Source organism: Cololabis saira, chromosome 9 (genome assembly GCF_033807715.1).
Source record: "Cololabis saira isolate AMF1-May2022 chromosome 9, fColSai1.1, whole genome shotgun sequence".
Taxonomy (NCBI): domain Eukaryota; kingdom Metazoa; phylum Chordata; class Actinopteri; order Beloniformes; family Belonidae; genus Cololabis; species Cololabis saira.
In genome coordinates, this window is record NC_084595.1 from 13,844,590 (window position 1) to 13,988,768 (window position 144,179).

Here is a 144,179-nt window from a genome sequence, read left to right on the forward strand (position 1 = left end):
TAAATTTATTGTAATTTAATAAATGACATTGTGCTGCTGGAAGAATAAGAGTATACTGGGTTAATCTACAATTTTAAATGGGAACATAAGCATAACTGCTGTAGTGGCATCATCTTATTTAAGGATGTGTAAAATATTCATACTTTTTCGGTGCCTGCTGAAATCTATTATAGAAGCCTGCTGTCTTTTTTAAAATAAAACTTGTAGTTTGTGATGTGACATCAGTGCCTTTTCAGACTTTGTCCTGCTGATTTGTTGTAGTAAATATGTTTGAAATTCTCATTTTACCTCAGCTCTTGACTGCTTCTGTCAGCTGCATCGTCTCCCCTCCCATGCACCTTCAGGTCAGTGATTTGAGTTTTCCATTTTAACAGCAGTCCTGAGGAGCCTGGTTTACCATAAACTGTCGTCACCGTTATGGTTTGTGTTGCTCTGTAAGGTTGTTTTTCTGCAGCACAGCAGCTCCCCCGTTTCCTTTTGTGTACTTCTTTTATCTATCTATCCATCCATCCATCAATCCATCCATCCATCCTCATCTGTTATCGTCTTGATACCTCGCTTAGTGAAACATCCACCTGTTTGTATTAACCTAGCATTGTCTAAATGCCTTTTTATTTTGCTGTCGAGTCGACATGTTAAACATTATAAATGTCTGACGGCAGATCTGCAGATATTTCGGGTTGGGCTGAAGGAGCTGGGAGCAAAGCTAACTTTGATTGACACGCGTGTCCCTGTCGGCCTCCGAAGCAACATGGCTGCACCCCGGATGCAGAAAACCGCTCTTCAGAACCCAGCTGGGGACGTGGGGGCATGCTCGGTCCATGTCACATGTGGTCTGTGATGCAGTCGTGGTGCAGTCTGATCAGTGAATCCAGTTCAAACTGGAGAGGTGAGGTGATGATAAGAAACGGAGACCAAGCCAAAGAAAACCCTCTGAGTTTGTGTGTGTGGCTGCATGCAGCGTTTATTTGTTCATCTCTGTTATGTGCAGAAAAGAAACCATAAGAAATAGTACAAAATGGATCAACTTCCTTTTGACATCGACTCAAAACAAAGTGAGGTAAACACAACACACTGGCTTCTGATAACACCGAGACAACATGCATGTTCTGTCCATACAAGTAGAAAGTGATGGATCCGACCTGCAAGCACTTGATTATGGTTCTTCTCTTGCGGTAAGATACGATGCTAAACGTCCTGCTAAATGTGTGAAATGTTTAGTTCTTGGCAAGCTTGTATATCAAAACATGCTTTTTAGAGATAGCATGCCTTGTGTGGTAGATACGTGGTGACAGACTGGTTGTGGAGTGGTGGGGGTTGAGGAGCGTGGAAGATGGTGTACGAGTGTTTCCTCCACCGATGTCGCTCACGCCGTCACTCCTCAGCTCGCCCTGTAAACCTCAGACGGGCCACTGAAGGACTCTGTAAACCTCTGGAACCAACGTAAACGTCAAAGAAAACAATCCTTCCATTAAAAAATATAGAAATATAAATGGCACACACCAAGGTAAGTTCTGCCAAAAAGCTGCAAGGACGATGTGATGGTTGGATGTGGGCGTTCCTGCACCTTTGACGGTTGAACACTGCCCGCCGGGTCGTGCAGACGCAGGTTAAAGGGTCGTGCCGTTATGCTCTATACGTCGCCACAGAGCGTAGTGCAAAAATAGTTCAAGTCCTTCACTTTTCATAACAAAAAATAAACCGGCGAACAATGAACAGATGATTATAAAGTCCCTATTTACAGAATGCAAATCCAACATCCGGCTCCAAGTGAATTAAGATTAAATACTGACAGAGAGCTCTTCACTTTTAGCTCGTTCCAAAATAAATCTGCAGGACAGCGAAGAACTTTATACGTCTGTAAATATTTGTTTAAAAAGAAAAGAAAGAAAGGAAGGTAGAACTTTAGCTGAATCAGATTCATCCAGCTGGAAAATCAGAAATACTTTCTGTTGAACGGATCCAGGCTGAGCCAATGAAACCAAACAAGCTGTTGATGAATAATTGTAATGTTATATAACCGAGGGGGAAACTTATTGGATAGTAATAAAGGAAATACATATTCAAATATACTGTGATGTGTATAATTTAACCAACAACCTGCTTCTATTATCCTTCATGTAGTTTCCGTGAGCTTCGCCTGAAACGTCTCATTGATGAATCATTTTCTGTTCAGTAACTTCTCGATACGTCGTCTTCAACCAGACGGTTCTCAGAAAAACATTTATGAGCTGGAAAATGTACTAACTTACTTGAAATTACAAAAATAGCAACGCCAAATCAAAACATTTGGGCCAAATCTGGGCCACTTTAGGTGCTTGTGGCTCAGTTAAACAAGGTTTCTGGACTCTGGTGGACGAGCACGGCCACGCTCACCTCCAATCGCCCTTGTCAGTGGAAGCCAAATGTGGGTTACAATTAAAATAGCAGCAGTTTAGAAACATCCAGCTAAATTATACAGAATTATGATTATTTGTTGTGTTGAAACACACATCAGCTGTTTCTAAAAGCTAAATTAATCTAGTTTATATAAAAAACAAACAAACTGGCAACTCATTTGTATGAACTTAAACACTTCAGCAACAGACTTTCTTCTCTTTCTTTTATAAACAAACTGGTGTTCTAAAATAGATCCAGAGTGGCTCATCTTGTACAAATAAGTTAACGTCACAAAGCAAAAGGTTAAATAAACAACACATCTGCAGCAGGCATCATTCAGGCTTCATACATGTCCCACTGCAATAATAATGAATCATGAAATAGTTAAACAATATTCACTTCTCGACAAGCCGAGCAGCTCAGAGACAAATGCTCACTTTTGTTCACAGACGACACTATTTGGTAAAAACGTTTGTGCTCTTAAAGAAAAACAAACCCCTTCCTGATAAAATCTGAAAGAAAAGATGAAGCTGAGGTAATAAATGAAGAAAAGTGCACATGCACCTTCAATTCCTGGTAATGCTTGAAAAGGTAGAAATTTGATGAATTTGTTTGTTGCTAGAAAACATGATTCCCGTTTTGAGATCTGTAGACGTGGATGGGGGCGGAGTCGCCGAGAGTTTCAGGTTTGAAATCTTCTTTTTTCTTTTAAAGTGGAGTTTGAAGCAGGAGTCGTGGCATCAGGGCGACGTCGCCCCTTGAGCAAAGATATCATGTGCAAAGAAACCTCCGTAAACCTTTCAGACGCATCTCACAACACGGCTCTGTGGTATCGTTCCTCGGGCTGGGGGGGGGCGGGGCTCGGGGGGGACCGGGCGATGGCGAGGCACTCTTCATGCATCTTCCTGTAGCAGCTCGGGGGGGAAACATCGGGTCTCTCTGGGGCCGTCTGTCCCGTCGGAGGCTGGGAGACATGATGGACAACGATCAGCTGTTCTTGGTCCGAGTCCAGCCCTTCTCAGTGAAACGTGGGCCCGCGGGCCCCGGCGGGGCGTCCCGGGTCAAGGGTCATGGCGTGGAGATCTGAGGGCGCGTCACAGGTGAGTCTCGTCTCTCGTCTCCGTGCCGAACTCCTGCTGGTTCCTGCTGCGAGGCTGACCCACCTGGGCGTCCTCGGGCATGTGTGCTAGCGGGTCGGGCCGGATGATGTACCTGCAGGGACAAAACCAGCGTTGAGTCAGCCGTGGAGTGCAGAAACATTGGTGTCTGAAGATCGGAAGCCCGTTTCTCTTTGAGCAGGAAACTGAGGGGAACACGCCCACCGCATCTCAATCAAAGTTATCTTTGCTCCCGGGTCCTGCAGACGTTCATGCAGAATAAACCGGTGTTCTGCCATTTTTTGCTGCTTTGCCAAAAAATGCTACCTAATGGTTTTCTACCTTTGTAGAACTACAATGTTACTGTGTTTTACTCTCTAAACCACTTCTTCCCCCCCCCCAAGTGGTCCTTGTCTCTTGCCAGGCCGTCATTGTAAATAAGAACGTGTTCTTGGGTTCCGGTAATGGCGGCTTGCTGAGAGGACGTGCTCGCTTCGGCTCCGCTACCTTTCTGTGTAATTCTGGACTATACTCGTTATATGAGACGTTGAACGACGTCTAAAAAAGAGCTGTGATGCCTCTCTCGCAAAGGAAACCCAGTAAAAGTTCTAGTAAGCCGGTTCAGTCGAAGTTACCCAACTTCACTTCGAGAGCTAGCTCCGAAACTAGTAGTGACCGCAGCGAGGCTAATATAAGCACCTGCGAGACCATGGAGGAGGAAAACAGCGCATCGCCGACTGAGATGGAAAAGGCGACCGAAGTGCGCTCAGGAGAAATACTGGCTGCAATAGCAAATTTGAAATCAGATTTTTCCTCCAAACTAGACGGTATTTTGTCTGCAATAGAGAGTGTGAAGAAAGAAGTTAATGAGTGTGCCGAGCGGGTCGGTGAGGCGGAGGTCCGGATATCTGCAGCAGAGGATGGCATCACCAGCCTGGAAACGAGAGTTCAGGCTCTTGAAAATAAAAACAAAGATCTCGAGGAAAAAGTGCTGGATCTGGAGGCCAGATCGCGACGATCCAACCTGAGACTGGTCAGTCTACCCGAGGGCGCAGAGGGAGAAGACGCGTGCGCTTTCCTGGAGAAGTGGCTGCCGGAGGCGCTGGACCTGGCGCCGTTACGCACCGCGCTGACGCTGGAGAGAGCGCATCGGGTCGGGCAAAGGAATACATCAAACACCGCTGCACCAAGGACTCTTATCATGAAGTTTTTAAACTACAAGGATAAAACGGCCGTGATAAGAGCCGCCAGGGCAAAGGGACAGATCCTGTTCAAGAACCACCCGGTGAGATTCTACGAGGACCTTGCAACTGGTGTGCACAAAAAACAGAAAGAGTTTGACGGCGTGAGGCAGCAGCTTCGTGCCATGGGGATCCGATACGGCATGATTCCTCCCGCACGGCTGCTGGTGACACACAACGGACAGTCGCGCATATTTAATCAGCCAGCTGAAGCAGAGAACTTTGTAAGGACTCTGAAAGCAGAAACTGGATCTGGGTGAGACGAAGTACACATCACCACATTTCAGTGGATGCTGGATGGATAATCACAGAGTTATGATGAGTAAAAATAAAAAAGGGTTAATGGCTTCTTATATTTGAAATGCGTTGGTCCAGAGGATCACAGTTTAATCTTCTGAACGTATTTAATAGCGAGTTTCTTATGTAGCGGGGTGGGGTAAGAGGGAGAAAAAAGTGTTCAGGTACAGTCGGTTGATCCTCACTTCTGTGTGGAGCAGCCTTCAGCTGTTAGATAGGTACCAGTATATAAAAGGGGGAGGGGCTTAAAACAAAGTTTTAAGCTGAGGGGTTTTCTTTTTTTTTTTTCTTCAATGTTCACTGTTATGGATGTGGTTTTTAACATCCAGATGTTTTTTGTTTCTCTGCCTTTAAATAATCTGAAAGCCTCAGGAAGTCCGTTCAATTTTTTACGTTTATGTCTGGTAAATTAAGAATTAAAATGTCTTCTTGGAACTGCAGAGGATTGCAAAAGCTGAAAAAAGTCAAACAGGTAATGGCTAGGGTGAAATCCATACATTCTGATATTATGATGTTTCAGGAAACCCACCTGTTGTCTTCTCAGGAGGCGAAAATTAGGAGGAGGTGGCAGGGCAGTGTATATTCAGCATCCTTTACTTCTCAGGCAAGAGGGGTTATGATTTTGGTTCATAAATCTATACCATTTCATGTGATAAAGGTTATCAAAGACAAGAATGGGAGGTATATTATTCTGCAGGGCACACTTATTACAGAAAAAATAAACCTGATAAATATTTATGCTCCAAATATTGATGACCCCAAGTTTTTTCATAATCTCTTTCTTACCATTTCATCTCTGCCTGGTAGCTATATTATAGCAGGGGATTTTAACTGCACATTGAACCCAGAACTGGATAGAAGCTCGGGTATTGATAATTCTCATCCTAAAAGTAGACAGACAATTCAACACTTTATGAAGGAACTAAATCTGAGGGATGTTTGGAGAGATATGAATCCCAAAGGTTTAAAATATTCCTGTTATTCAAGTACTCATAAATCATATTCACGTATTGATTATTTTTTAATCTCTGCAAATTTGAGACATAAAGTAAAGGACTGTCACTATGATAGCATCTTGATATCTGACCATGCACCAAACTCATTAATATATGAAGATTTAAGACTAAGGACAGACCCTCCTAGGTGGCGATTTAAACAAAAATGGCTCCTAGACCCAGAATTTGTATCCTTCATAGATAATCAAATTGATATATTTTTTGAAACCAATACAGATGAAACACCACCCTCTTCAAGATGGGAAGCCTTTAAGGCCTATATAAGAGGTCAGATAATTAGCTTTACGAGCTATAAGGCAAAACAAACCTATCAGAAAACAAAAGAGTTGGAAGCAGAGATTGGGTTGCTTGAGAGGGAATATTATCAAACACTATGTCCAAACATCCATCAGAAACTTCTGCTACTAAGAACACAGTATAACGAACTCTCTGCCTCTAAGGCAGCCTCACATGTTTTGCGTCTCAAACAGGCTTTTTATGATCAAGGAGAGAAGTCCGGGAAACTATTAGCCTGGCGCCTCCGACAATTACAAAATGAGAAAAATATTACGTCAGTTGAAAATAGTGATGGACAGATGATTGTGGATCCTTTAGAAATTAATGAAACTTTTAAGGTTTTTTTTGAAAAATTATACAGTTCAGACATAACACATATGGGACAAGACCAAAATTTCTTCTTAGATACCCTTCAAATAACCAATATTCCAGAATCAAGAAGTGTAGATCTTGGTGCAGCTATAACTAAGGAGGAAATATCGATAGCAATAGATCATTTGAAGACAGGTAAAGCCCCGGGCCCAGATGGGCTGCCATCAGAAATTTATAAAAAATTTAAAGCTAAATTGCTGCCCCCTCTTTTTGACATGTTCTCAGACTCATTTGAAAAGGGAACTCTCCCTTCCTCATTAAGAGGAGCTCTGATAACATTATTGCCCAAACCTGGCAAACCTTGCAATAAATGTGAAAACCTTAGACCAATAAGCCTTCTTAATGTGGATTTGAAGATACTTTGCAAAATCTTGGCTCGAAGATTGGAGAGAATATTACCTGACATAATTGCAGGTGACCAGAATGGGTTTATTGTAGGTAGACAGGGATTTCATAACGTGAGACGAGTGATGGATATTCTTTATAATTTTGAAGGAAAATCAGACACTGCTTTGTTATCATTGGATGCCGAAAAAGCCTTTGATCGAGTTGAATTGCCCTATTTATTTGAGATATTGAAAAGATTTGGCTGTGGGGATAATTTTTGTCGGTGGGTTAAACTTTTATATAATGAACCTTATGCTGAAATATTAACAAATGGAGTTATATCTAAATCATTTAAAATCAAAAGGGGATGTAGGCAGGGGTGCCCCTTGTCGCCCTTACTCTTTATTCTAGCAATTGAACCATTCGCCATTGCAGTGCGGTCTCATAAAGACATAACTGGTTTGTCAGTAGGCCAACAGGAACACAGAATTGCTTTATTTGCTGATGATGTCATTCTTTTTTTGGGAAACCTAAAACATTCGATTCCAGCCTTGCTAGATCTAATAAACACATTTGGAAATATATCAGGATATAAAGTAAATGAAGACAAATCTTCATTAATGTTACTTAATTCAGAAGAAAGAAACAATGCCGGAAATCCTTTCCACTTTAAAAAAGTAGACTGCTTTACATATCTGGGGATTAGGATCGTACCATGTATAAATGACATTGTGGGAGTTAACTACACCCCCATGGTTGACTCAATTACTTCCTCTATAGATAGATGGAACTCCTTGCCCTTGTCACTTATAGCAAGAATCAATGTTCTTAAATTAAATATAATGCCCAAACTCCTGTATTTGTTTCAGAACATCCCATTGCCACCTCCTGTTGATTTATTTTCACTTTTAAAGAAGATTTTCATACGATTTTTGTGGAATAATAGACGGCCGAGGCTACGCTTATCACTCTTGTACCTACCATATGACAGAGGAGGCCTCAGGTGCCCCAATCCACTTTGGTTCTATTGGGCAGCTCAATTGAGGACCATGATGTTTTATTTTACAGATAAGTCTCTGCCACCATGGATAAATATTGAAAATTGCTCAGTCCCCCTCCCTCTACCCCAGTACATATACTCAGCAAAAGTCAAAATGTTAAAAAAAAATACGAAAAATCCTATACTCAGAAATATGATTACAATTTGGTACCAGGTTAAGAAGTATTTAGGTGAATCCTCCTCTCTGTCACGCTTCAGCCCGATATGGGGTAACCATTTCTTCCCTCCGGGCAGAGCTGACCCTGGTTTTAGGAAGTGGGCTGAAAAGGGTTTAAAGACAATAGGGGATCTCATGGGATCGGAGGGTGAGGTTTTGATGTCATTTCAAGAGCTGATTACCAGGTACAATATTCCAAGTAAACATCAATTTAAATACCTACAGGTGAGAAATTTTATTAGATCATCTCAAAATCAGCGTGTATCAATTCCCCCGTTGTCCGTTATGGAACATGAAATGAAAAATGACTGCTTTAGAAAAGGAATTATCTCCAAATTGTATAACTTGTTAGCAGAGGGGTCCTCTGAGTCTTCCTCACGGAAGCTTAATGCCTGGAGGGAGGATTTACAGGAGGACTTGTCCTCAGAGGACTGGGAAGAAGCGTGTGCTAAAGCACAAACAAAAACTACCAATACACGTCTCAAAGTACTACAATATAACTGGCTAATGAGGACATATGTAACACCGGAAAAGCTAAATAAGTATAATGGTGCCATCCCTGACGTGTGCATCAGGTGCGGAGAGGAGAAGGGGACGTTCTTCCATTGTATTTGGAAATGCGATAAAGTTCAACAATTCTGGTGGGAAATTAAACAAGCTTTAGAGACTATACTAAATAAAAAATTTGTCCTTGACCCTAAACTATTTATCCTAGGTTTATATCCTGATAGACACCATGTGTCTAGAAAAATAATCACTGCCCTGGATTTGTGTTTACTGCTTGCAAAAAGAGTCATAGCACTCTCATGGAAGAGTACCAGTAAACCAAAATTCAATAACTGGATTAAGGAATTGTCTACGACATTACCTATGGAAAAGATCACTTATATTATAAAGGGTAAACTGTCATCGTTTCAAGACATTTGGGGTCCTTTTATGGAATTTATGGAGAGTGTGGATTTGAGCGGTCTGGGGAGTGGGGCAGATGAGTCGTAGCTACTAGTGATCCTCAGCAGTGTTCCTAAATTTCCTTTCTTTTGATACTTGATTTTCTTTACTGTGCGAATTGTATATTTGAGTTTGTATTTCTGGATTGAGCACAATGGTGAAATATTTTGGGCTAACCTTTCAAAAACAGAGAAACCTTTGTTGTTTTGATTTGTTATTTTTTGTTTTGTTTGGGGTTTTATTTATTCTTTCTTTTTCTCTTTCCTTTTCTCATTTAAACCTAAACTGAGTGTTGCTTTATGATATCTTATAAATATCTGAGTTGTAAGAAATATGATTCGACTGCTGGGCAGTAGTTCAGCGGCCTTTGATGTTTCCTTTTGTGTAAGAGCACTCTTACTTTTGTATTGTTGGAAAGATTTTGAAAAAACAAATAAAGATATTGTTGGAAAAAAGAACGTGTTCTTAATGACCTGCATGGTTAAATATAGGCTAATGACTGAAAATAAAGCGATAGAATTGTTTTTTTTCCTCTTTATCGTATAATGTTCACAAAGTGTAATGCATTCATGTCATGGGTAAGTGTATTTTGAAGGATCAAATACTCAAACTAAAACTACTCTAAAAACATCCCATATTATCCATTTTACATCATGCAAGAAATTATGCAAACTTTAAAAAATCGACTGTGCGCATGCGCAAAACCACAAAGTAGCATTTTTTGGCAGGTAGCAGAAATTGGCAGAACACCGGTTAACATGTCGACTTTAAATCGACTGTCAAGTAAACATACTAGAATTAAATTCATTGCTCGATTTAAACTCTCCTGGCGTGCTACACCCCCCCCCCCCCCCCCCCCCCCAAGGTTTTTTTTAACCAGGCTGTAAATGTTTATTTCTGCTCTAAACATGGAGGTCAGTGGAGATTAACTCGCCACCTAGCGGCCAGTCGAGGAACTGCAAACAATCTCAGTTCCACATGAGCCTCATGGATCCTGATGGAGACACGTGTCAACGTAACAAATAAAGTCAAAGAGATCTCTTTTAAATTGATACACAAATTCTACCCTGCAAAACAATATTTATCAAAATTTAAGAAGGATGTAGACGTTAATTGTTCTTTTTGCCAAAGGCATCCTGAGACATATTCTCACTTATTCTGGTGTGGTAATGTGAATTCACTTATAAATTTTGGAGGGACTTCCACAAGTATATTGTTGATTCTGTCTTTTCTGATTTTCATCTTTATTTTAAGCATGTTATTTTTGGTTTTCATAATTTTAATCACAAAGATAGGGACGCTTTCTTTTTTATTAATCTGTTTTTATTTTTAGCTAAATTTCACATACACACGTCCAAATTCATCTACAGAAAGCCTGTACTCCTTGTAAGGACAATTTACTCAAAGACCATCGGCATCTGTAAATTGCTCAATTTGACTACATGAAACCTACTCTCGCACATTATGTTGTTTTTATTTTTATTTATCCTTTTAATTTACATTCAACTGTCTTGTCCTTTATATATTCTTTTGTTTAATTCTTTTCAATATGGTGTTCGAATCTCTGTATTTGTATGTTACCCTTGTTCTTAATTTTTCATTGTATTTAAAGATTTAAATAAAAAAATAAATAAAAAAAAGACACGTGTCAACGATCCGGCCCTGAAACATCCCCCCCCCCGAACTCCCGCTAGTGGAAACACGCCTGTTGTAGACGGTCTACGTCAGAAAGATGGCACATCCCGATGAAAGGCTGCTGGAAGAAGGGAAGAGGAGCTCTTACACGATGTCGTTGAGCTCCAGCATGGTGTCCGGGGGAGGGTTGATGAGCACGTACGACAGCGTGTTCTGGTGGTCGTTCATCTCATCTGTGGAAAGAGGCAGAGGAGACCGTCAGAGCTGCTCTGCAGCCCTCCTTCATCCTCCTCAGTGCATCAGTCAGGAAATGAGACCTCGGAAAATACGAGACTTTATATGTTTTCATCCCGAGTCAGGCCACAGGCGGAGTGAGCAACGCTCAGGAAAAACCTTCAACAGTCTGGGAATAAATGTTCGATCATTTATACTACAACTCAGCTGATTGTTATTGAAGCGTTTTCAATATTTTAATTCCGTTAATATTGATTTGTACAAACATAATACAAACTAATAGCCGTCAAAGACCCTTTTTAATCTTTAAGATACACAGTTGAAGCTTCAATTAAACCAGTATTTCCCTTAAAATAAACGTAATGAATGACTTCCATATACTACTACATGTAAAGTCCATAGTACGGAAGTAAATCTGTGTCATTGGATTTTGAAAGAAAAAAGTGATTGAATTTTTAGCGTTGAATATTAATGCATTGAAATTATGTATCTGAATGTTTTTCAACGTCAAAAAGTTCAACCACAAAAAATTCAACTGCAAATATTCAATCGGGAGCGTGCGTCAAGCAAAAGCAGCGAGCACGAGTCGCCCCAGTACCACTTCAGCTGATCGGCTAGTAGACTTGTAGTTCTTGAGAAACCTTTTTTGTCTTGGTCTTGTCTCGCTCTTGCCAGGTCTCGGGTTCAGATGATTGAGTTTAACACACCAAGGTGACAGAATCTGGGGATCAGCAGTTCTTCAGTGTAATTTTGCTGCTATGATGGTAAATAATGTAATTTCAAGTGCATAATTGTGTGTATCTTTAATATCTAAAATTCACGTTTCATCTCCAAATTAAGTACAATTTAAATCAGTAACATTTACTATTCATTACTTTTCTGAGGTGGAGGGGGGTGTTGGAGCTGGTTATTCTGCTAGAGGACTTTGGGACTAGTTAGTAGTCGTGTAAATCCTTAAAAGCACTGGAGTCAATCCTCCAATAGTGTAGAAATAGCGGTAGTGCAGTCGCCACACATATCTGATCTCAGCTGATGGATGGAAACATTTATAGTGAGTTCAACATCAGACCTTCACTTCTCTGTGTTATTGAGCTGCAGTTGAATACAAGCTCATATGGAAACTAGCTGAACCAGGATGGAGCTGATGCTCTACAACTCACGCAAGATGATGAAATAACTGGGTTTCTGTTTGGTCCCAGTCTTGATCTGAACTGGTCTTGGTCTTGGTCTTGGTCTTGGTCTTGACTCTCTGGTCTTGGTAGAGTCTTGGGCTGAGTCCGAAATCGCATACTTCCACCCTAATGACTAATGAGTATGCAAAATGAGTGTGCAAGATTTTTTAGTGCGTCCGAAACATTAGAACGTACTCAATAGTATGCTCTATCCATACTCATTTCAGAGAATTTCTTTAGTGTGGATTGATGGACACTAGTCGAGCAGAAACTTCCCACAATGCAATGCAGCGGCGTTTGGTTGCTAAGTGATACGTATAATGTCATAAGTATAATATTAAGTATAATAATATTATTATATAATATTAATATTATAATATTCACATTTAATAATATTATATAATGTCATCTTGTTTCGGCCAGAATAAACGGGAAAGAGCGGAGCGCTGCTACCGCTGCTGTGACAGGTTACCATGGTAACAACTCCCCCCTCCCAACGGCAGGAAGTGCTGTGTGCGCTCTTAACAGTACGTCCGAATTAATGCATACTACTGATATTTACTCAAAAGTGTGTTGAATTTAAGTATACTTTTTAGTATATACTTTTTAGTATGGCATTTCGGACGCACCGCTGGTCTCGGTTTAGGGGGTCTTGACTACAAGTCTATCGGTTACCATGGTGACTGGATTTTAGCCACGTCCGGTGAAAACGGGGCTTCGGTGTGTCTTAACTCTTCCTTATGCCATTGGTTTGGTTTGTGTGTGTAAGATTCAGTAATAGACAGCTGACATTTATTATTATTATATTTTTGTGTTTTTGGTGTTTTTTTAATGAAACTATATAATATATGACATCTTACTGAGAGCTTCAAAAAGGCAACAACTGAACGTCATCTTGTTTAACTGTCAAATGCAGTCTGTTAATGTACATAATTAATTATTTGAGGTTTAATTTTTTGCAGTTTAATATTTGAACGTTGAAAAACATTCTTATTCAGTGCTAGAAATTCAATTTTTTCTTTCAAAATCCGATGACACTACTTCCATACATGTACATGCATGGTAATCCTTTACAGAATCCAGCTCTTTAAACTGCTTTTCCAAAGTGGTTCAGCGAGATCAGATCACGTTTAAACGTGACTAAGAATCGGTACCAGGAACTGAACTTTGACCTGGTTTTCTGAAATGCGTCATTACTGTGTTGTTTACGTCAAGGCCTGCGTGTCGAGTGCTCTCGTGCGCCGGCTCCTACTGGTGTTCTGTGATGAACGGAGGAAGGGAAAGGAGGGCATCTGTGTCTCCATGACAACCCACCTACAAGCTGGGCGAGGTGGGAGAGAGAGAGGTGCTGGCCGTTACTGACGGGCCGCCGTGGTGCAGGTGGAGGCCCGCATGCTGCCGCAGGACTCAAACAGCACCACCATGCAGCTTCAGGACCGAGCCCACATGCAGGCGGTGTCCGCCGCCACGCAGCAAACACCTTTAACGCTCTGCGCATTCCACACTGCTCCTGCAGGCCGCAGGTTGCCATGCCGACAAACGGAGCGACCCACAGAGGTGACATGTGACACACCCACAGACACAGAAGAACATGCTCCAGCATCCTCAGACTGGACCAGACGCAGAGCCACTGGGACCCCACGCAGCGGAGCGGAGTGCATCGGGAGTGTGAGAGTGGAAGAGTGGAAGAGGTTTCACCTGAGCAAAGGAGTCGGAGTGATCAGTCCCATCGGTCGGATCGTTGGGTTTCACAGGTAAACATTTTTGTTCAAAAGTTATAATCTATAGCCTACGTGGTATTTTTCTGAGCAGCAGCCATCAGTGCCATTAATAAGTGAGGGAACTGCAACATAACTTTGTATTTATGTTTTGTATTGTTTCCTTTATCTTGTTTTTATGAAAAGGCACATTTTTTATCCTTTTATCCTTTTTCTTGGTTTTAATATTTTAGTGTTTTTATCTACTGATGTTTTAACTTATCTTGATTCTTATCTTGGGGCCATCCTTCTTGTTCTTTGTTCTTTTAGCCAAGATGTTCTTGTCCAGTTTTGTTCTTACATCCGTTCCCTCAGATTCCTGCAACTAAACTTGGATGTACATTCCAATAAAGGTTAGGATAAATGATAACATGCCTCTGAAGTTTGACTTTTTGCACCATTACAATACTTATAGGCAACTAGTCATCTTATCTTCTGCTCTCTGAAACACATGTTAATGCTCAATAGTACACATATATGGTTCTTTAATATATTTGCATTATACTAAGATGCATTCATTTTCAATGGCTTTTGTACTTAATGGCTTTTCCTCCTTACATTACTTTTACTTTTATACTTTAAGTAGTTTTGAAACCAGTACTTTTATACTTTTACTTGAGTAAAAAACTTGAGTTGATACTTCAACTTCTACAGGAGTATTTTTAAACTCTAGTATCTATACTTCTACCTGAGTAATGAATGTGAATACTTTTGACACCTCTGACGGGCGCTAACGTTCAGAAACGACCCGTCAGAGGTGAAGAAAAGAGCAGAAGGACCTTTTCTCCTTTGTATAAAGGTGTAAATGTCGGTTCTACGTCTAGCCTTCCATCCACAGAGACGATGCACTCCACTCCACCCCTCAAAGCCATACTGATGCCCTGCAGGACTCTAGCCGTCGGGGACGTCACCTCACGGGAACAAAATGCAGCAAAGACCAGATAGACAGAGATAGTGGAGGGAGACAGTGAGAAGTGGGCTGATGATTCACACTTGGCCCTGGCTGGAAACACGCACCCACACACAGACACACTCACACTCACACTCATGCAGAAAGGTTGCATTACTGTGATCAACCAGCTAACCTGCCGGTCTGGTCTCCTCTGTATACGGGTTCTCTGAAATGTCCTGCAACTCTAAGCAATGGCATTCTCCGTTAACTGTGATTTTTCAGTCAACCAACACAGATTTAAGTCACTTTCATCACAAACATCTAAGAATTTAGACATGAATTAATTAATTCTTCACAGGATGCCGGCGAAAGGACAAACTCCTTTCTCCACAGGATGGAGGTAAGCACTCACATGTTGAAAATGTTGATTATAAACGGTACACAGATTACCTTGCAAATATCCTAGATTTACTCGATTCATGACATCGCTCGCAGTAAGGTTAGAAACATCCTCTACAAGCCAAAAAAAGGGGGGAGGGGGAGACAGAAGAGTGAGAGAAAGAAGGAAAAACAGGAAGAAATGAAAAAAGGTCAGGCAGGCAGTGAACGCTTTTGCAGTTTTTAAAAGAACTCTGAGAGAACGGTGAGAGCGATGCAGAAAAGCCGTGCGTCGGTGTGCGTGTGCAGGATCACGTCCAGATGATTCACTCGCAGCTCTGATCCTCAATAACAGTCGATTCAACCTCTCGACCCTCGTTTTTGTTAATCACATGATGTTTAGTTGGTGTGACACATCTGAAGAGTGATGCTGCTTTAGTTTGGAAGCATGAAGCAAAACAGAGTCAGAAAAGGTGCAGAAGTGGACACGGATGCAGGCGACTGATGAGACTGATGGGGTTCACACTTACATGCTGCATGATCATGGCCGTGCAGGGAGGGGGGGGTGTGTGCACGGGGAGGCGGAGTTGGATGATGATCAGGTTTTCTGATGATGCGGCCTGGCGTTAATGACATGTACGATGAGGAGATGAGTTGGATCGAACAGGTGCAGATTGGAGTTACAAAGCTGCAGCTGCTCACTCAGCTGAAACGACTTAACTGGTTGACTAAAGTCTCAGTGAGCAGATCAGAAGACCTACCTGACCTCTGACCCTCAGGGTTGGCATAGCGTTTCCTGTTCACATTCATGACAACATTTCCCGTCAAGGATGAAAACAGAGCTGATGTTATGCTGTCGGCAGTTCTGCAGCTTTTCCAGACAATACCCAAACCTTTCAGAGCTATTAAGAGGAATTATTTACTTTTCATTTCTTTTATTTTCATATTCTTTATCCTTATGATACCTAGCTTTCCCCATGGGAATGAAGAGAGGAATCTTGGTAACCCTTTTTTTTTTTTTTTTTTTTTTTTACAGTACAGTAATAACCAGGTAATACCATGGTAATTACACTGTAATTACCTAGTAGTACCTTGTATTTACCATGTAATAACATGGTAAATACCTGGTTGTTTAAACTAAACATTACTAGGTAATTACAAAGACATTAGATGGGAATTATGAGGGAAATGACAGGTATTTACTAGGTTAATATTGGTAACTCATAATTACATGGTACAAGAAAATACGTAATAATTACCTAGTACTTACTGGGTAAATTACCCGGTAGTTACCATGTAATTACCTTTTAAATACAAGGTACTACGAGGTAATTACAGTGTAATTACCATGGTATTACCTGGTTATTACTGTACTGTGAAAGAAAGGGTTACCGGAATCTTATCTGAACATTTTGTTGGTAGAGGGGAGGGGAGGTGGGAGTCCTCATTATAAATACAAGACATATCTTCTGTCAAAAGCACTTAAATTAAGTTTTAATGTGACTTTAATCAGAATAAAGTTGCTATTTACATTGGAGCTTCTTATTTGGGGTTTTGTCTTAATCTCACTAATGTCACAGTGTCGCTGTCCAAAGTGCTGATCTTTTACACAACAGCTTCCTGGAATATTAATAGAAGCTAAAATCATGAAAAAGAATCTGCAACTGTCTCTCCCATGGTCATCTTGCTTATTCCTGCATCTCTCTCATTCCTTTTCTTTTCTTTTGTCGTTCATTCCGGGGGTATGGATTATTTATCAGATAACATTTGCAATCAAAAGATGACCTTAGGGCCTCACTTTTTATTACTTTCACCACCAGAGAAATAAAAATAAATGAAATACTTGATGGATTCAATGTCTGACCCATAAATGTCTCAAATGTCATGTGACGTGTGTTTATCTGCTCATACTACTGTGATGTGTTTTTATCTGCTCATACTAGGGCTGGGCGATATATCCAGATTTTAATATATATCGATATATTTTCAAACGCGATATGGTACGAGACAATATAGTTTATATCGATTTAAATTTTTTTTTTTTTAATGATTTTGATATAGCTTATTTTGTGACAAATTGACTTGAATGTTTTATTTGAGAAAATGCACAAATGTTTTGTTATTTACACAACTGTCAACCTCAGTGGAAAAGTCTGCCTGTTACTGTCTACATTGTATTAATTGCACAGTGTATTTTAATTTAATTGTTATGCAGGAAAGGGATATTTGTTTTATTTTATTCAAGAAGCATTTTTATTCTATATATGCAGGCAGTTTATTTTTATTTCATTTGTTTTATACATTTTGATATTGTGCAGACCTCTGTTAATAAATGTACCTGTGTGACATTTGGCACGAGGCTTTGTATTAAAACTGACTGTTTTTTTAAGGGTTTGCCTCAGAAAAAAATGAAGCTAACAGAGATGCTATGCTATAAATCTTTGGGGGAAACCCCAATTATGGCACAGAAAAAATATCGATATATATCGAGTATCCCCATTCAGCTAGAAAATATCGAGATATGACTTTTGGTCCATATCACCCAGCCCTAGCTCATACTAATGTGATGTGTTTATCTGCTCATACTACTGACGTGTTTATCTGCTCATACTACTGTGGCGTGTGCAGCTGAATGTGCTGCAGTCTCTGCTCACTGAGCTTCATCAACCAACTTCATCACTTCTGCTTCACAGTTGACAGAACTGAGACTCCAATCTGCAGCAAGCATCGGTGTTGCTGCTGGTTCATCATGTCTTACTGAGATTAGATCATTACACATGAAAAACATACACGTATGAATCACCCGTTTCAAATGCTATCAGTCCACTAAATAGGAATTTATCATGTGTAATCAGAGCCTTGAATGGTGTGATTAGATGGGATACTGTCTACCCCGTAGATTTTTGTCATTATTCTTTGGGTTGATAATGGCTACTGCTATTGAAAACGAAACTTAGGCTCAGTAGATGTTTTGTCACCGGTTAGAATTGGGGTTCAGGGTTAAGGTTAAGGTTAGGTTTAGGGTGAGGGTTAGGTTAAGGTTAGGTCTGAAATGTGTAGTTGAGCGTAGAATGGTGACAAAACATCTACTGAGCCTAAGCCATTATCAACCCAAAGAATAATGAGGCTGTGATTACACATGATAAATTCCTATTCAGTGGACTGATAGCATTTGAAGTCGCTGTATGAATCACAATAGTTGTCATCAGTTTGAAACTGTGTGAGACTAACATGAACACTGAGCTCCCACCAGCTCCCACTCACCGTATCCCACGGTGGGCAGGCCCAGGTGCTTCATGCGGTTCTTGACCAGCTCGGACAGCTCCTGCCGCTCGGAGCGGCGGTACAGGTTCAGCCTCTGCTGCGAGATGCGCTCCGCTCTGCTCCCGGGTTTAGCGCTCTTCCTGCTCAGCCTCCTGGCCCACTGCATGCTCTTCTTCCTCAGCAGCGGGTGCTCCGACTGGTCGCTGGTGGTGGAGTTTCGGTGGGTGTTCTTCTTCCAGGACCCTCCGCGCTCGCACTGCTCCTCGCCCCGCTCCACGTTGACGGACACCTGAGACTACGAGAGGAGGGTGGCGATGCAAGAGTGAGTCCTCTCAAGAAATACCCACCTGTGTGGTTATGAACAAACTTCTCTCTTTTTGTGCTTCTGTACAGCTTTCAACCTCATCTGATCCCACTTTATCAGGGGAATGAAGAAAACAAGTATCTGAGAGAAACAATAACACATCTGTCTCTTTGTTTTTGGTCATTTAGGTCTGAAATCATGTCATTCAGAGTGTTCAGGATTAGATTACAGAACAGAGTAAAACAAATGATCTTAATGTGACTTATCAGTTATTCTGAAGAGTTGTATGGAGATGCTGAATAAACGGCTGGATAAAATCCACACATCAAATTAAGGTCAATTTTCAATAAAAAAAATGTGATTGAGGTATTGAATGCTCTACTGGTGTGTGTGTATAAATATCTATCTATCTATCTATCTATCTATCTATCTATCTATCTATCTATCTATCTATCTATCTATCTATCTATCTATCTATCTATCTATCTATCTATCTATCTATCTATCTATCTATCTATCTAGCTAGCTAGCTAGCTAGATAGATAGATAGATAGATAGATAGATAGATAGATAGATAGATAGATAGATAGATAGATAGCTAGCTAGCTAGCTAGCAGCGGTCGGCAACCCAAAATGTTGAAAGAGCCATATTGGACCAAAAAATAAATGTCTGGGGCCGCAAAAAATGAAAAGTCTTAGAAGATTTTTTTTTTCATTATGCACTTCGAGAAAAATGTCGAGAAAAAAGTCAAGATTTCGAGAAAAAAGTCAAAATTTCGAGAAAAAAGTCGAAATATCGAGATTAAAAAGGAAAGGAAAAAGGAAGAAAAGAAGAGGAAAAAAAGGAAAAAAAGAAGAAAAAAGGAAAAAAGATTAAAAAAATTGAAAAAAAAAAAATTAGAAAAAAAGGGAAAAAAAAGAAGAAAAAAAGGAAAAAAAAGGTCAAACATTTTCGAAAAAGCTCCAGGGAGCAACTAGGGCGGCGCTAAAGAGCTGCATGCGGCTCTAGTGCCGCGTGTTGCCGACCCCTGATCTAGCAGGTTTACTGGAGGTTCCTAGAGGTTCTAACAGCAGAACGGGAGGTAGAACCTTCAGGTATCAGGTTCCTCTCCTCTGGAACCAGCTGCTAGTTTGTGTTTGGGAAGCAAATGTCCTCTCTACCTTTTAAGAATACGTTTGTTGGTAAAGCTCATAGTCAGGGACAGCTCAGGTGTCCTGCAAACATCCCTTAGTCGTGCTGCTATGGGACCTCCTGAACCAGGCAGTATGAACATATCGTATAAACTCAGATAAATGGAGAGCGTTTGGATCTTACCTCTGCCTTACTGTCTTTGCCCTGAAACAGAAAGACAGACACCCAAACAACAGATGCAATGAAAGATGGGGGCTTATAAAGCAAATTAAATTATCTGAAGCCTTAAAATAAGCAAATGAAATAGAAAAAAAAAAAGTTTACTATTTCAATTCTTGGCTGTTCACAGCAGGAAATGAAGCTCAGCCAGCGAGTGATGGAGAGTTTGTCCGTCTGACATCTGACTAATGTCCTCGTTTAAAGACGAGGACATTAGTCAAAGTACAAACATGGACTGTTCAGTTGGGACGTTTTAAAGAAATGCATATACCATATTTTCTGGACTATAAGCCTTACCTGCATACAAGCCGCATCCGCTCTATTTAAAAAAAAAAAAAAAAGATATGCAAGCCGCAGATATTTATGTTGTGAGATTAGATATTTACTACATGTACAGAAGGATTTTGAACTGTCAATGATGTACATGTTTGTACCTAAATAGATCCTTTCCTACACTGCAAAAACTCAAAATCTTAACGGGAATATTTGTCTTATTTCTAGTTAAAATGTCTAATTTTTATTAAAAAAAAAAAATATCATTACACTTTAGACAAGACTCATCGCTGGAAAAAACAATAATTTTCACCTGTTTCAAGTAGATTTTCACTTAAAATAAGTAGAAAAATCTACCAGTGGAACAAGATTTTTTTGCTTGTAATGAGAAGATAAATCTTGTCCCACTGGCAGATTTTTCTACTTATTTGAAGTGAAAATTGACTTGAAACAGGTGAAAATAATTTTTCTGGTAATGACTCTTGTTTTAAGTGTAATGAGATTTTTTGACTAAAAATTAGACATTTTAACTAGAAATAAGACAAATATTCCTGGTAAGATTTTGAGTTTTAGCAGTGTAACAGTGTCTTTTAACAGGGCAGTAACTTTGCTGATTAAAACGGGACAGAATCAAGAGAAAATAACCGGTATTTATTTATTTATCTATTTATCTGTTTGAACTCTGCTTCTACCTATTTCTATCTGCTAAAAAAGAAGTAGCGTATTCTTCTTTGCATTTATTTTGTCTTAGTTTTGATTGTAATTCCGGTTAGAGCCCCGAGTGGTGGAAGAAAAATCCACAGAATAGCCGCACCTTTGTATAAGCCGCATGGTTCAAAACCTATGAAAAAAGTAGCAGCTTATAGTCCAGAAAATACGGTAATTCAAAATGTTTACTTAAACAACAACATTCCAATATGAATGTATATTTTTCACTGGTAAAATGAAGTTAAGTTCAAATAAAGGAAGTTTCAGGGGAGAACGGAGAGCAGGAGTGAAGCAGCGACCGGCACAAACAAACCGAACCCGGGTCCCGGGTCCCGGGGAAGGACTTGCCTCTGAGGTGGAGAACATGTGCGACTCGGTGCGGTAGATCCCGATGGGGATCTCTGCGCTGGAGGAGCAGAACTTCTGGAAGAGCCGGCCGTAGGTTCTGATCCACAGGTCCTCCTCTGTGATCTTCATCTGAGGAGGAGGAACAGCGATCAGGTGACTGCACGACGTAAACGCTGGTGACCTGGCGTTTGTGAGCCCTCCTACGTACGACACACAGGTATCCAGAGCCGGGGGTGGTGTCCAGGCCCAGGAGCAGCCGCATGATGGCGATGACGTAGTCCTTCACGAACGACTGTTGAAGAGGAAAAACAGCGGTGGAAAACCAGTCCAGACACTAAAACCCTGGGTGGAGTGTCAGGTCCACACCCGTCTAATCCCTGATCAAAGTTCAGACCAGAAGTTGTTTCTCACCTGGTAGAGCAGCGTGTCCAGCATGCTGATGCTGAACACCCGGCCGGCGGCGAACGGCAGCCGGAACATGAACGCCAGGTTGGAGCCCTGATCGCGCTCGATCTGAAGGAAGGACAGAAAGAAAACGTCATCGCGTTACACCAACGCGGAACCATAAATCAGCCTTTATTCTGGCGTGATCTTCTCAACAACGGGCAAACGAGTGATTATATACATTCACTGAGTGAATATTATGAAAGTAAAATATATATTTCTCGCTAGAAATGTAATCAAAACGCATTTTTATGCAGAAACTAACTCAAAATATTGATTTCATTCACTAAAAAGTAAGAAATGTCCGCCATTTTTTTTTTTTTGATTCAGTCCGCAAATGACGACGAAAAGCATTCTGGGAAGTTTTTCTGGCCCTAGATCAACTAATGTGCATCGGAAATCCCTCGATCGGTAGGAACAGATTCATAGCCACTACACTAGTTTTCTTCACTAGCCCTAGGTGGAAAGAGGAATTGGGACACCACTACCCTCAGGGGAACGCGCAAAATTTAGGGGTAGGTTCTGAAAACTAGGGGTAATTGGAGTATTGGGACAGGGCCTTAGTCAAAGATTGTATTTAGCCAAACTCATTTCACAATTCAAACAAGGTTATCTTATTCTTATATCATTGTTACCTTATAGACTCAAGAATACATTCATTCCAGATACAGAAGACGCTCTAATTTGAGTTTACAACATATTTATTTTTCCACATTTCTCCCCATCTTTTTCTTTTCCGACGACACATTGGGTTTTCTTTTCCACGTCTCTGTAGTAAAGTGTATCCAAAGATGGTCTCTTCTTCTTCTTCTCCAGCCCCAGAGAAGATCCCCGCGTGGCCGGCCATCGGTCCCTTTCTCTATGTAACTTAGTTTTTAATTGACGTGAACCTAGAGCTCTGCGTTAACGGCATCAGCCTCTAACTCTGCAGCTGCATCTTCTGGATCTGATTCCCCGCTGCAGCGACTGGGATTGAGGACTAACGTCACCCAGCAGCAGAACTAAACCAGAGGAAACTACTGAAAACATGGAGATTAAGGATCTTTGTTAGAACATTTCGTCTTGTTTAGGTCAACAAAAATGAAGACACATTTTAGCAGAGTTTTTATTTTTGTAATCTACATTTTACTCTTGTTTTTATTCCTCTACAATATTTCATTATATATTTAATTATCGTTATCGTCACATGACCAGCATTTTTGTTGCATCTCGTCTCATTTTCCTCGGGTGATAAAGGTTCGTTGACGATGATATTTAGATATTTTCGTTGACGAAAGCAACTTTACACGTAAGCGAAAAGCTAAAGTACTTTTGATTTTAATAAGAACTAGTTGAACTGTAGGCGTCCCTTAAACGTCGACAATTACCAAGTTTCATCTCAACTGTAAACAGCTATGTTCCTACTCGACCTTTTTATTCAGGATGTTAAAAACAATCCTCGTTTGACTGTGTTCTTTATGTAAAGCGGGTTGAATAAAATCGTAAGTCAGAACAATTTTTGGTTTTCACTTTCAAACGTCAGAAGAGAAGCAGGATGCCCCCCTCTCCTCAGGAAACACTCACCTTCTCCAGCTTGGACAGAGCGAGCGAGTAGCAGTCCTTGGCTCTGAACTGCATGAACCTCATGTTGGACGGGTGCGTGAGCTCGGTGATGATGCTGAGACTCGGGAAGAGCCTGCGCGAGGGCGACATGAAACCCAGAGTGATCAAGGCTTTGATAAAAGAGCAGCGGTTGAACTCTGGTCCTTGGTGTCCTTGTTACCTGAACATGGTCTGCACGTTGACGATGGTCTTGGCGTCGGCCATGTAGTCCTCCTCAGCGCTCATGGTGCTCTCCTTGTCCACGACCACCAAGTTGTCGGCGTAGATGATGCCACACTGAAGCAGGTTGTCCAGGCTGGAGAAGGTCGGAAAATGTCACGTCAGGGTGTAAACGGCGTCATCTGATCATCTCTCATGTGCAGGAATTCAAGGAGAGTTTTGAAGTGGAGATCGATGCATCGACTATTATTATGATACTATTTAAAGAAGATCTTTTTGGTCTTTTTACATTTAGATCTTTTTAGATCTAAAAAGGAAAAACATGCTGAAAGAATATAAAGAAATCAGCCTAAAGTCTTTGTTAGATCCAACACCTGGAAACGCTTCACTGGAGCTTCGTCAGAGAGACGAATTACTTGATCTAACTCTGCTCTGTCTGCGGCAACGTCTGTCCGGATCGCGGCTCTAGTCACTTACAGGACTGTCTCAGAAAATTAGAATATTGTGATAAAGTTCTTTATTTTCTGTAATGCAATTAAAAAAACAAAAATGTCATACATTCTGGATTAATTACAAATCAACTGAAATATTGCAAGCCTTTTTTTATTTTAATATTGCTGATTATGGTTTACAGTTTAAGATTCCCAGAATATTCAAATTTTTTGAGATAGGATATTTGAGTTTTCTTAAGCTGTAAGCCATGATCAGCAAAATTAAAATAATAAAAGGCTTGCAATATTTCAGTTGATTTGTAATGAATCCAGAATGTATGACATTTTTGTTTTTGTAATTGCATTACAGAAAATCACAATATTCTAATTTTCTGAGACAGTCCTGTATATCGCATCTTTTCGCCCGTCTCAGATGGAAACAGGCTGAAACTGATCTGGATGTTGGGAATTCGAGTAATAATGCCAAAACCTAAAATTAAATTACATCAAAAGTCACAGGTAAAAGTAATAAGGAAATACTCAAGTAAAGTACACATACATCCGTATGACAGTAAAAACGTTTGTTAAATCACAAGCTTCAAACTCTGAGGTGATGCAGCTTTTGGTTGGCATATAAATATTTCACATTCTGTTCAAGTGGGTGTTTTTTTTGGCAAGATTTCAGTCTGTGGCTCTGCAACAAACCCAGAAATAACTGGTAAAATATCTGGTAAAATAACTGGTAAAACTGGAGCTGATCAGACGGGACTAAAGTGTCAGACGTCGACAATAACGGCTGTTTGCCATTTCAGTTACATTATAAGTGGGATTTGTCTTCAGCTTCTCCTTGAGGACGTTATTGTGTCGTTATTCATGCTGCAGTTGTACGAGAGTTTCCTCCATAAGCATGTTTTAACCTCAAAGGACTTACTTATCGATAGTTCCAGCCATGAAGTAAACCATGGGAAAGCAGCAGATGGCTTCTAGGAAGTGGTTGTCTGGCCTGCGGACGGTAAGAAACACAAATGAGAATCCAGCACCAACGACTTTGACAAACTGTAATCATACATCAATGATCAGGTAATTTGGTGATATTTGCTCAACGTCTCATTTAAAAGTCTCCCCTGCAACATGAGGAGGATCAATATTTAATCCCTCAATGCAGTGCAGGGATTTATAAAACTTGGTTGTTATGGAAACGCCTGAGGTTGTCAAGTTTATCAGCTGCAGAATTGATGTGGCCAAAGTTAATGAGATGCGCAGCGACTTTGGGTGAATTAAATAAAACATTTAAAGGAAGGACCACTGAGACGTGCAAATGTCTTCTAACATAAACACGTCCAAAACACTCATGAATAATGCAAGAGAGTTTTCCTCTGCCCCAGTTGTTACTAAAGCTTCTCTAATAAAAGGGATATTATTTTTGTTGTTTTGCAAATATACAAAACTCTGGAGCATTTTCTTAAAAAAATCAACCCACGTGTGGCTGTGACTGAATTCATGTACACACTACAAGACAAACATATTCACCCATCTCTTTATCCTTTTTAGTTTTAATACATTTAGTTTTATCAATCAAATATATATGACCATTTATGCTCAATTTTGACATTTATGCTTAACTAACCAGCATGCACTTCTGCAGGCATTCCTGACCCTCTCAAAATGTGCACAAATGAAAATATTATTTTTTTATGTTGTTCAAATGTTGGAAATAATGCACCTCTAAATGAAAACAAATGATTGCACAACTGAAATAACTGTTTTAAGCAATAAACACTGAATTAGCATATCTTTATTATTATTATTATGTATTTAAAAGCTTTTGCGTCCCTTTAGAGCAAAGACAAGCAGATTCCGGTCGGGAGAAGTGATGAGGAAGTCTTACGGGTAGTCCAGTAGCAGCACGATGGGGTTGAGCTCCTTCCTGGGCCGATAATAAGCTCGGAGAGGGACTATAAAGTTGTACAGACCATTTCCCGCAGTCTCTGCAGACACTATAATCAGCTTATTTTTGAATCCATAGGCTTTGGCATCCTCAAAGCTATTATGTGTGCAGCCCTGGGAGGAGGCAGAGTTCAGGAGAAAGTCAGTCGCACGTTCGGATGCATCTACGCTCATTGTTAACGTAAACTGATGAGGGACGTGTAAATGTGTGTAACCGTCACATGTTCACCTTATCCAGGCGGAGGCAGCAGAACGGAGCTTTCTGTGGTAGGAGGTGGCACAGAGTGGGAGAGCTGCCAATGTAGGGTGAGTTGGGAGGGTAGCCCTTCACGAAGCTGCAGGGCGAGAAACAAGACGTTCACACAAGACGCTGGAAGAAACTAGTCTGGAAACATCAGAGTCAGAAAACCAACTGTGAAGGTTGAACAGTGGGGGCCGGTAGCTCGGCCAAAAACAAATTAGATGATCATTTAACTCCCTCGGACTTATGGGAAGTCATGTGGTCCTGTGATTAGTCACATGCAGCTGCCTGTCACTTCAGCTGAAGGCAGGATGCTGCCCTCGTAAATCACTGGACCAACCTCTCCCCACCGGCCACAGGGGGGCGCTGTCGCCACGCCAACAGAGCTGAGCTGCTCTAAGATCCCACTGCTGCTCCAGCTTTAACCCTGGGGCTGTCTGTGGGTCAAGGGAGGGTGAACGGAAGAAGGGAGGAAGGAAGAAAGGAGAAAAGAAGGAAGGGAGTAGGAAAGGGAGTAAGGAAGGGAGAAAAGATGGAAGGAAGGAAAGAAGGAAGGAAGCAGGAAAGGGAGTAAGGAAGGGAGAAAAGATGGAAGGGAGGAAAGAATGAAGTAAAGAAGAAAGGAGAAAAGAAGGAAGGAAGTAGGAAAGGAAGGTAGGAAGGGAGAAAAGATGGAAGGAAGTAGGAAAGGGAGGTAGGAGGGGAGAAAAGATGGAAGGAAGTAGGAAAGGGAGTAAGGAAGGGAGAAAAGAAGGAAGGGAGGAAGGGAGAAAAGATGGAAGGAAGGAAAGAAGGAAGTAAGGAAGAAAGGAGAAGAGAAGGAAGTAGGAAAGGGAGGTAGGAAGGGAGAAAAGAAGGAAGGAAGTAGGAAAGGGAGTAAGGAAGGGAGAAAAGATGGAAGGGAGGAAGGAGAAAAGAAGGAAGGAAGTAGGAAAGGGAGTAAGGAAGGGAGAAAAGAAGTAAGGAAGAAAGGAGAAAAGAAGGAAGGAAGTAGGAAAGGGAGTAAGGAAGGGAGAAAAGATGGAAGGAAGGGAGAAAGGAAGGAAAGAAGGGAGGGAGGAAGGAATGGAGAAAAGGAAAGAAAGAAGGGAGGGAAGAAGGAAGGAATGGATAAAATAAGGATAGAAGGAAGGAAAAGCAAAGAAGGTAATAAAAGAACGAATGATGGAAGGGAGGTAGGAAGAAAAAGGAGTAAAGGAGGGTAAAAAAGGAGGAAAAGAGGAAAGGAAGAAGGAAGGAGAGAGCATGGCAGGAGGAAAGAAGGATAGAAGAATTGGGTCATTTTGACCCAAACACAGCACAAGGGTTAAGTGACTCAACAAGATGGTAAGAGGGAATTTCTTTTCTTAAAAACCCACTTTAATAAGTGTTTTTAACAGATTATTTATGAGCTTTTTATGGATCTAGAACTGTTAGATGTTGTACTCAGTTTTGCTGTTACTATATCAATAAAGTGATCTTTTTACTTGTGATTTTATGAAGAGATCTTTGCCGCTGGCCTCGTGTCGGGGAGCTCACTTTAATATCAGAGCTGTATTTTTGACCTTTGACCTACTCCTACTACTCCTTAAGCCACATGTCCGTCATAACTGCATAACTCTGTACTTCATGTGTGATGAAAACTATTTTTTTCTGGTTTTCAGTTCATTATTAGATTATGCTGTTGTTTTGCTCCCATCGCTGAGGTTTACAGGCCCGGTGGACTCAAGCCACTAAGGATCGGCAAATCTTGTTGTGATTTGCTCAAAAGTGCCAGTTTGGTTTTGCATCCTCTGACGCGTCAGAGACAGTTACCCTAATCGGCTTGTTGGTGCCCGCCGCGTTACCGGGGAGAGATTCTGGCTCTGATTAGGGATGCAGCTACCAGCCGACCGCCACACGATGGCTCTGTGCGACCTCCAGATTTACTCGCTGTGGTTGTTTCTCCAGAACCAGGTACAACAGATCACTGAAGCAACATGGGCTGAACTAGCAGGAGCTGAGCGGCTGAGAGGAGCGTGTGAGCTCCACCAACGTCTGGTTGATCTTGTTGAAAGTGAGGCTCTACGCCGCGGCACTAAAATGAGCTGAGCTTGCTATCACACGTTCATCCATCATTGTCACTGTGCTCCCCACGGCATCATGACACCCTCATTACATCCCGATTCGAAACCTATCAATCTCTCCTGTAATAACCACAGAGACGTGACGGAGAAGAGGAGAGGTGAGATTAATCAAGTTCAGGACCGTTTGACCCCTCTCACACACATTTAATACTTACTCTGACCCCACGGAGCCTTCCTCGTCGGACTGGTTGGTCTCGTCCTCCGACTGATCGCTGAGCAGGTCACAGGGCAGAATGGCAGAAGAATCGGCAATTTCCAGGACGGGTGCGATGCTCGGCCTGCGGCTCCCAGCGCCGTTCTCTGTTGGCAAGGTCAGTTTCCCACTTTCCTCGGGAGGATCAGGATTCTGGAGATCTATGGCCACAGTGCCTGGGCGGGTGGGGGGGGGGTACAGACAGATGATCCCTACATTTCTGGGACATTTTTATTTGTTCAGCTCCGTCCTCCAACCAGCAGTTTTCTGTCATCAGACATTCACTGTAACATGATCCATAATAACAGCTTAATACATCCATCACTGCATCCATCAATTCATCTATCAATCGATCCATCAATACATCCATCACTGCATCCATTAATGCATCCATCAATGCATTCATCAATTCATCTATCAATGCATCTATCAATGCATCCATCAATTCATCTATCAATGCATCTATCAATGCATTCATCAATGCATCCATCAATGCATCCATTAATGCATTCATCAATTCATCTATCAATGCATCCATCAATGCATTCATCAATTCATCTATCAATGCATCCATCAATTCATCTATCAATGCAGCTATCAATGCATTCATCAATGCATCCATCAATGCATCCATTAATGCATCCATTAATGCATTCATCAATTCATCTATCAATGCATCCATCAATGCATTCATCAATTCATCTATCAATGCATCCATCAATGCATCTATCAATGCATCTATCAATGCATCTATCAATGCATTCATCAATGCATCCATCAATGCATCCATTAATGCATTCATCAATTCATCTATCAATGCATCCATCAATATATCCATCAATGTATCTATGAAATTCTAATCATAAAAAACCCACAGAAATTAAAGTAGGTGTGAGATAATATAGAAAAGGTGAAATAAACATGCATTTCTGCAAGTGTTTGAGATATTTTGTAGAAAAAAAGTTACTTCATGCACAAACTTACCATATGAAGTGGCCTGATCAACTTTCACAGATAAAATAAATTAAATAAATAACGTCAGCCAAAAACAAACAAAACAAAAGAAACGCGTGTCAGCACAACACATGCATGACAAACAGCCACCGTTCAAAAATGCTCAGAATTCAGCTAATGAGGCAAAAATGAAAAGCATCCGTGGTTTTTATTCCAAGGGAACCCTCACATCAGTATTCACATCAGTATTCCTGCACGTGGCTTGGGTCTTACCCATGCTGGCGAGGATGCTGTGCACGGGCAGCCTGGAGGGGGCGTCGTAGAGCCCGGTCCCAGCCTGACCTTTGCTGTGCTTCTCCTCCTGTTTGAAGATGAAGGCGGAGTTCTCCTCTTTGGTGATGTTGATGTAGTAGCACGTGTCCGTAGCAGCCATGATGTGGCGCGGCCCGGGGTTCAGGAGGATGCTCTTGTTGTCTTCTCTCTTCACTCCGATCAAACACACGCCGTACCTGCAACGGAGTTCAGCCTCACCTTCACATGTTTGTCGTTTCCTCCCCCCTCAGAGACATCAGGAATGACAACAGTGGGATTACGGATCCCGGGTTAAGACGGTAGATGATCTACTAACTTCTTGTGGGCGTGGAAGGAGGCGTAGGTGAAGCTCTTCCCGTCGTACTCCTCAAAGAACTTGCTGTCACACAAACGGATGTGGTAGACCTCGTTTCCAGAGCAGCGCCCGTAAATCCGCTGCCACTGCTCCGGCGACATCTGCCCCTCTCTGCAGAACATGTCATCACAGTATTTACCGGGTGAATTACAGGAATAGTAATATTATTATCATGTGTCAGATGTCAGAGCCATCATTAAAGCACCGTTTCTCCACCCTGCCCCCCCAGGGACCCCCCTCTTGCTTCAGGACAGCCCAGCTCAGGTTGGATTAAATAATAAGCTTCCCACTGCTTCGCTTTCAGATCCAACACTCACCCGGCCTTGTCCAGGCTAACACACGTCTACCAGCTAGTTACATATTAGTTCAATCTCATGTCTGTTTAATGTTTTAACATCTGCTGGCTGATCCATTTATTCATTTTGCACAAAGCCCAGCTGTTTCCAGCTTTTACTGCCAAGCCAGGCTGTGCTTTGGTTCCCATTTACAGCAGAAATATTGTGCTCTTGCACTCGATTTCATGACGTCTGAAGGAAGTAGCTGAGAGCTGCTCAAGTCCTCAGGGACTCAGTCCGACAACTCCTCCGTCCATGCCTTTACAACTCTGTTGATAGCATCAAGCGCCTTCGTCTGGGGGGTGTCCAGCTTTAATAATTGATGATTTAACCTTGTCATGACCTTTAAGGGATGGCAAAGGCAGGATGCTGTTAAGTTAGCACCCCCGTAAATTGAATCACAGGTTATGGGCTCAGATACCTACCTGGATGCTCAATAAGAGGTCTTGTTTAATGAGAGTTAGTGAGTTAGTTAGTTAGTTAATTTATTTGTCCACAAGTGGAGATTTGTCTTTTGTCTCATAATACAAAAACAACAGTAACATGACACAGCAACAAACACTTAACATTCACACGCAAAACATCATAGTGGCAAAAAAGGAGGAACAACAAGGGCATGTACCGGTACATAAAAGACACGACTACCGAGACGTGCCCTCATTCAGTGCCTTAATGGCGTTGGGAATGAATGAGTTTTTAAATAAGTTCCGGTTAGCCTTTGGTACACAGTACCGTCTACCTGAGGGAAGTCATTTAAACTCACTGCAGAGTGGGTGAGTAGGATCATTTGCTATCCTAGCAGCTTTTTTCCCAATCACCTCTTTATAAATGCCACTTAAGTTTCTCTGTGTCTTCCATATTATTTTTGAGGCTAGATTCACAATTCTTTGTAGTTTGCATCTATTTTTTGTGGTAAGGTTGCCGTACCACATTGCCAAGTTAAAGGTTAAGATTCCCTCTATGAGGTTTTTTTAGACAGTCTCCATAATCTGCTTGCTCACACTAAAAGAGTTGAGCTTGCGTAGTAAATGTAGCCGTTGATTACAAGTTTAAAGATGTGGTTGGTGTTGTTATTAAAGTTAAGATTGCTGTCAATAAATGTACCTAAGTATTTAAAGTCTCCTACAGTGTGATCCTTGATTGTAAGGGGCTGCACAGGATCTTTTTCCAACATGACCAGTTCCTTTGTTTTCATCACATTAATCTCTAAGAAGCTCAGATCACACCAGTTGATTCTTACAGCTAACAGCATACCAATAATAAAATATAATATGATTTTATTCTGTTAAATAATACAAAAATGAAGCTGATGAAATATAAAAAAGTGATAAAACATAATAAAGTGTAAAATGCCCTGATGCCCTCACCTGAGGAGCTGTTCAGGACCTCAACATATTGCAGTAAAGCCAACATATTGACAACAAACATGCATGTTATTATAAATAAATGTTAATTGCAGTAAATAGAAGTGTGTACTCACTGTCCCCTGGAGGTGTGAACCAGCAGCGTCACCAGGGTGGACGTAGCAGGACACACACAGTTCAGGGCTAACATGGCGTACTTGAACTCCTCCTCACAGACCACGTGATCTGTGGAAATGCAGAGATTCAAACTGATCATCAGGATTTTTCTGTGTCTACCTGGAAAAATGTTTAACATGTCTTTACTTACCAGCAAACTTGACGTGAAACTTATTCTCCGGTTTGAGAATCTGAACGTAGAGAGGGCAGTTTGGAGCGAAGTCCTTGGCTGCCCAAGCTCTCAGAATAGTCTGGTGATCCTGCGGGAAGAAAACGGCTCTATCGCACTCTGGGTTTTACGGACCTTGAAGTCTCAGACACTCAGTATGCCCTCCACACTTAACAGAGTCACAGTATCTGAATATCTATGACTCTCTTAGCAAACATGAGAAAGGAGCTGGAGTGTGAAGGGAAACTGCACGATTAAAAGAAACTTTATAGAGAGATTTCCCAGGGCAGACCCATTTATGTGACTCACAGCAGCAGTTCGGTCCACTTCGTTCCTGCTGCTCAGGATGAAGCAGGCCTCAGCATCGTCCATCCTAAATGATTGAAACAGAGGCGAGTAATGAGATGGTTATTTAAGTTAATCAATGCATCCCATGAATGGGAGCTAATGTCTGATTACTTTGGCTGAGAAGGTTTACAAGCCCGTCCTATCTGCAGTTAGGCTGCAGAGCTCACAGCGTATCAGGGAGGGGCACAGATTCATGGATTTGCATGCAAGTGCAGCTCGGTAGATGCATCCATGAACCTTATAGAGCTGCACGAGTCCAACTACTAACTGTAAGTGCATGAATTAGCATCTCACCATCTCAATGACTTTACATAATTTCATATAAGTTAGACTCTTGGACATATTTATGACTCTGCTACTGAGAAGTAGTTTTGCTCCATCTCCCCTCTGGTGGCGGCTGTCAGGACACACTAATATAAAGCTGCTCATCAACATCCATCCATTAGCGGCCGGCCGTCTGAAGCGTTTTTATTGGGACACCGATGCAGCAATATATGGTATTGAAACAGAAAACTGACATGAAAATGATCATAACAGAAGGAAATCCTATTACAGTGACCTTCAAGGAGAGGATGTGTCAGTCCTGCAGGCTGCAACTGCACATCAGGGGTCTCTGAGGGGCCGCTCTCTTACCCCTTTTCCACCAAATCGGTTCCAGGGCTGGTTCTGGTTCTGGGCCAGTGCTGAGTTTGGAACCGGGCTTTCTGTTTCCACTGACTAAGAACTGGCTCCGGGCCAGAAAAACCAGTTCCAAGGTAGCACCAACTCTTTGCTGGGCTAGAGGAAAGAATGGCTTACGTAAGCGGAGGGAGCAGAGTTATTTAGACCAGTGTTTCTCAACCCTGGTCCTCGTGGGCCCCTGTCCTGCATATTTTAGATGCTACCCTGCTTCAGCACACCATGATAAAAGTACCTGTGTCATCAACAGAGCTGTGCAGACCTTGGTGACAAGCTAATGAGGACCATTAATTAGAATCAGGTGTGTTGGTGCAGGGAAACATCTACAACATGCAGGACAGGGGCCCACGAGGACCAGGATTGAGAAGCACTGATTTAGACCAACGGCAATAGTGAAGAATTAATGTGGATGCAGCAAAGCAGCAGTGGTCTGAGGAGGAGACAACCTGTCTTTTAGAGATGTGTCCACGGAGGTGCTACGTGGACCAAGTCTGTATCAGAGCAAATACGTTGTTGTTGCTTCAACTGTCCCACCAACACAAACACAGCGACGTAACTGGCGTTTGCAGCGACGTAACTGACGTGGCTCCCACTGAGCACCCAAGCTAACTGGTTCTCAACGGGTTTGCAAGTTGAAGTTGAGTGTAGTGTGAACCAGCACCAGCCCTGGAACCGGTTCAGTGGAAAAGGGGTATGAGGGGTCTCTGAGGGCTCTCTGAGGGCTCTCTGAGGGCTCTCTGAGGGCTCTCCGTGCACCAGAGTGACCCAGGATGACCAAATCGTGCAATTCAATTCAATTCAATTTCAATTCAATTTTATTTATATAGCGTCCAATACAACAAAAGTTGTCTCCAGACGCTTTCCAGAGACCCAGAACATGACCCCAGAGCAATTATTACATAAACAATGGCAGGTAAAAACTCCCATAGTGGGAGAAAAACCTTAAGCCAAACAGTGGCTAGGAAAAACTCCCCTTTAGGAGGGAAGAAACCTTGAGCAGGACCAGGCTCATAAGGTCCATGCAGGACCGGAATGGGCAGGATGTTTATTAATTTATACCATGTTGATCTCGAGGAAGGAAAATTCTGTTCAGACTGGGGGGTCAGGGACGGCAACAGCACATCAGGCAGGTGGAAGCAGCAACGGGATGACCGGGGATGGGGACCGCAGGCCAGCATGCAGCTCCTGAAGCTCCGCCCCAATCAGCAAGCCCCAGGTTGGGTTCAGGGTCGGGGAAAGGTTGAGAAGGGGCAGGGCCAGGGAGAGGAGTCTTGACGGACCGATCTCTTCCCCCGCCTGACCGGGCCGTTACCCTGCCCCTCTCACTCCAACGCTGCAGGATCCGGTGTTGTGCATTCAGAGATGCTGCACCATGTACACCATCAGACTGAAACCCTGCTGCCACTCACTTGGCTCTCATCAGGTCCTGGTCTTTGAGGGTGGATCCCTGCAGGTAGATGACCCTCTGGGACCACAGAGGGATCTGCAGGATCCTCCGGACCTGAATGTCCACCTCTGTGGGACAGAGGATCACCACATAGTAGTCCTGCAACACGAAGAAGTTTACATTTAAAACTTTACTCTGGTACTGAAACTGTTGTCGCAACCGCACCCACAGACGTCTCCTCTGCCCCCCCCCCCCACCCCCACCCGCTGTACCTGCAGTCTGGGATGTGCGTAGAACTCGTTGAGGAAATCCATCAGCAGGTCGATCTTGAGCGAGCTGACGCACAACACCACGTGCTTCTCCGTCTGCGCCCGGTGGCGGCTGTAGTTCCCCCCCAGCTTCTGGCTCTCCATCCACAGGTAAGCTAGTTCCTCAAACTGACACAGTGACAGCAACACTGGCGTGAATTCAAAACCGACAAGAGATAAATAAATAAATAAATGACAGAAGGCGGTAAACCCTTCAAGACATTTGACGTGATGAAGATGTGAAGTTTTCAGAGGATACTCGTGAGTCAGCATGAATCTGGCCTCAAGTTTAAGTGATATTTGCAAACTCCTTCTGCAGCCAAAGCTCATTAGATTTTAATATGCTGTCAGCTCATATCAGCTGCAGGAAACTGTTATCTTCATATTTGATGACGACCTCGTGAAGGACAGCTGTAGATTTGAGTTTCTGACTATAAGACCCGACACTACGTGAACATGAGAAATGCTTTGAAGTAGGCCTGTGTTGAAAAAATTCTAAAATTCTAAATCGATTCTCATATTAATTCCTAAAAATTGATTCTTATGTCTAAAGATCGATTTATTTTTTTTATTTTTAATTTTTTTTCATCATTTTCGCCAGGTGAACTTTAAACCCACTAGTCGGACACACAGTTTGTCATGATACTTCTGAAAAATGCCAGTTTTTTTGGCAATATGTGTGCGTGGTGACAGAATAAATTAGATAAGCTAAAATGATTTGTTTACTGCATGAACTGTTGCGATTTCTTTCTTTTTTGCACTGTAAATGGATATTGAAAGGCCTGTCTGAGTTTAGGGCTGCAACGATTCGTCGACGTTGTCGACAAAAATCGATAATCAAAATTGTCGACAATGAATTCCATTGTCGACAATAGTCGCCAGACGTGTTTTTCCAATGGAGTGAGGCATCTCACTTCAATACATTCTCTCCCGAGAGTCGCGCATGCGCGATAGCGTCTCTGCCGAGCGGTAGCGGGTAAACAGAAATGACGGCGTCCCGTCCTGTAGCAGCCGCATGTAGCAAAACTTCTAAAGTTTTGGAGCCTTTTAGCCTCTATACGGTAAATAAAAAGATGACTTGCAAGGTTTGCAAAGCCGACCTTGCTTATCACGGGAGCACGTTGGTAATGTGAGCATTTGAAGAGAAAGCACGTCGGGTCTGGGTGACGGGTTTCAACAATACACCAGTTTTAAATAGGACATTTTATTAACTTTTTGTATGAACAGCGGCAAAGTTGAATAAAATATCTACAGGACTGTCTCAGAAAATTTGAATATTGTGTTCTTTATTTCTTTATTTTCTGTAATGCAATTAAAACAACAAAAATGTCATACTTACAGCTTAAGATTCCCAGAATATTTAAATTTTTTGAGATAGGATATTTGAGTTTTCTTAAACTGTAAGCCATGATCAGCAATATTAAAATAATAAAAGGATTGCAATATTTCAGTTGATTTGTAATGAATCCAGAATGTATGACATTTTTACATTACAGAAAATAAGGGACTTTATCACAATATTAAAATTTTCTGAGACAGTCCTGTATTTTTCATTGAAGTACCCATCTTTCTCGTGTTTATTATCATTTGCCACATAATTAAAGCGACATACTAAATTTAAGAAAAAATTACTAATTATCCGATTAGTCGACTAATCATTTCAATAGTCGGTGACTAGTCGACTATTAAAATAGTCGTTAGTTGCAGCCCTATCTGAGTTATTTATTTCTTAGTTATTTCACAATAATGTTTGTGAAATTATTAGTTCACTAGTTATTTTACAGTCATATAATTCAGGCAACAGCTCAAAAAACATTTTAAATAACACTAAGCAGAATCAATATCGAATCAATATCGAATCAGATCGAATCGAATCATGATAATCGATTCTGAATATTAAGAATCGGAATCGAATCGATTCTTGACATTTGAATCGATACCCAGCCCAACTTTGTAGCGTCCTGTTATGGATCCTACGGCGCGTACCTGCAGCGGGAGGACCACCAGCGCAACGCAGATGAGAATGACCACCAGCAGCTGGGACGGCCAGATCTGCGGTGTGACGTCCCCGTAGCCCACGGTGGAGAAGGTGACGATGCAGAAGTAAAAGGAATCAAACAAGGACAGGTTCTTCCCCGCCCGTTCCAGGTGCTGGATCCCACAAGCTCTGCAGGGAAAACACACCTCCATCAGACGTGATGCTGTCAGGATCATTAAAATAAAACCACGCTGAGCTGCTCCACCATTTCAATTTAACCAGTTCGAAAGTGAATATAAGAGTTTAATTTGATGAAGGCCAAAGGTCACCAAAACTGATGCGGCGCGGGCGCCTCATTTAAAGTGACAGAATTGATCGTTCTATCACCTCCTTCTCACCGCTCGGGCTAATTCATTAGTGTTTTCTTTTCTCCCCGACAGATTTGAGAGTTAATGAAACCCGGAGGCGGAGGGAAGGAGGTCTAAGCAGAGCAGTGAGGAAGAGGAGGCGGGGGTTAGTGCTGGTCATGGTTCGAGAGGGCTGCTATCGCCTTAGGAAGAAACCTTTGATTAAAATTCACTGCTGGTATGAAGGTGGAAGTGAATTAGACAACAACATGAGGAAAGGCCGACAGCTGACTCTATAAGTGAATGTTCTATAGTTTTAACATCAACACTAGCTGCAGTTCATGACATTCACTGACTGCGTTTACATGCATCAATAACCCTTTTAAAACCGAATATTGGCAATAACCCGAATTTGCACGGCCATGTAAACACCAATAACCCCTTTGAATAACCCGAATTTGCTCATATTCGGGTTTTTGAAAACCCGAATATGACCCCTGGGTTACTCCTTTTAAAACCGGAATATTCGGTCATGTAAACGCCAAAACGGGATATCCCCATCGAACAGAACATGAATTTGTTTTCTGCGCATGCTCTGTTCACAAGGAATCCTGGGCCCTCATTTATCAACAGTGCGTAGAAAAGGTCCTAAATTCTGTCGTAGGAGTGAAATTTAGAATGTGTGTAAGTACAAAAAAATCCGGATTTATCAAACGTGCGGACGCTGGTCGTACGCACATCAGTGATGATAAATCCCACCTGTTCTAAACTGCCGTGCTCGTGCATGGTTGCCGTCATTTGCATTCAGAAACGCCTCCAAATGGCCATATATGGAGCAACAACAGCTCCCGCTTGGAGGTTTACAAACTTTATTGAACAAAATTCTGTAGAGTTTACAACAAAAGGCAAATGAAACAAAATAATCAATTATCTACAAATATTCAACATTTGGGGGGGTTGAGAGCAAAAAAAAAAAAGATACATTTACTGACAAGCTATGGGAAGTGTATTAATAAAAATTAAGAAACAAAGACATTGTTTCATATAAGCTTTTGGCAATATCGTTTTTTTCACGGATTAGTTTTAGACACGCTTCTCAACCCTGGTCCTCGTGGGCCCCTGTCCTGCATGTTTTAGATGTTTCCCTGCACCAACACACCTGATTCTAATTAATGGTCCTAATTAGCTTGTCACCAATGTCTGCACAGCTCTGTTGATGACACAGGTACTTTTATCACGGTGTGCTGAAGCAGGGTAGCATCTAAAACATGCAGGACAGGGGCCCACGAGGAACAGGATTGAGAAACACTGGCCGCTAAATACAGTTTACATTCATTTTTCAGATGTACAATGGGGGGGTTTTCTGTTATTCCATTTGCATTTATGTATGTGATATTTAGCTTGTAAAATAATTATGTTGACCATGTTTGATATATTTCTTGGAAGATTATCCATAAATTAAGATTTGGTTGGAGTCAAAAGCTCCTGCTTGGAGGTGCAAACACCAACCGAGCTGTTCTGCAGAATAAATGGGTGTTGCGTTCCTCCAGGCCACCGGGCAACGACGGGCAACAGAGACATAGTTGCATCGCAGATTATTTGTGCATTGATTGAATGAAATCCTTTCATGTTCACGTAACTGAATTCATTATGTGATGGTGCTTTTATGGCAATGTGGGTGCAATCTAGCTCCAATTATGTTTGGGAATCCGGCGATCGCATGAAATCCTCGTTTAATTTCGATTTGGTGATGTGTGTATGGAAACTGGGTGTAAATTATGGCCAGAGAAATTATTGCATCCAACACTGCCGGCATGATTTTGCTTAGTATCGGCTGCGAAATGCCGCATATGTCAAAATGTTCCGGTGGCAAAAAATCCCAGGGTGGACGGAGCTGGATGTGACTGGGATGGCTTGCGTTTTGTCTCTCGCTACATTATAGGTTGTAAATCACGGCATAAATCCATCAGAATGTTTTTGGGGAAGCGCTACCTGCTGAGAAGCCGCTCCGTGCTCTCACTGATCAACAGATCAGTGCGCTCTTTGAAAACGCGCTCTCTGCGGAGCGTGTTTTTGTGGAGCGCACGGTCTCTAAATCCTCCAACAGTGCAATATAAGCCATGGTACTTGTATTTTCTTTTCAGGTCGTCCTGCCAAAGCTGTCTTTTATAGCTTGTCACACCAATTATTCAAAATGTCTGATGTCTTATGGATAATTTTTATTAATTGGAGGAAACGGGGAACATGTGCACATGTTCCCCGTTCAGTCACAGTTCAGCGATCTCAAACTTCACATGTAAAGTTTGAGACTCTTTTAATGGGTTCTATTTGTAGTTTTACTGTTCTACCACTAGGTTTTGTGCGTACGCATGGTCGGAGCTGTGCGTATATTTACACGTGTTTCTGCACACAAATACATGTTGATAAATACCATACTTTGCCTGAGAATGCTCGTACGCACGCTTTACGCACAGATCTGTGCGTACGCACTGTTGATAAATGAGGGCCCTGGTCTTTTGAGTCCAGGAAGTTCTTATAAACACGCTGAGACTAATCACTTCATAAATGTAATGAAGGATATGAACATTTTGGCATTAGTAGACGGTAGAAAGTACGGGGATAGCGAGATTTAAAAGAAGGTGAGCGAAAAGTTGCGCAAAGCAGCATTTGTTTTGAATTTGGATACTGGAAGAAGAAGTGGAAATGACGGTAATTGCGTCATCACGTTCTCTGCGCGTCGCTGGTTTGATCGAGATATCCCGAATGATTAATCACCATGTAAACGGAATATTCCGAATGTTTCAGTAACCGGAATATTAGCAATAACCCGAATTTTGACTGCATGTAAACGTAGTCACTTTCACGTCCAGGTAAGGTAGATTAACTTCATTAATTTACTTTTTGAGGTATTTTAACAAAAAGGCATGCTTCTAAAATGTTGGCAAACGTGTCTTTGAGTGGAATCAGAGGAACGGCGGGTGCTTGGCCTCACGGCTGCAGCGATAAAAGCCTCTGCGGCCGTGAGCCGTCTGCAGAGCAGATGTTCACTCACCCCGTGAAAACCAGGCAGAACAAGGTGCAGATGAGGATAAACACCTGGTTGAACATGGCGGAGTGGGTCCTCTGGATGGCACGATGGAAATCGTTCTCGGTAGAGAAAAACACAAGACATCTTAGACATTAGACTTAGACATCTTAAGCCGTGCAGAAGGCTTCCTGTCACCAACACATCTTAATCACCAGCCACCTCTCGCCCAGAGTTTGAATTACACGGTCACAAACACCCCCCTCTCGTAACGCTGCAGCGTTTCTCGCTAACGTTGCGTTCGGTCGAGCCGCTGTTCCTTATAGGACACTAGGGATGGGAATCGAGAACCGGTTCTTGTTGAGAACCGGTTCTTGTTAAGAACCGGTTCCCAGCGTTTCAATTCCTTGGAATCGTTTGCCTTTTTTGCAAATGATTCCCTTATCGATTCCAGTGGGTGCGAATGACGTCACCACGTAGTTAGACAACGTGCGCATTCGCGCCCAGCAGGAAAACATCTGGACAAAGCGAAAGCAAATTTAGTTAATTTCTACAGAAGAATATTTATTTTATTGATGATTATTTTATATTCATTTTATATTCAATTTTATATTAAATACATATTTTATATTACAAATAGTTTTCTGAGGACCCCCGGCACCATGGAGGAGCCCAAGGCTGGGGTCGTCTTAAGACCTCACTTGTATTTTTTTGTTCAAAGATATAAAACAAAGTTGATGCTAAAATCGACCTGTTTGTTCTCCTTTTTTCCAAATGAGAATCGATAAGAGAATCGATAAAGAATCGAATCGTTAAGCAGAATCAAAAATGGAATCGGAATCAGAAAAATCTTATCAATTCCCATCCTTATAGGACACGTTGAATCAGAGGAACGTCCTCAGAGTTGTTCATTATGATCCATCAGTCTGGCTCTCGCACGCTTTGGCCGTGCGGCGGCTTGTTCTGCAGAGAGATGCTCTGGAAACACGCTTTGCCCCCCACCTGAGCCTTACACCTGCGTTACCTTCTAAACTGACAGCTGCTCAAATTAGAACAGTTTCCACGTCGGTGGGACGTCTACTGGTCTGTTCTGCATACTGGTTTTAAAGTGCAGCGTTGTAAATAAACCAAGAAACAACATGCAAATGACCAGATTGTTTGTTTTGACTCAACACATTCATTTGACATGAACAGACTTTTCCTTCCTCGAGATCAACATGGTATAAATCAGTGTCTCCCAACCTGGAGTCCGGGCCCCCCCTGGGGGGGCGGCAGAGATCTCTGGGGGGGCGTGAAACTTTGTCTGCTTTGAGGATATGCAGTTGTAAAAATTATATTTGCACATGTTAAATAAATAAAAAATAATAACACACCTAATGGAATACTGTAATCCAAGTCTGTATAAACCCACGTAGTATTTTAAAATGACCAAAATATATTTCTAAGTTATTTAGCTAGATAAAAACTTAATAACTTATTATTATATCCTTATTCAACATTTAAAAAAAAAAATTATAATATAATATAATTATAAGAGACATTTTTCAGAAATATTTTTATGTCCTTGCAATTATTTTTTGTGCGTATTTTATACATTGGTGACACAAAAGGTGAGAAAAACAAAGTACAGGGTAATCCAAAGAGAAATGTATCAGAATCACTTTACTCTTTTGGTGCTAGTACGTACGGGTCGGGGGGCCTGGCTGGTCTTAGACACAAGTAGGGGGGGCTCCAAGGAAAAAAGGTTGGGAACCATTGGTATAAATTAATAAACATCTTGCCCATTCCGGTCCTGCATGGACCTTATGATCCAGGTCCTGGTCCAGGTTTCTTCTCTCCTAAAGGGGAGTTTCTCTTGCCACTGTTTGGTTTAAGGTTTTTCTCCCACTATGGGAGTTTTTACCTGCCAGTGTTTATGTAATAATTGCTCGGGGGGTTATGTTCTGGTCTGTGGAAAGATCCTAGAGACAATTCTGTTGTAATAGACGCTATATAAATAAAATAAAACTGAATTGAATATAAAGCCCCAGGCCTGTCCCCTCCGGAGACCACTCCACTCCTCCTACACTGACATACGCTCCATCTTTATCTGTGGCAGCTCACGGCTCGGTGTCTCCTGCACCTCGTTGCAGTAGAGTCCTGCCTGCCAACCCTCCCCCTCCGCTGGCTTCTGATCCCTCCATCTGCCGAGTGCCTCTTTGGCATGAGTCTGGTACCCCGGCACGGCCTCATCCGGGTCTCAGCGAGAGCAGCAACCATGCTGGCTGGATACAAGCTAACTGCTCTGGACGTCACGTGCCGGGTATTTTACTGCTACAGTATCACCTGAAAAGGATTTATAAAGTATCTGCATGTTTTGTATCATTAATTTGGTAACACTTTATAATAACTACACACTATTAAGCATTAGTTAAGCATCAGTAAATGCTTAATTGATCATGAATTCATCATTAGTAAAGCATTATTCATACATTACTAAGCATTAATAAACACAGTTATAAACCTTACAACTATACACTATTAAGCATTAGAAAGATGCTTAATTTATCATGAATTTATCATTTGTATAGCTGGATTCTCATACTTTGTAAATGATAGGTTCACCATTTATAAATAAGTATTATATGTCTGTAATTGGTTCATAAGATCAATTAGAATGTCTAAGTAAATTATATACGAACCATTTGTATGTCTATTTATGCGTGCATTTGTACATTAAGGTTAAAGCACCGTGCTGAAGTATAAGGTAAACATGAAGAGAGGCGTGTTCGTGCTGCTGCAACTGCATCAGTTCTCCAGACAAGTAAATGGCTGAGTTAGAAGACGACTAATTACACAGCAGGCTCATTTACCAATGTAGGCAGTGTTGCTGCTAACAACGTTATGCACACTAATGCAGATTAGTAGCAGGCTTCAAACAGATAAGACACAAAAAAAATAAAAGTCTCAAGTAACCCCGAAGAAAGAAAGTGGTCTGTTTAAATAGACTCGTTAAAGTGTATAAATCCTCATAAACGTCACAAGACTCCGTACTGGTGAGCACTAACAGGTAGTGCAGGAATTGGAATAATCCCTCGTTCGTTCCTTCCAACACATTTATACAGCTAAACACAAACAACATTCAATGTCGGCTAGAAACAACTTACAATCATGTTCTCCAGCGCACCTTTGGCGAGCCAGCAGTTCAGAAACACAGGGACAAATATGTTTCTTAGAGGAGGCCAGAAGATCTGAAGGAGGAAAGAAAATCCAGGAAAAAAAGAGGTTAAAATGTCATTTTGAGGTTAATCAACTAAAATTGTTGTGGTCATGTGATATTTTTCTGTAAGCTTGGTTTCAGACGTAGTCCACGTGGTATTGGGACGTTGACATAAGACCACTGCTAACGGTGTTTTGGAGAGCAGAAGGAGGGATGAAGTCATCTTAATTGCCAAACTTAATTGCACCTTTCTGTACTTTACATCTTACTGAACTTCCCTCGCTGCTTGCTGTCTTGCTACCACTGGTCTGCCCTCATGTACCTGTATGCATGTCTTGTGGTTTTTGCAATCAGACTGTTTTATGTATTGTATATACTGTGCATGCTTACTATGCCTGAGCTTCCGCTTTGCATATTTAATACCCCTCATTTTTATTGTTTTGCATGTCTTGCATTATGAGCATCCGTGTTGCATTTTTAAACAGAACTTGACAATGTAATACAAAGGTGACCTGAATGATGTTCTCGCTAACATTATTTATTTTATTTTTTCACTAACATTATTTCATTTTTTCTTCTTTTCTTTTTATTATTGTTCTGCATTGCCTATAAATGAATTGGAATTTCAATCTTACATTTCTGTTTTGACTCTGTAACATCTGTCCAGGGACTACAGATGAAAAATAGCCTCTTGGCTAACTCTGGCACATTTACAGCAATGTTTATTAATGTGCAGTGTCCCTGTCAAATAAACCAAAAAAATTAAAATAAAATAAAATAAATAAAATAAATCTGAAGAAGTACTCACCGTGATTACAAATGGCACTGTATTGATCATCTCCAAGATGAAGGATATCTGGAAGATCTGCTCCCAAATGTTCCCCTGGAGGGGAAACAGGTGAGATGAGCAGGTGAGAGAGCAGATCATGGAGAAAAATATCATGAATTCAGTGATAACAGAGAGAAAATACACTGATGTCAAAAAGGAAAAGTGCAAACTCTCAATTAAAAGGGCTCATAAAAGTCAGTTCATGCTTGACAGGCCTTAAAATGAGATAAATACAACCTATGTGATCAATCCTAACTACAGCTTGTATGCAACCTTTAGCAGCAGTAATCTGAAGTAATAGACAGTTGGAATGAGGTGTTTGTGTTTCCAGCTAACACGGTGCAGTGAACTCTGCTACAACATCTCAGGGATGATCCCAGTAGTCATGCGCTTTGTAGAGATGCAGGTCTGTAACTCCAAGCTCAGCTGTCAGAGAAAATGCTTCCTACTGAGAAAACCTGCCAGAAAAGCTAAACTTCTAACGGTAACAGAGATGTGGTGAAGAGCCACAAGTCGACAGTCCTGCCCTCACCCGCCCTCAAAAGCACAGTTTCTGAAGGTTTCCCTCGGGAGAGACCTAATGGATGATTTCCATGTTTGGATCTGGTGGTGAAATAGCTGCCTGGTTCAATAAACAATGACATGGTATAATCTGGCATGTCCTATAGCTACTTTCAGCTTTTATTTCATTACTTAGAGACCTGAGACTCGACCAGATCATTATTTTTGTTACGACCTGATACATATAATAAGAATTGTGACATGAAAATGTGTTTTTTGCTGCAAGATTATTAATTTTATGGTGCAGTCTAACCACATTACATAAATGAAAGAGCATCTTTCTCTGGTATAAACAGCTTTAGTGCCGATTTCTGAAAACAAATCCTCCTCACTGACCTGCTCATGTGCTGGAGGCAGAAAAGTAAACGCTTCTTCACGTTTTTTTTTGCTTTTTTCACTTCTACAGATGGAAATTATCCTTCTGGCTAATTCTGGCTTTTTAAACCATATGTAATCATGTGTTTTATGAAATTGCATTGTCTCCTTTTAAATAATCGAAACCTTTTAAGCTCATGCTTAGTTTCCATAAGAGACGATATTTCACAGAGGATATTCTAATTAAATCAATGAGATTCTCTGTAATCAACAGGTTGCTCCGCATGCTGCTGTTTCAAACGTTTGTTATGTAATCTGTCTTCCAGTTATAGTTATGTATTCAGTGACCTGAATAAGACGGGGCTCCACCATTTCCGAACTGCAGAGGTACAAACATCGCTTATCTTAGGTCTAACAACACACTGCAGCCAACGGCGAGATAATGATTCACACTTCAGAAGATAGAGCTTGATAAGACCAAGATACACCAAGCAGGAAGGCTTGATCCTAATCATACGCTGGGAGTAAAGTTAGTCAGGGATGGAGCTCAAAAACATTCTGCAAGGCTTCAATTCTTCTCCCAAAAATATAAATATAATGCCTATAACAATGCTGAGGCAACAACGAGAAGACGAACATCGACATAAAAGGAGGTTTCACAGTCACCTCGGGGACAGCAGCGAGGATCAATCGTGAAACCTGTTTACTGGTCAGAGAAGAAGAAACCTCCACCAGATGCCAAAAAGTGAATTTAATTAGACTGTCAAAGACAAAAAGATACTGATTTTTATCCCTGATGCCATATTGCTTGAGTACAATAATGAACCAGAGTAAACATGTGTATACAAGGAGTACCCAGATTCTGTACGGAAGAGTATTAGGGCCAGGCAGGAGAAAAATAAAAATAATATTTTACAGGAGGAAGATTTTTTTTTCATTATGCACTTCGAGAAAAAAGTCGAAATGTCGAAAAAAAAGTCGAAATGTTGAGAAAAAAGACGAAATGTCGAGAAAAAAGTCAATATTTCGTGAATAAAGTCGAAATGTTGAGAAAAAGGCGAAATGATGAGAAAAAAGTCGAAGAGTCGAGATTAATGTTGAAGTACAATTTCGAGAAAAAAGTCGAAATGTCCAGAAAAAAGGTCAAAATGTCGAGAATATTGTTGAAGTATAATTTAGAGAAAAAAGTTGAAATGTCGAGAAAAAAGTTGAAATGTTGAGAAAAAAGTCAAAATTTTGTGAATAAAGTTGAAATGTGGAGAAAAAGGCGAAATTTCGACTTTATTCACGAAATTTCGACTTTTTTCTCGAAATTGTATTTCAACATTAATCTCGACATTTTGACTTTTTTCTCGAAGTGCACAATAAAAAAAAATCTTCCACTCTCAATTAATTTTTTTTCCTCTTGCATGGCCCTAATACTCTTCCGTAGATTCTGAATCAGGAGGGTGTATTTTTGTTTCTGCCAATAAGCAGAGAGAGAATCCTGCACTGGTGGAAGCTGCAGACCGCCGCTAACCTCACGTGGGACCGGCATGAGCTCTTTACAAGCCCACAGTCGACAGACACAAACCTGAACTCCAGCTCTGTAAACCTGTTTACATCACCTGCTTCTGAGGTAGCAACGAATGCTCTGAACCTGACACGTGGACTGAATAATGAAAGCTTTCAAGTGACCAGAGAGAAAAGACGAAGCGGAGCTGAAAACGCCACGAGCTACTGTACCAGTGAGGATGGATGTGAACCAGGCTCTTACCTTGTAGCTGAGATATGTGATGAGCACAGTCTCCAAGAAACTGATTGAGGCCACTGTCACCTGCAGGAGGAGGGGGGATTGAGAGATGAATTAGCCTTGGAAGTGCAGCCTCATCTGTTTTGGCTTCTTAACCTTAAACGAGGAGCTAATACATGAATCACATTGATATTCAGCTCATGTAGCCCAAGGTTTTCCATGTACTGCCACAGCGGCACCATAACTCACCTGTATCGCCCACACAGGCACCCGTCTGTTCACCCAGAAAATGAGATCCCTGCCAAAAACACCGGTTTAACACAGGTTAGCTCATCTCTCTATAAGTCTAACATTAAATGTGGGAGGAAGCTTACCAGTTGATTTCTGACGACGCTGATGCATTTTGCACACTGTTGTTTCTACATAATAAACTGCAGAAAAACACAGCAGCAAAAAGGTTCAAAGGCAACATTTAAACTTATATGAATGTAGAAGAAGAATATATACCTGAGTTAAGAAAAGCTAACACTAAATACACTATAATCACATAAAAAACTTGATTGTAGGTGTTTCAGTCAAACAAACAAGACGAAAATAACATAAAATCTATATAAAAATGTATATTCAACAAGTCAATAACTTAATTCCCAGATGGTTTTGCCAAGTTTTATGAAAAATCTGCTCTTCATAATTGAAATGCTCAACCATCCATCCATTTAATTCATCCCTTGCAGGGTCGCGGGGCAAATGCTCAAGTAAAAATCCCAAATATCTCCTGTGAATAACTGCCTGGTGCTGCTTGGTATCTTCCACATTTACCCTTTCATGCACATTCCAGTGAGAAAACATTTTTGTAAAGAAATGCGTTGGCACACAGGAGTTCATCTGGTCGGTTTGGCCGTGTTAGAAAGGATGAAAATGCAAGAAAACCTTTCTTTGGCCGTGTATGCCACCATGTGCAGCCAGAATAACAAAACATCTTATCATAGTCTAAATAGTTCTGGATGTTCTTTATAAAAGTTCACCGCAAGTAGTTATTTGACTTATTCTATCTAATAATAAGGATATGTTTATAACCTGTCCCTTATTTGACCTATTTTAGCCTTAAACAGCTTATCTTTTATCTCAAATGTATCTTCTATCAAAGATGTTGCTGTCATTTAACTAAAAAGGACCTTATCACTCTTCAGGAATGGTGAACCCGTGTGTGTGCGTTACTCTCACCACGAGCTGTTGACCTCCGTGGGGTCGTCCAGGCTCACTCTCACGATGTAGAGGACGCACGTGAGAATCTTCAGTGCGAAGTTGAACAAACGGATTCTCAAGCCTGCGGAGCAACAAAAGCAGAGATTCTGTTTTATTCACAAATGTTTATATTTGTCAACGGTCTCTGCCTTTGTTTTGTTCTTACTCGTTGACGCTAGTAGGCAGCCTAAAGTTTAAACTCTGGATCTGACAGTAAAAGGAGTCTGATTCCTGTTTCCCGGAGAGCTGGTGTGGCTGGGACATCGCCTGCTTAGGGGGATAATAAGCCTCCGGCCTTGAAGCAAATCTAATGCAGCGCCGCACTGCTTTGGTACCCCGCCACATCTCATTTCCCATGATGCGTAGCTTTCAATCCTCCAACAATAACACGTACGATAACACCTCACCATCACCTATGTGCATATAGTATGTCAGAGGGGGGTGGCAGTGGATGAAATTCCTTTCCCGACTAATGTCAGTAACTTGAAAAGTTGATTAAAGTCATGTCAAAGTTGCTGATGTGCTAACAACCTGTTCTCCTGGAAGCTTTGCAAAGCTGACATTTTTACAACTACTTTAAAACGCATGGCTCCCCGACACAATGCACTCATCTTTCAAGCTGCTGCAATGTCTCTTTGATGGATGTTTTGGCAATTTCACTCTCATCTGCTGCGTCTCATCTCGGCAAATGGACCATTTCCTTCAGTTCATGCTGAACCACAGCACGCACACACCAAAAGCTCCGCTATTCAGAATAAAGCAGCTAAAATAACATGAAGACCCCAGACGAAAGAAACTGGATACGCATCACTGATGGCAACTTCCTATTTCATGCTGTTGTTTGTTCATCGGCCCGTGACAAATACTGTTAGCATCATTTTACTACGTGAGCAGAGAAGAGAGGCCGGAGCCCCGTCACAGCTGTACTTACTTGACCTTTGGTTTTTGATGAAGAAAAGCTTCAGCCTCTCCTTGAAGGTGTTTTCATTCACGTAAAACTCTAAATGCACCCTGCAGGAACAGTGACAAATGTTCAGGTACATAAACACAGGCAAGCATGCACGAACACACCACATGAAATCCACATATGCAAATGCTCATCACGTAACCTAGCAACACAGTACACTTCATCATGTACACACTCACTGGCCACTTTATAAGGTATAGCTTGTGCATGGATCTGTACACATTGGCCCTGGTTTGAATATATTCTTTGATAAAAATGTTTTGTGTGTGTTTACGATGTTCTTCAAACGATGAACCACGTGAAAACTTACCAACGTCCCAAAACGATCAAATCAGCATGAAAAGCATTTCTTACATCATGCAGAGCAGTTTTTGTCAACACCAAGTCTACAATTTAGTTAACATAATCAATTCACCAATACTTAGTCTACACCCTGCCAACTGGTGAGAAACAACACACAAACAAACACAAAATCAACCAAAGCTTAATCTTCATTGCTCGCAGTTCTGTCTGATTAAGGTTTTCAGTTAAGAAGTGCATTAAAGTGAGTTTCATTGTCCGACAATTGTCCCCCTTGCCCCCCCAAATGATGTCAAATGAATGTGTGTAGTAGTTCCAGTGTGCAGTATTAGCATTTCACTCATAATGCAGAATAACATACAAATAACAACATATTTGTCATACACTGACACTCTCATAATGGTGATGCTCATTTATAATTCAAATGTGGCATCTATTGAACTTGATATAAATGCTAATGTTGTACATACACAATTATTTCAATTTGCACTTGATCTGAAACATCTCCAGGGTGTGAAATCACTGCCGTCCATAAGTGAGAAACATGAGAGAGAGGGGGGGTCATACTGAGCACTAACACACACATTTACAGTAATTATTAAATGAACTACAACAAGCCGGTCAGACGCTTTGCACAAGACATGAAAACATATTAAATATTTGCATATAAATGGATTTCATCAGACTTTAAAATTATTTTTTTTTCCCAACATAGCAGCTGAGCAGGGGCAGATTGGATGAATGCAGGTAATCAGGTGGGCTGCTGTTAGTGACGGTAACACAGGGAGCTCGGTGTCACTAATGAGCACAAAGAGGAAGTAATAATGGTCGCAGAGGAATCTCTCAGCCTTCTATCTTATCTGACGAGATGAATTCGAGGTGCAAAAAGCAAAGAGGGGAGGAAAGAGCAAGAGGGCAATTACAGTAGCCACGTCCCAGAGGAGGGACGCGGTTATAAGTGTATACAGTGTGTAGGAGGAAGGAAAGACATGAGCTACGAGCATCATCCAGCTATTTCCCTCTCTCTCCTTTGGCTCCATCGCCATAGAGACAGCTCCGAGAGCACACATGCTGAGTTGTGTGTCTGAACGATAATCCCCCCCAGCAAATGTGATTAAACATACACATCATTGTTGTTGTGAAGGAACCACCGTGCACTAACTAACGTGCACATAAGCAAACATGCAGTGTTGCGGTACGTGCACCATAATAACCACAAGATGTATTTGTTTGCAGTTTGGGCACTAAAGAAGGTAAACCCACATTTATATTTACCTTAAGATCAGTTGTAACAACATAAATGGGTCCTAACTTCTAATTTTATGTATTTAATGGGTTGGTTTATGACCAGTAGCCTGGAACTGGAATGATGATCCCCATCACCTTGGTGTCACCAAACAGCCTCAGAGCTGTCAGGCTGCTTTTAATTAATATCATTTGATCTCCTATTTCAGTTGTATCTAAAATGTTTTCATTTTTTTATTATTATTTTATTCTAATGATTATTATTATTATTTTACATTTCATACTATATCATGTTCTTGTCATTTTATGGTAGATTTTGATTTAGTTCCTTATTTCCAGTGTGTCCTCAGTGCGAGCCCTCGGCATCCCACTGAGGACATGGAAAGCCCTTTGTGCTACATATAATGTATGAAAAATACTTTATAAATAATGTTTGATTGATTAATCTGTGTTTCTGAAGAAAGAGCCAATAGAAAATGTGTCGTATCATAGTGCTGCTACTTTAGTCTACATAATAAGCACTAAAGCAGTGTCTCCCAACCTGGGGTCCGGCCCCCCCTGGGGGGGCGCGAAACTTTGTCTGCTTTGAGGATATGCAGTTGTAAAAACTATATTTGCACATGTTAAATAAATAAAAAATAATAACACAACTAATGGAATACTGTAATTCAAGTCTGTATAAACCCACGTAGTATTTTAAAATGACCAAAATATATTTCTAAGTTATTTGGCAGGATAAAAACCTAATAACTTATTATTATATCATTATTCAACATTTAATCATACTATTACTCCGACAGGTTGTTAAAGGAAAAATTTTAAAAATGTTTGTTTTTCAGAAATTATTTTATGTCCTTGCAATTATTTTCAGTGCGTATTTTATACATTGGTGACACAAAATGAAGGTGAGAAAGACGAAGTCATATTTATACAGGGTAAACCAAAAAGAAATGTATCACAGAAACATAATTAATGTTAATTTTTTCAATTAAAGATTTGTAACAAATCACTTTACTCTTTTGGTGCCAGTACGTACGGGTCGGGGGGCCCGGCTGGTCTTAGACACAAGTAGGGGGGGCTCCAGGGAAAAAAGGTTGTGAACCACTGTACTAAAGCACGACACTGACGACAGATTTCTGCCAGGCACAGCGCCTCTCTGTGTTTCTAAGCACCTCTGATATCACAATGAGGTCACAAAAGGCACCTCTTTAGCATAAGGTGACAGTTGTGGAACCTCTGCAGGGCCATTTAAGTACTGACACCTTCCTTTGATATCTCTGTAATCTGCAAACCATCGTTAGAGCTTGATGGACCCGAGCCAGGCTGTCAGTTTTACTCATGTGCAGAGTACACGTCCAAGAAATCAGACCCAATCTTCAACAAGTCGGCTTTTGTAATCCCATTGAAGGCACACGTCCTTTAACCTCACTAAAATACAAAAGCAATTGCCAATGCATGAGTCACATAGCTCAAGTATATGAATCTCATGACTTCCTGTCCTCAGTTGGTGACGGTACACGGTACCAGGAACCTCCTGCATAAACATGAGTTATTCCTACAACTGTGTACGTGTGAACACATTCATTATTATAATTAATAATCAAAGGAATGTGGCACAAGTGAGGACATATAATGTGTTGAGATGGAGCTCATCCAAGCATGTGAACAGACATGGACCGTACTTCGTCACTATAATCACAGTTTCATGCACCCTTGGCTGAAACATAGAGGCCCATTTGCTTTTGTAAAGCAACTCCCGGTCTGATCACTGTAGTGCTGAAAAGTGCCATATGTTGTATTTGTCAGGGTGTCGCAGGGTCGTAAAGACGTGAGCAGATGTATCAGGTGGACTTGTGGAACATCATAAAGCATCATTAAGGTCCTGGGAGTAAGCTGGAACACACGGCAGCTCTGGGAGGAAGCCCTGATCGCAGCATCAACATTAACCATCCAGTCGTCATCTACACTCCCTAAATAAGAGTCACGGGGGTCTGCTGGAGCCCATCCCAGAATCGATTTCCCAATTCTAAATCGATTCTCATATTAATTCCTAAAAATCGATTCATATGTCTAAAGATCGCTTTTTTTTTTAATTTGTAAAAATTTTTTTTAATTTTATTTATTTATTTATGTAATTTTTTTTTCATCATTACATTACAACTTTTGGTTATTTTTTTGTTTATCCCCAAAAAAGGAATGTTTTGTTGGAAACGAGAATAACTGGTGCCATGTTTTTGCCTTTAAATATGTTTAAAGGTATGAAAACATTAAAGTGTTAGGATATAATTGCATAAATTGTCTATATTTCATTACTTTATATACTGTCTTGGGGTTACATTTGCAAAAAATGCTAAAAACCAAATGTTCAAAAATGAAAAACCTAAATAGACGGAAAATGGAACAAATAAAAACGAAATGTGGGAAAAAATAAAACCGATTTCATCCGTCTCTGTTTCCTCCCTGGATCTGTTTGGTAATTCTGACCCACATGATGTTTCTGAAAGCAGTTCTATCAGCATTCTGGGAGCTGATTGGTCCTTACAGCATCATTAGCTGCCAATACTTGCTGTTTAATCTCAATATAATACTAGTAGTAATATTTTGCATAACTACAGTCATATAATTCATGCAACACCTCAAAAAACTGTTTTAATAACACCAACCCAAATCAATATCGGAATCGAATTGGATCGAATCAAATCTTGATAATCGATTCCGAATCTTAAGAATCGGAATCGAATCGATTCTTGACATTTGAATCGATCCCCAGCCCTAGCTGCCATTAGGCCAAAAGCGGGGTTACGCCCTGGACAGGTCGCCCGTCCATCACAGCGTCACAGACCAGTTAACCTGACACATGTTAGTGGGAGGAAGAAGGATTACCTGCTAAAAACCTGCTAAAAAAGGAAGAACATGCAAGAACCCCTGCGTGAGGCCCTCTTCTTACCGCACAGAGCTGCCTCAATAAGTGGTAAAGTAACCACATTATCAAAAGCCCTGTGACAGTTAACTGACGTGAACCAGGCCTCAGGGAGCCGCATTAGCTCATGCAGGAGTTGGTCACATAAGAACAGCGTAACAGCAGTCCTCCAAACAGACTAACCCCCCCCCCCCCCCCCCAAAAAAAAAAACAGTCTGACTTTTGACAAAGCAAACAGCTGAAAATAGACCAATTCCTGTGCACCAAGTCCAGAGGATTGCCTGAAGCAAAAGCTTTAAAAGGGTATAAAAACATCAATCTTGAACATGGACGCACAAAAGCAGAGGCACCTTCGTTATCTGCTGCCTCTGTTCCTCTGAGCTGCAGCTCAAACGTGGGTCATGGGTACATGTTCACCATCTTTACTATATAGTCCAAGGACAGTTGAATGGGCCAAAGGCCAAAACACACTGTGGGAAAATGGGAAAGTACCTTGTAGGATTGATAGAGAATCCACAACCCCCGGGAGAGAAATGCAAGACTTGTTATAATAGTTGAAAGGAGCGTATTGATTTAACGCCAGAAGGTGGACTGAGGATTGATGAGGGAAAGAAGAAAGAGTTTCAGGTTGTCCACAACATCTGTCCCCTGTGCAGAGCTGCACACGTGCAGGAGTTGTGGCCTACTTCATTATTACTTTGAACCTCTCTGTATTAAAGTCTATTAAAGTCTCTGCATCGGCAACAGCAGCATCGAGTCAGCATTAATTGTTGTAAGATGCTGATTCAAAGCAACTTCTCATATCTTTCAAGGTCCCTTAGGAGTATATACAGTAACTCTGAACTGAAGACTGTTGGTCACATTTTTGTTAACTTAGCAGTTCACAGCACAAAACAAGGTCGAGCTCTGGTTGATTTTTCAGCATGAGCTAAATCATAAAAAGATAAAATGCTAAAACACGTCCAGTGTATAAAATACTAGGTGAATGCTTTAGGTGAATGCTCCTCAGATCAACTCTATTACTGTCCAGTATTATGTTTAAGAGAGCTTTTTCACACAACCTCTCGAAGTTCAAGGTCAGGAAATTCAGGACAGAAACCTCGGTGCCTAAAAGATTTGAAAACACAAGCCGGTCATGTTTTGCATTTATGGCTGATGAAGTTAGACCTACTGTCTCAGATGAGAAATGAAGTGATATCATAATCCTAATTCATGAAGAATAGCAGGTAAGATAACTAAACAAATTCATTTTGGGGTCATTATATAAAAAAGTCACAGCTTAAACGATACAACACAATAAGTGAATCAAAGGATTATCATTTATATGATGTATTAATATTATTCTTTGAAACTAAGACTCAAGTTGTTAATCAGAACTGTTATATATCAAATTGACTAATTAAAGCATGAAAAAGGAAGTATTGTAAGTATATTTGTACAAATCAAACCATGATGTTTAATGCACGCCAACTAATATGCAAAAATAGGACTGCTAGGTACCTGCACGGATACTTCAGCATCAAATAGCATCAACTTCAGCCAGTTAAGAAACTGAGAATCTTCCTACTGTTGCTGAAGATCTAAAAGTGCTTGCTGTCTGTACTGTTCATCTGAAACCAAAACATCCTGTAAACACGTCCTGAGAACACATCTTCAAGCTTCTTAGCTTCTGCAGGAAATGCTGCAAGACTGCCAGAAGTTGTATACCAACAAACCAGACTAGCAGCAGTGAAAGGTGCTAGACAATGTTTTTGATCTTCTGTCCCTTAATAGCACATCTGCCTTAAATTTAATATCTCCAAATGTGAAATACAGGAGGTCTTTCCTGCTGTACAGAAGTCACGTCATGCTTGAGGTAATACGACCTGTCAGCACCAATTTCTACTAAGAGAATCATCCCAAAGGAGGATAATCATGATGAAGGGAACACTCGCATGTCAACGCGTTTATAACTCAGCCGTTGGCACATCCCCGTGGATCTCAAGACCCCTTCCCACAATAAAACATCTCCAACAAACACTGTTCTCAGGAGCACCACGAGAGGTGAAGTCTCTGCAGGAGTGCTGCTGACAGGCAGAATAAACTTCATCCTGGATGCTAAAAGACCGAGACTGTTTTAGAACTTTGCAAAAAAGGAGATTGGATAGTTTATTTGTACCTGAGTTACCTCCTATTAGTCGACTCATCATATCACGGTTACATTATATTTGAGAGGCATTTGTCTGTAACAACAGGCAGCTATGCTACGGGTTATTTTGGATGAAAATTCCAAGTCAACGGAGGAAAGATCCAGTTTTTAACATTTTTGAGTTCCCCTGACTTTCTCTTCAGCATTACTAGTCTTCCTGACATTTTGGTTACCAATCCTCTGCCCCATCTTTGGGGGAGTTGACAGGAAAAATCAGATTAGAGGTGTGTTAATGCCAGTGCCCAACGGATTAATCCCATAAAATGATCCACACAAGCAGGGCCTAAACAGTTTGCTATTTCCTTATGTAACATTTGGTTTGTGCTTCTGTGCAGTATTTTAGTGCATGATGCAGAGTATATGGTGCATAAATAACAGGATTAGTGACAACAAGTGGGAGGTTCATTGAGAAAAGACTAAAAAAATCAATTGTTAGTATTTTTTTTGCTTGAAAAGTGTGTTTTGCACCTTATAGTGAGACTACATCTCATCAGTCTGCTTTTTATACATGAACTATGTAGTTGACAATTTGGTTATTTCAACAACAACAATGCCAAAGAAAAAAAGGGAAAAAAATCTGCAAGAAAATTAAAGGCAATCAAATCAAGGCAATTAAAGGCACAAACTACTGTTTAAAATATATACAACCAGTAACGTACAAGAAAAACTTAAACTTGTGTGAAAAATGTGGAAGTTAAATTTTTCAAGGTCTTGCAGTCCTCTGAAGACAACTTTACCCTCACGATGATGAATTTGGTTTAGAGGCTTTTACTAATTATATCAGACTGCAACAAAAAAAAACCTTGTCAAGAGAGACCAATCTAAGAATCTTTGTGCAGCTTGTGCAGAAGAAAGGCTAGAGGCTTTGTGCACGGTTGCAGATCTTTTAAATAACAGAGGTGTTTCCATACCATACACTTCAAAAGGCTGCATGTAAATGCTTTCTGTCACAGTTTATGCTGATTTGGCCAATTCAGAGGATTTGCATTTTACTCTCTGGACGAGCACTTTTATCTCCACTGTGACTGTTAAATGCAGGCCCATGTACCATTCATGGGAGGTTTATGGTCGTTGCATGATGGCTTTATACATAACACCACATGCTAAGACCAACCAGATGCGTTTGTCTGAGGACATCAGCAGGCAGCAGAGCTTGTATCCTGATGCTGGTTACATCATAGCAGGAGACTTTAGCTATTCAGATTTGAAGACGGTGTCCCCCTAGATTCTAAGGGAGCAAACACTCTGGACAAATGATATACGGATATCAAACACAAATAAACAGCTACCACACCTGAATCAGAGTCAAAGCGTGTCCCTGCTTTTGATTGCTACATGCTCAAAAGTGCTCTTACAACATCATGAAGCATTTAAAACATTGCCTGATGATGTTGCTCATCCATTGGACGACTGTTTTGTGGGACCCGACTGGGATTTTGATTTTGATTTTTGATTTGATTTTTCTTCCTTTATTAGTCCCACAACGGGGAAATTATTTCTCTGCATTTATCCCATCTCTAATTAGACTAGAGAGCAGTGGGCTGCCATATGAACGGCGCCCGGGGAGCGGTTGGGGTTGAGGGCTCAGGGGCCCAAAGTGGTTGACCTCGGTTGCAATCCAGGGGCTTGAACCTGGGACCTCCAACCCTCTTCTGTAACCACTAGGCCACCACTCCATGTGTTTGAACATCAGGACCTTGGACAGCACACTGCTGCTATCCTGAGTTACATCAGGCTCAGCGTGGACACCACCACCGTGGAGAAGTGCACCCAGGCATTCCCCAACCAGAAGCCCTGGCTGATGAGAGAGGTCCAGATACTTCTGAGAGGCAGAGACATCACCTTCAGGTCTGGTGACAGGGGAAATGCAGAGTGGTCAGAGCCATGTGAAGCATCAGAAGCCAAGGTGGCTTAACAAGTGAGGATTACTTTCACAGCAACAGCCGCAGGTGCAGCATGGGCTCCAGCAAATGATCAGCTACAGCAAACTCACGGATGCTAATGCTCCTTCCATGGTGGACTCATAGGACTCAACCATGTTACAACTATTTTACGCTCCTCCTTGGAAGAGCTATACAGTTCCCACTGTCTCACGAAAAGCCTGAGGATGGCAGATTCAGCTTCTGTTTCAGGACAGAAAGATAAAAACAGTTTTTGTCCAAAAGCTATAAGTACATAATATGCTATATCGTATATACCACACTAAGCTCAAACCACTGCACTTAGAATCTTAGAAGGAAATATGTACTCATGGATATGGAAAACACAGTTAAGCAACACATACAGTAGCTTAGCTCCACCTTCTATTGGATCTTTTATTGTGATCAAAACAAATGCAAATTGAATCACGAGGGGAGTCTCAAAAGGAGCTTGTGTTATTCCACTAAGGAAAAGTGCCTTAGGACAGTCACGCTTCATCTGTTACAGCTTCCTGAGAATGGAATAACATCCCAACATACTTAGGGAAGTCAGTACAGATATGATGTTTAACTCTAGGAATCAAACCTGTCAACAGTGACGACTCAGCTGCTGCCATCTTGTTAATGGCTTTTTTCTTTGGTACGCAATTGTTTTGCTTTGTGATTTAGTGGCCATCTCTATGCTATGTAGATTATAACAATGTTATTTTTTCATTGTTTTCACTGTTTGTATTACTCTTTGATTCGTTTTATTTGATTGATTAATAATCTTAGATTGATCGATAATTGTTTTATTTACTATCTTCTGCTTCGGTTTTCCCTTATTCCAGGTAGCCTTTGTAAGATCAGATGAAAATTAGGCCTTGCCTAAATCTGGCATACTTATAACTGTTCCTTTGCTCTTTAAAAAAACAAAAATACGGCCCCTGTCAAATAGACAAATAAACAAACCAGATAATGCCTTCAAGTGCTTTTTACTACCATTGACATTTTTATACTTTGCACCTTAAAATTGGACTCACTTTTTCAGTACAGGGTACAATGATAACACATATGCTGTTCTATTCTTCTTCTACTTGAATCTACTCTAGTTTTATCATATGTCAGATCTGGCTTCCAAGTTTGTCACGACGTTCTTGTCAGACCCGGAATCAACAAACACGTAACAAAAACAATCGTGGTGGTGGTGCCTTTATCGCCGGCCTTCCATAAGGCAACGAACAAACTACTAGTAAGATAAAGAAAAATAATCCAAAGGAGTTCCTCAAATAACTCGGTAACATACCAAAATGTCTACGTGTACGTTAGTCTGTATTTCTGAGGTCTATACCAGTATTCCTCATCCTAAAACATTCTGCCCAAACAGTGCAGGCCCCCCTTCTCTTAGACCCTTAAGTCCCTCCCATTGGGCGTGACATTTAAATTAACAATTAATCAATATCTCATCCATACATATTACACTTCATCATGTCAATATACTTTATAAAATAATGTAATTATTATTAAAACACGCATCATCCCTGACATCATGAAATAGTCAAAGCAAAAAAAACATACATTGAAAACAAAAACATATGCAGCTTGCATGTTTGATGTGAATTTAAGTGTGATCAGCGCCCCGTTTCCCCGCCTATTTCTGCATCAGGACAAACTAGATCCGGGATGAAGTGCATCTTTCAAGGCAAGTGATGCAAATGTGTGTTTATAACTCTGAAGTGTGACCAGGTGTGCACCCTTTGATGCGCAGCAAAAACAAACGGAAATGGGTGAGAAGGGGTGACTTTCAGTAACCATAAGTCTACACAGATATCAGGATGTGGTGGAGGTGTGTGCGTGTGTCTAGATGCGCTTCCTGCCACATCTCATCTCCTGTACAGTGGATGTGTGCGCCGCTGTACGTAGGTGGTTCCCGGCCCGTCACAAAGTAAAAACCACAGCAGCAGCTGCACCTTCATGTGGCTTGTGTGAATAAGACTTACCAGTTTGCATTTCCCAACTACAGTTAGGCATTTCCCGCAAAGCGTAGTGATACATTTCAGTCAAAAGTAAAAAATATACCTTAGACATGATTTAAACAATTAAAACCACAGATTCACATCATACTTTCAGTTTCCCAAAAGTGATTGATAATTCGGTTGTAGATACAATTTTTACATAATTATTAGCTTTTCAGCATGCATAGTACACAGTAAGTACAAACTATTTTCATGTGGGTTTTTTTCTTCAGTTCTAACTTGACCCATAATATTTGACAGTTTTAGTTTCCGTCAAAACATGATGAATATTTTCAAGCCTCAATCTCAATCTCATTCATTTTTCATTCAGTTTTCATAAGCAGATGATCGGCGTGCACATTCAATAAATACACCAGAAGTAAGTTTATAACACTCAGAACTACCTTTTCACCATATAGTATGACATGATAAAATGGGATAAAATTAGGTTTTGGGTAAAAATGTTGGCCTGGTGAAAAGGTAGCCAAAACAATGGGGCTCGCTCCATCATTACACAACCTTCCAACTTTGCAGGTGAAGGAAAAGAACTGTCAAAATGACTCAATATGGCTTAATCAACACATGTTGTGTTCCAAAATCCAGTGTGAACGGTGCAATATATGTGCTTTGGTGCAGTTACAACTGCAGACACAATCCATGCCATGCAAGCATGATGCTACCAGAGACTTACTGGGCATTGGTTGAGTCCATACTGTACTCCTCCTGATACCTGGATGCAGCACACATGGACACAGATAGGGACAGGTTAGGAGAGGGCGGGGCTGGTTAGCAGGAGCGGGAAGGCAACGGTGCATAGCGAGGAAGGATTGCCACACAGGATGCCACTTCAGTTTATGTGCATTTACTTGCATCTTGGGGTAGAACGCAACCATTTATTAACCTTCTGAGAGGACTTTAAACTGAATTTGTGTCACTGTGAAGGCCAAACTTATGCTATTCTGAATAATTCACTTTGATTCAGAAATATCAGTAAAACAAGAAAATGTTTTACGAGTATGTCAAATAAGTCACTTTTTACTGTCTCAAAACAGTAAAATTTGGCCAACTGCTTCTTGAGGTCATTTGACAAAAAAAAACAACCTTCCACTAAGGTTCGTCCAGTTCAAATTCCCCGTGCAAGTAAATGCCAACATTTTCAGAGCACTTGGCTTTATCAGCTGGAAATACCAAATGTATTTCAAAGCTGTTACACAAAAGGCATGTGCTAGACAAAAACAAAGAAAAAAGGAAGATGAAAAGAAAAAGAACAGAAAATCATTAAGGATAACAAAACAGTGAATACAGCACTTAAAAGCACAATGCAATGGATCAGTGGACACGCTCCAGAAACCAGCGTAAAACATGTCCATACTGAGCTCACTGTGGATAAAAGGGAAGTGTGTAACACTGAGGGAACTGATGCAGGCAGAGAAACACCCTTGCATACTTTAATATACTGATAAAAGACAATAAGAACAAAACTAATAAGCAGAGTGAGAAAAACAGAGTTTGGGTGGGAAGCAAAACAAACCGGCATATACGCTGAAAAGCTTTGATTTTCTTTATTAACCAATCACTGAGGCTGAACCTCAGAGTCTGTTTTCTTCTGACAAACAATCAATAGTGTGTAAACGTTTTCAGCCTTTTATACTTATGTTGATTTAACATTCTCCCTTGTGCACCCAAAGTCAAATAGATAATTGGACAAGCACAGGTAACCTAGAACAACACAGACTACTTGGTTGGGAGGGAAACAGAAAACCTTTGCTGTTTTAGTTCAGAGTGAGAACTCTTGTTGGATAATGTCTGTGACAACTTGGTTTCTGTTTAATTCATAAACCTTAAAAATCAGCTGCAACATTCTTGAAAACACGGTGGACTGAAACCAACTATTATCCCATGTTTGTCACTCGCACAACATCGGCCGCGTTTCCCAGATTTGTTAAGAAGCCCTAAAGCGCTAAGAGCTTCTTAGGAGCGGTCTTAAGAGCGCTGTGAAAGAAGGACGTGTTTCCCAGAGTCGTTCTTAGCTTAAGATCTTTCACTAAGAAGAAAACGTAAGGTCGCCCTGAGCCGCTCTTAACAGCCTTCTTAGCGACCAAACGCTCACTGGATTTAGGTGATGTTATATCTGACACTCAAAGGAATACTAAAACTATGCGTAATGACGAATTAATAGCTGCAGAACACTGACGCAAGAATAATAATATAAAAATAAAGAATGGCCCATGTGTTCCTGTAGCTACATAAATAAAATGAATCATTACTATCACTCATTATGCTTTCACACACATTAGGCATCTACATATGAGTTTACAGCAGCTATAAAATAAATCATCAACCCTGTGGTACCTCCCAGATATCAGGGAAACTGACAGGTGTAATTGAACTCGGCTGGAGCCTCATCAAGAGAGGCTCCACCTGCTAGTCTATATAACGGCGTTGCTGAAGTCCACGCGTAAGACACCATTGCTGCAATACAGCATATTCTCGCTGGGCTGAGCTGTCCAGTCCAAGTACCGGCTTCCCCGTGTGGAGATCCAACGCCTCGTCATGCTAGTGTCATCACTGCAATTTGGCCCTCAGCCCGGAGGTGCATCTCCTGGCCGCGTTGCGTTTTTACGCAGTGGGGAGCTTCCTGGAGGTGGTGGGGGGCGGCACCGGCCTCAGCAAGGCATCGGTTTCACGGAGTGTGGCAGGTGCGACACCAACCCCCCTGTCCATCCCCGGACACACATCAGAATGCCCACCACACGGGACAGGGCCCGCCAGATACACCGTGGGTTTAATGCCATGGCTGGGATCCCCCGGGTAATTGGTGCGGTGGATCCCAACCCACAATCCCCTTCCTGGTGCTTGATTGGGAGGAAACATTACGCTGCCATCAACACTCAGATGGCATTGTGTGTTATTTATGCGCTGATAAAGTGGTGGGTGATGGATTTGCCTGGCATCGATTGATTTAATTTCAGCACCACGGCGGTGGACAGCTCCCAGTAAGAGCTTCTTAAGAAGCTTCTTTTCTACTTTTTTCTTTGGCAGTTAAGAATGCATCTGGGAAACACCCGTATCTTAGCGCTCCTTCCTAGCCGAACCGTTCTTAAGAGCCTTTTTAAGTCCTTAAGAACGATTGAATCTGCGAAACACAGCCCATAACTGTTAATTGTTTTTGAATCCACATACTATATGCTGTGCATTCAGTGTATTATACAGTATGTACTGTACTTGTACTGCATGCTCGTCCAGTGGGCGTTGATGATATGTAGCAAAACCACAAATACAACTATGCTATGAAACAACCGGAAACAAGAGGTGGTTCTGAGCAGCATCTTCTGCAGTGGTGCATTGTATTATATTTATGTAAGTATAGACATAGAAAAAGATATAGGTATAGATTAGGGCTGTAACGGTACACGCATTTGTACCAAACCGAATACGGTACAATATTTAACAGTAGCTAGTTAACAGGCTTGTTTTGCGTGCGGAGCATAATTCAAATCAGAGTTCCCACATGGACATTAAGTGGCGGACTGGAAGTTTGAAGTCAGTACCGGACTCCCACGTGAGTTTTCCACATACATGAGTTTTGCACATAAACTGGACCTGAAGCCGGTCCAACGGGTTTAAGCAAAGAACATAAGGGAGATACAGTTAAATAATATTGAATTCAGAAAGTTTTTCCAAGATTTCCTGATATTACAATAAAAGCAAATCATTTAGGACAGTATTTATAATGTAAATAAGAGGAGATATTGAGAATAAACTCATCATTTAGATTCTAGCCAATCTTCCCATGATGCACCCTGCTTCTCGCAGACTCTCATATGAGGTCTGAAGATGTAATTGAGAGGAATCCTCCACTAAGTATGCTTTTAGCTTTTATTTTGTTAGATTAATAATATTCCTAATGTTTTCAGACAATTACATTTCTGGGCTGCAGACTTGTGAAATGCAGTGGAGACTGGTGCATTTTGAACGAAGCACCTCTCCTCTTTCACACAATTGGTCCATCATTTCCAAAAAGCAAGCAACCAATTAGGAACTTTGATTTGTCGGACCACAGGACAGGTATCCTCTTTGTCTGAGGCCAAAGAAAACAGCAGCGTTTCAAGCTCTTGCTCGTGTTTTTTGCTCTTCTTCTATATTTCTGTATTAACTGCTTTTCTATGCGGTTTTTGACAAAGTGACACTTTTGATTGTGAAAAGAGGGACTCAACCTTTCAAGCGTGTTTGTTTCAGAGCTGATCGTGTTATTAATCTGTAGTCAATTTGCCTAATTGTTTTTCCGCTTTTTTTGAAAGGCCGCTGTATATATAGTTTCATATTTGATGTGATGATAGCTGTGTATGAGATGATTAAATGGCTTTTACACCTATATACACTTATATAATAAGAATTCATCTTTTTTTACTACCATTTCCAGACATGTTAGATGTTAGACATACAAGTCTTGCATTTCATTTCACATTTCAAACATTCTGTTTTTATCTAATTTCCACACAGCACACCACCTTTTTCCTTCCAAAGCAGGGTTTTAAAAAATGCAAATTAAAAATAAAATAAAACGTATTACCTGTGTCAGTGGGTGTTACCTGTTTCTGAATGGTCTGCTGTTGTACATACAGTAACAACTAACATGTTAGCGCCTCTGTTCTGATGTTACTGCTCTTTTGATAGCTGTTTAACAACACTTAAATAAGCAATACAGATGTTATATGGCTTTCCATAGCTTAGCCGGTGCAGAGGCAGAGATACTCCCTTCAGCCCCATTAGCTTCCAGCAGAGACTCAACACCACTCGGTTTCTTCCTGTTTTTACCACCATAGACCAAAAAAACTCAGAAGCAGTTATATTCTGAGGAGCAGTTCTTACTGCACTCACCATAAAACAAATACTACACCCACAAATTAAAGAAAAAAAAAAGATTCTCACCTCCAGCTGCAGATCTGGAATCACAAATAAGAGCTGAGCTACTGGAACAACAAATGCTAAATGCCGAGCACTCTCACTGGACGCTGTCCGTTACTCTGACTGAGAACTGAGGGCTGAGCGGTGGAGAAGTGGGAGGAACTCCGGCACATCACTGTTTAGTGCTGCGGTCAATTCATACACAAAAACCAAAGGGATTTGCAGTTTTCACCCATATCGAGAACTTCTCTTCTTCATACAATATAAGTATTTAGTACTGTAACAGCTATTTCAGTGCAAAATTATATTGTTTTTATTGTAAATAACAAATCACTATGTTGTGTTTGTGCACATATTAGATTTTGTGACACTAGTGACATAGTTGCAGTTTGGGAGATAGACCGGTGGTCACTGGACCAAACCCCAACCTCCTCGGTTCACTTGCTGAAACGTCCTTGGACAAGTTTCTTGGACTTTTAACTGTCACCAAGAAGCGTGATCATATAACTCCAGTCTTGGCATCCCTCCATTGGCTCCCCGCCCACTTCGGGATTGATTTTAAGTTTTATTGTTGACTTTTAAAGTTTCAAACGGAATGGCGCCTTTTTATCTGTCAGAACTCCTGCACCCCCAAACACCAGTAAGGTCAGTGCAGCCCCAAAGCTGCAGAACAGCTTGCCTTTTCATATTTGTGCTGCTCAGAGTTTATATAAATTCATGTCAGTGTTGAAAAAACACTCTCACTGGACGCTTTGGCTTTCAATTCTGATTATTGTTTGGTAAATGCTTTTATTCTATTTTCCTGCTTTTAAATTATGATTTTTGTTTGATTGTTATTTGCTTGTAAAGTACCTTGGTCAACCTTGTTGTTTTTAAATGTGATATATATAAATATATGATTGACCTTGACCTTGACATTGGAGTAAAAGTGTCTTAGTGGAATGAACTCTAATGACTTTTATAACATATTTTAAGGAACATTGGATCACATATTTTAGGTTGATCGGGTTCATTCTGTCTTTTATAAAACAATATTTGTAGTTTCAGCAATCAGAAAATCAATGTTTCAGAAGAGATGTTTCTACCGGTGACGGTTTTTGCTGTGAACTCTTGTCATCCGACATGTGTCGTCTATACCCCACTACTAATAAGTCTACTGTAAAGTGTTTTTCAAAGTGTTTTTTCAGCTACTGGATGCCCTAAATTTCCTTCGGGATTAATAAAGTTTTTTTTGCATAATTTAGCAACTACTTGAACAGCTCCCCATTTAATGATGTTATTTTTCTTAATTAACAACTTTTCAATTTTCAGAATTGATGCTGCGTTGACAAAAAAAAAACATGCTAAGATGTTGTTTCTCTCACTTCTCAAATATACTCCAGGCAATTTTTACCATTAAGATTTACCTTTAAGTCAAATTTACTGGTGAAGAACTTCATTCTTGTCCTTTACTGAACATACTGTATATGATAGACAGAATACAATTTCCCCAAGAACTTTCATTGATTCCTCTCATTACATCTTGGGTTCTCAAATTAAATGAAAATGAAAATATTTAAGAAAATAAACACTTAAATGAACAGGAGGAGGAAATGTTGCTGTTTTGCAATAAAACTTGTCATGTTGCCATGCAGAAGATGTGATATCTGAGAGGACTTGTGCTTTACCTTAACACAACTTTAAAGTGTGCACCGTAGAGCACCGGACCATCTGAAGGGATAACTGCATCAACGCTCGTGCAGTGAGATAAGAAAAGGGTGTGGAGCCGTTAGAGGAAACATGACACTGAATAAGATGAAAGGCTGCTTCTGTGTATTACAACTAACTTATTTGGGGATCTTTATGTCTGCCGGGAAGCTGAACTTACAGATGTAGAAAATCTAAATGAATTAACTGAAATATCAAAAACTATTTAGTGAACCGCAGTTTAATGTTGTTGTGTTGTTTTTTAGTCAGCGAAAACTAAGCCAAAATGGTGAACCATGGAATTTATATTAAAAAAAGAAAAAAAAACTCATTTTGGCAACTTTCTGGTATAACATGATGCCAAGAGGAAAGGACATAAGCAATGATCTTAGAGAAGCAACTGTTCTAAACAATTTAAGCCTGGATTTGGGTTCTGCGCTACACCAACGCAGACCACACGCCGCTGCCGTGACGCCGTCGTGAACACTCCATTTCGCCGCGGTGCAATACCCCCTGCGAGCGCTAGGGTGGTGCAATCTTTTCCTGAATGGTTTATCCGACTTTTCCGGTCACAGTGAATCAAAGAGATAAGTACAACTATTGTGCAAAAAAACTAAACAAAAAAATCACACATACACGAAGAAAAGAGCGCTGAAAAGTTCACGACTGCTTCACGAACCGGAACCGGAAATGCGTTGCTACCAAGCAAACCAATCACAGCCCTCTCGGTCCGCATTGGTCTGCGACCTCTTGACGCGTAGTTACAATTTTTGGGAGGTGCGCGTCAGGCACGGCGTGGCGTGCGCCGTGGGGTGCTCATTGCGGCGCAACCTGCGGCGCACTCTCGGCGTCGATTTAACGCAGAACCATAATCCAGCCTTAAGTGCATCATTCTAGTGGTGAACATTATTTTACAAGTGGGGAAAAAAAAATCTATGTAATTTCTAATCGTAAACTACATCTCAGTGCTGCACAACTCTCAGCCGTTAGTGTCCATGATGTCCCAATTAGAGAAAGAAAGATTGTACGGATATGACTTGCAAGATGATTTGGGTTGTGTTACAGCCACAGAACCTGGCGCCTAGCAACCTGGCGCCTAGCAACCTGGCGCCTAGCAACCAATGCGTCGATCACAAACCCCTACATACACCAAATAAGCCATCAATCTCTCAGATAAAGCTTAAACGTAATTGGGTCTTACAACAGGGCAATGATCTCAAACACACCAGCAAATCCTTGACAGAATGTCTGAAAATGAGAAACGACTGAGTCCGAAGTTCAGACCTCATCCTGTTTGTGATGGTACAGCAGGACTTTATGAGAACAGTGCGTAAACAAACACACATGAACTGATATAACATTGCAAAAATAAAAATGGTGAGAAAAAAATCCACCACAATGATGTGAGAGAAGTATGACATCATTGAGAAAGATATTACTTTAAGCTTTGAAAAGTTGATACAAGCTTTTCAAATTAAAGGTGCACCTCGTTTTGCTCCAGAATTTTTTCTTATTTTTTTGATGAAAGTACAGCCTTGCATCAGAGTTCATACTTTTCTGTACTTTTACTTATGAAATGTCATCAGTTGCAGCTAGAGCACTGATCCGGTTTAAAACATGCACCTAGTAAGGTCAAAGCAAGGACAAAATTCCTGGTGCATTGCCCATTTCATCAAGGATGCATTCAGAGAGACAAAAACACGCCAGAACCTATTTCACATCAAGTACAAGTAATATTAAAGGAGAAAGGAGTAAAAGGGAAAGTTAGAACTTTGTTTTTGTGTAAAACAATTCAGTTTTTACATGTTTTCATGCAAGAATGTAGTTCTTCTAACTTCAAATCTAATTTATTTAAATTAAAAAACATATTAATCCCTGATTCAGTGGCACTTCTTTGAAATTTTCCTCCAAAATATTCAGTGTACTTTTCTTTTAGGTCATCGCGGAACTTTATTTATAAACCATGTGAAATACAAAAGCTTCAAACCATAAAGAAAAAGTAATAGGCTCAAAACTATTTACCAAAGGACTCGATGATCCAATTTGAGTCACACTAATATTCAGTGTTTATTTCATGTTCACTTTAAGTGTTTTTGTATATATATATATATATATATATATATATATATATATATATATATATATATATATATATATATATATATGTTCACCATATATATATGTTAGTCCACCAGCTGGATTGTGATGCCATCAAGTACACTGCTCTTGCAGAAAGACCAAAAACACACTCCACTTCTCTTTTGTAACTAACTGTAAACTCTGTGAAAGAAGATGAAATTTGAAGAAAGGGTATGGAATATAAACTAGAGTGATAACATTCAATTAAACACTGAAAACTTCCAATTAAAGGGAAAGTTCGTTTTTTTACAACCTGGACCTTATTTCTGGCATTTTTTATGGTTGTATACTCACCCAGGCAAGTTTGGTGTCATTTGGAGTATTTCGGAAGATATTAGGAGTTTTTTGCGAGCCGCTTCTCCATATAATGGTAGCGCATGGGGCACCACGGGACACAGACGATGCAGCGTCTAAATAACACATGATTGCTGCGAAACTCTTCATTTCTTTTATGAATCACTAGATCTGCTTCCAGGACCTGTTGTCTACATCCGGAGCTGTGTGTGTAACAAATAAATCAGTTTGTAAACAAGACCTCTGACCTGCGTGACGTCATCTCTGTGCGCGCATCGCAGACACACATTTATTTGTTACACAGACAGCCCCGGATGTAGACAACAGGTCCTGGAAGCAGATCTAGTGATTCAGAAAAAGAAATGAAGAGTTTCGCGGCAATCATGTGTTATTTAGACGCTGCATCGTCTGTGTCCCGCTGTGCACCATCCGCTACCGTTATATGGAGAAGCGGCTCGCAAAAAAACCCCTAATATCTTCCGAAGGACTCCAAATGATACCAAACTTGCCTGGGTGAGTATACAACCATAAAAAATGCCAGAAATAAGGTCCAGGTTGTAAAAAAAAGAACTTTCCCTTTAAGTTGCAATTGTGGGCCTACAGCAACTGTAATGTTCCTGTTTAAAATGTTGGTTCTAACATCTACTCAGTAAGACTCTTACCATTTTAAGTGTTAATGAGTTTACGTCAGCTCTTTCTGGCCTCCAAAATTCACTTCAACAGGCCAAAGCAGATGCCAGATATTCAAAAGATTTTTGTTCTTCCAGGTTAAACTAATAAACAAATTGATCTTTCTAATCAATTTACCGGTAGACAACATCCTGTAGAAGTCCTTCTCTTTTAAAGGCTCCTCCAAGTCTCATTCAGACTCTTTACTGGCAGTAGTGTTTAAATGTCAATACGGTCCAAAGGGTCCTTCATCAATATGAGGGGATTCCTTGATGCTGTAAGTAAAGATTGAATAAATTACATCTTTATGCTCCGTATTATCCTGCGGACCATATTATTGATTCCTATAGTCACTCCACTGCTTCCCACTCTCGTGCCAGCTGGACACAAATCCCACGCTGATCACATTTTACAATCGTAAAGCTCTCAGATTCCAGACATCCCGTCGTTCTGGAGGGAACAAAGTACGGCTTCTTGATAAAACAACACATTTTGACTTTTTTCATGAGACACGGAGACCCTGTGATAAAACCAAACATGTACTCATTAATTAGTTCATGTATGACAGGCTTTTTGTTGCCACCTATGGCAACCGTATCCATATAAGTGGTCTAAATCTTGTTGCCCTGGGCAACAGGCCAGCTGATACATTAGGTTTTACAGCCCTAGCCGTTTGAAGATGCATTGAATTAATATACAAACCCCTGTGGCCACAGCCAATCCTGCTCAGTTTCACTGCACTGAGTGGCAGGCAATCTGTTGGTGCTCCAGTGTTTAGTATGGCTGTCAGCTAATGGACAGGCCAGAGACAGGTTTCTATCACTTACAAATTAGCAGTCCTCACACCCACCACTTAAACCACAGCAGCAACACTGAAGGGAACTCAGCATCAGCCTCATCCTGCAGATGTCCTACTTTCCATTGATTATTCACAAGCCATTTTAAGATGATGCCGCTGCAGCTGGCGGAAATCTCACTGCTGCCTTTGTGAGCTTCATCATCATGACCACATGGATAAGGTCAGTATCATCCATCTGCAGGGGTTTTAATAACCAGCGTTTTTTTTTTTAAATGACAATTATAAAAAGTACTTAATTTGTCACTTTTAAAGGTAAACCTTAATCATCATCATGGTCTCACTGTGGTTGTTACCTAACTTCCACAAAGTTACATGATCTCTTCCTACATTACGGTCGCTTTTTGCAAGAGCTAATCTTCATAGTTGGCACTTGATGATTCCTTATAGAAACCACTTTGTTTTAAATCCCAAGTAAAGAGTAAGAAGCAGCCAAATGAGCATAATCTTACCAGTCATATTAAGTATTATTTATCTTTTTCCTAACCTGGATAGAAAATTGCAATGCGACTATGAAGATATCCCCTCTTCACAGTTTGATGTGAACACTGACCTCACTGATCTGTAACTTCACCAGACCATCCATCCATCCATCCATCCATCCATCCAGCCCTTTTCTACACCTGTTTAATCCTGCACAGGGTCACGTGGTTCACCAGACCATAATAAATCTACATGAAAATAAACAGACAGGCCTGAATAAACATCAGGTAAAACTTCAACTTCTCTCCTCATCAATTCACTTGCACTCGGACATAAAATACGCTGCCAAGTCTCCGTCACACACTGTGAAGTAGCAGAGACAGACATTCCCCGGGGGAAATTCACTTTACAAAAGAACTATGCTTTAGCTGAATAAGAAAAAAAAAATTATGCAAGTCCATTTTGTTGAGAGCTAAACCAAAACAAATAATTAATTAACTACAGTATATTCATTCATCTATCACCACTTATTTTAGTTACGTTTTGGCTGCAAGCATAATCCTATATTATAGTCAACATTTACATACTCTTTGATTTATTTTCTTTTAAGTATTTTCCTCACCCAAAACTACACATTCAAAAGAAAACAGTATATCTGTATACCGAGGCAGAACTGCACCACCAGGTATTGACTGTGCGGAGCAGGTTTCTGGACCCTGCAAAATAAACCCAACCTTCTGTTTGACTCTAACTCACATAACCTGCTGATTTAATGCGTGAATGTCACCAGCCTTCACATGTTTGTGTCTCTCTGAAAGCGTGTGTCCCTCAGATGTTACACATTCAGCCTTTTCCACGCAGAACATAGATCATTTATCTCCCACATTACAGGAGCGCGTCCACGTGTATGACGAAGATACGTCATCACGAGTCAATCAATCGGTATGGCGTTCTTCTAAAATATACAAATATAACATCAACTTTCAGTGACGCGGCACGTTACAATATCTGCCCAACCAATAGAATGATGAGAATTCATAAAACTGTAATGGGAATGCAGCATCCACTGAATTATATAATCCATCTTCACTGCAGCCGCGGAGGACCGTGGATGCTGAGAGGAAGATGAAACGTGAAATCCACATTTCTAAAGCATTTTCCTTTTAGAGTCGCCCAAATAGGAAATGCTAAAATGTGGAGATGAAGTATGCCAGAGCCGATGGCTCACATCTCACCTCTAAAAAAGCCCATCAATGAGATATAAGCATGGATAATGAATGCCTAAGTTATTAAGAGTTGAGGCAGCATGCGCACGCAGCAGCATCCTTGTGTGTGTCGGATGCTGCAGCTGCATCTGCATCCAGAAACATGCGCCCCGGGATGGATGCGGGGCTGCGGCAGCTGTACCTTTGGCCGGCGTCGCTTGCGAATGAGCCTGTGGTCCGGAGGGGGCTGGACGGCTTAACCCAAGTGGGCTCGGGGGGTTTCTGCACGTCGGTCTTCACGTCTGGGTCGATCTCCGAGGGCGACGGGGTGAGCTTGGCGCCCGCCATGCCGAGGTTTCCCCTCGATCCAGCAGGTGATGCGAGCGCCTGGTGCGAGCAGAGGCTCCGTCAGCGACCAGAACCCGCAGAAAGACGCATCCCCGGGTTCAGCGGTGGTGCAGCATGCCTCAGTCCTCCTCACACCCACCGAGGAGAGCTCCGGTCTGCACCCTGCGGAACGACAACTTCCTCCATCCCTGACTGATGCGCGAGGAGCGTCTGGGACCCGCGCGTCGTCACGATACAACGTCAAGAGCTCCACCAACCCGACAGCCTCTGGTCCAGTTATGTAAGGAAGACGGCCAAAGTTAATGATCTCCGATTCTTTTACTCTTCACCCTCATATGTAGCAAGAGTCCAGACTGTGATCAGCTCTCTGCAGGTTTACCTGCTGCATCACAGAACCACAGGTCTGCACCCCCAGCAGTTGCACGGGCTGCTCGCTGAGAGAGAGGGCAGTGGAAACCCAGCCTTCCTGGCAGGGACAGCTTCATTGTGCAGCTTGTTCAGACTACCCTGATTTTCAGATAGGAATAATGAAAAACCACAGACAAATGAGCAGGTGGTAAACATCCCTGCATGATAAGGCTAGTTTGCATGGAAACAGGGCAGCTGGCCTGCAAGCTCCCCGGAAACACATTAATCCAAACACCAAAGATGACAAGCTCCTATCTTATAATTGATTTTTTTAAACTCACGAGTCACAAGTACAGGATGCACACTGAAACACAGACGAATATGTCATTAATATGCAAATAGCAGATCCTCCAGATATGAGAGAGGAGTGGCCTGTCCCGGGTCCAGCAAACAGTCCATAACCTTTCCATTACATTTTTATGACTCATTTTATAAACTGCAGCATCTTAACGCAAACATGCAAACGGTGATCTATGGCGGCACGCAGACTCATTCACATACTGGACCAGTAACTCAGCCAGTTATTATTAATCAATAGTGTATCGCTGAGTCGTCTGCTAACTGAATGAGGTGTTGAATGAGTGCAAATAAATGATTCAAACTTAATATATTTAATTCCATCTTCTAAAGAAAGAAAGGTCAGAACCTGTTGTAAGGAAGCTGAATGATGCAGGACACATTTGATAATGTTCTTGATTATTCAACATTTTAAACATTACTTATTACACACATCACATTCTCTGACATGGCTTTTTTATTTTTTTGTATCTGTCATTAATCTAAGTTTGCCAGTTCAGTTGTATTTTCTTATATCCTGCTCATGATCATCATCTTCTTTATAGAGCTCAGTTTAAAACAACTGGGGTTGACCGAAGTGCTGCACAGGTGAAAACAGCAGGATGATAACAGTTACCCATATAAAGGCATCAAATACAATAAGTACAAAAATACAAGAATACAATGATATAAAAATAAGAATTAGGAAATATTTCAAGTCTTGCAGGTTGATTGTAATGTGCTTTCTGAGTGCCGTTTGCTCCCAGTAACGCCAGAACAGCCGCGGAGGCTGAACACCGCCGCTAAAGCGTTTAGGAACCACATGACACACTCCACGTTCTCTGCAGATGACATTTGCAGCTGAGCCTCCAGAAAACACATTCAATTATCTGTTAATAGTGACCTTGGGATTAGGGAAATGGGCTGGTGCTGACATGCTCCATCCTCATGTCGTAAATCAGGGAGGTAGACGAAAAAAGGAAAGAGAAATAATAAAAATCCCACATTTCCTTTAGGACCGATTCACATATATAGGATACCAGCTTAATTCTTAACCTCCCTTACACTTAAATGTTGGTGGTCCCTCGAATAAATCTATGCTATGGGTCTAACAAACTTCAGTATGTCTGAGTTTCTAACTAAAGTGTGCTGTCAGTTTAATTTTACTACATTTACTTAACTGAACCTGTATTCAAGAAAGCAGCAGTGACCGAAGGAACCAATTAATGCACATGCTCCCGTTCGTTTGTACGACTGTGCATGTTCATTTAATACATCCGCTAAAGCAGCACTAGCACCTTTTCACACGTTCAAATATTAGTTTCAGGGAATATTTCTTACTTGGTCTCTTGTGCTGTAACTATCATCGAAAACCAGCCAAAGTAAGCAGTCGTCTCTCTGCGGTGGATATCGCTTCCTGTCACAGCTCAACAACGAGGAACGCAGCTCACACAGACACAGTGGACATCGTGGCAGATGCAAGCAAGAGACTCAAGACAACAAGACACTGACCGAGTAAGAGACCAAAACAAGTAAATCTGCCATCTGTTACAAGTAAATGTTTGTATTGGCTGATTTTCACATCCAACCTATTAACAAACAGGTAGGAAGTTAAAGAAGAAACCTTAATTTCTTTGAAGTTATGAGTAAATTTACTTTGATCCCACATTACAATGAACAAAGGTTTTTCAAAACGGGGTAGAGTATTTTAGTAACAGTATTATTGTCAGGTAGGGCTGGGCGATATGGACCAAAAGTCCTATCTCAATATTTTCTAGCTGAATGGCGATACTCGATATATATCTCGATATTTTTTCTGTGCCATAATTGGGGTTTCCCCCAAAGCATTATAGCATAGCACCTCTGTTAGCTTCATTTTTTTTTTTTTACAGTTTTAATACAAAGCCTCGTGCCAAATGTCACACAGGTTCCTTTATTAACAGGTCTGCACAATATCAAAATGTATAAAACAAATGAAATAAAAATAAACTGCCTGCATATATAGAATAAAAATGCTTCTTGAATAAAATAAAACAAATATCCCTTTCCTGCATAACAATTAAATTAAAATACACTGTGCAATTAATAAAATGTAGACAGTAACATGCAGACTTTTCCACTGAGGTTGATAGTTGTGCAAATAACAAAACATTTGTGCAAATCTCAAATAAAACATTCAAGTCAATTTGTCACAAAATAAGCTATATCAAAATAAAAAAATCGATATAAACGATATTGTCTCATACCATATCGCGTTTGAAAATATATCGATATATATTAAAATCTCGATATATCGCCCAGCCCTATTGTCAGGGTGCGGTTGGAGTAGGACTCAGATACAGGAGAGCAGGTGTTCCAAAAGCAGTGATTTAATTGTCAAAACAAAAACCAAAGCGTTGCTGAGCAGGATACAAAACCCAGAACATGAACAATAATCAAAAATTACCAAAACCTGACATGGAAAACCGGGAGGAATCAAACAATACAGACCAGCAGGGAGCAGGGGAAAGACAAGACCATACAAGGGTTAACGAGACACAGGTGCAGACGATCAGGGCCGATGGGAAACAGGAAAGTCAAACCAGAACTGAAACACAAAGACACAGGTTTCAAAATAAAACAGGAACTGACAAAACCGTGACAATTATTTTGGGTGTCTAAATTAGACTTCATGACTAATAAACCCTGTTCTTGTTATTTCAATACTTTACTCAAAGAGTTTTTTCTTTATTTATCACATAAACTACAAAAAGTAATTTGTATTTGCATGGTCTTGGTCTTCTTGTAGCTGATAAAACCTATAAATACATCTCTAGTGATGTGGGCTCATTTGTCATGTCATGTTTAACAAAGGGGTCAAATCATTTTAATTTGCATCTAATTCATTAATGTTCAAATTCTTAATTAGGTTTTCTCACCCCGGCTGGTGATGATGAGGACGTATCATACTTGGCTACTATGAGATGGCTCATGTAGAGTATTTATATAAGGTCCCTAAAGGGAATTGTAATGTTTGACCTGAATGAGTCATGAGTACATTTTTAGTGTTATCTTGTTTTTCTGGTTGTTTTGTCTATTTTACTATTTTCATCCGTGTTCCTATAGATGGCACGGCGCAGGACTGACTCCACGTGGAGACGGCTGCATGAGCTGATGATCTGGAGTTCAGAGGCCCAATCTGCAGATTCAAATTCTGCTCACATGAACGGAAAGGTGTTTGCAAATAAATAAACACATAAAATCAAGGCAGTCCCTGTTGTGTCGGCTCTTTTAAAATCAAACTGCTTCATCAATGTGCACCGAGGCGGCCTGAACCCTGGCATGATTACAGTTCAAGTCAATTTTGAAGCTTTGAAAGTCAGAAAAAGTCTAATCCGGAGTCTTTAAGTGTGAGCTTTATAAAATGTTGTTGTGGTTGTTTTTTAAATGTTTTTATTACTAAATGAAAATTATCTATAAGTCCTATTGTTAAACAGATTCTCATTATTGTACTAATCCTGTAAACACATATAACAGTGAAAGATGTGGTATTAACAAATCACGTGTATAAACAAGCATTATGGATCAGACGGGGGTCCAAATCACACTCAGGGATTATTTAACGGGAGGAAAAGATTGAGAAAGAACAAAAACACAGATAAGAGAATGAAAAATAAGATGCCGACCAATCTCATCAGTAGCAGAAAGCGACATGAGAACAGAGACACTCTGTGGTGAAGTGGGGAATCACAGTGTTGTGTGGGTGTGTGTGTGGGATGGGGGTAATCATCAGCTGCAGATTGCTTCATTTACAGGACCAGTGACAGATGGCAGCATGAAGGTGCACTAATGTTGTATCCTGCAGTCTCTTAGTCCAGGGTCGTATAGAAAAACATCTATTACTGATGTTGGAGGAGTTCTTGGAGTTAATGCAGCATCAGAAATTAACCAAGTGATTATATATTTTCACATATCACATCAGTATTAAACTAGACACGGAAAGAGCTGCAAAAATGCAGAACTATCACCAACATTACAGAGGTAAGTGAGGCGTATTTGCTGAAGTGGCAAATAAATCAACTCTGGAATGTTTGGTAGAACTTAATTATCCCAATTATTGTCTGCTGGGGGAAAAAAAAGTGGATTAAAAACACACAGAAGTGTGGGGATGGACCTGATCACAGCCATGTTGAACCGTAGTGCTAAGAAGTCTGATAAAAAGGCCGTCAGGGCATTGCTGAACATCCATGGATGATCTAACTATATCTCCTTATTCCCATTGAGGATCACAGTCGTTCCTGAGTGTAGACTAACATAGTGTCTTTTGTGGTACTTAAATAGCTGAGCTTTATTTCTTTTACTGAGAGCAGAGCCAGAACATTGATGGGCCAGAGAAACACTTCCTCCCAGGCTGACTAAGACCCATCACACTGGTCGTGCTTCACCGTCAGCGGTGCAGACGGGTGGCGAGAGCTGTGGCGGTGCCTCCTCTGTCAGAACACGTCCAGGCAGCCGCTGCTGCTGTGGGCGAGCTGTCCGCCTGCGCCCCATGTTTCCAGAGAGGAGGAAGACGTCTAGCCACTGACACTCACAGGAATAAATACAGGAGTGAACACACAGAGATTCAGCGTAGCAGGGATGCTCTTCTCCTGCTGCTGCTCTTGCTAATTCATGCAATAAGCTGCAGTCGCCCCCGTTTTCTCATTATAACTTTGTTTTCTCTTCCCAGAATGAACATGACTGTGCTAAGTCCAACAGCTCATGGAAAAGAAAGAAAACATCAATTCTGCTACAGAGGCTGAGATTAGTGGAGCTTCAAAAACTGCTGCAGTGGGTGCAGCACCCAGACTAAACCCACCGCTGCATGCCTGATGCCAGATATCTTTTTTCTCCTTTTCTTCTGCCAAAAATTATAATTTTTTACTCAGGACCTCCAGGAAGACACACCGGTACTCATGGTAGGCCACATTAATGACAAATAGGCTGAATAACGTGAGATTAGTGAGAACACAGATTCTCCAGGTTGCCTTGGCAAAGAGAAAATAAAATCATTTCAGGAAGCAGACACATCTATCTCACAGATAAAACCTCCCCTGATAACTGCAGGCAAGAGACAAGTCTGTCTATATTGCAATTGACATATATTTTGAATAACTGCAAATCCAAGCAAAACAGTGCAATTGTATAACTGTTGAAAAACTGATACTGTGTTTAAAATGCAGTGCCAGCCGTTGGGCCTCACACCTCAGCTGTAAATGAATCTATTTGTATTCTTGAACTACACCTTTTTTGTGACAATCTCATTAATTCACATAATTTGATCTCATTCTTTGATCATGCAGCTTATTATTAAACTCAACCGAGGCTGAGTCATCATCTAATGCTCCAGAGATATCCACAGAGATGCAGTGAAGCAAAGAAGAACCAAATCTCTTCTGTCTCAGACCATCGCTCCTTTTATTCAGGTTCTGTGTTTTTCATTGGCTGAACGCTGAGTCAGCGTATCAGCGAGAGTCCCCATTCAAACTTTAAACTACTCACAAGACTCTAAACTCTCACCAACTGACTCAGCTGTTAAAAGGGGTTTATAGTTTTATGAAAACATCAGCGTTTAGATTTCTATTGTGGAGCCTTCAGACATCCTTGAAAAACGTTGTTGTCTTTGACAGCTCACTACTTGAGCGAGTGATGACAACCAGACCCACCGGGGCAGAACCAGAACCAGAGCTACCCCAGACACAACCGGAACTACCCGGGGCAGAACCAGAACTACCCCAGACACAACCAGAACCAGCCCAGACACAACCAGAACTACCCGGGGCAGAACCAGAACTACCCCAGACACAACCAGAACCAGCCCAGACACAACCAGAACTACCCGGGGCAGAACCAGAACTACCCCAGACACAACCAGAACTACCCCAGACAGAACCAGAACTACCCCAGACACAACCAGAACTACCCGGGGCAGAACCAGAACTACCCCAGACACAACCAGAACTACCCCAGACACAACCAGAACTACCCCAGACAGAACCAGAACTACCCCAGACACAACCAGAACGTTTGGTTACTTTGTAACCTTGGTTCTCTGAGTGAGAGACTATCTCTCCACTCCGTTACATATTCCATATGTACGGGGATTGATCCCCCTGCTGTCAAGGTACGTGGATATTTCTTTAAGACACACCGGCTTGCCCGGCCACGCCCTTAGGTTTACCTATAAAGCACCTGTGCTGGCGTGTAATCAGTGATAGTTTGATCGAAACATGTCTCCGAGCGGCCTGAAGAGCTGGAGAGATAGTCTCTCACTCAGAGAACCAAGGTTACAAAGTAACCAAACGTTCTCTATCGTATCGAGACTATCTCTCCACTCCGTTACATATTCCATATGTACGGGGAACTCTTTAAGACACCCCGTGAGGAGACGGTGCGGCTCACAGCCCAGTACACCAAAGTGACATCTCCTATTCTTCCACACTGTCTACATACCAGTCAGGACAAGGCCCCGCAAGACGCAAAGGCCAAGCCTGAGAGACAGACGGGCTGCTCAGGACAGTCTGCAAGTCGCAAGACTGACCAAAAGAAACCAAACAAAAGACAAGAACGGAGCGGCCGCTCCGATCAGCCCGCAAGGCGCCAAGCCGACCGAGGGAGACAACAAAGGATCTGACCAAAAGAAACAAAAAGGTAGCCGGCTACCGTTGAGTCACACCCAGCACCCGCTCACCAAAGGAGGGGCTGGCAGCAACATTCAGACGGTAAAACCGTGAAAACGTGGACCGAGATGACCATGTGGCTGCTGCACAGATGGTAGCAGGAGAGGCCCCTCGCCACAAGGCCCATGAGGTGGCCACGCCACGTGTCGAGTGCGCCCGAACCCCGGACGGGACAGGCACACCGGAGCGCACATAAGCCTTCTGAATAGTGTCCACAATCCAGTGGGACAGTCGAGACTTCGATAATGGCCCGCCAAGACAGCTCGAGTTAAAGCAAACAAAAAGCTGATCGGTCTTCCTGATGGCCTGCGTGCGCCGTATGTACTCTGTCAGGGCCCTGACAGGGCATAGCACGGGCAGGAGCTGATCATTCGACTGTCCCACCTCAGAAGAGGACAGTGACCGCAGCTTGACTGTCTGGGACAGATGAAACTCAGACAGAACTTTAGGCAGAAAAGCTGGATTGGGGCGGAGGACAACCCCCGAGCCATCCGGCAGGAACCTGCAGCAGTCACTGTGAACAGACAGTGCATGGAGCTCGCTCACCCTCCTGGCAGAAGTCACAGCCAGCAGAAACGCGGTCTTAAACGAGAGCCATTGCAAATCAGCAACCCCAAGGGGCTCAAAGGGGGAATGCTGAAGTAGCTCGTAGGGTGGCAGCAGACTTCCCAGCCTCCAATTGAGACTGTAAAAACGACAGGATGCCCCGGGCGTTGGCTGAATAGGGATCCATCTGGTGCACCCCACACCAAGTGGTAAATACTCCCCATCGCTATGAGTAGGCAGCCCTAGTGGAAGGTGCCCGGGCCGCTTGCACAGTCTTTACCACAGACTCTGGCAAGCCTAAAGCCAGGAGCCCGTCCCTCTCAGGGGCCAGGCCACCAGTCTGAGCCCCGCTGGGAAGGGGTGGAACAGGGCTCCGCTCGCCTGGGACAGCAGGTCTCGCCGAAGCGGGAGAACCCATGGCGTGCCGTCCAGGAAAGGAGGGATTGCAGAGAACCACAGCATGTGGGGCCAAAGAGGAGCCACCAGAATCAGCCTCGCCCCCTCCACCTGAATCCTGTAAAGGAGAGGCTGGAGGAGAGTGAATGGAGGGAAGGCATAGAGGAGGCCCCGAGGCCAGGGGGGGGCCAGCGCATCCCACCCCAGGGGAGGATCGTCGTTCTTTAGGGAAAAGAAGAGGCGACAATGCGTCGACTCCCTGGAAGCAAACAGGTCGACGTCCGCCCTGCCGAAATGACGCCAGATTTCCTCGACCACCTGAGGGTGGAGTCTCCACTCCCCCGGTGTCGGCCCTCCTCTCGACATGAGGTCCGCTGCTGTGTTCAACGTTCCCGGCACGTGCACCGCCCTGAGCGAACAGAAGAGGGGGTGAGCCCACTGCCACAGTGTGGTTGCCAGCTTGCATAGGACAGGGGAGCCCAGACCCCCCTGTCTGTTGATGTAGGCCGCCGCTACTGTGCTGTCGGTCCTGACAATGACATGGTGACCCCTCAGTCTTGGCAGGAACTGTCTGAGTGCCAAGAGGACAGCTTTCAGCTCCAGGACGTTTATTCGCTGGGACATCCAGCGACCGCTCCAGCGGTTGTTGACCCCGCAGCCTTCGTGGACAGCGCCCCAGCCTATTTGGGATGCGTCTGTGAATACCAGTTGGCGATACACCACCGGTCCCAGAGCACTCCCGTTCGCCAGATTGGCCGGATCCCTCCACCAGGAAAGGGCCCTGTGGAGCCTCCGAGAAACCACAACCGTGATCCGGCGGGACATCTGTGGGCACAGGCCCAGGCCCAGCAGGCACCACTGGACAGGTCGCATATACAGGAGGGCAAGAGGGACAACCTGCACCATGGCTGCCATCGGGCCCATGAGACGGAGGCAGAGTCCCCAGCTGACCCGAGAGCGCAGCTGAAAGTGGCTGAGGCAGGCCATGAAGGCCTGCTGCCTCTTCCGAGTCAGCATGATAACCGCCCTCCTGGAGTCCAGAACCAAACCCAGGAAGGTTGTCACCTGAGAAGGCTGGAGCTTGCTCTTCCTGTAGTTCAAGCGCAGGCCCAGGGTCTGAATGTGCTCCAGGAGCAGGGCCACATGGTGGTGGCAGAGCTCCTCCGAGGCCGCACAGACCAGCCAATCGTCGAGGTAATTGAGGATGCGGAGCCCCTGCAGCCTCATCGGCGCGAGGACCGCATCCATACATCGGGTAAATGTCCGGGGAGCCAGGGATATGCCGAAAGGCAGGACCCGAAACTCGAACCGTCTGCCCTCGAAGCCAAACCTCAGAAACCGCCAGTGCCCCGGCCAGATGGGTATCTGGAAGTACGCATCTTTGAGGTCCACAGTGGCAAACCAGTCCCCCATGGTAATGGCCTGCCGCACCCTGGGGATCGTCAACATCCTGCACCTCAGGGGCCGCAGATATTTGTTGAGCACCCTGGGGTCCAGAATCGGGCGAAGTCCCCCATCCCGCTTGGGGACCAAGAAGTAGCGGGAGAAAAACCCAGCCTGGTGGTCCCCGCACTTCACCTCCCTTATGGCGTGTTTCTCCAGAAGGGAGGACAACTCCTCCCGCAGAACCGTTGCATGTTGAGGGTTGGTCACAGTAGTGAAGGTGGCCAACCTCGCCAGAGGGGGTCTGCGCGAAAATTGTAAGCGGTAGCCATGGGTCATGGTGGAAACCACCCATGGGTCCGCCCCCCAAGCCGCCCACGCGTCCCTGTAACGGTCCGTAAATCACGGTCTCCTGACCGGAATACTCTCTGTGCGTTTTCTGGAGAAGAAGGAGGAACAGCAATCCAGGGAGGCTGCCCGAAGACAGACGCCCACCACAGCTACGGTGGGTAAGTGGATTCACGCTGCACCCACACACTCACACTTCTCTGTAACACGGATCGTCTCACACTTGCACCTTGACTCAGGTGGAGATCAAACAATCACTGATTACACGCCAGCACAGGTGCTTTATAGGTAAACCTAAGGGTGTGGCCGGGCAAGCCGGTGTATCTTAAAGAAATATCCACGTACCTTGACAGCAGGGGGATCAATCCCCGTACATATGGAATATGTAACGGAGTGGAGAGATAGTCTCGATACGATAGAGAACTACCCCAGACAGAACCAGAACTACCCCAGACAGAACCAGAACTACCCCAGACACAACCAGAACTACCCCAGACACAAACAGAACTACCCCAGACACAACCAGAACCACCCCAGACACAACCAGAACCAGAACTACCCCAGACACAACCAGAACTACCCCATACAGAACCAGAACTACCCCACACAGAACCAGAACTACCCCAGACACAACCAGAACCACCCCAGACACAACCAGAACCAGAACTACCCCAGACACAACCAGAACTACCCCACACAGAACCAGAACTACCCCACACAGAACCAGAACTACCCCACACAGAACCAGAACTACCCCAGACACAACCAGAACTACCCCAGACACAACCAGAACCAAAACTACCCCAGACACAACCAGAACTACCCGGGGAAGAACCAGAACTACCCCAGACACAACTACCCCAGGCGGATGGACAGATAATAACAGACAGATAGCAACAGATGATAATTACATGACAGCCTTATATTATGCGTCTCTGCTCACGTACATCTTGACTCCTGTCAATCACTGTTTGTAACTATAACAACTGTTGATCCTGAAAGACTCACGAACAGCGGATTCTAGTCACAACACCTTATATGTCTTTCTACAACACGTCTGCTTGTATCTCTCCCTCTTTGCACCTCATTATGTCTTACTTTATGTCTTTCTTTTTACCATCCCTTTTAATCTTCATTTGGGTGAATGTAAAGTTATTTTGCCCTTCAAAAGGTTTTCACCATCTTTATAAGTTACATTCCAACAATCTTCTCATCTTGAGGTTGTTCTTCTCTTCATCTTATCGTCCTTCACTTCTTATTTTTCTATTATTTTCATTTTGGTCTTTATGAGGTTTTCTCTTCAGCTCATCTTCATCTCTTGTTGCTGTATCACCTCTCTTCACCAATCTTCTTCATTTCAGGTAAAGTTCCTCATTCAAATGCCTCCTGCAATCTTCAACTCCTCTAACTATTTTAAGTTTTGAAATGTCTCAGCTAAGTGTGACCATTTTCTTCACATTGTCACCTGATTTTTAGCAATTTCTTTAATTTTCAGCAGCTCAGCAGTTTTTTTCAGCAATGTTAAGGGTATAGTCTGCAATGTTGGAGAGCTAGCAATATTTGAAAGTGGCACCTCCTCTAAGCCCCACCCCCTCCTCCCCCTCCCGTCAGCGCTCCGTCCAAAGCCACGCCCCCACAAACTTTGGGGAACGCGCATTTGCAGGAGTCGAGTTTTCCAGGACATTTTGAACAGCACATTTTCAACAAAACTACCCCATGTCTCATTCACCTGTAAGTGAGGCCGGTTTTAGGGGGGGGGGCAGGGGTGGGCTGTGCCCACCCAAACCTGCATCCTGCCCACCCAATCAAAGTTATAGGGATCCTTTATTTTTTTATAATTAATTTTTTTTATAAATATAAAAAAAATATCCCAGAATATCTGTACAGTTTCTGATTGGGTGGGCACTGCGCCACATTTTTAGACACAACAATGAACGCATACCGCAAAAGTTGTGTCTCTGCGGAGGGACCTGACGCCCCAGCAAAATGAGCACAACAGAGAAGTGTTCAGAACAGCACACAGAGCACACACTGAAGGCTGATTTATGGTTCCATGTTAAACCAACGCAGAATGGTGCGCGTCGATGCGGCGTAGGCTACGCCGTAGCCTACGGTGTAGCCGTGGCAACAGAGCCTGCACAGCACCGCAGCGCACCGGCACCCGCACCGGCGCTCTCCGCCCTCGCCGGGATGGAGACGCCTCCATCCCCACGGACCCCCATAGCGGGGAGGTGGTATTTTTGGCTGCGTTTTCTCGTTTTCTGCGCCATTCTTCAGCAAACGTGACTCGAGTGTGTGAAGTTTTCCGGCAAGATTTCCGACGAGTGGGCGCATGGGACAGAGGGGGGCTTGGGCGGGAATTAAAATGAAGGCATCTGATTGGTTCTTTCCCCCCTGCCAATCCTCTGGTCCTCTGACCAATCCGTGCCATTCGGTGCGCAAAAAACAGATTGTTCAGAGTTTTTACAGGATTAAAGCTGTCAGAGAGGTCAGATTTTTTTCTTTCCTTTTTCTGAACACATTATTCACTGGCTACTCTCAGGATGGAAGGACCATTTCACCCAGTATAACAATACATGTTTTTGAATACGATTACAGACTATACCTTTAAGCTCTCATCCAGCTCACAAAGTCTGAAGTACATGAAAATGCACCCAGGATGCATTTTAGGACCCTGGGGATCCAATCACTCCACCACATTTGGAGATGGGCTGAACTGTATGTGACTAGCAGTAAACACAACGTGTCCTGGGCCAACCTGATGGACCGCCTGACAACCTCTGTAGGAGGAAGGATGTTACTTCACATCAACCCGCACAAGTCAAGTTTATTCTGACAGCACGATTAAAACAAACTCAGATGACCAAAGTGCTGCGCAGGACAAAGCAAATTAAACGTAAACGAATATAACTAATAAGGACAAAATAAAAGCATAAAAACAAAGGTGGTACCATACTGTTCAGACTCTTAAAAACCAATAAGAAAAGCTTAAACTGGATCCTGTAATGGACAGGAAACCGGCACAGGACCGACGAGCTAACGCCGTTTCTTCCTTGCCAGCAGGTCAGCCGATACATTCTCCACAGTTTGACAAAAACGGAGCAGCAACTGATCAATCCACAAGTAGAGTTGCAGAAGACATAAGAACACAAGGATGATGATCCAGAAATATACTCATATCAGTGTGTCTACTTATCGCAGCAGAGCCTGTAAAGTCCACGTTAGAGCTTGGAAACACAAAGGAGGTTAGGAACAACGGAACACATCAAGAGTTGTAAGAGTTGTAAATTTGGTTATGCTGGACAAAAATGCAGATGACAACAATGCAACAATTCTGTGGTAAGAAATAAAATCCATTTAACCTGCTTTACTTTAAAATTCAAATAGTTAAAAATACTTTTAATTAGACAAACAGCTGACATAACAGAACAGTGTCAACGGAGAGTTGGGTTTGGCCAATACAGCTGACATTCAGGTCCTGTTGGTCCTAAAACACAATCATCACATTCAGCCTCTTTTCTTTCTGCTCGTCTGATTTTCCTCTTCTTATCTCGACCTTTGTTGTCATTTTCCATCTAATCAGAAAGAAGCTCATTCATTTGAAAATAATCTAGTATCGAATTACAGTTATCACTTCTGTCACAAATTCAGTTCAAACAAAAGAGCTGCTGCCAGTAAGACTATTGTCTTAGATGAGTTTATACAGCTTGGATGTGGGTTCTACAATATATGTCTGGGCAAGAAAATCATTTAATGGCTGTGATCCAAGAGATGCATTTACAAACAACGTGCTTTTATCAGAAAAGTTGTTTCATATTCTATAAAGACGTTTATCGGAATCAGTTGAAGTAAACTCGTACTCATGAATAACATTACATTTCCTGTCAAACAAGACATCAGCCATCACATTGGAGAGCAAGTATTTTTCAAGACACTGCAATCGAATGTTTTGTCTGTGACTAAATGTTTATGAGTCATCGCAGTCACAGTTTGACACTCAAGAAGGCTTTAATCCTGAAAAATAATTAGAGACGTGAGGGACAAGGGCTGCGGGTAGTTTCCTCCCTCCGTTTCTCTGCTGTCGACTACAGCATTTACACAAGTCTCTGGGGGGGGTGAGTTTTATTTCTGTCTCTGACTAAGGTTGGCCTTGTCTCCCAACTGAAAGGATTGGAAAATAAACTCAGATACATAATAAAACGGACAATCAGACATTCAAAAAGGTGCACGCAGACACACCTTTGTGCTCACACAGGCTGCATGCATAACTGCATCCATCTCACACAAAAACTTCTCCCCATGACCATTAGTTGCCAGACCCGGTGTAATTACTTTCAGCATAATTACTTTTCTTCTGCGTACCATTAAAGGGGACCAATCACAGCAAAAGTGTCGAATGGTCCTCTGACACAGAGCTCAGGAAATAACAACATCCTCAGAGAGAGATTTCCTGCTCAGCATGAACGCACACCCAAACTGTTCCCTCGCTTCCATGTCACACTAACAGAAACACAAACACTCACTTACTCACTTAAAGAAGGCTCTGGTTCATGTCAAACATGAACTAACTTTCTAAAGCCATAGAAACAGCCCTGCATAAACAAATGTGTTTGCAATAACACATACGTTCAAACTTAATGAGGACAAAAATCATTTTCCTTTAATAATTTGAAAATACGACAAGAATTACGGCAAAATTAATAACGAACAATAATGCTACACAAGAATGATGAAAGTTTAACAATAATAATAACTAGCATTTATATAGAGCCTTTCATGGAACCCAAGGTTGCTTTAAAATTATTTATTCCTTCACTCCAATTGGTGATGGTAAACTACATTTAACAGGCAAAAAGAAAGGAAAAGAATGCTATCCTCTAAAATGTGCCTGACCTCACTTTAACAATCTGATAGTCAGGACTCCAAACAATTTTTATATTAATTATTAATGTCAAGAAACTAGATTTCATAAGTCTTTCATGTAATTAAGTATGGTTATACCACAACTACCCCAGTTCATACCCCAGTACATAAATCAGTATATAAATCCACTATATATTACTATAGTCTATAACTCTATGCACCACAATGGAAGACAGTCTGAGCTGTGTGGAAAGCAAAGCCACAACCTGATGCATAAACCACATTAATGCCCCCCTGAAGAAGGAAAATATAAAAAAAAAGTAGGCCTATATAGGATTTATGTAGATAGATAGATAAAGCTTTATTTATGTGTCACCCCCCAGCGTACAATATCATTATACATTAATAAAATTGGCAATAATAAAAAGTTGAGGGCCACTCACTAAGAGTTGTGAGACACAATACATATTCATATCGATAAAAAGTAACATACATTAAAGTATTAAAATCATTTGACTGTTACAAAAATCACAGTCATATTACAATAAAAACTCAATGGCTTAATCAATTAGGTCTACAATAAAAGGAGGAAAAGGGGAAATTAAGGGCCAGTACATATAAAAGCTGCTCTACGCTTTAGGATGAGGTGGCAGGCTTTGGCTGATTCGTTAAAGAGATGTTTAGCTGCTAAAATGTCACATACTTTATTAACATCATCGAGGTCTTGAAAATGTTCCTGATTCTTTGAAAATGAGATAAAAAGGTCCTCGCGAATGTCTTTGTAAAGTTCACAGTGTAGAAGGACATGTATGTATGGATAAGGATATGTATGTTGTTATTGCTCATTTGATAAAGATTAAAAAACATTACACACATTAAATTATTGCTTTGATGTTCCAACTCATCTTTTCATCCTGAATATGTCAGAGATGCAAAGACAAATTGTAAAGGTCCAACTTCCTCCCTTTGATGAGGTCAAAGCAGTTTTAATTCAAAATATACATGCATGGTACGTCAACTGAAGTACCACTATAACCCTCAAGCAAAAAAAAAAAAAAACAGACCTGCAGACTTTAACATCATGTCTAAGAAGAATGAAGATCTCCATTAAACGGCGCTGGCCTCGCTCCAGCAAAACCCTCATAATAATAAGTAGTTGAGGAATAGACCACAACCTTATGAAAAGAGAGACCTTGGCTCCTGAAAGAACACCAAGATAACAGAGCACTGCGAAATGAGAATATTTAAGTCCTGGGTCCACCCGCAACTTAAAAGTATTAAGACCTCAAGTGAATGCTGCTCTCACACTTTGGCTCGCTGCCACCTCACATCCTTTGCAATTAGATTGTGCTTCTCAATAGGTTGGCACGCAGCCGACCCGGTGCAGGGCACCGACAGTTTACCTCAAACTCTGTTCTGAGAGAGGAGATCCCTGTGAACAGGTAGCTGCCAGGACTCACTGCTAAAAGACAAATGACTCAGACACACAGACGTTACAGGCCAGCAACAGGCGTCCTTGATCACTTGTGGCTCAGCCATCAGAGCTGTAATTTCAACCAGGATAAATTAACAAAAAGCGTGCAGGTGTTTACAGAGTTACATTGTCTGGCCTCGACATTATTGATGATCACCTATGTGTTGTGTTTGTTTGATGTAGACCAATAATTTGATCCTCCTGAAACAGAGTTCCCATTGCGGTGGCCTTAAACAGTTTGGGTTAAATAATTAGCTGTCAGTAGAAGCAAATTAATCCTTACAGTACTTTTGAAGTGGGAAGTTCTTGTGTCCTTGCTTATTTAAAAGCAGGCAACAACTTTTTTCCCTTTCTTTTTTTCACCAGCCAGTATATCTATGATAAAATGCACATCTACATGATATTAAAAGAGACCATTGTGTCTCAATGGGACCGACCTGGTAAAATAAAGGCTAAATAAATAAAATAAAATAAAATAAATATGCTTATGGCTCTTGGGGCAGTCCACAAATGATGTAGCATAGCCTGGGAAATGGGCTACTCGTGGTCCTGCTGAGTGTTGTTGTTTTTCTAGCTTTGCTCTGGTTTAGAAAAGTAAATCATTATGATAAGACTTCACTTTGTAGTGGAGTAAAGATAAATATTTTTTTCAAAAAGCAGATGATGACTGCACAGTGTAAGTACTGTAAGTACTTTTCACCCAAGCTTCTTCCTCTTTCATGATGAAACGAGGTATTTTTTTGTTCATTTGTTGTTGTTTTGTTTTAATCTGACATCGGCTGCTCCGTGATGGTAATTGGCTTGTGGTGATTTATTGTTGCCTTTAAAACCTGAATCCCATCATCCTTCATACTCAGCACCACATATTACCAATGCATAGAATCTGATGCGTTGGCCTTAAGCGCAGGGAGCTGCTAATTTTTGTTGAAACAGATTTATTTTTTTGGTTTCACATTGCACGAGACATGAGGTATGAAAAGAGAGAGAGTAAACAAATGGCATAACAGTCCACACAATAACCACGCAAAAGATCATGAGCCAAGAAATAGTGTCTGCCAAGTGTAGTAACATTGTGCATTTGAATTTCCACTCCAGCGCTCAGACGCTGGCTTTTATTTTATCATTTTTTAACCTTCCAAACACTCTTCACATAGAAATGTAAGAGTTTGCATTACAGTCATTTGGCTTATGGAAACCAGCATGCCAGTGTTTTTCAATTGAGGTTCTAAAATCTAACATATACTGTACATACAAATAGTTGATGGCAAATCACATATTCAAGCATAGATGTGTTGTAACCCAGCAACAAGTTCTAATTACCCCTTGCAAGTGAACAGGGATCAGCAGAAATGGGAACCAATTCGATGGAACATTCACACAAATACTTTTTCACAAAGTCATAAATACAAAAGCAATCTAGAGTATACAACAAAGGATACAGCTAAAAATTGGATTGTCTTTTCAGTGTCAAATATATTGTGACAAATTTTTCCATTATGGGCCTTTGGCTCAAGCAATCTATTTTTTATGTCAACATTACTGAGAAAACTTCCATCAGTAAAGAAAACAATGCAACTTACTCTATTGCTTGGCTACAGGCAAATAACTGCTTCCTTTGGGAAAGCTTAGAGAGCATGTGTGAGGGTGATGTGGTGATCAAACACACTAAATGTCATGTGTAGAATGTGTAGAGCAATTTATTGCAGGAAGCTCCAGAGACAGTGAGGGAACACAAATAACGAAAGCATGAGAGAGCTGGTGTCAGATCAAAATACTGTATTCACTAAAATTTTGGTTCAAATTGAAGAGTTGGATTAAATCCATTTCCATTAACATCAAGTGAACCTACAGTATAACAAAAAAACTCAATTTACACATAGTTATTCTCATACTGAAACATGGCTGCTTGCAACCAAAAGTCTGTAGCAACAAGAATGTATGTATGTAAGTGATAACCTCTGAGAAAATGATAAAAACCTTAAAAACAGCCTTACAAATGATGGGGAATAGCATTAAGGACTCCAAAATGCCAACAGTATATGACAACAGTTATGTTAATGAATGCATATGGATTTATAGGATGTGTTTGAAGGATTAATAATGGCAAGTGCATAGTCTCAAAAACTAGAAACCCTTAAAATAAATAAATAAATAATTATCTAAACAGTATCTGATACAAGCAGTGACCGAATGGCAAGATTAAAAAAACAAAACAAAACAGTTTCCATATTCTGCATAGACCCTCCAAGTATACTGTAGATGTAACCAGTATTGTCTCCTTGTTCAGGTCATTTATAGACGCTTTCCAAATCCTTCTTTAGGACACTATCTCGGTTTAATTCAATCATGTCACAGAAGTAGATGCAGCACAGTTGTTTAATATATTAAAACAACATTAATAGCCAATTTGGACATGACCATTATTGATCGTTCAGTGAGATAGTTTGATTTCAGCACCATGGTGAGCTCCCAGTACTCAGAGGTGGAAGATGAATTCATAATAGCACATAGATATCTGTCTGTATGAATTTGATCAAAACAGAGTGAATATTCAACCCATGCAAATGGGTTTGTGAGTAGTCATTCAAAACAGTAACTTGGGCTTAGAATATGAAGCTGGGTATGTGTCATACAGCTGGGTAAACCGCAATCGTGCAGAAAAGACTTTCAGATTTTGTGTTGTACAAAATGAATCATCATCATTTAACAGTGAATGGTTCTCAGAAATAAAGTTTCCCCTAGGTTGACTGCTGATTGGCTGAAAGTTGATGTGGCTGACAACAACCCATTCATCCATCCATCCATCCATCCATCCATCCATCCATCTTCTTCCGCTTATCCGTTCCCGGGTCGCATAACTGCGGATGCTGCACCCATCCATCTGTCAATCTCACGCTCCATCGTTCCCTCACTCGTGAACAAGAGCCCGAGATACTTGAACTCCTCCACCTGAGGCAGGACTTCTCCACCCACCCGGAGAAGGCACACCACCCTTTCCCGATGGAGAACCATGGCCTCGGTTTTGGAGGTGCTGATTCTCATCCCTGCCGCGTCGCACTCGGCCTCAAACCGCCCCAGCACATGCTGAAGGTCCCGGTCCGATGAAGCCAACAGGACAACATCATCCGCAAAAAGCAGAGATGAAATCCTGTGGTTCCCAAACTGGATCCCCTCCGGCCCCTGGCTGCGCCTAGAAATCCTGTCCATAAAAATTAAAAAAACAGTGACAAAGGGCAGCCCTGCCGGAGTCCAACATGCACCGGGAACAAGTCTGACTTACTGCCGGCAATGCGAACCAGACTCCTGCTCCGATCATACAGAGACGGGACAGCCCTTAGTAGAGGGCCCCGGACTCCATACTCACTCAGCACCCCCCACAGAATGGCACGAGGGACACGGTCAAATGCCTTCTCCAGATCCACAAAACACATGTAGACTGGTTGGGCAAATTCCCATGAACCCTCAAGCACCCTGCGGAGGGTGTAGAGCTGGTCCAGTGTTCCACGACCGGGACGAAAACCACATTGTTCCTCCTGAATCCGAGGTTCAACTATCGGCCGTAATCTCCTCTCCAGTACCCTGGCGTAGACTTTCCCGGGGAGGCTGAGAAGTGTAATCCCCCTATAGTTGGAGCACACTCTCCGGTCCCCCTTTTAAAAAGAGGGACCACCACCCCGGTTTGCCACTCCAGCGGTACTGTCCCCTTCCTCCATGCAATGTTGCGTGTCAACCAAGACAGCCCTACGACATCCAGAGACTTGAGGTACTCAGGGCGGATCTCATCCACCCCCGGTGCCACTGAGGACCTTACGAACCACCTCAGTGACCTCGGCTTGGGTGATGGATGAACATGCCCCAGAGTCCCCACTCTCTGCTTCCTCAATGGAAGGCATGTCAGTCGGGTTGAGGAGATCCTCGAAGTATTCCTTCCACCGTCCGACGATGTCCCCAGTCGAGGTCAACAGCTCCCCACCTGCACCGTAAACGGTGCCGGCAGAGTACAACAACCCATTTCATTAAAAGAAGAAAAAGCTCAAAAACGATAAAGATCAAAGACTGAACAATGAAAAGTATAGAAAACAGTTTCACTTGAGGATCGTCATTATTTTGACTCAGTTTCTCTCCAACTTACTACTACTACTACTACTACTACTACTACTACTACTGTCATTTAGCAGACGCTTTTATCCACAGCGACTTACATCTGAGAGAACAACACAATCAACAAATCACATAAGAAGGTCCACCATGGATAAGTGCCGGTCAGACTGCAAACTTAAAGCAGATCGTAGTCCACCATGGCTTCCATCTTTGCCACAGCAGCCCTAAGCTCAACAAATCAACAATGTTGCCCAAGTGCAGTAAAAAGTACCCCATACTTGAGACTGTTACACAAATGTAATGTATGAGATCACCTTGCAGCAATACACTATATCATGCAGACATGTGTTTACAATGCACAGACATATAGTTTAGCTATAGTTTTCTTACTGCTGGTCTACAAAGCACTGAATGGTCTTGGACCAAAATACATGGTTGATCTGTTAGTTCCTATGAAGCTCCCAGACCCCTTAGGTCTTCTGGATCTGGTTTGTTGTGGTTCCCAAGAACCAGAACCAAGCAAGATGAGGCAGCGTTCAGTTATTCTGCTCCTCACCAATGGAACAAACTTCCTGTAGACCTGAGGTCTGCTCCAACTGTCAGCTCATTTAAATCAGGCCTAAAAACATTACTGTTTACTGAAACGTACTCTTAAATAAAATACTTACCTGCTGGACTCTACTGGCCTTATTTTTTAACAACTTGTGCTTTTTATTATTTTACCTATTTTCTTATCATTTGATTTGTTATTTACTGTTTAATTGTGCCTTGCTGCTTTTAATGTTGATGTAAAGCACTTTGAATTACCTTGTGTTGAATTTTGCAATACAAATAAACTTGCCTTGCCTTGCCTTAACTGCTCGGTAGGCTGCTGTGTGACCGGTGCAATGGCAAAAGTCCAACAATGTACATACATACACACATACACACACATAGCCACACACATACATACACACACATAGCCACACAGATACATACACACACATAGCCACACACATACATACACACACATAGCCACACAGATAAATACACACATACACACACATAGCCAAACACACACACACACACACACACACACACACACACACACACAAACACACACACACACACACACACACACACATAGCCTCCCCCCCCCCCGAAAAAAATTGGGTTTGTATGTGTATATATATGTATGTTTATGCGTATGGGTGCGTATGTATATGTATATGTATATATATATATTAAATATAGTAACAATGCACATATACTGTATATGCCTTAGGTTCTTACCAGCATCGTAATAGGCAAGGCAAGGCAAGTTTATTTATATTGCACAATTCAACACAAGGTAATTCAAAGTGCTTTACATTGACATTAAAAGCGGCAAGACATAATTAGACAGTAAATAACAAATAAGATTGAATAAAATTATGAATAAGATGATAAGAAAAGAAGTAAAATAATAAAAAGCACAAGCGGTTAAAAATAAGGGCAGTATAGTCCAGCAGGTAAGTATTTAATTTAAGAGTACGCTTCGGTAAACAGTAATGTTTTTAGGCCCGTATTAACCATTAATATGTGTGCAGACAAGGTAAAAAAAAAAAGAAAAAAAGTCCAACAATGTGTATAGTTCCATACTTCAACTGCACTCCTTCTCCAACCTCAGAAAATACTTCAGACCTTGTTTGAAATGCAAATGACCCGGGGCATAAATAATATTTTTGTTTGTATAAAAAGCCCAAAGCTGTTTATGTTCTGAGTGCATTTAGCCAGAATGAGCGTTGAGTCTCCCCCTCATGAGCAGTAAACAGCATCTGCTGATCTTCTAGAAACACAGTAATAACTAAAGTCTTAAGAGAGTCATAACAATCTTCCTGAGATATTGAAAGATGTTTGGATGAATACGTGAACAGACAAAGACTCCTCCAGGAGTATCACCGGGCAGCCTATCACAAGCTACAGAACATAAAATAAGAGTGTTATTCATGCTACCTGTCTTCATTCTGAAAGGTCTGGTCCCCCAGCAGCAGGTCCCTGAAACGGTAGCGAGGTGGAAGAGGAGGTACCTCTGTTTCCAAATCCGCTAACTTCAGAGATGAGATATCTAAAATAACACCGGAGTTGCTGCTGTTGTTCTTCTGGAGGGTCTCAGAGGAAGACCTGAAAACAGAGAGAGAGAGCAGCATGTGCTTGTCTCAACGGTGGTGATATTTTTATTACAGTAACTTGACAAGAAATACACTGTAACATGAAAGCAGCACAGAGAAACCTTTCCAAAAATGCCCTAGGTTAGAGGACTGCACCAGTAGAAAATAACTATTAGGACACTGTCCAAATGTTCACCTTGTTAGGTTTTCTCTTCTGTCATTACTTTCACAAGCCTCTTATTCATCTCTGATTGGACGTCCACTCGAGAGCCTTGAGAGCTAGTTTAATCACTGATGATGTGCGACATAAAGCAATAATCAGCTACTGCCAAGGTAGACTGTGATGTCGTCTGTATTTTTACCAATAGTAAGGCTTAGAGTCCACGAGAAGCAGACAATACTACCTGAAAATCACCAAATATTCCTTCAAATGAAATCAATTGTTCTGCTTTAACATGTCTCATATTGTTTGTATACGTAATGAATAAGTGACTGAAAAATCAAGAAATGTAAATGTGTCAAGTAATCTTGATTTAGAGGGAACTGTGATACAGTATATATTCAGTTTATTACATAAAGAATGTTACCTGTCACAATGGGAACTCGATGGGCGGCGTGGAGGACTCATGACTGCCTCTTTCGGGGAATTTGAGAGATGAATTAGAGAATATGGAAGAAAAAAAACAGGAAAGATGAAGATGCTTATTAAAAATTCATGTATTTAAGATTAGGGAAGAATTATACAACTTAACAACTGAATCGTACACAGTTTTGCGGGCTGTCTTGGGCTGCTTGCCTTTGAACGTAAAAGGATAATGACACACTTAAATATAAATCAGCAGTGTTTAGTGCATAGTCTGGTAATGTGGAACGTAGCACTACTGCTGCACAGTCAGTCACCTATTAACTGTACAGACTTTATGTTTATCACTGGCACAATAACATACATTTTAATTTGTGCAGACATGGCGAGGAAGAATCCCTCCATCAAAGAGATGCTAATCACATTTTCTGCTCAGGGAAGAAAATTCAGAGAAGGAAACCATTTCAGAAAGAGGACACAGACACTTTTCAATCAGGTTTAATATAACAAGACTGATTAATGTGTGCATACTTGAGAAAATCGACAATGAACTTTCTTCACAGATAATATTGGACGTGCAGTTGCAGCATCAATGAGTCCTGTTGAAATGATGCTCATTTCCTGCATAGTCGTCAATAGAGGAAATAAGTGGGTGATTAGAAACTATGTACATGTGTGTTGTGTGTGCCTGTGTGGTCATCGTAGCCCTCTGTGAGCAGCCTTAAGTGGGATAATGGCACAAGGAGAAATGCTCTCCTCCCATTTGTGAGAGGGATCAAGGACGGCAGAGGAAGGAAAGAAAGAGAACAGAAAATGAGGATGTTTGAGAGAAAAAATAAATTAAAAAAACGATATGGTGGACATAGAAGAGACAAACAATATTCAAAATGTGGCCAGTTCTTAAGGGGAAAAGGGACGTTAGACAGAGTAATTCAAGTTAAATACACTTTCTCCCCCCCAGCTGTGGAGGACCCAACCTTTGGGGGCTCATGTAATGGCTAAAGCAAAGCAACAACAAAAATAGTGAACAGAGTTGCCCCGGGTAGAGACCGGCTCCTCTCAACATTGGCATGTTTACAATCTCTGTGCACACAGGAACAAAGTCAAGGATTTCCAATCAAAGGAGACAGTCCAACTCCCGAGAATGAGAAGTAAAATGCCTTTTGTGGTGAACCCTCAGGTCTGAGTGGGTTGGCGGAAAATGAAATGGATTCAGCACAGCGAAAAACAATTGGAGCGGACAAAAGTATGAGCAGGGAAGACATGAAGCTGGTCTCTTAATAAATGAGAGGAAAGAAAATAAAGCAACAATCAACGCTAACATTTAAGATCTTTAAGAGCTGCCTTCACCATCAGAGGTACATCTGCACTGTATTCATCATCTGCATTTGAAGAGGGGTTACTGTAATCTCTGAAACTAGGCCATGGAATTTAACAAGTGAATAATTCACTCAGTCCACAGAGATGTATTTGCATGGTGCAATCACATTGAAGGAATGTCTTTTTTGTCTTTTTTCTGTTGAAATAGTCAAAAACACAAGTATGATACTGATGAGCAAGAATATTTATACTAAAGTTGTACAAACCAGATGTGATGGGTGAAACATCACTGTGGAAGCAGTGCGTATGCCTTAGAGTGAAACATAGCTAATAAATTACAAACTCACTCAATAGTGATGGTATGTTGAGCTGCATTTTGTAATAACGGTGCATTTTGTAATAACGGTGCATTTTGTAATAAATGTCCAAAATGTAATAACTATGTCATTTCATTGTGTAATAAAGCCGCATTTTGTAATAAACTACCCCAACGCATTTTGTAATACATTTTGCCCCATTATGTAATAAGTTACTACATTTTGAGAGGATTATTACAAAATGCACTTGCAACTTTTTTATTCTCTAGAAAATGCAATAACAATTCTAAAGCATAGTTTATTTGTTTGTTATTGGCCTATATATATAATATAATTCCAAACTTCAAATAGGCAACTAAAGTTACATTTGGAGTAGTATACATAGATTTATTGGGCTACATAGCTCTAAGGAAAATTGCATAAAAAGCAACAAAAGTCACTCTTGTATAAATTCATTGTTAAACAAACAACGATAATAGGTATTATTACATAATGCACCATGTTATTACATTTCCTAGAAAATAAAAAAAGTTGCAAGTGCATTTTATAATAATCTTCTCAAAATGCAATAACTTATTACATAATGAGGCAAAATGGATTACAAAATGGGGCAGTTTATTACAAAATGCGGCTTTATTCATTATGAAATGAAAAAGTTATTACATTTTGGACGTTTATTACAAAATGCACCGTTAAATGCGGCTCAACATGGTATGAATGTCATGGGTCGTGTTGACCTTGTTTACCTGGCTGCGTTCCCGTTTCCGAAGTCCCGTCATGGTGAACAAAGGTTTAGTTTAACCTGCTCGGGCTGCACAAACCCCGCTGAGAGAGGAGGATGTTTCCCATCAGGGACTCGCTGCTCGACCTCCGTCCTCATCTGAAAGTGGGAGGGGAGTCGGCCCAGCCCGAGCCCAGACTCCTGGCCATGCTGACCCTTTACATCTGAAACATGAGCCCTCCCGACGCACCTGCCGCACACCTGGCCGCTGATTCAAATCTCCGCGCATGCGCTCTTAAACCGCCGACAGGTAGACCTCACCGTCGCCTAGCAACAACTTTGTTTTTGCTATGCCACTCTCGACGAACTCCATCACTCCACTAAAGGACTGTGCACGCTATCCTAACGCTGTCGGAGTCCTCTCTACCCGTGGGATATTTTCAGCGTGAGGTGTTTGCAGCAGCTTTTACATAACAGCCGCATCAGCATCAGCACCGCCTCTCCTCCTGCGACGACGTCCTCGTTACTGACACCGGCATCTTAGACGGTGTCCTGGTGTCTCCCCGTGGCAGCATCAGCACCACTCATCCTTCCCCCGGAGGAAGCTGGAGGAAGCTGGCGCTTCTCAGGCTCAAGTCACCACCGGTGTCTCGCCATCTACTGGACAACTTGGAAAAGATTCCCTGTCTGTCTGTTCGGGAAAGCTGGCGACGAAGAGGGGGTTTCTTGTTTGGTAAAGGATGCGGTGATTGACATGTGTAGCTATCCAGTGTAGCTACTATAATATTAAAGTCCTCATGAGAGTTATCTGGTGGCAAGTTGTGGAAAGTGCGTATTTATACAGTAACTGCTTGTGTGGCGTAAGGAGAAAAAGTTGTATTGTCCTCTTAAAACAACAGGTTTCAAATGATAAATTATTCATTTATTTATTTCCCCCTGATTATGTAATATCCATCATTGGTTTTGGAGTATAACACTGTACATGCAAAGTATTGGCAACTCAAAATCCATATAGCCTATTGCGACATATCTATATATCGGTGATGATCTTGTCTTAAAACGTACCTGCTGCAACAGCTCTTTCTTCTGCCGCTTGTCTCACAATGGTCCCCCTCAAATTGAAGAAAATATTCATTCTGCTCGGAGAGACGGGGAACACCGCTGTCCTGGAATAAACCTCGTCGCTCTGTCGTCCTCGGCTCTCCGCAGCTCAGCCTGATCCTCCAGGGGAAAGAGCTCCGAGCGTCATCACGGTGAAGCCCACACAGCCACTCACGCGTTCCCATGCCAGGGACCCCAGCTCCATTACCCGCGCATCTCGCAATCGAGCTGGATTCCCACAGCCTTATTTTCCAGCTCTCGATCACATATGCAGACAGTAGGCAGCACAATGCGCGAAGATTTAAAGACAAAGTATGACGCAAGTTTTTGTTTTCAGTAGGCTAACTGATGAAGGTCATTTACAGAAACACACAATTACAAAAACTCACATCAAGCAATTCACTCACATAATGTAATTATGTAAATGTATTTTTTTTAAGAATTCAAGGTTGGTTCAACTTTCAAAAGGTTGTTTTATTCATTTTGGGTTTCATTGAGTTACACATTTTTAAGCTCATCTGGCTGAAACTTGTTTGAAGTTGCAACTTTTCCTCTTCTTCTTCGTGAAATCGATATAAGGCTTATTTGTTGCTCATTTTACTGATCGTGGGGCTCACATGGTACACCTTAGGCCAACGATGAATAGATGCCTTACATTATTGCAAAAAACAAGTGGACATCAACATTTAAAAATAGTTAGTAGCATTATGATATTCTAGTGGGCCTTCAAAATAAAAGTATGACAATATAAATGGGCCTTATTTGAGCTCTTTAAAAACTGAGTATACTTCTCTCCTGTACTTTCAAATTCAACACTTGTCATTCTGAAAACTTCCTTTACTAGATACCTACTTATTTGTTATGGTCATCTTCATCTAATCTCTTTCCCTCATACTGTATAGTTGTCACTAAGCATTAAAATGGAAATGCTTTCATCTAAACTCGTCATATTCAACATTTTCCTGGTCTAATGTACCATGTATCTTAGCCTGTTCCAAATTAAATCTGTTTATAGATCAAATGCAGCTTGAAATCTATGTTGCATTCATTCTTCAGAGCCAAATTAAATCAATATTGTAAGTCTATCAAGTATATCAAATTTCCTTTTGAATAAAATGCAGCTTGAAATATATTTTTTCACTGTTTCCTCTCAATAACTGAAGTCTATTTTGTGAAAGAGAGAGAGAGATATAAAAATACACATCGTTTTAATGGAAAGCCAGTAGCCCATAATGTACATTTAGTGCACGCAGTCATTTTGCAGCACCGTTTGTGAGCTTTGGATGCTGCTGTGTCTCATTTTGTGGGGAACTCTTCAGTGACAAGGCCATCCTCTATGTCCCAACGTGTCCTAAACCCTGCGTCCATTGGGCTATTACCCTCACACTTGTTTCCTGTTCATGTATCAGTGCTTATTCATACAAGTGTTGTTGAGTCTCAGCACAGCACAGCCACTCTCCCGCCTGGATGCTTGCTCTTCATGCTCCCATAGTGTCTAAAAACAGATTGAGAGGGAAACGGGCTCAGACAGTGAAGTACTTAGATTCAGAAAGCAGCCCAGCGGCGTATATATAAAATATAGGAGCGTTACATGAGCTTGCTGCATGAATCACATAGGGATGTATTTATCTGCCTGCAAGCAACAGTCTGCAATCACTTCATCCTGTGCAATTTCACACTAAATATAGTACTTAATAATTTAAAACAACAATATGTGACACCAAGAATTGTTTATGTTATACAACTCGCTGTGGGGTTGTTTAAACTTTAATGCACTGTATATTTAGTTATTCACCTTATGTTTTGTACATTTATCATGTCTTTAATAACCTATGAAATGGTTCCATCTTAATTAATTTAGCTTCATACCTCTGGATTACCATCGGATATATGGGAGAAATAAATAACTCTTTAGTTGATAGCTTATTTTCTGCTTAAAACATCATAGCTTCATCAGTGTGTTTTAATGGTTTAAAGGTTACAGTTTTAGTGGAAACATAAAGCTGAATGACGTTACACTGGATTTGGTTTTACCTCCATGAGTTTGTTTCAGAGCTGTAAACTTCTACTGTTTTAAGACTGGTGAGTCCATCATGTCCCCCGACAGCCAGCAGCACACCGTTGAAGACGACAAGAGACATCTGAGACGTGGTGAGGATGAGAGAGGGGATTTTAATAAGCAGATGATCACATTTTATCTCTTTTTATTTATATTGAAAATGTATTTCTCCATTAATGAGGTAAGCAATCAGACTGCACAACCACGAGCCCCCCGTGAGGGATAAAGCAGAGTTTTAGTATGCAGTATTAATGCTACTAATATGGATTTCACTTTAATCAGTGTTCAGTACACCATTTCAGTCCACAGTGGAAAGTTTCAAGTACCGGTATAATGCTCTCCTAAAGAAGACTCTTCATCTAAATTGCCTGTAGCATAGAGCTTTTTTTCTTTATTCATGACATTATTATGAAATACATTTGAGCAACACCAGGCTTCTTACTTTATAAGTATAAATGGTAGTTGTGTTGCGTTCCACCATTTCTAACCAATAAGCAAAAAGCATGACTGTTAAGTCTCCTCTGTATCCTCAGTTGCTCCCGTTGAGGAAATACCCCTTGATCATTAACGTCTGTGTCATTTCAACTTTCTTGCATTATACTGTGGGGCAAAAATGTATTTAGTCAGCCACCAATTGTGCAAGTTCTCCCACTTAAAAAGATGAGAGAGGCCTCTAATTTTCATCATAGGTACACTTCAACTATAAGAGACAGAATGGGGGGAAAGAATTCAGGAAATTGTAGACCTGCACCAGGCTGGGAAGACTGAATCTGCAATAGGTAGCAGCTTGGTGTGAAGAAATCAACTGTGGGAGCAATTATTAGAAAATGGAAGACATACAAGACCACTGATAATCTCCCTCCATCTGGGGCTCCACACAAAATCTCACCCTGTGGGGTAAAAATGATCACAAGAACGGTGAGTAAAGATCCCAGAACCACACAGGGACCTAGTGAATGACCTGCAGAGCTGGGACCAAAGTAACAAAAGAACCATGAGTAACACACTACGATCAGGGACTCAGATCCTGCAGTGCCAGACGTGTCTCCCTGCTGAAGCCAGTACAGTCCAGGCACGTCTGAAGTTTGCTAGAGAGCATTTGGATGATGCAGAAGAGGATTGGGAGAATGTTATATGGTCAGATGAAACCAAATCAGAACGTTTTGGTGGAAACACAACTTGTCGTGTTTGAAGGAGAAAGAAAGCTGAGTTGCATCCAAAGAACACCATACCTACTGTGAAGCATGGGGGTGGAAACATCATGCTCTGGGGACATTTTTCTGCAAAGGGACCAGGACGACTGATCCGTGTAAAGGAAAGAATGAATGAGGCCATGTACAGTATGGTGAGATTTTGAGTGCAAACCTCCTTCCATCAGCAGGAGCATTGGATATCAAACGTGGCTGGGTCTTTCAGCATGACAATGGTCCAAACACATCGCCCGGGCAACGAAGGAGTGGCTTCGTAAGAAACATTTCAAGGTCCTGGAGTGGCCTAGCCAGTCTCCAGATCTCAACCCCATAGAGAATCTTTGGAGGGAGTTGAAAGTCCATGTTGCCCAGCAGCAGCCCCAAAACATCACTGCTCTAGAGGAGATCTGCATGGAGGAATGGGCCGAAATACCAGCAACAGTGTGTGAAAACCTTGTGAAAACGTACAGAAAAAGTTTGACTTCTGTCATTGCCAACAAAAGGTATATAACAAAGTATTGAGATGAACTTTTGTTATTGACCAAATACGTATTTTCCACTATAATTTGAAAATACATTCTTTAAAAATCAGACAATGTGATTTTCTGGATTTTTCTTAAAATAATTTGGTCTCTCATAGTTGAGATATACCTGTGATGAAAATTACAGGCCTCCCTTATCTTTTTAAGTGGGAGAAATCAGATGTGACAGCTTTCATAAGGCTGGTCTTTTACTCACATCGTCTCTTTTGTTCCTCATGCATTTCACAGGCGTCCACTTCATGGTGTCAGGATCAAACCTCTCAGCAGCGCAGAGCTCCAGGTTGAGCTCGTCTCTCCCCCCGGCTACATAAATATGCCCCAAGTACACGGTGCAGCCACCACGCTCCCTGGGACTGAGCATGTGGGCGCATATCGACCAGGTACCATTCACGGGGCTGTACCTCTCCACTGGGAACATTCAGAGGTAGAATGAGTTAGACAAACACACACACACACATATATATATATATATATATATATATATATATATATATATATATATATACATATATATATATATATATATATATATATATATATATAATGTTTGTGTTTAACTGATACAGTACAAGCACTTCATCTAAAATCACCCCAAACCAAACAAAGTTCCTAAGAATCAGTTCCATTTTTGGCTATTTTTCTAATAAAGCAACATGCAACATTCCAGAAATAATATAGCTTTTAGCTATGTTTGCAGTTGTGGACTGTCAACTGGATAGGAACCAAAAAAAGGTTGTGGGAATTTTACTGGCACGGACTTCTCACAGACCGAAATATTTAGTGACCGGTTGCAGCAAAACATGGAGTCATTATTTATCTTGGGGGGGTCAGTGGGCTGCAGAGTGTGTTTGTGGGAGTGTGTGGATGTGCATGTTCAAGTGTGTGTGGGAAGCACAGATTAAGAAGTCGACTTTGTGGTGCCTCTTAAATCTTGACACATCTTAAAAAAGGGACATTCTTATTTTATTTACCGGTAATTTATTGATTTTTTTTTTTTTTTTAACGATGGTTAAAACATGACTGCATTTAAGATTCTAAAGCAAAAAATCAATAATCGTGTTTCATTTATTACCCTTTATATCGTACTGCTTTGCATCATTTAGAAAAAAAAAATTAGAGTATTAAATAGAAACGTGACATTCTTTAGTATTGTTTTTATAGATGAATGGTATTTTGGTTGCTGTTTTGTGTCAGATAGTCATTTATTTGAAAAGAATTCTCCCACCTGAGCTCAGAGTGTTTTCCCCGTCATTCCCACCGATCACATACAAGTGACCCTGCAGCACAGCCGCCGTCGCTCTGGTTCTTCTGGTCAGCATGGGCACCTGTTTACTCCAGGTGTTCATTTTTGGATCATACCTGCACAAGTTTAATAAATAACACGTCAGTGGAATCACAGCTCATCTAATATAAAACCGCACATCCAGATGAGTTGATGGAGACGTCAAGGTTGTAAAGTAGGAGCAGAACAGAGAGGAAGGAGGAGGATGATAAACATCTCCTCCGCTGGTCGTCACAGGGAACGAGCTTGGAGCAGTGATGAGGACACATGTTGAATGTCAAGAATTATGTTTAACTGAGACTGCATAAGTACATGATTTTAAGTGTCTTAATGGTCTCGGGCCTTCTTATTTATTTGATCTGTTTTTAAATTATGAGCCCTCGCGGACCCTGAGGTCCTCTGGTACCGGCCTTTTAATTGTTCCTAAAGTAAACTTTAAAGTAAACTTTTGGCGAGACCTTGTGTCATGTGTAGGTCATTTGTGCAATAATGTGGACATTTGTGCAATAGGTTCAGTCGGGCTCTGCAATAATGTGTAGGTTTTCTTGTGTAGGTCATTTGTGCAATAATGTGGACATCTGAGAAATAAGGTCAGTCGGGCTCTGTGCAATAATTCTTTCTTCTACTCAGGGGTATTGTGTAATAGGTTTTCTGGGAACTGGGAGTGGGAATTGATGTGTGTTAACTGTAGTATGGTTTGATTGTATATCTGGGTAAAGACTTCGGGGTATATGTTTATTGGAGTGTGATTGTCGCCTGTGCCTCTCGTGTCCAAGACAAATTTCTCCTAAGGGAGACAATAAAGATTCATCTTATCTTATCTTATCTTATCTTATCTTATCTTATCTTATCTTATCTTACCTCGTTCCACTACTACGGTCCTCACCTGTGGAACAACCCAGCAAAGAACAGGGCCGAAGAGAATGTTAACATTTTAAAAAAGAAACTCAAGACCTGGGTGGTTTAGTTTATAACTGAATTGTATTTATTTTATTAGTGTGGTTTAATTCATTTTTTATCTAGTGATTATTATTTTAACTACTTATTTTTCAATTCTTTATTATGTACTTATTCTTTTATATGAACTTTTTAGGTTTACTGTATTTTAATGTTTTATTACTTTTTGAAACATTAATTCCAGAGCTTTTTCCTCATGCGGATCTTCCTAACGGTGGTGATGCCCTCATGAGTCTTTGGTGGGGGGGCTCCTGGTGTGGATGGATCCCCAAGATATCGTTCCTCACCTCAGCGTCAAGCCAGGTATTTATTTATTTATATTTATGATGTTTATGATTCTGATTTAATGTGTATGTGAGGTGGGGGGGGGTATTAAAGTGAAGATGTGTGTGAAAATGACCAGATGTGTGTTTCTAACCTTGACCGTGTGAGTTTTTCTAGGTTAAATATTGATTTTATTATATAAAGCACTTTGCATTACTATTTTATGAAAATAAATAGATGCTTTATAAATAAAGTTTGATTTGAATTGATCTGATTTGATTATTGACTGTTCTGCACCAGGTTTCCAAACAGAAATGGAAGACAATGAAGCAGATCATTCACAGATCAGGCGTCCAAAATCAAGGAAAAAGTGTTTTTAGTGGGTGGATTGTGGAGATAATAATAAAGAACTGTGCAACGTTAATGAGGCGTCTTCAGCAGAGAGCGTGGTGGAAGGTATGGCACCTGATTATGTAGGACTTAAACTGTACTTGTGTTTCAGTACCTCTCCACGGTGCTCAAGGCCGTGATGCCATCATGTCCTCCTATAGCGTACAGGTATCCATCCATCGTGGCAAGACACATGCCGCTGCGGGGGCTGCTCAAGGGGGCTACATCTGCACTCCAGCTGTCTGAGTCGGGGCTGTACCTGCCATTATGGAAATCAGAGTGGGGGGGGGGGGGCAGTGTATCAGCTGCAGAGGTAACACAAGCTTCTAGTAAGAACAAAGACTTAGATAGTCACAATAAAGAAGATATTTTTACAAAAAATGTGTAATTTTGAATACTATTTGCGTGGGTTTGCAGACAGACAAGTTAAGTGTTTGTATTGACATCTGTGTGGACATCTGCCGGAGTGCTTCCTCTTAACTGGATGGCTATTAAAGTTGTTCTCTCTCTATTCAGGGCTGTTATCTGGAAACAAACATCACACGGAGGTCTTCCTAACTGCTTCTGGAAAAAGCAATGAAATGAGAACAGCAATGAAAATACTCCTCAGAGAGTTGTTGCAATCAGGTAACCACGGTGAAAGCTCGCTGTTTCAGGCTGTTAAGAGCTGCCTGGCGTCTAGCAGGTCCACCCCAATCAGGAGGGCTCACAACAGAATGCTGTTAGAATTTATTGAAGAGGTTAAACGCAGTGAAAATTGGAAGCTAATAGTGTGATGCGTATTTGCTAATGATTAACTTGGGAGAGACATGTCTTTTGCAAATTGGTATGAAGGGGGGGGGGGGGGGGGTAGGGTGGTACACCATGTGACAGGCTGTGGTTTGGCCTGTGGTTCTCCTCCTCATCCAGACCTCAACACTTCTAGGGAGGTAGTGCTCACTGCACCCTCTCTCCCTGTGGGGGGGCACAGGGCCCCCTTTTCCTGGTGGGATTGTCCACAGGGGACGACTATCCTCAGTGTTGACCTGACAGGGCGGGAACCAGTCCTCATATAAAGGTGCGAGGGGCCTTTGGGGAGCTGTCTTGAAACCAGTCGTCGAACAAGAGGTCGAACCAGAGGTTCAGTCAGAGGTCGAACCAGACGTCACTACCAGAGCAACATCCGAAATGAGCGGATGAAAGAACAGCTTATGACGTTACAGACGTCCGACCCAGAGGGGTCCTGGAGGCAGAGCCGTCTGGGAGATTTGCGAGGCCCTGTGCGAAATGGCCGGGGGGGGCCCTCACGCGTGAGCGTAGTGAGCGCGCGCGAAATTTTGGGGTTTTTCGAAAAACCCAAAAACCCAAAAATATTTGGGTTTTTTGGGTCGGATCGGGTGTGTTATCTATATGCACAATTTTAACTCTCCAATTAGCAAAATACTGGATACCTTCCCCTGCCTCATCATCATTTGACTTGCCTCGACGCGGGGCCCCACGGCTGCTTGAGACCCAATCGGATCTGTGATTTTTCTAACAAATTTATCAAACGAGCCTTTCAGAGAGGCATTAAACTCTTCCATTTTCTTTAGTTTTTATCTTTTTTCATCCTCTGATGGAAATTTCCTGAATCTGTCTCGTTCTCTCGACATTGTGTGACAGTTTGTTCCAACTCCACCCGTCTGGATCAGAGCACCTTGTGTCTGCGCTTGGTCTGACGCAGTTGTATTGACCAACAGACACGCACATCATTGCACATACATTTATTGATATGCACAGACTAGTACACATTTAGGTATGTAATGGAACGTGACTGTTGATATTTATAAGGGAAAAAAGAAAGAAAAAAAAACGAAAAAAAAAAAAAATATATATATTTTTTTCAAAAACGGCCCATAGCGCGAGGCCCCTTGGGGCGCGAGGCCCCGTGCGGTCGCACGGTTCGCACACCCCTTGCGGCGGCTCTGCCTGGAGGGGCTACTGCCTGGGAACGGGTCAGTATCTCCCAGGTAGCTATAGAGGAGGTGGATTACTAGAGATCAGAGATAAGTGGCAGGAAAGGGAAGGATTCATGGACATGTTAGCTGCACTGACACATTGTCGGAAGCCAGCGTAAGACTTGCTTGGAACCAAATTTAGTAATTAGCACCAAACACAGAAACAAGATGATGAAAGTGGGAATGAGGCAAGACATATATAGTATGATCTGCTGGACAGATACAGGCAGGGAACAAGGTGGTGAAGAAATATATCAAACAAACGGCTTTCTAAAAAAAAAATAGAAAAGAAAAAAGCATTCCAGCCATCGTCCTGGAAACAACCTCCATCAATACATATGATGAAGTCGCTGGAGTAGAAAAGCCACAGTAGTGCAGTGTGTATGTTTGTGTGCGTGTGTATGTTTGTGTGCATACGCACACATGAGGAAGACTTTTCCTACTAGGAACTTGAAAACCCCATTAGTACATTAGCAGGGGTTTTGGCAATCTATTGTTCATGAGCAAGGTGACTTCTGGTGAGTTTTCTTTTCCTTTTTTTTACTAAAGCTGAGCTTTTTAGGGACGTAAACAAAAAAACAAACAGAAACTGCCCCCCCCCCCACTATAATTAGTACACAAAGTAGAAGTTGTCTTCTTGTTTTGGTTGTTTTCATGACAAGATACTCTCTTGTAATTTTAAAATGGCTGTCAGAGGAAGTCACACAATGTCGAAGGCTTTTAGTCGGCACGATCACATCAGTCCACACCTCTGATTCAGTAACGTGGATATTAGATCTGGAGGTGTTACAGATTGTTCACTTTCACTTAATTCCCGTAGCGTAACATGTTAACTCCCTGAATGGTAAAAAAGATCAGGATTTACTGCAAAGATTAGATTAACATCACTGAGTTAGAACAAAGAGCAAAAATAACTTGCAGTTGAATTAGATTTCTTCTTTTCTTTGTTTTATGTCCTCATTGCACACGTACAAGTACACACATACATTGGTGTGACACTGCGTTGTGGGACAAGTGTATGAAGGTATGAAACTTATAGAGTTATGTATAGAGACTTATAGAGAGTATCGCCTATAGCCTGCACAGCCAATCGTACACCAAAAGCTCCTATGGGAGATTTTGAGCCAAAGATCTGGACAGTGGTCTCTAGGCTCGTGTGTAGAGCTGGGTCTTCATTAAAACAGTCCACTGAATCAGCATTTCTAAAAAGCTGATCCAAAGGGTGGAAGCCAGGACAGCAACACATATGATCAATGTTTATACAACGTCTATACATGTTTTTTCCAAAGCCTGTGATGGGCTGGTGATCTGTCCAGGGTGTACCCGCCTTCTGCCCAAAGAGAGCTTGGATAGGTTCCAGCTGATCCATGTGACCCTATATTGGAATATGGATGGATGGATAGTATAGATGGATGTATGGATGGATGGTATAAATGGATGGATGGATAGCTGGATGGATGGTATAGATGGATGGATGGTATGGATGGATGGATAGCTGGATGGATGGTTTAGATGGATGGATGGATGGATGGATGGATGGTATGGATGCAGAGCCGCCTGGGAGATTTGCGAGGCCCTGTGCGAAATGGCCGGGGGGGGCCCTCGAAATTTTGGGGTTTTTCGGGTCGGATCGGGTGTCTATATGCGCTATTTTAACTCTCCAATTAGCAAAATACTGGATACCTTCCCCTGCCTCATCATCATTTGGCTGGCCTTGACGCGGGGCCCCACGGCTGCTCGGTGATTTTTGTAACAAATTTATCAAACAAGCCTTTCAGAGAGGCATTAAACTCTTCCATTTTCTTTAGTTTTTTTCTTTTTTCATCCCCTGATGCAAATTTCCTGAATCTATCGCGTTCTCTCGACATTGTGTGACAGTTTGTTCCAACTCCACCTGTCTGGATCAGAGCAGCTTGTGTCTGCGCTTGGTCTGACGCAGTTGTATTGAACAACAGACACGTGCAAAATTGCACATATATTTATTGATATGCACAGACTAGTACACATTTAGGTCTGTAATGGAACGTGACTCTTGATATTTATAAGGGAAAAAATGAAAAAAAAAATTTGAAAAAAAAAAAACGGCCCATAGCGCGAGGCCCCGTGCGGTCGCACGGTTCGCACACCCCTTGCGGCGGCCCTGGATGGATGGATGGTATAGATGGATGGATGGATGGTATGGATGGATGGATAGCTGGATGGATGGTATAGATGGATGGATGGATGTTTTCCAACTTCAAATGATTTAAAGGGAACCCTGCGTATTAAGACATGTAGGTCTTAAAAGATAAATGTTGGTATCAATTATAACAATGTGATATAAAAAACCTTTTTGATGTCTTCGTTTTTATAAAATTTGAAAATATAATTTAACTCGTAGGTCGCCATTGTTGTTTACACCGCAATGCATTCTGGGTAGTGACGTCACACGGTTGCACCTGCTGGCCCCCGTACACTGTTTTGACTGTTCAACGAGATAATCCAGAGGATAAACATGTCATCTGTTCAGCCATTTCAATTTGAACCCGAGCACAAGGTCAATGAGGAAGACAACACTGACAACATATCTCAAAACGAGCCAAATGAAGACCAAAAAAGACGAGATGAGGCGAGAGTGGGCCAAAATCCCAGCAACTGCGTCTCAATGCAAACAGAGGAGGAGAGCGTTTGCTGTCAAGAGCTCTTGTTTTTGTCAGCAGCTGTTCACTTTAAGCTATTATGTGATAAAACGTATTCCAATATCAATAATTTTGGAGATTATTAGCATCCACCGCTGTCCTATGCTTTATAAATCATTAGGACAGGTGGCGCCGCCAGGATTCAATTTCGTAATAGGCACAGAAACAGTCCGTCCACTGCTCTATTTCAGAGTCTCACTCGGCCTGAATATTACACTATCCATTAGGGAGAGGATAGGTTGGTTGGCTATTCAGTGTTCAATAAGTATTTCAAAGATCTTTTTTCCTCAAACAAAACTTTGCAGTGACAAATTGGATAAAGTGCGCACGGCGCACTACACATGGTGACATTATTATGCGCACCTCCACACAGATGCAAACATGGTGTCAGCGCATCAGAAACACAGATGAAAACACAACTAAACATTAAAGGTGATGGCGCATCCAGAAACGAATGAAAACACGTCTTAACAGGTGGCATCGCAACAGAAACCCATATGAAAATGCAGCTAAAAACATTAAGGTGACGGCGCACCTACAAAAAAGTAAAAAAATAAATAAAAAAAATACAGCACCATAAAGCATGAACTATAAAAACACCATAAAACTCAGATAGACTAACCGACCACACGTTTCACCTAGCAGATAGCTGATGCTACAATAAAAACCCCAGCCAGATCTGGCGTCATTAAATTAAATAAAGATGTTCTTGCCTATTTGACGCGAAGTCTGCGCCTCCCGTTTCGTCAAACTCCCGGGCCAGTCCCCTCAGCCTCTGGTCTGTCATCAAACGGTGGACCCAGCACGTACCAAAAATAAATCCTTCAAAAAAAGGGTATGCACAGTGCGTACAGGATTCCGGCTGCTGCGCCGCTGCATTATATACAGTTTAATGCACTGGTAATATGCGCAAGACTTGATCTTCGTAAAGATATTACAAAGGGTTATTATATTAGAAATAGACAACCAGAAACCAGTTCATGATTTATAGTCATCCAAATGCTCTCGTTAGACCAGTGAAAAAATACTCATATTTTAGGTCACTTATGGCACTTTTCCACAAGTACCTACTCAGCCCAACTCGACTCGCCTTGCCTCGTCTCGACTCGACTTGCCCTCATTTCTTTTCCACACCCGGATCAGAAGTAGGCGGGTTGAAGCGAAGCTGCTGTGACGTACTCGATAGTGCGACACAAACGAAGAAGTAAGACGCCAAAGACGGAGAACATGGATGAAATGATATATCTGCTGCTTGTTCTGTGGATTGTATTCAATATAAAATTAAAACAACGGAGGGAGAGAAGGCTTCAAGCAGTGAGGCGAAACACCATTGAGAAGCACAGGAGAGTGCTCGAAGCCATACAGTCCTACCAGGCTGATTGGTCAAACTCCTGACCAATCAGTGGCATGTAGTGTGATGACGTCAGATACAGCCCGACTCAGCCTGACTCAGCCTGACTCAACCCTCGGCAGAATAGATACATAAAAAGTATTTACTCGGCACGGCTACACCCCTAGTGGAAAAGCGCCAAACTGAGGTGAGGCGAATCGAGTTGGGCTGAGCAGTTACTAGTGGAAAAGTGCCATTGTTGTAACAGTTCCTTCAAAAAGTAAGAACTGGCAAACATTTTGGAAAGAATAACGTTTTTAGTTTGCTTCAGATTTTGCACTTGCATCCTCCACATTCATTCATGTTTGAGGCTGATAAACATTTTGACGACATGTACTAGAGCTCCCATTTCTAGGCCATGTCTTGCCCTTCAAGGGATCATGTGAAAGCATGCCGTTACCTACATAACCATCGTAACTTAGCAGCAAGGTTACGACATGACACGTACAGTATGTTACAGCTACGTGACCTCGTCCCTCACAGGTCGACCGTTAGCAATCCTCTGGAAGCATGAGCGTGTCAGTTGGGCAGATGTCCTTCATTAAGAGATGACTGGTATTTAAAGCATCAGCTCAGGTCCAATGTGCCTAATTTCAGCTTCTCACAATATAATAACTGGTGTTGGGTGGTGACCTGTCAGACCGGGTACCATGATATCAACTTATAGTCTCTCATGGAGACACGGATTAACTGGGACATGAAAGTGTGCGAGTGCATCAGTTAAGAGGCTGATGTGAGGTGTTAAGACTGAGATAGATCAAAGTGATCTAGCATCTAAAGTCATTTAGTGTGAACTCTTATAATAAAACAAATGATTGGTAAATGAAAACCAACTTGAATAAATATGTTTTGACAGCTGTCCTCCACCTCCCACCTCTCCACGCTGCTGTAACGCCGGACGTGATCTTCCCCACCAACAGTGTAGATCCTGCCGTCCAGCGTGCCGGCAGCCACGCTGCCTCGATGCTTGACCATGCTGGCGGCTGCTCTCCACTCGTTGTACTCAGGGCAGAACCGCTCCACCAGACAGGAAGGGTCCTCGCGGGTCCATCCACCAACTACCAAAACACGGGGTGGAATACCATATTTAAAAATATTTTTTTTATCATTTAGCCCACTTTGGAGCCCATGATAGCGATACATATTTTAGATAATGCACCTGAAGTCTCACAACAACGGCCCAGAGCTGCTCTGACCGGTTACTAATATACTTTATAGAAATTATTCGAAGAAAAAGCCGTCCGCAGCTGTCTTTGTGAGGTTTTGACCCACAGGGATTTTTCTTCAGCATTCAGTGCCCACTTGTGCTCGGCTTAAGAGCTTTTTTATGCTTTCCCACTTATCACTTGAAGAGCGTCCTTTATTGTGTTGGCCACAGATGTATACTTTAGATGTTCTGTCGGTCCAAAAAGGCACTCCCTTTCTCAGAGACAGTGCCAGAAAGCCAAGCATTAATTATTAACGGGAGATCCCCTTTAGCACATGTCCTGTCTAGAACAGATTGGGCCAATTACTGCAAAAAATGACCACAGTAGTCTCTGGATACTAGATGTGGAGAGCGCACTGCGCAGCCTTAATTGGGCCGAGTCAGAAGGACAAACAGATGCACACATTTAATGAGCACTGCACAGCAATATTTCAGCCTCCAACTCCCCCGTGTAATTGGATCAGTCTTTGGGTCCTTTTTGGAGCCGGCCGGGCCATTGTAACGCAGCCGTATGCTTCTGGGGAACAGAGTGGTAGCATCACAATGAGGCTGATGTTATATTCACCCCATACATCCGTTTGAGTGTGGGGTCATGTTTTGAATGCAGGCTGGAGATTGTTTGGACTGACTTGGATGTAAGGAATGAAATGGATGTTCCCCTGGGGAAAGACTGTTTCTCAGGGGTTAAAAGGTTAGCATCGGGGTAAAGGTTAGAATATCCTCATCAATGAAGATCTGATGTCCAAGGAGATCATGTGTGTAACTTTCCCTCGAGACAGCAAAATATTAAACGCCTCCTTTATCCCCACAGCCATCAGACTTTATAATAACCAACTGTAGCCACCCGAGTGCAATAACATGTCTCTTTGAAAGTGCAATAACCTTTGCCGGCTAAATACCTCACGTTTTTTTGCACATGTAAATATTATCCGTTTTTTTGTGTTTACTATTTTTTCCCTTGTACATTGCTAATTTTTCTACATTTTATATTGCTCTTTTTTTTATTATTTAGCTATTTATTGGTTATTTCTATTTACATTTTTTGTATAAACCGTTGAGCGTGTGTGTGTCTGGCTACTGCACGATTGAATTTCTCCTCTGGGAGAGTGGATGTGGAAGAGTTGTATCAACACAGAAACATTATCAGATAGCATTAAATGAAGCTCCACTTGTGTTTTCACACTAAGGGCCCAATTTACTAAGATCCTAAATAAAGAGTACTAAATTGCGTGTGCACTGAAAAAGTTTGCGCGTGCTGTTTGCGTGTGGTGTGCGGGTGATCAACTAAGATTGCGTGCGCAATTGATAACAGGCGCAAACAGCAGTATTTAAATGAGGTGTTGCGTGTCTTAAGGTTTGCGAGCGCAAACTTGCGCCATGGAGAGTGGATGGAAAGCACAGTCACAAGTCACAAGCGCAAAATGAAATTTGACGAGTTGGAGTTAGAAATATTAGTGGAAGAGGCAAATAAACACATTCATGAACTACAGCAAAGAAATTTAAACATTACCAAAAGAAACGCAATATCGGAGAAAACCTGCGATAGAATAAATGCAGTTGGTAACACAAAAAACGGAAAAACGTCTGGTTTTTCATATTTCAATTTTAGGCACAGATTAAAAATACGAAATAGAAAAACGGGCCACAGGACTGAATTTGATTTTAATATTGAATTGGTCGGGTTTGCGTGACCCGGCGGTGCTCGGCATGATCTGAGGAGAAAAAGACAATCAGACACAGAGCTGGAGAGCGCTTTGATTCATCTATTTATGAGTTAAGTTTTTATTCAGATGTCCACAGTATATTGCAAATATTATATATTATATAGCAAACACTGACAGTAAATGTGTGACAGACGGGACCATCATATGGCCGTCGATTTAACGCAGAACCGTAATTCAGGCGAAGCTGCAGTCTCTGCGCTGATCCTGACACAGCGGGTCGGAGCGGATTTGGTCATGATGTTTAACCTGTGTTTTGTGATTAATAAGCACAGGTTTTAATTAAATGTAATTTACGAAGGATGATTTCACGTTCAATAAGATAAGTAATCAATAAAATACAAAGTTTGGCACAAGGGCTTGGCCTGCTTGTGGGCGAGTGGAGGGGGGCACATTAAAAGAAGGTGGCAAGATATAAGGCGGAGAACTAAAGAAAAAGTGGCCTTTAATAAAACTTGTGCAACCATTTTTAAAATAGCATGCAGCAGAATAAAGACTCTCTCTCTGCGTATTCTTTGATTTTGGATGTCGCCTCCTTGCCACAATAACGGCAGCAGCAGATTAGCACCTTCCTTTCGAACGTATTAAATACAGACGCAATCACAATACGCGCAATTACTTTCAGGCTTGGTAAATCTCATTGCGCGTGGTAAATGGAGCAATTTGCATTTTCCCCTCCCAGTATTTAGGATTTCTGCCGGGTACGCCCCATATTGATTATTCATCAGGGCAAAAGTACTAAATGGATTGCGTGTGCAATTTTGCGCATTTCAGAGACGCAGTCGTCTTTGCACGCCGTTAGTAGATCAGCTTGCACATTGGTTTGCGGGTGCTGTCAAGTTTGCACACGTTTTAACACACGCAAACCTTTAGTAAATCAGGCCCTAAATGTAGTAGCTGTTGTGTTCATAAGGAAAAGCTGATGATGGAATCGGCCTTTCTGGTGTAGACTGACCTATGAACATCGTGTCGTTGTGGTGAACGAGTCGCGTGCGAGGGGAGGGCGGGGTTGACCCCCGTCCGCTCTCTCTTATCAGCATCTGGCAGGGTCTTGGTTCCTCGACGGCCGCTCTGTGACACACAACAAACAAAACACAAATGGCAGCAATTGAAAAGCTCTTTCTCTGGAATAAATCCAGCATTTTCAAACACTAGCAGCCCTCAGGAACACATTTACTGCCTGAATCGTGATGCAACGTTGATGAATCAGTTTACGTGACACTCGACAAGTCTCCCAGACAACGTTATAAAAGGCTCTGAATCCGGATCCACATCCTTACCCCTGTTCATTGTACACTCCCATGTCTTATCTCCTCAGCTGGCTCAGGGTCTGCACTAGTCCCACTTCCTTTTCCCAGCAGCACCTTTGTTTCAGTCGGTGCTTCTGCAGCTTATCAGGAGACGCGCTGTGTTCCCAGCTGTCTCTCTTCAGCTCTGGCTGTCAAGACGTTCAGGCTCATTGCTCCACCGAGTAAAACCTCCTCCACGCAGCACCACCCGACACACCCACGCAAGCTTCCCCAGTGATTCAGCCTCCATCCCCGCACTTTGAAACCCAAGACTGATTCCACACACCCTGAAACAGAACCAGCTTCACCTGTCGTTCCAGAGGATTCGTTAGCAGGCGCTCAGCTTTGGGCTCAGATGTTTCATAAGTTACGTTCATGCCGGGTTTTCTTCTGAACCAGCATTAGTTCTCTCACGTATTCTTGTAAAGTCTTTCTCCAGCTTTTCTTTAACCTTGTCATGGCTGTATAACTTTAGCCCAATTTACCCTGCGTTGATTTAAGAAGGTGCAAATTATCCATATCTCCTGCTGCACCAACAGGAAATACTTGCAACCAGAGCTGGGTAGAGTAGCCAAAAATTGTACTCAAGTAAAAGTACTGTTACTTCAGAATAATATGACTCAAGTACAAGTAAAAAGTAGTCATCCAAATAATGACTTGAGTAAAAGTAAAAAAGTACTTGGAGAAAAAACTACTCAAGTACTGAGTAACTGTTGAGTAACGTCCGATTTATTTTTTTTAACACAACCATTCAAACAGATAAAAGTACAAAATAATCATCTTCAGGCAAATTAAATCAATAAAATTAATTAAAATTAATAAAAAATAAAAAATAGCTTAAATTAAAATAATCTTAAAGTAAATTCAAGTACTTTAATAAAAATAAAATAATAACAGAATAAAAAAATAAATTAAGCACAAGTAGCACAAAATTTTAAGCCTTTGTACTTTTCTTTTTTAACCAGGCAGAACTAGAACAAACCCATGAACCCATATAAACTATGTGTGATAAAAGAAAAGTAACGAGCTCAACGTAGCCTAATGTAGCGGAGTAAGAGTAAGAGTTTCTTCTTCACAAATCTACTCAAGTAAAAGTAAAAAGTATAGTGATTCTAAACTACTCCAAAAAGTACAAAATTTCCCAAAACTTACTCAAGTAAATGTAACGGAGTAAATGTAACTCGTTACTACCCACCTCTGCTTACAACCCTATGATTTTCAGCTAGCAAAGAAAAACGTGTAGTCTATTTGATAAACCAGGACGTCCAGGAACACGGTAACGCCTATGTTTTAGTGGTCTTTTGTGGATTAGCATCTCTCCCTTCATTCTTTCTGGGCTTTGCTCGTCAAAAGGAATCTTGAATCTGGGAATCTCTTGATCTGCCTGCAGGAATTACGGTCTAATGTCAGAACTGTGAGTGTGACGTGCTGATTGGACTCTCCATTCTATCACTGCAAGAAATGAGCCGTGCATTTAAACATGAAACAGGAGAAAGAGAGCAGCAAAACACATAAAAATTAAACATGAGCCTTCAACCTGAGTGGGCACATGGCTAATTTTAAGTTCGAGGAAGCTGATTCTTTATTGCCTGTCTGAAAAAGTTATGTCTGCTTACATCCACACGATGACTTGAAATGTTGTTTTGAATTTTGTCCACGGAGCTTTTCTGCTTCCTATCAACATCTAACCACCACAAACACGACGGTTAATCTGTCATTAAGGCCCATCTGTTTCTGCCATCTAATGGTCATATAACGAGCCCGTCGTGGTTTCAGGAGGTTGGCAGTTTTGTCCACCAACCCAAAGTGTTTACAGAGTGCCAGCATTTAAAGACTCTGTTTTCAAGGGTCGAATTTGCATGAGTAGGCACCGGGCACGACCAAAATTTTTATGCTTGTAAAGTGTGGCTTTTGTCGATTTCAATCTGTAATAAATCACATTTTGTCAAATATCTCAAATATTGTGCTTATTCTTAAATCTGCCCATGAAAACGAACTCAAACATGAAAAAAGGCCATATTTATTAATATAATAATAATAGTAGTATGATTATAGTAGTAATAATATATATAGTAATAATAAGCAAATATGTGTTGTAAGGGTTATAGATATAACAAAGATGATCAACAGTCTAATTTTAATCATCTCTGAATGCTGCTTAAGGAGGACTGTTCAAGGACACTGTAGGCTGATATCTCCCGGCAGCAGTTTAGTGAGGGTTTACTGTTTGTACTGGCAGAAACATTGCTCTATACCGTTTTACATCTTCTCTGGAGGGGTCCAGATATCTCTTACTCTGTCCCTCTGTCACTGATCTCACCGCCTCCACCCTCTCTCTGATATTTGCATGACTGCATATGGCATGCCTTTATTTTTATACTGTACATATCCAGCGGAAGCGTCTCAGTTGCTGCAATAATTCATCACACAAGAGTTGAAAAGGGTCTGTCAAAGTTGTTATTACAGCTGTCGTGTTCCAGGTGGTCGTTCCTACACACGACAAGGTTAAGAACTCACATTTTCAAGACTTTACAAAGTCATTTCTAAAGAATCTTCATCATGATAAATTAAGGTTCTCGATGTCCTGGATGAAATATTTTAATGAAGTGAAATTACAATTACTGAATTATTTTTAAGGAGTTGTTTTATGACGCCACTTCTACTAAATAAAACATTTTTGACTGGATGTTTTTTAATTAAAGCACCAGATGAAGAGGCTATAGACCTTCTGTTGAAAAGGCCTTCCAGACAGATGAATCCAGGAGTAAAGACACACACCGCTGCCCTCCAGTTGTTAGGAAACACGGTTCAGATCTTCCCTGAGGCGGAAGGGATGAGAAACCTTCTGCAGAAATGCTCCGGCCACACCGCTCCCCTACACCTTCACACTTCGTTTGGCTACTCTGTGGTCTTGGTCGTGACTCTGAATGAGTCTGCCTGAGGCCTCGCAGTGCATTCGGCTGTAAAATACCAAACTTTCTAGCTGTCAACAACAAGAACAAGAACGACTGAGACAATTTCATGACTCATGCACAGGTCTGCATGGAAAGCTGCAGCAGCGCTCCCTTGAACTTCGTCTATGTGGGAAACACTGAGTTAACGCTGGGTAAACTCTTATTATCTGTAATTTTCCTAATGCAATCAAACTAGCAGGAATTTCTTTTTTCATCATTAAAGAAATGCATCATGTGCAATGACCCAGATATAATCTGGACATGATAAAATATCAGTTCACTTCATAGCTGTCAGAACTGTAACTAAAAACCTTAATTCTTTTAAAAAAAACAGCAGCTTGATGACAGTTTTAATTGATTTAATTGAGTATTTGGAAACAGAAGATGAAAGACTATTTTAAAAGAGTTGCTATACTTCAGGGCTGTTTCATGAGCAACAGCTGGATCTAGTAAGTGTGTTTCTAACACTTTGTGCTCACTTTTATTAATCTAAGCATAAGCCGGGTGATTCTTGACTGTCTTCATCCTTCGCTAAGATCACATGTGTTAATGTCTAACGGACAAATGTTCCTGTAAGTCAACCTCATTTGTACAAATAGAAGACCTCAATTATTCATGGACTTGAGGATTTCATCAACTGATTCATGTTGAGGCGAAAGGATAAAATCACATTCATACAAATACAGTCGGACTGCTGAGTCCTCTCCAAATGCCAGGGCAGGCCTTACCCAGTGTGCACCTGTCTCTGGAGACTTCCTGCCTGTCACATGAAATAAACATCACGCGTGCTGCACCTCGACATGTCATCTGCCCACGCGGGAGAATAAACTCTGCAACAAGTGAGATCTGTGAGCGGCAGGATGGGAATCGGAGCTGGACGCTGTGCTGCTGGGAGAGATGAACCATCAGCCCAAGAACCACAGAAACTGGCATTTAAATGGATAGACAGTCCTTTTTAAAGATAATATTTTACAGTCTGTGTGAAGCACGATGAAACCAAACCAGAGTATCATTATAAGCGCTGACAAAGACGACTCTCTCGTATCAAATGTAGAAGGAGTGGGAGAAACAAAAGCTCAATGCCGGAGCCAACGCACAAACTGACAGTCTAGACTAGAGAGATACTATCGCCATGAATCAACAGTAGCCGCAGCATCATCGCAGAACCATCCCACACAGGCTCCTGAAATAGCGACGTCTTCAAACAGAAAAAAAAGAGCTATTTCAGGTTCACACAAGGCAGGAAAAAATCAGTTATTCCTCAATGCGGTTAAATATACTGAATCTGAGTCAGTGGCGAGGCCAGTGTGAACTTGCGCGCCACGTTTAATGGTTGGGAGGCGTCACAGGGTCGTTGTAGGAAACAGCTGAAGTCGACACCAAAACCCTTTTGAAGGGAAATGTGATTCAGAGGCCACGAAACAGCCGCCAGGAAGAGGACACCGACGGTAAATCGCTAACAGCTGTCCGGTTTTATTTGTTGGGTTTTTATTTCACGAGGCTCAACGATCCCGTGTTCAGCATGTTGACAGAATAGCTCAAACAAACATTACTAATTTATAAGAAGGAAGAGGAAGAGGTTGGTTGCAGCCACTTTTATGTCTGTACTGGATTACGGTGACATTCTGTATATGCATGCATCTTCTCAATGCCTCCACTCGCTTGACACTGTTTATCATGGTGCATTGAGATTTATTACGAATATGAGAGCTCTCACTCATCATTGTACATTGTATGCCCGGGTGGGTTGGTCGGCCTTGTCCACTCGCAGGCTCAACCACTGGTACATTTTCATCTATAAGGCTATTCTTGGTCTGATTCCAATATATTTACAGTCATACATTGACCGTAAGGCTGGGCGATATGGACCAAAAGTCATATCTCGATATTTTCTAGCTAAAGGGCGATACTCGATATATATCTCGATATTTTTTCTGTGACATAATTGGGGTTTTTCCCAAAGCATTATAGCATAGCATCTCTGTTTGCTTCATTTTTTCTGAGGCAAACCCTTAAAAAAGCAGTCAGTTTTAATACAAAGCCTCGTGCCAAATGTCACACAGGTACCTTTGTTAACAGAGGTCTGCACAATATCAAAATGTATAAAACAAATGAAATACAAATAAACTGCCTGCATATATAGAATAAAAATGCTTCTTGAATAAAATAAAACAAATATCCCTTTCCTGCATAACAATTAAATTAAAATACACTGTGCAATTAATACAATGTAGACAGTAACAGGCAGACCACTGAGGTTGACAGTTGTGCAAATAACAAAACATTTGTGCAAATCTCAAATAAAACATTCAAGTCAATTTGTCACAAAATAAGCTATATCAAAATCATAAAAAAAAAGTAAAAAAAAAAAAAAAAAAAAAATTTTTAAATCGATATAAACGATATTGTCTCGTACCATATCGTGTTTGAAAATATATCGATATATATATTAAAATCTCGATATATCGCCCAGCCCTAATTGACCGTAAAGAATCACGAGGCTACCATCTACTACGCTCTCAGGAGCGTCTGCTACGATCTGTCCCTAGAGTGCATACCGAGCTGGGAAAGAAGGCCTTCAGGTATGCTGCACCTTCCTCCTGGAACCAGCTGCAAAACACCTTGACTCTCAGAGAGCTGATCTCACTTAATGCTTTTAAATCGCTCGTGACAGATCTTGAGATGTCCAATTCTGCCTGCAGATGCTATGAGTAATGTCAACAGTGTTTTGTTTTGTTATGCGTCGTGTCATATGTCTGAATCATGTTACTGTGTTGCTGCCTGTCTTGGCCAGGACCCTCTTGTAAAAGAGATTTTTAATCTCAATGAGTTTCATTTCCTGGTGAAATAAAGATTAAATAAAATAAAAAAAAATAAGAATATGACCTCCTATCTTTGATTTGAATGTTTCAGTACTGTCTTTTTTCAATTTTTGGCTTGCTGTGATATATGTACTATATTTACCAATTACTTTAAAGGTGATTTAGGCTAAACTTCACCACAGCATTGAAGTTAACTGATGCATGGGGACCTTTTTGTGTAAAACTTTGTATGTGAAGGTTGCATTTTATTTTATTTATCTTATTTTATTCCACTTGCAGTGTAATAATTGTGCTCCTGTTGGAACAAACTCCCAGAATACATCAGGGCTACTGAAACTATCATCTGCTTTCAGTCAAGGTTGAAAACCTTTTTCTTTACTGCTGCACTTCAGTAATCTCCCATAATGCACTGCAGCCTTTATTATCTCTCATTCGTCTCATCTCATTTGTTTTATTCTTTTTAACTTACAGTATGTCCGTCTGCTTTGAAACTCTTTTATTTTTAATGCATTTTTAAATATCATTTCATGTACGGCACTCTGAACTGTCTTGTACAACATGACATATACTGTACAAATAAACGTGTCTTGCCTTCAGGCCCGGTGGTTTCCCAGGACCATTCAGAGACTCATGTTGCATATATCAAGTTAAATTTAGAACCAGCGGGGAACATTTATCTCATTTCTCATCATAGTTTCAGTTTTTCTCTGAAAAGTCAAAGTCAAAGTCAAATTTTATTTGTATAGCACATAAACAAACGGCTGAGCCGCAACCAAAGTGCTTCACAGAAAGTGCTTAAAAAGCGAAGACATAAAAAAGGGACAAGAAAAGGGCTAAGAAACAAAATCTGAATAAGACAATATAAAAAGACACTAATTAAAAGCAAGGGAAAAAAGATGGGTCTTTAACTGAGATTTAAAATTATGTAAAGACCGGGCCGCCCAGATGTGAAAAAGTGAAAAGTGTCCAGATGATCCAAACTCTTGCAACGGGACGTCTGACGAGTTTAAACAGAGATATTTTATATCCTCTCTTCATAGATTCACTGCTGAATGAGATAATGTATAACATTTAAAATCATTTTCAGCAGCCTTTTTAATCAAGCTGTGATATATCTTAAAGACATAATCATTTATTTTTACCCTTACAGAACTCTTTAATCTTAAACTGCTCACTTGTGGTTCCTACGGTTTCTCAGTTATCCAGGAGTTTGGGTTCAGAACGTAGATTCACTAGCCCCCTTTTAAGTTCCTTGGTATAGTCAGACTGATAATTTTGCCATCCTGGAAAACACGGCAAGTAACTTAAGGTTCACTGAAAATGGTCAGAAAACAATCGCTCTGAGTGAAATACTGCCGACTTATCAACGTAGCAGACATGATGGGAAACTGTTCCGCTTCTATTTGAAAGGTGGCTGGCGGTTCGCTTTCAGCGGCTTTAATTGCTCATAAAAGGGTAGATTAAACACATGAAAACAGTCCAACAGTCCAAACTTGGCAGAAGTGTGGCAGCAGCTAAGCAGCCAAAGAAGAAAGTTCACTATTGTTACTCCCAGTAAGAGCACAAAGGCAGAACTCATTAGCATTCAACTGAATTTAAATTACTTTATTCATCACTGATGGGAGATGAACAAGTAAAAATGTTAGAATAGAGTACATCGAGTTCTCTCTATCTGTGTACTTATGAAGAATAACCCCGCTCTTCCTTTAACAATAAAGTTGATTAAAAAAGTAATAGAGCTAGAGCTGGGACTGATGATTGATGCTTCTGTGTGTCTTAGGAACTACCCATGATGCATTAGGGACGTTATTCACTTTGCTGTCTTTACTCTAAAATATTAGCAATTATTGCACCAGAGTTTTAATGCTTGTTTTTGCTTCTCTTCATCTCAATGTCGGCATCTTTGATTGATGTGTTTGTGTTTGGTGACATCTCTTCCTTTTCCAACAAATGACCGCTGGATTAAAGAATACTGATGTGTAAGCAACCTTATAAAATGATTCTGTTTCTATGTCACATGTACTTATGTCTACATACATCATACACATACTGTATCTTCAGCTCAGATTATACACGTATTTTCTTGACACATGTTCTTATCTTACAAATACATACTTATACATTATACATACAGGAACACAAAAACATGGTATTCCTGTTTTCGAGTGGATTAGTTGCTTGCTGTGCGTGAATCTCCCTCTGCAGAGCACTCGGTCGGAGGAGAAGCCCTTCTTTGTTTTTGCACTTTTGATATTACAATTGCCTAAAATCAATTTGAATTATGTGTGAAATGTTTCAACATTTTTGTAGTTATTCATCTGTCCCTCAGTGCAGGAAGTAAAGAAATGTGCAGCTCTTTGGGTGGCTCCAACATTTAAATGTCTAACTTTACAGCTGAAATAACCATATTTAAAGCCTGGTTGAAAACAAAAAAACAATGGTTTTTAGTCCACAGCTAGATTCCACATCCATGACCATGATTTTAAACTTTTGATGTTCGTTTTGAAAGCTGGCAGTATGAATGAATGAAAAAATTAATGCTTGGACACTGTTAGCATAATCAGAGGCGCCGCTGGCCAACTGGCATACCAGGAAAATGCTTGGGGCCATGAGCCAGAATGAGGCCCCCAAGGGCCGACCACCTTTAACAGCAACAACAGAACAAGGCAATGAGGAGAATCTGCAATGACAGTGGTGGCGGAGAACACCGTCAAGGAGTCCTGCCTCTACCTCGCTCTCAGACCTGGTGAGAGTGGGTCAATCAAAATGAAAATAAGCTCTCTATCTAGCCTTGGAAAATTAAAGAAAAATAAAACCGGATGAGAAAATAAAAAGCATAAAAGAAAATGGTAAGTAATGCCAGTTAGCATATGCCATGATGCATAAGCTAACTTCCCTCAGAGCAGCTCAGTCTAGCTAATGTGAGTCTCGCAAGACGGGTTTCCATCACCCCTAGATTTGCACAAAACCACATATACAGAAGAAAAAAAAAATGTAAAACCTCCTGAATAACAAAAAAACCTTTTTACGCTTCCAGGTGGTTTTTCAGGTGATTTAATAATTCACTTATTCGCAAAAGTGTAATGGAAACAATTTTTTGCAAATTTCCACGTCTCTGTGATGCAGCCGGTCAATCTAAAGTCGTCATAATTTAGTTTCCAGCTGTTTTCGGCCTCAGTAAGACGATGTACAGTAGTTGTGCTATTACACTACTTAGTCATTATAGATCACATAAGGGCTTAAGCTCTGAATAATCACCCGCTGCCTTCATCATCTGGCTATTTTCTCAACAGTGGTAGCGACAATTGCAATAATTCATCAAAGACTAAAGATACATTTTCTTCAACGTTGAGAGTTTCTTCAAGTCTCGCAGGACAAAATACGTAAAGTTACGAGAATAACGCTTATTTGAAAAATGGCAATCGATGGAAACACAGACCCCTGCAGCGCTCCCTTTATTGTACTTTCAGAGATTTGATTTTCTTTTGTGTCATGGAAATGCGACTACAGTAAAGACACCAGCAACTTGTTTACTCAGCTAGCAGGCTGAAAATAAAATACCTATCTTGAACAAACCTCGTTCTTCAGCTATCAAATCAAAGCTGTTTCCAGTTAAACTTTACAGTCAAGCTAAGAATGTGAAGTTATCGACTTCATTGGCAAGAAATTTAGAAAATGTGCTACTAAGGTGCACAGGTGGAAATAATTGTTTGTCAGTGGTGTTTAAACTTTATTTTGAAACAACACAAATGTATGGAAGCCCTCAAGGGTCATACATACAAACATTTGTTTCTATTTATGTAACATTTTGGGGTTTTTGTCACAATTTCTGGGTTATGTCACGGTTTTGTATTCAGGTTCCTGTTTTATTTTGAAATCCCATGTCCTGGTGTTTTGTCTTGACTTCCCTTGTTCCCATCTGCCCTGATTGTCTGCACCTGTGTCTCGTCCAGCCCTCTGTGTATCTCTCCTCTTGTCTACTCTCTCTCCACCATGTTTCTCATCATGTTTTTGTCAAGTGGAGGCTTTTGTTTTGTTTTGTTTTGGGATCCTGCTCGGCAGCGCTTTTTAAGTTTAAAATAAATCATGTTTCTTGAGACTCCTGTCGCCTCCGTCTCCTGCATCTGGGTCCTACTCACCTAAACCGTGACACCATAGCTGAATCATGACCCTCATAAAAACCACAAAAACAATCAGAATTCTTTTTCCTATGTATGAGTTTAGATTGCTATCAGCAACACAAAGAAATTGAGATTAAAAAGGGTCACATCCTCAATAATCCATCAAAAAAGACTGACCAGAATGGCCATTAACAGATATATAACTCCAGATCAAACCCAGGGGTTACATAATCACATTTTCTTCTTTTCCTTTTTTTTTTATTTAATTCTCAGACCTTTCTCAGAAGAGCCTCATTCATCCAGCCTACACGCCTCTGAAAACCTGCAACGGGCTCTCTGCAAGCTTATTTATTACTCAAGGGTGCTGGATTAAAGGCAGAAATCGTGTGCTGGATACCAGTTAACACTGTTACCCGGTATATCACCACATTTAACACTGTACACATGGGGAAGTTAGCTAAGGCCTCAAATGTGCCGGCATTGAACATGCGACCTCCTGTCTTACAGACAGTCTGCGGGATTTCATGGCGTAAGCCCCACATTTCTGCAGGATGGTGTATTTTCAGAAGTAGCACATCGTGTTTGTTTATTATGGTATATTATAATGAAAACTGGACCTCTTCTGATAGAAATTAATGTAGAAAACCATTTTTTTTTCACGGATTTTCGCCGCAGAGCTGCCGTGAGATCACCTACAGCAGTGCTGCCATGAGATCACCTTCAGCAGAGCGGCGACAGAAGGGCGGCAGCAGGAGGTGAACCCGGGTGATTCCTCCTCAGAACGCTCGGGGAGTAGCTGCTGCCGCGCCTTCGGGACCAGGTGGTCTGAGATGTGTGAACAAGAACTGGAAGTTTGAGTTCCCTCCACACATCCAATGCATCACGTCAGTCAAAAGTGAGCAACAACAATAAAACATTGCATTCTGGAGTGTGGTTTATTGTCATGTTTTCACAAGAGGTGTTTATGCACTACAGGCATCCAGTATGGATAAAAAGCTCATGCTTAACTTTTCTTCTTCTTACGTTGTTATTGACTTATTAATAACATTTTTGGAACAGAAAAGCTTTGTAATGAGCTTTTTAGTCTTCGCACACGGTCTACTCCATGTCTCGCTCCGTGTCCCATCTTGTTGCAGGGCCGTGCCAACCACCATCTGGGACCAGCGCCGGCACCCCGCAGGTCCCTCGGAGAAGAGGGGCCGGAGTGTACAAGAAGGTCACTTTTACCCAAAGGATTCTGACCTCAGACCTAACGTGTACCAGCTCACTTCTTATTGAAATAATAATCATAATCATAATCATGATAACCAAAAGGTCAGAATAGGTCAGGTCACATCCCTATCTGCATCTACGACTGATGAAGTAACTCACAGGTCAGGGCCTCTGTGGTGTGAAGAAGCAAAGTTCAGGTGTTCTCACACATTGTTTGTTTGTTTTTAATCAAGCAGTTTTACTCAGATTCAGCCTGACGTCTGTTCCATCCATCCATCCATCCATCCATCCATCCATCCATCCATCCATCCATCCATCCATCCATCCATCCATCCATCCATCCATCCATCCATCCATCCATCTTCTTCCGCTTATCCGTTCCCGGGTCGCGGGGGCAGCAGTCTCACCAGTCTCACCAGTGATGCCCAGACTTCCTTCACCCCAGACACTTCCTCCAGCTCTTCCGAGGGGAGTCCAAGGCGTTCCCAGGCCAGCCGAGAGACATAGCCTCTCCAGCGTGTCCCCGGAGGGACATGCCTGGAACACCTCCCTAGGGAGGCGTCCAGGAGGATCCGGTACAGATGCCCAAGCCACCTCAGCTGACTCCTCTCAATGTGAAGGAGCAGCGGCTCGACTCCGAGCTCCTCCCGGGTGACCGAACTCCTCACCCTATCTCTAAGGGAGCGTCCAGCCACAGTGCGGAGGAAACTCATCTCGGCCGCTTGTATCCGCGATCTTGTCCTTTCGGTCACTACCCAAAGTTCATGACCATAGGTGAGGGTAGGGGCGTAGATTGACCGGTAAATCGAGAGCTTCGCCTTTCGACTCAGCTCCTTCTTCACCACGACGGTCCGGTACATCGACCGCATAACTGCGGACGCTGCACCGATCCGTCTGTCAATCTCACGCTCCATCGTTCCCTCACTCGTGAACAAGACCCCGAGATACTTGAACTCCTCCACCTGAGGCAGGACTTCTCCACCCACCCGGATAAGGCACGCCACTCTTTCCCGATGGAGAACCATGGCCTCGGTTTTGGAGGTGCTGATTCTCATCCCTGCCGCGTCGCACTCGGCCCAAACTGCCCCAGCTCATGCTGAAGGTCCCGGTCCGATAAAGCCAACAGGACAACATCATCCGCAAAAAGCAGAGATGAAATCCTGTGGTTCCCAAACCGGATCCCCTCCGGCCCCTGGCTACGCCTAGAAATCCTGTCCATAAAAATTATGAACAGGACCGGTGACAAAGGGCAGCCCTGCCGGCAATGCAAACCAAACTCCTGCTCCGATCATATAGAGATCGGACAGCCCTTAATAGAGGGAGACTCCATATTCACTGAGCGCCCCCACAGAATGGCACGAGGGACACAGTCAAATGCCTTCTCCAGATCCAAAAAACACATGTAGACTGGTTGGGCAAATTCCCATGAACCCTCGAGCACCCTGCGGAGCTGGTCCAGTGTTCCACGACCGGGACGAAAACCGCATTGTTCCTCCTGAATCCGAGGTTCAACTATCGGCCGTATTCTCCTCTCCAGTACCCTTGCGTAGACTTTCCCGGGGAGGCTGAGAAGTGTGATCCCCCTGTAGTTGGAACACACTCTCCCCCTTTTTAAAAAGAGGGACCACCACCCCGGCTTACAAGTAGGGATGTTAACAATTAATTGATTTTCGATTAATTGCCGTTATGAAATTACCCGATTAAAATTAACGATTACAATTAATCTATTTATTTATTTATTTTTTTCGTTTAATTTCACCAGCTGGTATTATGCCCGGACCACATTTAATGCAACACAACGCGCTGCGCCGCGCACATAAAGTTAGAAGAAAGAGACGGCGGATATGTTTGGTTTTAGTAACATGCTCAGGCAATGAGTCTGCAATGGCCCAGACGGGAGACACATGTAGCTCAGTGCTTAACTTTTATTTTGAATCCACTCTATATTCTTCTGGTTGTTCTCCGATATGCTCCCGCCGCCGCCGTAGCCTACGGCGTAGGCTCTGCGTTGTTGTAATGCGGAACCATAAATCAGCCTTCACCCGGTACATACATAGGTTTCTCTAAACATCTGTCCCCGCTACAGTTTTAACTAAAAGAAAATGTGCTCCAATACAGCAGGTCTCATAATTTTTGTCAGGGTCTGACACTTCCCCCCAGTTTTGACTTTCAGTTTCTGTCTTGCCCCGCCTGTGTCCCATCTGCCCTGATTGTGTCTGCACCTGTGTCTCGTCATGTCTCGTTATCCCTCCAGTATATCTTGTCTTGTCATTCCTTGGTTCCCTGTCGGTCCGTACTGGTTCTTCCTCCATGTCTCCTCGTCGTTTTTCCCTGTTCCTGGTTTTTGTTTATCCTGCTCTGCAGCGCCTTGTGTTTTGCCTTTTTCTTTTGATTAAACCCTTTTTTGTTGAGAACTCCTGCCTCCTGCCTCCTGCCTCCCTCTCTCTCCTGCATTTGGGTCCTTAGAAAACCAAACCTTAACATTTTATTTTGAACACTGCCAAAACTCTAACTTAAAACGTAACTAGAACTTAAAATTAGCTTGACACAAATGACACTATTATGGCTGCTGCTACTACTAATAGCCTTGAAGTGCACTTTATATTATATTCCTTGTGGTACAAAAATGTCTTTTTGTTACTTTTGTATCAAATAAATATTTGATTAAGGAATACATTAAAATGTCCTTTGTATTTTATATAAGCAAAAAAAATTATGTTTGTATTTCAGATGGGGGAAAAACGCCGCTTATCAACTAATCGATGATCGATCGATAAGGTTATCAACTGTCAATTAATGAAATAATCGATAATTTGCATCCCTAGTTACAAGTGCTATAGTTACAAGTGGTTCCATCAAAAAACTATTTCCATCCATCCATCCATCCATCCATCCATCCATCCATCCATTTTCTATACCAGCTTTATCCTTTGCAGGGTCACGGGGGTCTGCTGGAGCCTATCCCAGCTCATCACATCTGAGAGCCAGGGGTACATTTTCTGAGTCACAAATCAAAAAAAATGTATATGTTTGTTTTGTGGTATGAAACTGGAGAATATCTGTTAAAACGTCTCAGCGACACAGGACTTTTGTGTTTTCAACTAAGCTAAAAAATTTGATTTAGGGATTCTGAAAATCTGCATCGTTGGGACTTTTACAATTAAAGGTTAAATGTCCAACTCAAAGATCTCTGAAATGAACCCCAACCCCCCACGGAGGTCACATGGTATAGAAACACAGTTCAGTAGGCCACAAGTGAAGATTAAAGCATATGAAGGGCAGAAATGCCCCCTTTCTCCTCTAAGGTCTTAATGTGTAAGAAGGGCAATCTTGATCTAAAGAAACTGTCTCTACAACCGCCACAGCCGAGGACTCTGCCCCGAGGCCCCGAGGCCCCGAGGCCGGCCCCCTGAACCATCCCTCCAGTCAGCCCAGCCCCGAGGCCCTGAAGCCGGCCCCATGAACCGTCTCGCCGGTCAGCCCGGCCTCGAGGCCGGCCCTCTGAACCATCCCTCCGGTTAGCCCAGCCCCGAGGCCCTGAGGCCCCGAGGCCGGGCTGACCGGCGAGACGGTTCATGGGGCCGGCCCCCTGAACCGTCCCTCCGGTCAGCCCGACCCCCGAGGCCCCGAGGCCGGCCCGACCCCCGAGGCCCCGAGGCCGGCCCTCTGAACTCTGTCTGCGGTTGGCCCCACCCACACCCTGACAGTTCCTCTGTTACAGACATCCAAAGAGGAGCAACAATCATAAAAATAGATGGACTTGAATCAGGTCTCGTCTTTGTATGTGTCTGATAAACTTTTCGGATTCCTTCAGCTGAGAAACATTTGACATCCAATAATGTAGTTGTCTGGAGAAATGGGCATATTTGTTTTAAATGTTATCTTATTGTAATTCAGGGGAAAACAGCTCAAATATTTGGACAGGGTGGCTGACCTCTGCGGGTTCACTTCAGCGACTCGGTGTCAATGCCAAAATAAATTTAAGCAAAAATGTGTTTAACTGCACAAAAAGAATACTATACATGTGAATTTTGTTTTGAGGTTTACTGGGTAAACTTCAATATCCTTCAGTTAATAACAGTAAAGCACTCATACACACTCAGCCATGTAAATTTATTATAAATTAATTATGCCAAAAATATGAAGACAAAGTACTAACACCGTGTAACATTTGTTATTAATCTCAGATATATACAAATGGTCCTGTGGGAGACCAACGGTCACGTTTCATCAGAGGCGTGTGTCTGCTTCACAATGACTGGTAGTCTTCCATCTGATCTCCACCCTCGTCCATCCCCTGATCGAGGGGAGAGTCTCGTCCCTGACTCTCTGAGATTACATTAGATTTCCATCACGTCCACCGCTTTCTTCCTCAAGCTGCCAGCTTCACCAGCAGATTCTTCTCCACAGACAGACAGAGTCATCTTCACTGACCTTGACCTTCAGCCTACCCTGATTAAAACCTTCACTATCCAGGGTGAGAAGGCAGCTTCAGCTGTAACTTCTGAACTTCTCCACCTCATTGCCTCCTTGAGTGACGTTTATGAAAATGTTTCCCCTGACTGTGGATGTAATTTTGTGAATGAGAAATTAGTTTCAGCCTGACAACTTTGGTGATGAATTCATGTCACGGTTAAATAGTTTCACGGATGGTGAGCAAAGAGGCCTTCACTCCTCAGCCTGTTACCCAGATATGAAAGGATCGTCTCAAACCCTCCATCTGCCTTTCATAGCAATCCAGCTTTAAGTCTGACTGCAGAAACGCAGCTCTGAAACAGTCCCCAACTATTCAACAGAGGGCTAGGGAGAGAATATCCGTCAGCCTCCACCTCCACCTCAGCCAACAAGTCTCGTGCAGAGCATCTCCTTACAGGCGGTGGGATGGAAATGTTGTTGATTGCAGTAACCATCTCACATGAATATCTCCTTAAGCAACGTAAGTACCCTACAATCACCCCTATCCACCTACTAACACCAACCTGAGCATCCAGACGTCCTCCTACAGTCCTGTCCTAAGTCTGAATCATAACGTCCTCTGTATCCCACTGCAAACCTGCACCGACAGTAACTGCAAACCCGCAACGACAGTCACTGCAAACCTGCACCAATGGTCATTGCAAACCTGCACCGAGGGTTACTGTAAACCTGCACCTACAGTCACTGTAAACCTGCACCTACAGTCACTGCAAACCTGCACCAACAGTCACTGCAAACCTGCACCGACAGTCACTGCAAACCTGCACCGACAGTCACTGCAAACCTGCACCGAAAGTCACTGCAAACCTGCACCAATGGTCATTGCAAACCTGTACCGACAGTCACTGCAAACCTGCACCAATGGTCATTGCAAACCTGCACCAACAGTCACTGTAAACCTGCACCTACAGTCACTGTAAACCTGCACCTACAGTCACTGCAAACCTGCACCGACAGTCACTGCAAACCTGCACCGAAAGTCACTGCAAACCTGCACCAATGGTCATTGCAAACCTACACCAACAGTAACTGGAAACCTGCACCAATGGTCACTGCAAACCTGCACCATCAGTCACTGTAAACCTGCACCAACAGTCACTGCAAACTGAGGGAAACTGCTGAAAACTAAGCTGTAAGTCCTTCCTACAGGAAGCTGCAGCCTCCCATACCAGCATATTCTGGTAAAGTCACACTCTGAATCTTTAATCACAACTTTCAGTTCATTTTAACGGTGCGGTAAACCTTTCTCATACCTCTTGGCCATCTCAGCCACCACCATCTCAATTTTTGCAGCTTAAACCACCATCATTCTGCTCAGTTGAAGTTGTATGCAGAGGCCTTCTCCTAAAAAAAACCATCTGACATCTGCTGAGATTGTTGGAATCACAGGGCGTGCCAAGGAAATCAATTTGGGAAATTAAAGATAAAGAAAGGAGACTTGTGGCTCTGGCTGCTCTTCCTAAACAAAGCTCCTCCGAGGGAGCTGAAGAACTTCAGACACAGCAGCCCTCCTCCGCCAGTCACGTCGTTACAGCTCCTCAAGCTGTGTTACTTTCATACCTCCACCACCTTGGCCTCCAGTCTCTTCATAAATACTGCTACGGTTTGGGGTGAGAATGCAGCTTGATCTGCTTGAAAAGCTCTACTTTGCCACTGCCTTGCAGGATTTCCTGTAAACGTATCTCCTGACTGTGAATGTATTTCGCTCGTTGAGAAGTTGAATGGCAGTTTGACACCTTTTGCATCACTGAACTCGTTGGATGATGAACTTATATCAATGCTCAAAGACATTTATTCTTCCTGTATTAAAATGCTTTCTCGTCTGATGAGATGCTGTCAAAGCCTCCACCTGCCGCTGCACAAAGAGCCGTCAAACCGTCCATAACCTCTCAGTAGATGAATAATCAGATCTACAGATCAGATAACCACCTTCATTCCGACCAAAACTTCTTACATACTTCATCTATGCCACATTCACTGCTGTGTCACATTGCCATTTCATCGAAATGTCATTTCCGATGCTAATCCGAAATGAAAAATAAAGTCTGTCTAAGTCTCTAATCGAAATATTGCCCCATCTGACATCTTTTAAACCCTTCAGATGTCCAAAAAGTCCACCCAGCTGCAGAAAACAAGCTCCCCTTATGCCTTTATTTGAATATTCTCACACATTTACTGTCCGACATGCAGAGGGAATCTGCCAGCCTGCCCCTCTGAAGATCAGAACATCCAACTACTAACTTCTCCATCTGAAGATCCAAACATCCATCATCAAAAACAAATCAAGGGTCCAGCCTTCACCAGTTAGATGTTTGGGAACACCTGAACAGGTTATGACTCCATCTCCTGCACTCATGTACCGCCGTCCTTCAACCGCCGATTCCTGCATGTTCCTTTTGTGTTTTCTTGCAGTGATTGATAAGACTGAAGCTGTAGCAGGAACGTTGTTTGTTATTGGTTTTTTTACTTTACTGCAGCAGTTTCCCGGAGGTATCCGCGTTTGTTGTCTGAGCTTAGCCTCTCGAAAGCTTTGACCTGAGATACGAAGTCAATTTTCCACCTGCTGGTTTTTCATGGGCTTTTGCAGCACGGCATTGATTGTGCCCCCAAGGTCACCAATAACCGTAACACTCAGCAGTCGATAATCAGCTGAAGAACTGGCTTAAACGCAGGTGTTACCATGACACCAGCCCTGATTAATGTGATTATTCAAGTGTTTCAGATGTTTTTTCATGTCAAACTGCCTGCCGTGAAGACTCAGAAACCTTTTCTGATGTAAGAACTCACTGTTCACAATTCTCATCATTGGCTATTAGACTTCAGTCTCACTTCTACACCATTGATCACGACAGCGTGATCAAACCCAGATTCAGCCTCCCTGGCGGCTCTGTCAGGGTGGAGACGGTGCAGGAACTAGGATGGATGTTGCGTCATAACTTCAAAAGTATGGACCATTAGCAAATAAGTCAGGAGAAGCAACTACTGATATAATGACATAATGCAATTACTTTAACGTATTTCCTGGTTCTTTTTGTTCCTAACATGGTTTTCAGGGTGGTGAAGCTGATAGTGTTTCATAAAGAACAGTTGAGAGAGGAAGTCTTTTGTTACTGATTACATTTATGCTGAAATATAAAATAAATGTCCCTGCTGTAACTGGTTTAAAAGCTCCATTAATCTGCTAATATTCTTTACTCATTAGGAGATATGAATGCATCCTTGAGTAGACCAGTTACCGTTTATGACATTAAAGCAGGACAATGTACTGATTATAAAACCAACAACCCGTGGCCTGATTTCCACACGTGTTAACGGAGTACAGGCCACCTGCAGCACTTTCCTCCACCGTGTCAAATAGGATAGAGACTATTTGTACAAGTGTGTTTGTAAAACGAGGACACAATAAGCAGCGACAGTAACAGCTTCTCATACTGGGAATAACAGTAAATATTATTCCCAGTTTGATGTAAAGCACTGACTCGTAATTGTATTAAATTATTTGAACCAAAACATGCCATTTGATGCAGGGCTGCGCCCAGACCGCACACTGGTTCTGGTCCGTCTCAGACTGCAGCAGTGTGTGCTGCAGCATCACTGTTCTGCTCTGGGAAGACTCCTCTCCCCCTGCCAGCGAGCAGCTTCAGAGGCCAGCTAATATAATGAGCAGCCTTGATGTTGGTGTTCTTATCTTTTGACAGCAGGAACAGATGATGCAGCAGTTCACACAGAGGGACGTAACCAGAACAGGAACCCTTCAAGGCAAATTCAAAAAGCTGAGCTCACCCGACCTTTAAAACGGGGAGGACGACCGGAACTGTGGGGATGTGAAGGTCCGGTGGTCCTCTGGCGCCCTCAAGTGGTCAACATCTGGAATTACAGTTTTTCTGCTGATTTTCCTTTTTTTTTTCTTTTTTTTTTCTTTTGTGATGGTGAGACGAGGCTCAGCTTTCCACTGGCTGTGTAATCTGTTTCCTATCTGTCCTATCTTCTAATGTAAACTTCATTCACGGAAAGTTAATTGCCTGCCAATTGTGAGCGAGCAGCAGGCTGAAACGAGCAGCAGGGTGAACGAGTCCAAGTTTCTGCATAAATATTTGCATAATTGTCAATTACGATTAACAACCAGTGTTCTCGGAGGGTTTCCGTTATTATGTGCTCTCCTTTGCAGTTCATTGCGCCTAAATGGAAAGGGGCGTTTTTATTGGAGCTGTGCTTCATATGATCCGGATCTTGATCCACGTGTCATTTTCACTGACATGCAGCCAACTTTTGCAGTTAAAAGTATTCAACATACCTGGGAAGTACTGGATAGCATCAACTGCAACATTGCCTCATTTAAACACCCCCAATGTTCCAGGCTGTTGACTTAATTCATTAAAAAAATATGTTTGAAGAGTACAAAAGGAAAGTTCCTATTTATTTTAAATCACACAATTTGTTCTCCTCTTATGGTGTTTTCTGCCAAGCCGAGGACCAATACAGCAATGAGATGAGTTTCTCGATCACACACCTGTATCACATTGAACTTTTCATCCTATTTAAGCGTTTCAAAGTTTTATTTAAGATAGTTTTACGGAGAACAATGACCTTTTTTCAGGAAGGTTCACTTCACACAGTTGCACACTTTGATACAGGGATGTTGAGCAGTCGCAGATTCCTCCCCTCCGCTGGGGGTTAATGAGAACCCGGCCGTGGTAATGAGGCTTCACTCCTTGGTCCTGCCAGTCCTGAGAATGAACCGGAGCGTCCTGGTCACAGTTGTGCTTTTCAAACTGTTGGACAGCTAATCGGTCCAGATGTAGATCTGCAGTTACCAGATGTTGATGGAAAATGAGAGAAGTGAGGGCCACTGTTGGTCACGTTAACACACAATGGCACTGACAGCAGAGCTGTAAAAGCCAGGAAATACAGCCGGATTATCAAAACAGATAACTCAGAAAAGAAAAGTAGTTTGATCATAAGTCTGCTTTAGATCCCAATATACGATTTATAGGGTTTACAAATTATATAACAGAAATAAGGGAAGATAGGAAGCACGCTTTGCCTCTTTGTTTCTCCTGATGAGATGCAGGAACAGTAACACGTCCCCTAATAGCTGATTTTCTTTAAATATTTCCAGTAACTTTAGACACTGATCACATTCAGATGGATGCAGGACATGTGAAGAGGGGACGGGCAGCTCTTCAGGGGGACAGACTGCTCTATAACAGTAAAAGATGACCCGTGTACAGTCTGCAGCCTGATGAAGAGACGAGCCGAGGTGAACTTACTCTGCAGTTCAAAGGAACCGACCCAACTTACCGGGATGGAATTAACTTCATCTTTAATTAGTATATTATTAAAAACTGTCTGGACCGATACAAAAATACTAGACCCAGAACTTTCTTTATACGTGTTGCCAGTTTTTCATGTTTTAAAACAGCAGCCAGAACCCAGTTTGATCAGATAGACTAAAGGCCCTGACACACCAACCCGACGTCGCCCGCTCACTGCCGACTGCTGTGTCGGCCTGTGTCGGGCTCTTCTGTTAGTTATCTGTGTGCTTGCTAGGTAAATAAAACTGATTTAAAGGGAAAGTTCGTTTTTTTACAACCTGGACCTTATTTCTGGCATTTTTTATGGTTGTATACTCACCCAGAGGTGTTGGGTGTCATTTGGAGTCCTTCGGAAGATATTAGGAGTTTTTTGCGAGCCGCTTGTCCATATAACGGTAGCGCATAGGGCACTCGCGGGACACAGACGATGCAGCGTCTAAATAACACATGATTGCCGCAAAACTCTTCATTTCTTTTATGAATCACTAGATCTGCTTCCAGGACCTGTTGTAACATTGCGGGGCTGTGTGTGTAATAAATAAATCCGTTTGTAAACAAGACCTCTGAACTCATGACGTCATCTCTGTGCGCGCACTCTGTCCTCCGTTCAGTGAGCTCTTCAGCCGTATACTCCGGCTCAAAACGGTAAGGACGTCCATCATATTCAAAGTCGTCGTCCACAACCTCAGAATTTGACAAATATTCAGACATGTTTCAAATAACTATCAGTAAACTAACAGTAGCGAACTCCAGCTGTACACAGAGCTGTGTCTGGGACGCGCGCACAGAGATGACGTCATGAGTTCAGAGGTCTTGTTTACAAACGGATTTATTTATTACACAGACAGCGCCACAATGTTACACCAGGAAAAGGTCCCGACGGACGCCCGACCTGTGGCGACGTGCGGGACAGACGCGCACCGACGGCCCGGCGGCCGATTTGCTTGGTGTGTCAGGGCCTTAACAAGACAGCCAGCATCACCCAAGGTCGGTGATTTCATCACTCTTCTCTCTCCGGGGTTGGTGTCTCTCCACCGCAGCTCATCACAGAAGCCTCCTCTGAAACCAAACACTGACGTCCTCCCGGTAAGAAGCTCCACGTCCTCCACAACGTGTGATTGGACCGGTTGGTGAAGAGACATGGGATCTGGTCCGAAATCCCTTCCAACAGAGATCTCCGATGGATTTCCTATTCCGGGGGGGGGGGGCTTCATCTGTAAAATATCACATGAAAACACGCACACAGGCCTTTAAAGAGACAACACAACTACAGGAAGTGATAAAAAAGGAGCCCAAAGGAGAACAAACAACCACAGAGATGAAAAATCAAAGAGAGACAGCAGAGAAAGAAAAAGAAATGCTGATAAATAGTGAAGTGGGACGGGCAGGCACAAAGGATATGTAACAGGACACACACACACACACACACATGCACACACACACACACACACACACACACACACACACACACACACACACACACACACACACACACACACACACACACACACACACACACACACACACACACACACACACGAAATGACCACAATGACAACGGCAGTTAAACCACTAAAACTAAAAGAGTAAGAAGCAACCACGGAGACGCCACATAAAGTGGCAGTGAACAACTAAAAACAGTAGAGGTGAAGATGGCTGGCTGGTTCCAAACGAAAACATGACCAAAACAAAACATAAAATGACAACTAAATGTAAAATGTCTTCATAAAAGAGCGAAAAAAGGCACAGAGGGGCAGTTAAAAAAACAAGATATAAAACTACCCCAGAAACATGTCTGAACCAAAACATTTAGAGAGAAGGTGTTGAGGAACTGGTTCTGGTTCTGGTTCTGGTTCTGGACTAACCAACCTCTGAGGGGCTCAGGCAGAGACTGACTCGTGGTACAACAATGCAGTGTGGTGCAGGGAAGAGTGCAGTGGAGAAGTTCATCATCAGCACTGCTGCACACATGTGAGTGGAAGGAGCACGTGAAGGAGGAAAAGGGGCCCTTTCAAAATAAAGCGCTCTTAAAAATAAGAGCCTTGCCAACACTAATGTCTTTATTTGTTTATTTGTTTATTTAATAAGGACCCCCATTAGTCTTCATCATGCGAAGACTACTCTTCCTGGGGTCCACACAAAGACATACAAAAGATTACAACAATCACAACTCAAAAAGGGTGAAAACATTCACCAGAATTCCTAAAATAATAAATCAAAACAAAAAACTACTATCACCAGATCTATATCCACTTATGAACAAAATAGTTTGCAACGACTTTATAATTTATAATATATTTTTACTACTATACTATATATACTCATAGCCTACAGTAATTTAGAATATATTTACTATTAAATTTATAATATACTTAAAATTTGCAAAATAATCATAATATATACCTAGGACCAATCATAACTTCCTTCTGAACCACAGCCTGCTTCAGTCTCCTTTTAAAATTTGACACCTTGATTATTGCAACTAGACATGGGGGGAGATGGTTCCAGTGTGTGACTGCTCTATACATTACTGTTTTTTTTTCAACGCATTGGTTCTGGGCATAGGCAGAGAAAAGTGATTAGCTAGGGCCATTCTGGTATCATAGCTGTGTCTATTATTTGTTGGTAGAAGCTGCATAAACAAGAAGCCAGGTTTTGCGTAATATACAGATATTTTATATACCGGTATACAGATATTTTTCAAAAACGGATGCAATGATTTAAAAAGACAAAAACGGGGGCGTGGGGGCTGGATTGGTTCCTCCCAGCTGGAAACTTCCTTGTTTTGAATCCTGACCGGAGCCTTTCCGTGATGAGTTTGTGGTTGTGGTTGTTCTGAATGTGGCTCAGCGATGGCCTGGAGCCCAGCCCGGGCTCCTGGGAACCAGAGAGATCCCAGCAGACAGCACACTGAGCAGATAGACAAGGGGATAGATACACAAGGGTGATAATAACTAAATATAGTGATGGATACAAAACAATAAAAATAAAGATTTTACTTTTGGGGGTCGTGTGTTTCTCTCCGGGACTTTTCAGGGGTTGAGACACGAAGACTGTCCCCTCTGGCTGTCACGGCCTTTACAAACAAGATTCATGGGCAAACTTCTTAAGATGTGCCCAACCAATAATATTGTTCAATAATTTTAAATCCCCTATGAAGGCAAACTGCTCCTTTAGATGTCAGATTTAAACTAGAGGTTCTGTCCAAAACTTGTATTTATCTATTTATCTATTTATTCACTGACACTGCAGAAAGCACAGTCTTCAGCTAAATTTCACTTTCTAATTTATTCTAATTCATGTTTTTTGCAATAGTGTTTAAAAAAGAGGCTTGAAACTGAAAATAAAACTGACGAAGTGAATCAAATAAAGTTTCCACAACATTAAGAATAAATGTTTTTTTGATGAAACATCAGTTTAAACCAGAGTTTAATGACGTCTGCCACCATCACATCAGACATGTGTGAGAAAGATGGTTGATTAAAAACATCACACATGGAAACACAAGCCTCTGCTGCAGTCAGAGTCGGGAACGATTAAAGATGGATGAGGAGCCGGCGTGGGGCGGGGCCCGGGGGGGGCGTGGGGGCCCAAAGGTGCCAAAGGTGTCGGCTGCTCAGGTAGCAAAGGTGTCGGCTGCTCAGGTGTCAGCGGCCGTGGAGGAGCGGAGACCAGGAGATCAGCAGCTGCAGGGACCAGGGGAAACACAGCTCCATCTCAACAGAGTAGGAACACGCCACCAGCGACACAATGAATAATTGCTGTAATCTTTTGAAGTCATATAAATGTTCTTTACCGCCGTACGCAGTTGAATAGTTCAGCTTATGAAATATATATAAAGCATATAAAGTATTGTGCAACTTCATTATCTTCTCTTTCTACTTTAGCTCCACTTCTCTTTGAAAGGATCTTTTTCTACATTTTTACTTAAAACAGTAACTGATTTTGCACCAAAACACATATTAATGTTGTTAGATTTGGTCCAAAGAGGTTTACATGATTCCTCTGAAGGTATTGAACAACTGTAGATTATTTATTGCTGTATTTACTCCTAATTGTGATATTGCAGACACTTTAATACTTTCATGATAATTTATTTGCATTCTTTAGCGGGGGTATTGTTATGTTGAAGTTTACTTTGTCCCGTTCAAAACTCTGCAACAAAAATGAAAATAATGGAAATATATTCTTCTTATTATTTATTCTGAATAAGTCACCGAAGCGTGAACTCTCTCCCAAACAATCCTGTGCCCTCTCCGTTTCCCTGACTTGTTGGTTCCACTAACTCTGGAAACCCTGAGCATTTATCTGGCCCATCTTCCCCCGAGGCGGAGATCTGAGATGCATTCATGCATGCACGGCCTGCTAATCCCAGGAGATGGCTGCTTCTTCCTCGAGAGGCACGGCCCCCTCTTTCTCCCTTTTCCTTTCCAGCCCAAGCACTTAATGCTGCGTCCTTTCACGCTCCGTTCTGCATCCTGCGCTGCTTGTAAAAGGCTTTGGTGTATAATGAAGCTGACTCCCTGCAGACTGGATTTACCTGGAGGTATTAGCCTATACCAGCGTAACCTTGCACCTTGAAGAAACACTCCGTCCCGTACAAGAAATGGCCACAGCTGATTAGGTTTCAGGTACTGCAACCACCTGACAAACCGCACAGGAAACAAAGGAGGCTGGTTAGGGAACATGGGAAAAACATCTCCATAGATTCTTCTCGGGTAAATCTTTATTTTCTTTTATTTCTTTTTACACATTAGGCGTCAATAAAATGGGAAATGAGCTCCATGTCCTGACTTATATGGCCCTGCCTGACTGAGTTAAACTCCACATCCAGACCCATTCAGCTCATTGGTTCCAGCTCTCCCTGCTAAGTTTTTCATCACTTACACACTATAAATGTCATTATATTGGTAGCACTTTACAGTAAAGCTCAGAGAGGCACTAACAGTTAAGCTATAGCTTTCCTCCAGGCTTTGAATCTCCACCGAGGGCTCTAATTAATCAGCTTAGTGTATCAGAGTAATATTGTATTGAAATAAAAGCATCCCACTATGATACAGCAAGTAGGAGGAAAGAGATGTTCTGTATCTGAGTTATAAAAATGATGGGAGAGACTCTGTGTGCAGCGTAAATAACAATCAAATGCAACGACTCTCTTGAGCTGCACATTTAAAGTGTTTTTTTGCACTTTACAAACTCCTCTAAGCGCCGTTACCTGGTCACTGCTGGAGCAGATGTTGGAGCAGATGTGGGAGCAGCCAACCAGCAGCCCATCAGGTTGTTGGTGCAGGACTGAGTGGCGGGTTTGTCTTCTCTGGGTGACCTGTCGGGTCAGAGCCGCTGTGATACATGAGCAGGGTCTTGCTGGAAGAAGCTGCTGATTAGGTCGCCCTGGCGTTAAATGTGCAGAACCAGGCCAACATGTGCAAGTGAATCACATCATGTGCACAAATGCACCACCCAAAACCCTTCAGACTCTGTGTCTGAACTGGTTATAAGCAGTACTCGAGTTGTAAAAAGAAATCAGGGGGGATGGTGGATTTTATCATATGGGGACAGATCATTTGTGCTGATTACAAATAATATAATATATTACAAATAATAGCACTGACCAAAACACCTGCAGAAATACTGCAGGAATGACATAGCAGCAGTTAAATGCAGCCTTCTGTAAGCTTTAAATATCCACTGGGCTTACATCAAATACATCAAAACACAACAATAAAAAACACTTTTCTGAACTTATCAATATGCCTCTGTCCTTCACAAGATAAGTAAAATGGATTACTGCAAAAACTCAAAATCTTAGCAAGAATATTTGTCTTATTTCTAGTTAAAATGTCTCATTTTAGTAAAAAAAATCTCATTACACTTAAAACAAGACGCATCACTGGAAAAAACAACAATTTTCATCTGTTTCAAGTAGATTTTCACTTGAAACAAGTAGAAAATTTGACAGTGGAACAAGATCTTATTGCTTGTAATGAGAAGATAAATCTTGTCCCACTGGCAGATTTTTCTACTTATTTCAAGTGAAAATGTACCTGAAACAGGTGAAAATTGTCAAATAAGTTATTTTTCTGGTGTTATTTTTCTGGTGATGACTCTAAATGTTGAAATAGCAGTAAAACCACATTCATTGATGAAATGACATAAGGGATGGAAAGGGGGGATGGCAGTTTTACAGGGGGGATGATTTTGACCGTTTTTATTTCAGGGGGGATGCCATCCCCTCTCATCCCCCCTCAACTCCGGTACTGGTTATAAACTGGATGATGTGACAGTCTCCTCTTCAGTCTGCGGGTATCCCAGGTTTCTGAGAGATTTAGATTAGATCACCGGACCTTTCTACAGTTTTCAGAAGGCTGTTTTTGTCTTTCCTGAATCGCGTTTGCGTGGGGAGTCGAGAGGCAACGGGTCTAACTCTCGCTAACATTTGTACGCGCAGCAAAGAACCATCATGACCGCCAGCAACGAAGACAGTCCTGTGTGTTGTTAATTCACCGCCATCCGGGGGCCTGAAAGACGACCCCAACATGTGGAAAGAGATGAGACTCGGCTCATTTCTGAATTCTATTCTCTTTTAACAATGTTAAATAGTTTAAACAATGAAATCCCCAATTCTTTTAAAGTAGAAAGGCTATTTGTCCGGTGTTGAAACGTTTACTGTCTCATGCAGAACCCTCCACTACTCCAGTTGGGAGATGGTGCTCCATGTTTTTGTTTATTTAGATCTATTTCAATGTGATCTCAACTGTTGTTTTGTTGTTGTTTTTGCTCAGTATTACGCAGGAGTATTGTGATCTTGACAGCTTTGTGCTAAAATTTTGGCTTTTAACAAAGGACTCAAACAGTGGTTAGAATCTAATCAGCAGTGTACACATGAATAGTTCTTAACTTGTTGACTGCTTGCTTTGTTGTCTTTTTATTAATTGAAAATTGTTTGTATTTCTTTGATTTCCTTTCCAATTGTTTTTTGTTTTTTTTTTCATTTTTCATTTACCGGTATTTATTTATTTTTTTTTTATTTTTTCCCATTCTTGTTATCTTAATATTTTATTGCTCTCTATTCTTTTCAAAAGCTGCCTATGGACAAGTGTTGCCAATTAGCACTTGTGCTAAAACACTTAAACAATGCATCTGGTTTGTCCAATGTTATGGCTATGTCCATATCAAATAAACATAAATAAAAAAATAAAATCAGTAAATTAAGTATTAGGAGTCAATATCCTACAATGAAGCAAAAACGTGTTCATGAACTTTTTACGTTAGGATGTATTTCTCTTTGTTCAGGATGTATTCATACGGGTCAAGAAGAACACTGAGGGACAGCAGGATCCTTCTGCAAGATCTGCTGTACAGAACAGTTCACGGAGGAGACGCAGACACTGCTGTAAGTGCTTG

At 41.8% G+C, this 144,179-nt stretch overlaps 2 protein-coding genes across 2 annotated transcripts; both read right to left on the reverse strand.

Annotated features, from left to right (window-relative positions):
* Positions 1 to 2,571: 2,571 nt before the first annotated feature.
* On the reverse strand, positions 2,572 to 99,178 carry kcnt1b (potassium sodium-activated channel subfamily T member 1b). The gene is made up of 32 exons (XM_061730523.1): positions 98,895 to 99,178; positions 95,476 to 95,524; positions 94,734 to 94,901; positions 49,137 to 49,216; positions 48,185 to 48,287; positions 47,335 to 47,391; positions 47,210 to 47,258; positions 46,985 to 47,044; positions 44,332 to 44,406; positions 43,471 to 43,554; positions 40,352 to 40,446; positions 36,961 to 37,141; positions 34,939 to 35,103; positions 34,689 to 34,825; positions 32,563 to 32,626; positions 32,236 to 32,344; positions 32,045 to 32,153; positions 30,191 to 30,340; positions 29,836 to 30,071; positions 28,571 to 28,784; positions 26,299 to 26,404; positions 26,011 to 26,183; positions 25,054 to 25,125; positions 23,693 to 23,827; positions 23,494 to 23,605; positions 21,898 to 21,999; positions 21,695 to 21,778; positions 21,487 to 21,615; positions 18,503 to 18,797; positions 15,311 to 15,373; positions 10,954 to 11,038; positions 2,572 to 3,591 (listed from the first exon to the last, which is right to left on the reverse strand). Exons 1-32 carry the CDS (start codon positions 98,962 to 98,964, stop codon positions 3,474 to 3,476), a joined length of 3,729 nt encoding a protein of 1,242 aa, XP_061586507.1. The 5' UTR covers positions 98,965 to 99,178; the 3' UTR covers positions 2,572 to 3,473.
* Positions 99,179 to 99,403: 225 nt separating this feature from the next.
* si:ch73-29c22.1 (kelch-like protein 20) lies at positions 99,404 to 116,052 on the reverse strand. The gene is made up of 8 exons (XM_061729853.1): positions 115,867 to 116,052; positions 115,542 to 115,657; positions 112,533 to 112,716; positions 105,730 to 105,873; positions 103,947 to 104,080; positions 102,918 to 103,129; positions 100,965 to 101,071; positions 99,404 to 100,425 (listed from the first exon to the last, which is right to left on the reverse strand). Exons 1-8 carry the CDS (start codon positions 115,887 to 115,889, stop codon positions 100,368 to 100,370), a joined length of 978 nt encoding a protein of 325 aa, XP_061585837.1. The 5' UTR covers positions 115,890 to 116,052; the 3' UTR covers positions 99,404 to 100,367.
* Positions 116,053 to 144,179: the final 28,127 nt, after the last annotated feature.

What these genes read in the sequence shown, in the direction of transcription:
- si:ch73-29c22.1 (XM_061729853.1), bottom strand. Translation starts at nt 115,889, where the DNA reads ATGGGAGTGTACAATGAACAGGG. An exon ending in CAACGACACGATGTTCATAG is followed by an intron (nt 112,717 to 115,541) that starts GTCAGTCTACAC and finishes GTGTTTTGGTAG; the next exon opens with TTGGTGGATGGACCCGCGAG. An exon ending in GGAAAACACTCTGAGCTCAG is followed by an intron (nt 103,130 to 103,946) that starts GTGGGAGAATTC and finishes GAATGTTCCCAG; the next exon opens with TGGAGAGGTACAGCCCCGTG.
- kcnt1b (XM_061730523.1), bottom strand. Translation starts at nt 98,964, where the DNA reads ATGAATATTTTCTTCAATTTGAGGGGGACCATTGTGAGACAAGCGGCA. An exon ending in GCGTCGTCAGAAATCAACTG is followed by an intron (nt 47,259 to 47,334) that starts GTAAGCTTCCTC and finishes TGTTTTTGGCAG; the next exon opens with GGATCTCATTTTCTGGGTGA. An exon ending in TCACATATCTCAGCTACAAG is followed by an intron (nt 44,407 to 46,984) that starts GTAAGAGCCTGG and finishes TTTCCCCTCCAG; the next exon opens with GGGAACATTTGGGAGCAGAT.